Here is a 125,986-nt window from a genome sequence, read left to right as displayed (position 1 = left end):
GTATGGGCCTTACCAAAAATATCTCTTGCTTTAAATTGTCTTGTACAAAGATGACGATTTAGGAAATATATCTTTTTGGGCTATGTCTCATGCCTATATTTCTTGAATACTATGGGTAAAATTGACATCTTTGGCCAAATATACCCGTTTCGCTTTGTTTAGGACATCACAAGTTCTCTACTAAAGTTCTCAGATTATGTCTTGCTATGCATTAATCAATTAATAAATGAAATTAACATCAGTTTAAATGGCTTGAATTTGCAATTACAGGGGCAGAATTTGTTCTCTTAGCATACTTCCTTCTTTAACAAATACATGTATATTTCTGTTACCAACATCATAGTCTCATAATTATAAAAACCATTACAACTTAATATATGTCTGAATCACTGCATTTTATTGATTTCTATATCCCTAAATAATGACCCTTTAATTCACATCTACTCAGAACTAAAACATGCCTTAATTAATCTCGCAAACGCTGAACCTCAGAAATTACCTTTTCATTTTAAATTCGATAAAGTTTACGTTTCAATCACGAATATCTGGTAACAATCATATTTATATATATATATATATATATATATATAAAACGTCTGAATAATAATATATATTTAGAACTCACGATGAACTCAACATGTCAAAATACATATGAGTGCAGTGGAAAACTTTTATGCATAGATGGTATTTGTCAGTGTTGTGAACAGTTTGTTTGGAATGGAATTAATTGCGTCAAGAGTAAGTTGGTTTTTTTTTATACACCAGTGAAATAGATAAAGAAACCAGCAACAATAAATAATCATAATCATACTATTTTCCATATATATTTGTTTTTATGAGGAAATTATATAATGTAATTCGTCATGGGTTGTTTTATGTCATACCATACAAGTAATGTTTTGTTATTTGGAAAATTTATTGATTTTTTTTCCACCAGTGAAATGAATAAGAACAGCAACAACATGAATATTGATAAACATGAAACATTCCACATAAACTTCAAGTTGTGATGGGAGAAGTCACATGATCAGTGATGTCTTATGTCATATCATAATGTCTTATCTTAATTGTTTCTGTTGATTGACTTATTATTGGCTGTCTGTTGTATTTTTCTTTCGACCATTGTAATGTCGGTCTTCCTTCGAAATATGGTTTTTGATAGATCCTTTTGTATCGTTTTTAACTTGTATAGACGTGAATATATAAGTTCTCTGTCGTTTTCATTTCTTGTTACATCAACCATTAAAGGTGGGATCTACTTAGAATAGAATGATACGATAGATGCAATGAAAATCTGAAGTCAAACGTTAAATTAAATCAGGCAAACAAAAAAAGACCACAAACTGAACATTGAGTTACATTGGCACCACTAAACCAGGAAATTAACTGAGGTGTTGATGCAATAGCAGTCTTTTCCCACCATTTTAACCCTTGTACTACGCTTGTTTAATCTAATGATAAGTTTTAATCGTAAGATGTAAGATGTTTTGGTACTTAAGGTAAGTGGACAGTAAATTGATGATGCCACAGATTTGTTTTCCTGACTTAACATACTAATTCGGTATGTTATAAACATTAACTAGAAATTAAACAAAATCACTTGTCTCTTTTATCTGCGAATATATTATTGACTGAATGATAAAGATACTTATTTGCTAAAAAAGGTAAGACACTTTCTTATATTTGACTTAAGATTATCATTTCTCAAAAACCAATCCATAGATTAAAAAAATTAAATCATGTTATTAAATATTTCCGTGTTCTATACATACTTATTGATATGATAAATTCACCGACCTTGTTTTTTTATGTTTGTCCCTTTCTTCCATATTAAAAAAAACGTTAAAAAATATAACTCTAAAGATTTCTAAAACTTACATCGACGTTTTTGGAATTTGGTATAAAAAAAAATAGAATTTTTATATTTTGTTTTCTTAGTTTTGTTATGGAGTAACGACGATGTAAAGGTAATTTTGCGACCATTTTCGCCAATTTAATGTTCATTTTATACAAATGATTATCTATATTTTTTTTGAAAGTCATACTGGAGTAAATTAAGCCGTTACTGTGCTTATGCAAAAGTATTTTACCCTTTAGAATACATGATACGAATTTGATCATGCTTGAAAAAACTTAAATCAGTGATTTCCCAATAATATGCCGTAATTCTAGTAATTACTGTAGGGAGGAAAATATTGATATAAGTCTACACAATCTTTTTGTAAAAACAAATCGCAAAAATTTAGTCATTTAAACAATGATTTCAACAAATTATTCATAAACTGTCACCAGATATTGAAATTAACTCCTTTTGTACTTGTGATTCTAGTAAAATGGTGTCAGATTTTTTTCGAAAAAGAAAACCAATAATTAGACAATGCAATGATGGTAAAAGTAACTCTATCACTATAATAACTACTTTTCTTTTCCAATGAGAAGAAATATTTCATAAGTTGCTCTATTTCAATTTATTCTGCAACTTAACCATTTTTGCATCCATTTAGCATTTTGAAAGGGTAAACCATTAGTGTGACGTTAATTTATTCATATGCTGTGGTTTCTTTTTCTAGAACCAAAGCTTCTAAAATCGGAAGGTGAAATTTATATTCAATTGTTCGCAAAGTTTGTTGAATTTTAATTAAGTTTGAAATACCTATGTTACTGGTTTCTGTTTTCATTGGAGAAAGTTTAAAAGAGATGCAGAAGAAATCAACGGGATAGTCAAACTATCATGGCAAAACAACCAAAAACGACTAAAATACAAACAACAGTCTACAAAACACAACACAGAAAACTAAAGACGGAGTCACTCTCTCTCTTGATTTTTGCAAATTATTAATTTGCCATGAATTCCCTTTTGAAGTCAATAATATGTTCATTTACACATAATGAAAATCTCTAGCGCCTTTAGATATATAAAACGACGTTTGTATACTATAAGTTGGTAGCCGCACGACTAGGATAAGTTGGAGAGTTAAAACTAGGATTCACACTTGTAACGCTTTTGAATTACGCCATGATCGTTCTTGCAGGTGAACCCAGAAAATGGCTGACGCATACATTTTATGGAGTGTCTTTTCACCTTTATAATACTAGGTTAATACTGCTGCTGATGGACTATTAGTCCCAGAGGCTAGGATATTACAACACAGTAGTTAGTGCTTTGATACTAGTAAAAATGATTAATGACATACCTTTCTTAAATTGTCCGTTTATAAATGTAGAAATTAATAAGAAAATAAAGTTCCAGCTTCCTCGGGTAAAGTTGAGCTTTAAGAATTAGGCTTTATTTTATGTCGATTTTTTCCTATTGCTCTTAATGTTTCAATTTTTTTACATCCTTGAAGTTAAATAAAGGCGACAGTAGTACACTATGTTCAAATGTCGTAAATAAGTAAGAAAAGACAAATCATGGTAAAAAACAAAAACCAAGGGAAACGCATGAACATCAAAAGGAGCGAGACCGGATGCGTCGACTGGGTAATAGCTTATTCTACTATGCATGCATCACCCGCCTTGCGAATTACCACTCATGTCAAAATGTCACATTCGAGAACATGACACAATCGTTAAAATTACAGATCAGACGACTATACTTATATTTGAAGGTCTAAGATCGAGAAAACAAGTCGCTAGGGAGTTGAGACACCAACACATTGTATCAACCAAATCGCGAGTGTGACCGTAAAATTTATGTAATATGGATTCAGTCGTTCTTTATAACTTTGTTGGAACAGTGTTTTTTTAAAGGAGCACACCGTTGTTAATAAAGGCCGCTTTATGTGAACATGCATGAGCGTAACGTATAAATTGAGATATGTAAACGCCATAAGCTGGAGCTGGAGCAGAGAGTATGTTACTGCTGAGAAATTAGAGGTTGACATATGAAAAGATGAAATCATCACGTTTGTAATAGATTCTAGTTTGAAGCCGTTCATCTGTGTCAATGTCGAGACAAAGATCAAGATATGAAGCAGACCTTCTACTTTTAGTAGTATCCTTAATCTCAAGTATACTGGGGTGTATGAGATGTAAGCACTCATTGAAATATGGGTTACTGAATTACAGAACATTATCAATATATCTGAAAGTGAATGAAGGAACTTTAAAAGATGCTTTGTTTCTACTTTGTCTTTAAGAAGGTTTAGTATGAATTCTTCGTTTTATGGACACAAAAGCAAGTCGGCCAGTAGTGGTGCACTTTTAATACTCATTGAAATAACAGTTGTCTGCTGAAATATCAATCCACTTAACTCAACAAATATGCTGTCGATCAAACAATTAGGTGAATCAAGGACGCTTTATGTATTTTTTTATGTTTAACTCGCAAATTAACATACTTTAACTAATCTGAAGTATTGTTTTATTTGTCATAAAGCTGAAAATAAGATTACAGTTGAAGTAAGATTCTATTCAAATTCCTTTGCTTATATCCGATCCAAAGCCACAAAACAATCTTATAGTGGTCTTATAAAAATGTTAAGTCTACTTCAAGTCACACTATCTGGACAATGTCTTGTGTTTTTTTTTTTTTTTATACTTATATGTATTGTCGAAGTAGTCGGGTGTGGGTGATTGCTGTGGCCTGTTTTACCGTACAATACTTTAAGTAATTCTTAATATCCTTTTTAAAGTATTATAACCATGAAATAGGACAGTGATTAACTAAGACCTGTGAACAAATACATGTACCATTTGTATATGACTGATACAATGTGTATTTGTAAACAAGAAATCTCAGCCAAGCCAATAATTCAAACAATTCCTTCTGAACATTTTCATCTTGTATAAATACGTGAATTTCCAAAACATAGACGTGTTTGACATTTGAAATATTGCATCTTGTCTCATGGTTCACATGATCCCATCTCCATTTGGCGAGAAAAGCTACTTGAAAAATAAATTAGAAAATAAGTAAGAAAGTGAATAGCTGCCTTGGTGTTGTTTTGTTCTTTTTTTCTCTCCAAACGAGTAAAAAGTATGGCTAACAGCAAAGTCACCCTGATGAAAAGGAAGAGAAACAGAATATTCTCGCCAGGATATAGGTGTTTTGCTTTCAAATTGGGTTGAATCTATCATTTTGGATGTTCCTAACCATTAAAATAGGTATGTTACTTGTCGCCCGTCAATCCTGGTTGCCTGATTATTGAAACAAATAGTTTATCCTGTGTACAACTATGAATTTTTGTTTAAAAAAAAATAATTTCCCAGAGAGAAACTTAGCAAAATATAAATTAAGCTCTACCCTTAAACCGCAGATGATCCCTTGCCTATTTCATGATCCCAGAACCATAAATCATGGATCCACGTCTGATAAAAACAAGTTGTTCTTCATTTTTCTGTGGTAGTTATTACTGTTGCTTGTTCCATGTGTTGTCAGTTTTGTTAATTCTGATATCTTTCAACTTTTACCTATCAAAACTTTACTGTTTGTATTTCATCCAGAGAAAGAAATGGGCAAAGCTTGCACAGATTCAGTAGAATGTCAAGACAATTTGGAGTGTATAAATAGCAGATGCAGTTGCAACCGCATAACATATTGGAATGGTATAAACTGTGCCCGAAGTGGATTTTTATTGGTAGTTTTATTGGTTTTTTTTTTAATAGTTATTTATATAAAAAAAAGAGTATACATAAGACAAGTAAGTGGCGTCCTTACGGAATAACGAATTTAAAATATCGGTTAACATCTGTTGCTACTTATTTGAACAAGTTCAGTATTGTAGAACTTTTCCAATCTTCAACACAATTCTCATATCGTGCCACACACGCACATACATACATTTACATTGCAGTCAACAACATAAGTTATAACGTTTAAAACTTTTTTGTTTAATACCCAGCCATTTTGTACATACAATTTATCTATGAACCTTGTTGTAGAATTACCTTCTGAATGTGAGGATATCTCTAGTGATAAGGATGGTGAATATTTGGTTTACCCTAAAGGCAAAATTACCTCTCGTAAAATATTTGTTTACTGCATTATGAGCGGAAACAAGAAATGGACAGTAAGTATAAAAAGAAAACAAATAGACATTTATCAACATCGCAGCATATTTTCAGAAAATATGTTTTGCTCCTTTCGAACATTTTTTTTTCATTTCTCCATACACTTTCATGAAATCCGTAAATTACAATTGAGTTAGATTTTTTTTTATTGTGTTACAATGAAACACAATCAGTCAAGTCACAGTACAATGATGATTTATCTTAAAACAAGCAAAAAAAAAAAGAAAGATAAAAGTAGATAATGAAAAGTCATGAATTATCATACTTGTTCAATATCAACGATGTAGCAAAGTTCAGTATCTATACCGGACCTAACATATTGTAGGCTGTGTTTTTGATTTTTCTTTCCCATTAATTGAAAATAAGTTTTAAATAAATGGAGAAGATGATGCCCCCGCTTGCATATGACGTTATAAAGGGGCATAACTCATGAACGGTAAAAGTGATGCCACCCACATTCGAACTTGATCTGAGTTTTATGTAAATAGGCATTATGTATAAGTTTCATAACATCTGGATAAGGCACACTGAAGTTAGAGAACGAAAACGAAAAATTCAGCAATTATTTTCATTTATAAAGGGAATAACTCTAGAACGGTAAAAGTGACGCCACCCAAATTCAAACCTGATTTGTGTGTTGTGGTAATGAGCATTGTGTATAATTGTCATAACATTTGGTTGAGGCAAACTAAAGTTAGAGAACGGTAACCAATTTCAGGACGTACGTAATCGAAATACCAAAGGTTTCAATAAATTTAAAAGTGGATAGGTTGGTGAGATCTGACAAGTAAAACTTATAATCGTTTTCAATTAGGTTAAATTCATTTTGGTTTTTCTTGTGTTTTTATTTTTTGTATGTTTAATTTTGAGCACATGTTTATTTATCTAACTTTTATTCTTCTTTGTACACAGGTAATACAGAAGAGGTATGATGGATCTGTGGACTTTTTCAGAACGTGGTCAGAATATTCAAATGGATTTGGAAGAGTAGATAAAGACCATTGGCTAGGACATTACTTATTTCATTGAGAGTTTAAAAAAATACGTCAACGTAAACTACTTTTAATGAAGAAATATATATTGTAGTGTAATTATGTCATTATGACGTGGGCTTGACCTACTTTATTTTAAAACGCCATTTACCCACAGCTCATGGCAGGATTAAATATGTACAACTATTTTACCCAAAAAGACAAGTCTTCCATATCGAAAGGAGAAGGTACGATTAAGGACTAATTTGGCAATAACATCAAATGTATTTCAAACTGACTCTAATATCAAGAATTAAATGTTGATTCTAAGAAGCTAAATAAAAACAATGCTGTTCTGATTTCCAATATACCCTTATATTGGCTATACAGCCATACGATGACGAGAAAAATTAGTTTCACAAATCTTGATTTTTTTGTCTTGCATTTGATTAGAAATTATACAGAGCACAACAGTCGCCCAAAAAGATTTTTACACATTAAATTGTTTATTGTATTTACCAATTCACTGGCAAAAAAAAAAACCACTTTGGCGACGCCTGTGAACTATTTATATTTTAGCCGAAATGTTCCTAAATTAGCCTATTTTTGCTAATAATCTTTACAGACTTGAAATGACGTCCTAGTTAAATTGTGTTACCAAGGCTTGCTTTATATTCACATTTAAGAATTACCTCATACTCCAGCGTTAAACATGTGATTAATAGTAGTGTCGCACTGTTTTTTTTTAATTTTCTATTAAGTAACATTGCCGAATAGTCCGCAAAATGACCTTCTCGTATTAGTATGAGACATTTTGTAACAAAAAATGGATTTGGGTATGACGGTTGATCATATTTAGGCAAGATATCTCTATTTTTGCAGCTTTGCATAACTACCTTACCTTCAAGACGTCTGAAAGCCTTTTGAAAATTAACAAAATATTATATATATATACCAAAACAAAAACAAAAATTTGCTGACGCAAATTTGCAGATCTAACACTGTTGGGCTAAATCGGAGACGAAGTATATATATTTACCGATATATGGTTGAATCTTGCCTTGTGAATATCTGAATACATATCAATATTATTTGATGAATCTATATTTGTATTAGCTCTTTTTCGAATCCAAGTGACCAAAACATTTGTCTTATCACTCTCTCTCTCTGTTAAAAATAACAACTTAACCTGCCAATCCAATATTTCATACAGTATTATATAGATTTACATTACTTACAAATTAAAGGCATGTATCCTTCATATAACTATTTAACATGGTGGTGTATTGAATTCCCTATTTTAAAATTATTTCAGGAAACGACAATATTTACCGTTTATCGCAAGATGGCACACATGAACTCAGCATTGCCTTAGTAGATTGGGACAGAAATCTAATGGAAGCTAATTATTCAAAGTTTTCAGTGAATGGTGAAAAAGACAAACTACTCACTCAGTGTGTCAGTATACTCGGGAAACGCAGGTTTGACAAAGTTATTCAGGTCTTTAAAAATTGAAATTGCCAGTAAGAAAGAACCATTTCAGTTTTCTATTGAATAAGTAAGTACATCACACCTGAAATCCATGATGTTAAGAGATGTAAGAAATTTCTCCAGTTTAAATATATAATTTTTTTGTGTTATAGTCCCAAGAACGAAAGTACACCAAAGGATAGGGGAGAAATACTGTCTAATATTATTACGAGAAACACTATATACACAAATATGATGCTTTGAAATTTTTGGAATTTTTCAAAGTCTGTGGCATCTATTCCTGTGTAATTTACTTTTGTGTTTATGAAATGTAACATTCATTTAAATCAGCTTCATTGGAATATATTCTAGCAACCCGTTTAAGTTGTGAAATGTGCACGCCATATAATGAGGCACTTAAAAACAGAAGTTTGTGATTACAAATCGTCTCTTTTGGCGTATATTTTCGTTTCAACTTCCATTTTAGCGTCAATTCAGTTATATCTAAAACTTATTATTGATTGGTATTATGCAATATTTCATACGTAGCATGATAACATTAGTATGATTTCACCAAGGAATTGTATAACTAAAAACTGCTCTGAAAGTGTGGTATTAATTATCCCCTGAACAGCTGCTCTGGTAGTGCAATATTACCTATTTATCAGGAATGGTACAGTCCAACATCTACTCTGATGGTTTAATACTATCTATTCATCAGGCGATGGTATTAATTAACAGCTACTCTGTTAGGGCAATATTACCTATTAATCAGGGAATTGTATGGTCAAGCATCTACTCTGATGGTTCAATACTATATATTTGTCAGGCGATGGTATGAGCTAACAGGTGCTCTGAAAGTGCAATTATTAATATACTGATCATGTGCTGATATTGGCGAAAAGCTGCTCTGATGGTTCAATGTTATCTTCATATCAGGCGATAATATGGGACAAGGCTGTATTAGTGCAATATGATCTATTTATCAGGGATGGTATTGGCTTACAGATTTTCTGATAATGCAATATTATCTAATTATCAGTGGATTGTATGGGCTAACAGCTGCACTGATAGTACAATATTAACTATTTACCAGGGAATAGAATGGCTACAAGATGCTCTGATGGGTCAATATTATCTATTTATCAGGTGATGGTATGGAGCTAACAGCTGCTATTATAGTCCAATATTATCTTTTTATCAGTGGATGGTATGGGCTAACAGCTGCTCTGATAGTGCAATCTATAATACTTAGTGAGGAGACCTGTTTTGTGTGTCTCTGTTCCGTCTTCCTTATGAAATCAATAAATATGACTCTGTTTGCTAAAGGTAGTATGCAAATCGTTTTTTATCCTTCCAAATAATTATCTTTTTTGTGTTAGTTGGAATTCGGAAAACAAAATCATTTTAGGAAAGGACTTCCTTTTTACAATAGGTTTCAAATTTTGTAGAATGTTTAAAGTTCATAAAAATTCATACTTAATAATTTGATGACAAGATCATAACCAATTTTGTATGACTTTGAGTAATTTGTAAAAATTCGACCCCAATGGATCGATTTGTAAACAAAAAGTAGCAAATATCTCATTTAGAAAATGTTATTAAAAACATTTCATGTAAAAATGTATTCATTCATCAGAATGTCCTTCTTAAGAATTTTATGTTTGATTCAATAGTTAAAGAAAGGGGGAGATCACATTGCTCTACTTATCAGGTGATGGTATAGTCTAACAGCTGCTCTGATATTCAATATAACATATTAATTAGGCAATTGTATGGGCTAAAAGCTGCTCCTATAGTTAAATTTTATCTATTTTTCAGGTGATGGTATGGACTACCACAACTCCAAATCATTTTATACAAAAGACAAAAGACATGGACAACAGGAATGGGTGTGCTGTCAACAGACATGGTGGTTGGTGGTATGACAACTGTTACCAAGCAGACCTAAATGGGAGGTATAATGGGACAATAAATGAATCTGGAAAATATACAGGACTATTATGGTTTGAATGGAAAAGGGACTATTCCTTAAAGGCAACGATGATGATGATCAGAAGGAAAGAGTAAATACTGATACTCACAAAAAGACTTGTGTGAAAGAAGCCAACTTGTATTACTTTGTTTAATACTTGTGTATTTATTTGCTTAGAAACAATATTATTATTTCACTAAAGTTTCTTCAAGTTAGCTTCCCATGTAATTTAATAATTGATATTTGAAAACACTGTTGTAGGCCATTTTGCATAACAAGTTACAGCTGGCCACACATCATTGCACCTATTTGTGTTGGAGTTCATCCACTTTATTTTATTTTAAGTGGTGAGGAAAATTTCACCAGAATCTGTTTCATACAATGGGCAGCATTAATATGTCTATCAATATTCTGTTAAAATTCACAGCTGCATATGTGTACTTTGAGGTTTTAAAAACATCCATGGCATATATTTTTAAACATGTTAAAAAGTTAGAAAATTCAAAATTACAGTTTTGGAAAACTATGGGTATTTATCCTGAAAAAGAGTAAGAAAGGACATTTATAACCAATACCAAATCTCTTTTGTAATTATGTTTACAGATTTTTCCAATTTTTTTTTACTTTGTAACAGAGGTCTTTTTCTGCAAAATTTACCAAAAACATTTCCATTAAAATTGTATTTGGCAGCAGTTTTTGGCTGTGAGTAAAATTTAAATATTTAATTTTGTTTTGTTCTGCAAGTCCATGTTGTAAGGTCAAGGGGCACTGTTACAACTTTCATCAGTCGAAATTCTGAAATTAAAGGAGCAATCCAAAATCATATAAGTCAATAAAAAACAAACATCACAACGGCCAAAGCTATTAATGAGGAAATGACAAACAACAATCACAAAATTACACAGATTACTAAAAATTAAGCAACATATACCCCACAAATTCCAGGGGTGAACTAATGTAATCAGGAAGTAACAAACCATGTATTTTAAAGGAGGATGTAAATTTCTAGATGTAAAGTACACTGATACATATAGATTCTACCCCTGCATCAAGTGTTATACTATATTTATCCACTCCAGACAGTTAAATTTTCAAATTTAAAACACGAGGCTTGCCAAGCGTTTGAAATATTTCAAATTTAGCTGTCGAGAATGGGTATATATCGTATTACAAGATATTTGGTTGTGGAATCATTTTCTATAATGATATTTATACAATATGCAGGCAAACTTATTCCTTTCTTTTCAAATGATCCGCATAAAGATGTGTTTTTTCTTTGTGACATCATTAGACATGGTTGCCTTTTCTCATGACGTCACAATAGGAAATTCAGAGAAAAGCAAGAAAATTTGACGCCATAATCAAATTTTGACCAATGATTAACTGAGATCAACCTAACCACACGTTGAATAAATAAAAATAATCAACCGGTCAGGAAAAGGATAAATCGGGTAAGAATCAGAGAAACAAGTTTTATCTGATAAATGATAAGACAATAAATTCAGATCTTAATGAATGATTCCGTGGTTTAAATACTCTATTATTAATAAACAATAATAAAAACTTTGAATTGCTACTTTTATTTTATTTTATCATTATATCATATAATTCTAAATATAATAAACATATCAAGCATCAGTTGTTTAATATTTGAATACTGATTAAAAAAAATACCAAATAATGAAAGACATGATCAGTCAGCTGAAAGCTGTTTTTAACGAAGTAAACAAATAAAACAATATAGTTTTAGCCATAGAGAATTATAACTATTTTTTTCAATTTTGTTTTTAAAAGCAGAATCTTTGGACAGACTTTTTAACAGAAAATAAAAAAAATAAAACAATATGTAAATATATGCAAATACTTAACAAAACTAGAAGAAGTAACTGTATCACAGTCTAAAATGGACGGAAGAATAAAATCACAAAATAATCAATTACTATAAATTTGTTGTAAATCAGTTTAAAGTCAATTCAATCACAGCATTGGTGTTTTAGTATCAGGATAAAGACTGTAGGGAACTTGGTCATCAGTTGATGATTCATTTTGTTCCTTTACTCGGTATGGTGACTTTGGTCTCTGTCCTGATGCTGGTCTCTCTGATGTTGTCATCTCCAGATCTATGTCTTGACCAGAGGATTCTGCAGTCTTGTGTGATGTGAACTCAGGTGTCCAGGTCTTTAAATCATTTGATTTTGGTCTTTTTGGTTTAAACTTTGGTGGACGGTTAGAGCCTTTCAATGGATCTGGCATGGCAAATGCTGTTGCAAGTGATGGAATTACCCAGTTTTCAGGATAATCCTCTTTGGCATCCTTACTTAACTTTCTCTTCTCTTTGCCTTCTTTGCTGGACTTCTGGGATTTTTCAAGATGAACAATTTTTTCTAGTCGAGCAGGCTTCATGTTTTTCGCTTGTGAATCTGATGCAAGTCCCTTAGCCTTAAGGCCCTCAGGCATTATTATATCTTTTTTGATAGCAGGTGCAGTTGTTGAATCTTCAACTGTGTCAGATTCAGTTGGTTTCAGAGATTTTGGCTCAAATACTGGTTTAGCATTTGGTTGTATTGGCTCTGGACTGACTGATGCATTGTTAAAAAGAGGAAACTCTGATACAAATGGTCGTCTCCATCCTTTCTGAGGCTCTGGTTTGCCATCTTTTTCTGGGAATAGAATTAAGCCCTGAAAGAAAGAAATTTGTGGTATCAGTATCAGTAAAATGAAAAAAAAATGATCTTTAATATACAAATAACATTAGCTCATTAGAAAATGGTTGGCTATGTTGGGTATAGCATAGTGCATAGATTTAACAAATTTCCAATGATTAATACCTTTATTCCCAGAGGACAACAAAGTTTGAAGACAGATTTTTTCAGTTGTTGTAGTTATGATCCAGTCTTCAATTGTAACATCACCAAAAGTATCATCTCACCAATTATTTACAATAAGCAATTCCATGGGTGCCACTGGTGGAGCAGGAACTGCTTACTGTTCTAGATCACATGATTTCACCCAAAGTTCCATGTGAACTCCCTGTTGCTCAATCTTTCAATGCAGTGTTTTGTGCATGTTTTCTTTTGAAGTTTTCTCTAGGACTTGGTTTTGTTTCTTGGTTTTTGTTTCTTTTGAGTTAAATTTTTTGGTTACCCCCATGGTAACATCTCTTATTTTTGTTTTTATATATTTAGTTCCTTTAATTCAAAAAAGATTTGAATGATTTAATAAGATCTTTAATTCTAAAGAAGAAATAAAAAAATATATATTTTCATCCATTTTCTGAATTTACAGTATTTTCATGATACGAGGAACTGCCTTGGTGGTCTCATGTTCGATTGATTGAGGGAGGTCGCAGGTTGAAAACCCGGCATGGTCAAACCAAAGACTTTAAAATTGGTAAGTGCAGCTTCTCCACTAAGCAGACAGCATTAAGGAGTAAGAGCAAAGACTGATCGGATCAGTCAGCCTAATGTATCCTGGTAGGCTGGATTTAATTTAATTCTGGACTTTAAACAGCCATCCATCATCATCATTTAACATTTTCATCATCCTCCCTATCAGTCTCCCTGGTCTACTTGTGTATAAACTGTATATCCAAGGAGATAACCTTAACATTTTGTTTTGATTTTCTGTTTACTGTTGTTTAACAGTCTCACTGATTTCAACCTAATATCCTTCTTTACGAATTCCTATCTATTTATTTACCTTGTCAACAGATGATTCATTTGCATCATTGTCAAAAGGTCCAGTTTTACCTATAAATAGACACAAACAAGTTATATTGATTTTTAACGTTTCTTCATACAGCTAAGATAAATCTATAACAGCATAAACACAAAATAACAATATACAGTAGCTTATCTGATTCACCAATTGTCCATTTTTCCCCCCCAAAAAATTCTCATTTTGGTGTTGACAAAAGTATCAAAACCTAAAAGGGCAATAAACCATTGTGATGTGCTGTAAGCTATATATTTCTCATTAAGGATACTCCTGCTATAAGTGTTAGGTAAACAGGAGTTGATGAGTGATAGATGTAAACCACCACAGGGTATAACATGATGCTCGATACCAAATTTCAGCTCAAATTTGTAGTTCTTAAGGTAAATACAAGGAGAAATTCATAAATAGCCATTATATGTAAATAAGATGTTGAGAGCAATGAATAAAAAACATATCGCATGCTCAAACGAATTAATACTTAATTTCTAGAAGCTCTGATTAGTGAGAGGTAAACGTGCAAGTTTCAAGAAGTAATATTAATTTTCAAATGAAAACGGAGCACTAAATTTTGTGTTTGGACTTTTTTTTAAATTTGCTCTTTACTAGGTCCTTTTTAAAAGGGGCAAAAGCTGCCAATCTCCATGTCCAACAAATTGACTCAAACTTACTTATTTTAGTTATGACATACTAAAGTGTATATCAGAGTTACAAAAGTCACACAGAAAACAATAAACTATGCATGAAATCTTGTCAACATTTTGGGAGTAGCCCCATCTCATTGACCAATAACATGACATTCAAAGATTGTCAGTTGGCATGTGAACTTAAGAGTAAATAAATAGGCTTTAATTTTTAGGTCCTTTTTGGTCAAACAATTCCTCAACTGTTTTGGTTTTTGGATTTCAAATATTCGGCATTGAGCATTCCAGATGAAGGTAAATCCAGAAAAGCACTTCAGACCAACGAAAGTTATAAAGTGTTCTTTTCATTTTGAAATAGATGAAAAAAAAACAGATACTTATCAGAAGTATGTGCAATGTTTCAATTACTATTATTCTGTTTGATTTCATATCAGAAATATTAGAAACATAATGTACATCATTGTTTAACACGTTACAGATGTAAGAATGTTTTTTTTCAGGATTGAATTTGTAAAAAAAAAACCTTCTTTTTAGACATTCACTTTTGGGCTGACTTTATTTCAATAAGAAAAACTGCACTTGCTGAGCACATATGCAATCATTTAGATCTCCAACATAGGTTAAATTGAAGATTTCCTGGATATGGTTCTAAATGATGTCAAGTCAAGGAAGTTTTTTGCCTTTTTTTGACAAAATTGAACCAAACTGGTTTCTTATAAGGAAGATTATTCAACATATATTGTCAAAACCAAAGCCAATGTGAATGACGGGCAGGCATTTGATAGACATTTTCAACTTAAGAAAATGATCATATCAAACACATGTATTTGACCATTTCTCTAAAATTGTCCAATGTTACTACTGCTTGCAATAAACAACAAATATTAATGTAATCTTTGGAAATAATTACCATCAGTAAAAACTAGGCTTCCGAAATTGATATCTCCCATACTGGCCTCGGAAGAATCAGATCTGAGTGATGTCAGGGAATCGTTGATTTTTCTCTTTAAGATGTGCTTCTCTATCCATCTAAAATGCCCACTGAAACACATAAAATACATAACATTTATTTACTGTATTAAATATACAAAAGCTTTTATATCTTTTCACTCAAACATTTGTGTTACATTAAAATTATTTTATAATAAAATACAATTCACCAAATGTCCAAGGTTGAGGAAGGGTTGAGTGCTCACAAACATGTTTAACCCCACCACATTCTTTAAGTGCCTGTCCCAAGTCAGGAGCCTGTAGTTCAGTGCTTGTCTTTGGTTCATGTCTGTCAGATTTGCTTTTTGTAAATTGTTCTGTGAAAAATTAAGCCGTTAGTTTTTCTGGTTTGAATTGTATCATATTTTTCATGTCAGGGCATTTTATAGCCACCTAGTTTGGGTTTTTCTCATTGTTGAAGGCCATACAGTGGCCTATAATTGCTTACTACCATGTCATTTGAACTCTGCTGGAGAGTCGTCTCATTGGAAATCATACCACATCTTCTTATTTCTATATGTAAAGGTATCCCTAAGAACAAACTTTTCTCATAATTTTTTTTTATTTCCCTCCATTTCAAACAAAAATCTCCTTTAGCTTTTTCAAAATCATTAAAATATACAGATGTATAAGAATACAATCATATTAATGTTGAATTCAAGGAAACCTTTCTTTCAAAAAAACACTATGTATTCATGGTTTCCAGAGATCATAAACCTGTCGCTGATACCAAGATCACATACCTCTTTTTGACTTTACGTCTGTAGAGAGCTGCCAGTATTATAAACAAGAACAGCAATCCTCCCACCACACCAACAGCCACTATCCAGGGTTTAAAGTCACATTTGGGATTATCCTGTGGACATGCACATTTGTATCCATTAACCTGGTTGTAACATACATGGGGCTCCATACAGGGAGAGGACATACACTCATCTATGTCAGTCTCACAATGTAATCCTGAGTACCCTGGTTTACATATACATCTGTAATACTTGTCAAAGTCATCCGCTCTCGTTGTATATTGGCAGGGATAATGAGATTGTGAACTGTCATTCTTACCTAAAACAGAAAAAAATGTATCCATTAATACATCTTTATTACTTATTCTCAATTTCTTTGAATGTTCACAAGGATATAATGGAGAAAAGGTAAAAATTAAAAATCTTTCATACTACAAGTTCTCATGTCTCTTTGTAAACTGGATAATAATCTTTCCATTAGTCTAAACATTCAACTTTTGTCTATATAGTTAAATTCATCTTTTTTTTTTGACATATCAACACATACCTAGAATCCCCAGTTTTAAATGCTGACTGGACATTTTTGTAAAGAATTTTATTAAAGTACTAGCATTATTTGTTTTGAATGAAATAAGATATACTGACAGAAATTTAATTTCATACATCTGGTAAGAAAAATCTTTTTACGCAATCATTGTCTACAAAATGATAACAACCTAATTCAGTAATCATTCTTTTCTTGGTGATTTACAGTACATTCTACTTGTTACATATATTCAGGTAACAAACAAAAAAATTCCATAATGTGTTGCCTTTTCATATTAAATATGAATTTGCTTAGATTTTGGCATTATATGAAATTAAATGTATGCATAGAATTACTTAAGGTAGATAGGGTGTCTTCCTCCACCTTGGATTTTGAAATACCAGAAAACAATCAGTCTAGATCTTTAAGAAAATGTGCAAATTTTGAGAGTAGTAGCTATAGGTAACTCATGTATAAGAATTTTCATTTCAATATAGAAAATGACATGTTTTATCATATTTATAGTTGTCTTTTACAAAAAACAGAATACTTTTGTTTGATTCAATTTTTTCCAACTTTGCCACATAAGGGGAGGCAACTCAAATGTAAGGGCAGATAATTCAGATAAGGTTACTTTTACAATAGAATGTGTTAGGAATTTACCTATTTTATTATGTAGCAAGAAAACGGGTCCCGTGACCCCTTTTTTTTCTTTTTCTTAACTGAAAGCATAATATAAGAGCTATCTTCTCATATTTTATCTCAAAGTTCTATGTTGTAGTTTTCATTTATGGCAGAAAATTGGGTTTTCCATGCATAATCTATACAAAATCTGTCAATTTTGCACAACCTGTAGCAGTCTTTTTATTATTTTTTTTTTAAAAGCATGACATAAACTACATTTTGGCAAATTATTAAAAAATTCTATGGATTATAATTTAGACACCCCATCTACCTTAAGAATGTACTTAGGTGAGGTTTAGGAATTTTTGTCAAATGTTCGGACTCCTTGGTTTTTTTCCTACAATACAGGGTAAAATATTTTGCCCCATAACACCCATTTTTCTTTTCATATAAGACTTCAATAGCTCATTAAAGGTCATTTACCTAAATTTAAGCAGGTTCTAGATTTCTTTTCTTTCGATTTGAGACCCAAATAATACCAATGCAAATATAAGGTAAAAGTCAGAGTCAGCATTTTCCCGTCATTTTAAAAAAATAAGTTTCTCGAAAAGGAGCTCCATAACCCATCAATATTTTTAGCTTATTTTGTTCCTTAATTAATGCTCTTCTGACTTATAGTATCAATTTTAAATTCTAGATTTTTTTTAATTTCACCTAAGTACATCCTTAAAATAGCTACCAGCTGTGATTGATTGATTGTTGCTTGTTTTATCCGGAAGCATATATAAATAGATTTACCATCACAAATTCCTTCATTATGGCAAGGTGACTCCATGATGATAAATTTAATAGTAACAACATTTGATGTAGCATTATGGGTATCGTTGATATATATTTTGAGTTCGTCATAACCAGAAAACAACATAGCTTGTTCATAACTAAGGCTGTAATAAATCCATGACATATTCTTCCCTGCATAAGGTAATGTATGGCTAAAGTTACCACAAGGTAGGCTGTTCAGCTGAAAGATAACAGAATACAGGTAAATTTTGTATTTTCAAAACCAATTTTCTTTTAAGTGTGCCATTATTTCATGGCTGTTACAACAGCTATCTAAACAAGCATTCTGAGAGTATTGAATGGCAATACATAGTCCCCTACCGGTTAAAAATTCATTGTAATGGAAAGAAATTCTAACTTGATCTACATCTTGTCATGGTGTATTTAACTACATAAAAATATCAAGTCAATATCTTCAGTTTGACAGCTTCAGACATACTAGTTTTTTACCTTTTCAAACTGAACCAAATCACTACTTTACCTAGAAATTCATGCCCCAAACTTTTTTTACATGTGAAATCATCCCCCTACTTACTATTTTATGCATAAAATATAAAGAAATAAATTTGAAAGGTGTATGAAAAAAATATGCAAGTTATATACTGTCCACACTAGGGACTCTGTTTGTAGACAACAAAAATCAAAGGACAATCAGACCTGCCAACTATCCCGATTTATGGGGGATATCCCCCTTGAGAGGTGTTGAACTGAATTTTGAAATTCTTTATTATATAAACTGAACATCTCAAAACAGGCATTCAAATGATTTACAAGGGTATTTAAGCACATACATATTCATTCAAACAATATAGTAGTAGATTAAAAACACTTATGACAATATAAGAGGAGCATTATGTTCTCTTGCGCTTAAAATCCCCCATGGAGATTTTGAAAAGTTGGCAGGTATGAAGGACAATATCTGTGTCCCTGGACCATATACCAGAAAATCTTAGTTTACATATGATGATTACACATGGTAGGTTAAAAGAATCACATGATTACATCATGTTTGCATTATATAATTAGGCAAATCATCATCTAGCCTTTGAAACAACTTTGAAGGATCATTTACACACATTAGGCAATACGTTGACAAAGGGTTGCTTACATCCAAGTCTTTTAGTCACTGGTGGATAGATATCTCATTGGAAATCATATCACATCTGATCTTTATACAGTTTCCAATTTTGTAAAGATTGACATATTCATGAAGTATTGATGCTGATTCAAGTCATAGAATAAAGGTCATAGACTTGATGTAAAATTTAAATATGCATCACTTCCATCTTCTGAATAAAAATAGTATGAAACCATATAAAACAGTTACTGTAGAACAGCACACCTATGAGTCACCTTCAGTCACATTTGTTTTAGGCAAACAATATTATGACTAGATTCTCCTATCCTTTATTTACATTGTTTTTATTATATATACCGGTAAGTTTTCTGTACATGGCTGCACATCAAATGGTTCCGTAGATTTCTCCGTCAGTGTGTGGTTACCATGTGATGGCTCATTCACCTCTATATGGAGACTATCACTTCTATCAATATCATAGGCACCAATCAGTGCTGTGAACTTCTCTGACCATTTCTCTTTGTTAAATGTATTCATCTGTTCTAAATATACCTAAAAGTAATACAACAATTCCCTTTAAAACATATTTCACATCAGGAAATTTATGATCTAAAATTACCAACTTCACCATTTTACTCAAAATTCCCTCCAAAAACAAAATGAAGTTATCAAAATTAAATAGAAATAATATTCATTTTTCATCGTGGAAAATAACGTAATTTTTGTATTAGTTGCTTCTTTCTGTGAAATAAAGACAATTACCAATATATGTATCCAAATACTAAGTCACATAACTGGATAAAAAGTATTGAAAAATGAAGATGTTGACTTTAGCCAAAGTCAGTTGACCAAATTACACAACTAGTTTTCTAGAAGAGAACTAAGACACACAAATCAATCTGCATTTAAAATATATATAGGAAGGGTGAACTCCTTTTTTTGGTTCAGCTTACTCAAATTATCAGATGCATCCTTGATTTAGGTCACTCAGTATCCAAAAATTAATCTTGGGCATAAAATAACCTAATTCCATGAAGCATAACACCAGGTATTTTAAGTCAAAGTGGTCTAAGTTTGATTGAAAGCTGTTATACAAATTAAATAATCAGTTCACTGAGGTATGTAATTTGAACTTTCTTTCTCCCATTTTTACCTCATTTATACTTTTAAGGACAGGTTGATTATTTTTTTATAATCATGTGTCATTTGTTTGATCTCAGTTTTTCATTGGTCAAAATTCAATTATGATGTCAAAGTTCATTGCTTCCCTCTGAATTTCCTATTGTGACGTCAAAAAAAAGGCAACCATGCCTGATGACGTCACATATAAAGAATACATCTTTTTATTGAAAATGAAAGATAAAGTTGTCTACATTTGGCCTAAATATCATTAAAGAAACAGATTCCACCACTGAATCTTGTGCAATAAGATATTTCTCCACTTTCAACAGTTAAATTTAAAATAAATAAAGGGCTCAGCAAGCCAAGCACTTTAAATAAGAAAATTTAAATGTCTTGAGTGGAGAAATATCCTATCACACTTGATGCAGTGGTAAAATTTATCTTTATATCTAAGAACTAAATGCTCACATAAGGTTTTATTTAGTGAATGAAACATAAAATGTATGATAGAGTAACCTTATTTTTGGTGTAAAGCTATATTACTCAACTTAATTCACCCTTTCCATATGGTGTATGAATGTGGAGTACTTTTTAGTAATCAAGAGCTGAACCTGGACATGAAGTCAATGTGGCATAATATTAAGGTCACATCAGCTTACTTTTGAAAGAAGAATGAAACTGTTTTATTGATTAATTACCCCATTGCACCAAGGTACATAGTTATTTGCCACTTAATATCTGGGATTTGGATTATAAAATTTAATTTTGATCATTTCAGTGTTCCCATCAATAATTATTTTTACATTTACAGGTAAAAAGTATATTTTTTAAAGTGGTTTCGGATGCTGTCTCCTTATCATTTACCCCACTTTTCATCTTTTTTTTAATTGTAAAGGCATGTGTACATTACCAGACATGTTCAAGTACATTTTATTTAGTATAAACAATATATTCAAGACTTTTACAGGTTTATGTAGTGTAATTTAAAAATTACCGAAATGGGGTTAGTAGGATCTGAATGCATGACAGACTGACCATACTGTGTCACAAACATCACTGGAGGGTCATTTACATCTATAACATTGATGGTCACAGTGACTGGTGTGTCAGCTGGAGGGATGTCTGGATCTGATTGGTTCTCCTTTAGTATTATAGGGATAGATTCCACTCCATAACAATCTTTACAAGGTGTATACAGCAGGCTATAATAATTAAAAAATGTCGTCCATGTACAAATTCATTCCTCTAGCAAACATAAAATATTTAAACCTAAAACCATCACAATATTGTAGTGCTTAAAAACAAGAGAATCAAATCATTATGAGATCAGTTTGCTCAGTGTGTACATAAAAGCAAAACCTATCATTTTGGGACCAGTTTGCCAGGTCTGCAACTTCCAGGGAACCTTGAAATCGAAGTCAAAACCCTAATATTGCATATATTTTAGAAAGTTCATTATGAACATAATCAACATGTGTCCTAAGTTTCGAGTTTATGTAAGTAAACTCATCATAGATACCAGGATTAAAATTTTGAATGCCAGACACGCGTCAATTACAGCTAAGGTAATCTATTTCTGGGGTAGATTATTTATGTGTGTGACCAAAACTTAAACCTGATATGGCACAGATAGGTGCATTAACAGAAAGATGAAAAGACACACCCAGTAGAAGAAACATAATCCCCCTACTATAGACCTTATCACTATTTGGGGATCTGCGCCACTTGACCCCAGAATTTGCCACACTTGAACTATTGACGTCATACAACAATCACTTTTCCTTTGTGGCGTCAGACATTTTCTCTTGTGACGTCAAAATTTTACAGGAACTTCTGTCATGTCCAGTAATGACAGACAAATAGCGATAACGTGTATTGTTGGTGGTGCATAAAAATAAGATCACAGCATAGGACATATCTATACAATAAGTTTATAGGAAATATAAATATAGAGAAAAAGTGTGATTGAAAATGTGATGATAGATGTAAACCTTTTCCTGACAAATTATTCAAGAGCAGGTGGTTTTTACTTTTATTAGTGTTTGGACTTACATTCCATCTTCAGTCAGTAATGGTTCTGACATTTTATACCCAGTAAAACTTTCATCTAAAGTAAATTCAATCTCTTCTCCTTCATCATCAAATGCCTTTAATTCATACTGTAGGGTACCTAGAAAGCAATGTATACAATATTATATACCCTCCCTAACATGATTTAATGCATCTGAATTTAAGACCTTTGTATAAATTTTGTATCAGGCTACATGATAGAATTCCATACTTTTAGAGGATATATTTTCAAAGATGTTAATAAATAATGCTTCCTGGAGATCTTCTTTGTATATTAAAACCATAAATGTGATGGATCCTAGAAAGTGGAATTCCAGGTATTCACTTTGTGCTAAAATTAATTCACATGTAAATGTAGTCTAAAACAATTGTTATTTTATCAAGCAGAAATTAACATTATTTAGCAAATGTATGAAATTCATTTCTGTATTGAACATTTTTATGCAGCCCCATCTGTAGTGTTCATCGTAATTTGATAACTATACAAATTTCAGGCCATCAATTCCACCATTTATCTTTTGATTTGTACCAGCAAGAGCAGACAGTATATTAATGGTTTGTTTTTCTTAGTTGCATTAGAATTGAGGAAACAGTACAGTATTTTAAGATTTGTGGCATTTATTTTTTTATTTGATGTACATGCCACCATTAACTCAATTTGCTACCATCAAGTCCACAATTAATGCTTGCAAATCTTTGAATACTATATTCTTTCCTTATTGTAGTCTCAGCACTATGGATTCATTATTATTCGTGGGGTACCAATTTTTGTTGATTTTGTGTGAATAGGGAAACCACGAATTTAAATGTTCAACGAAATTTACATTTTCTATTTGCTTGTATAGAAACGTTTGCAAAACCATGAAATCAAATATCCAAAAAAATACAATTTTTCCATAATCCATGAAAATTGGTACCAATGAAAATAAAAGAATCCACAGTGACTGAATTTAGTGTGTTATGCTACCCAAGAGCAAAATCAAGCAAATGCAACAGGAAACTGACACAGACTATGCTCTGGAAGTCTTTTAATTTTACATATACTGATGCTTTAACTAACCTGAATCCTCTTCCATAGTGACATTATCTGAACTGATGAGCCATGGTGGTGAGTTAAAGATTCCTTTACTGAGGGATACCAAAATATACTGGGTTTCTGTTGACAGGTAAGGAGTAGTAACTTCAGCAGATCTCTTCTTCCTGTTGGACTTGTCCAGTTTGTTTTCATGGTCACTCCATGTTTTACAAATCTACAATGAAGGCAATTCATTTTAACTATAAAGGGATCCTTGAAGATTTATCAGCAAGAAAGACTGAAATGGGCCCTTCATATGTTTTACGGTCATCATCACACATTGGTTGATCAATACAATTTTTCTCAGCATACTAGTTACATGTTTATGCAGTCTTAGATCTTTAGATCTTTAGATACCAGATCTAGAATAGTCATTTAATTTTTAGTTTTACCAATTGTGTCTTATTCCCATTGTGACATTTTGACTAAGTGTGGATTCACATGGCTGTTGATGCAGGCATAACAGAAGACGCTTACTCTATCAACAACCCGGTCTTGCTTTTTCTGGAGTTCATTTTTGTTTTGTTACCATGATTTTTCTTTTTAATAGATTAAAGAGATTTGAACATCTGCAAAAAACTGTTGCCTAAATTTAGACTTAGATGAACATTTTTCTTCAATTCTTATTTTATCTAGATGTACAATTCCTTGGGCCATATTTTTAAACACCAAATTCAAAGAGAAAAATAACAACTTATTCAGCAACATACAAAACTTTGATCAATTTTGATAACAAAATAATATAAAAAAAAGATAAAAATAAAATTAATACCTGTATCCCATAAAGTAGAATAATATAAATACGATATTTATACAATAGCTAATGAGAATTTGTATTACCATAACAGTTATAGTTCCATCTCCATTGACAACCTCTGTATCTTGACCACAAGTTCTACTGGTTATCTCCCATTGTTGTAATACTGAAACAAAATAACAAGTTTTTCATCAAATTCATGAGGGTTTGTCCATTGTTTTACTAATTACAAATTTACCATAGCTTCATGAATAACTAGTTATATTTCATGTATCATGTACTGTGACTATAAACTAGTTTCAATGATTATCCTTTTCCCTTAAAACAAATGCCAGTTTATCTAAATACTTAATTTCAATACCAACAGTTAATTTATTCCATAGCCTTATTAACTTATTAGATTTGGCAGTCTTTTTCCCTTATCATTATTAGATTTTTTTTCATCTGTGATTCTTTGCATTTCTATCAATCATGAGTGTGCTATAGACTGATGCCATAGTAGTTCCACATCCTTTGAGGTTTGACAAGAGGTTTAGAAATATCAAACGATTTCATCCTACCAGCAGTAAAACCCATAATAAAAAGGGGTGTCTGAGTGTCTCTGTGGGATGTATAAATTCTCAGCTATGTCTGGTTGGAATGGAAATGTTAAATCTGATGCCTATTGTAAACTTGTAGAAATCCACACTCTCTGAGTGTTAAAGAACCCTTTTCCTCAACTCTGTAAGGAATTCATAGGAAGCCTGCTGGCAAAGTTAAATATCCACCTTTTATCATGGTTTTTGTGACTTTGCAGAACCTACCTATTGGATTATTGTAAATTTGTTCTTGTCTGGAAATGGCATGAAATATTTTTCACTGAACAATAAGCAAACAACAATCAAATAGGTCCAAATCTGATATACTGATTGTTCAAATCATGAAGCATTGTTGGCAGTTAAATCCATGTACCACTGTTATTCAAAAACTTGTTTAAACAAACTATAAAAAAACTCATTTTGTGTAATCTGGTTATGGTATGAAAGAAAATTCACACAGACACAATTGTAACTAAATAATAGCACGGCAACAATTGTGGAACCACAAACTTACAGGGATGAAGATATAAAAGTTTTGTATAGCTTTGAAACTAACAATGCTGGCTTACTTTACTGCTTGACACATTATCTGCTGTTTTAAGTAATGAAATTTGAATATTTAGAATTAAACATTAAATTATAGATTATATATTGTTTTGTTTGCATTGTTTGCTACAGTACACTTAACATTTTGACTAAAGAAACAAATTATGACCACAGAGTCTTGAAAAGCTTCCAGAAAATAATATATACATTCACTTTTACTTGAAAGACTTAGCATTTATTATGAATACAATAAATAAAAGTTATCCATACTAGGGTTCCAATGTAACAGTGCTGTCTTATTTTCATCATTATCACCAACTAAGTCATTGAATGTGACGTTTACTGGTCCCGGCATTGACAGATGTCCAATAGGTACCAGTGCAAATGAGTAAAAACTGTGCAGTGACCTGAAACAAATAATAAATAGACAAAATTGTTTAATTTTAAACAGATTTTTAACTGATTTGTATTTCCTTAAATTAATCTGAACTCTTAAGATATTCATTCCATGATTGTGATTTCCACTCTAAATTTTCCAAGCAGAAAACTTCAAATCATATCCTATCTATACTAGGATTTCTGTATAATTGTAAATGTTTAAACACTAAAAAGACAAGGATATACTCAAGGTATTAAGATTCCATTGCATTATGTTAGAGGAAATGAAACTATTGAACAAAAACTACAAATATGGCAATTTCTACGACCAAGCATCAATACAAGTGATTTGTTGACCAACCTATTCCTGTATACCTCATGCGTTACACAACAAAACAGATAATATTCCCCATCATAATAATGGGATGTGAAATGGGTTCTCCAATCTCAGGATTATAGAAAACTAAAGATGTGTATTGATTATTCTATCTACCCTTTTCTGGGTACCTGCAAATAAAAAGGAAATTATGGCCATGGTATAAAATATTCCTCAAGGCAGATAATTTTGTGACTTTGGCCAGGGCATCTTATTTTTCTCATCCCAGATAATTTTGTGACTTAGGCCAGGGTATCTTATTATGTGGAACTAAAGTATTATATAGAATTGTCAGTATGCTTTATTTTATCACCTTAATACACTTTGTTGACTCCAACTGTTTTTTTGTCTTCAGCAGTTGGATAAAATTTCTGACCAGTTGAACAGTTTGATTTGATGAAACAAATTCTAATTTTGTCAGAATTTTGAATGAACTGCAAACAACTAAGTCACATTGTGTACCTTTTATATAATAATCTTTCCACCATATCAGCTGTGGTATCTGGGTTGACAATGTAGGGCTGAAAGTGTGGAGATGAGTCTGACCTATAGTCTGTTATCAAGTCTTTTTCTTCTAGTGGCTGCATCATTATACTCTGTCCAGACTGAAGTCCTACAAAATCAGCTCAGGATTTATTTATCTTTCAACATAAAAATAAGAAAATATGGTGATTGCTTATGAGACAACTATCCACAAGAGACCAAACGATGTGGATGTATAAAGCAACAATATCAAGTCTATTCTTAAACAATGTTTTGGAGATTAGACTAAACAGAAACCAAATTTCTACCATTCCCCAACATTAATTTTGATTGTCCTCTGTCTTGCATATATGAAGAAGTTATAAATGATTAATTTTATGCTGAAAAAGACATCTTGAAAAAGAATAACTTAGCTCTCTTATCATTTAAGATGCCTGTCTAATTTTGTTTTAATCAGCCTAATCAGTCTAGTAATCCACCAAAAACAAATATACATACCATCAGGTGTAGTAATTGTAAGTGCATCCACACTTCTCTTTCTCCGTGTAGAATTGGATGAGAAGGAATGGACTAATTTAATGGCTTCTCCATGAACAGATGTCTGTAACACAGCCTTTTTATCTGTGATTGTGATGGAGCCCAGAGATTTGTTGGTACAAAGCATTGCATCATTACAGACCCTCATTGTCATAAACAACGTCCGACCTGGTTCCATGTGGAAGACATTGGTACTCGTGTCTGATGCATTATTATCATTAGCACGTAGTTCTGATAATTGTCTGATTTTATGATCATTTATGTACAGCCAACCATTTTTTATTATAGCAGAGCCAGAGATATTATAGCCTACCCACAAACAAGGGAATATGTCATCATTGTCTTCTGACGTTCCAATACACATATCTACAATATTAAAAAGTTAACAAAGTAATAAAATTGGCTCATTAAAAACTACATATGAAAACTGGTCCAAAGGTGAAGCTTTATTTTGTTTATTGTACTGCTACATGTGGAACAAAAGCATACTGTTATTAATACTAAATTGTTCATTCTTCGATAATTAAAGGGATCCTTTGTATAGATTTCACTGTTAACAATTATTATTTGGTGGTTTGGAATCCCCCTCTCTATAAAAACTAGAATGGTTGAAACCACAAATGGCTTAATCAACTTTATCTTATATTATTAATCAAATTCTATTGTTAGAAAACTTTTGACCACCAGGGTCTTCTATTATAATAATCATAATGTAGTGTTTTACATTTTTCCAATGCTTAACATAAACATGCTACCAGGAATGATACCTGTACATCTTGGTAATGTTACTATCTTATCTTGTACGTCCAACCCCTGGAAAGTTAACTAGTTGAGGTCTTACCATATCTGGTGACTGATTTATCCTCACTGACTGAAAAGGTAAACCCTATACTAGTGGGATCTGTACTCTCCTTTGCATCAGATGGTGTGACAGGGTGTGGGAATTCTGTAGCACCTGGTATTGTATTGTTTATATCATCTACCAATGGTGGTTCCAGTAAGACAGTCACTCCTGAAATTATACATGTTAGGGAATGTTATCAAGTTCAAGATTTTTAAATATATTTTCTATAAAAATATAATATCTATCTCACAAAATTTTTACAACATTATTAATTACAAATTCAAAAAGAAAAGAAGGGATGATAAAACATTACACTATATGAAAAAGAACACAATTAATTAAAAAAAATGTTATGGCATAACTGGAAGGGATTTTTTTACATATAATTTTGTGGGGATTTGTTTCATTTCCCCAGGTGAAAGTGCAGAGATACATGTAAGGGTACATGTAATGTGCAAGTATCCATATTTTTTTGGATACAAATTTTTTACACGGAAAGTCATTCTGTGTCTTATTCAAATGCCATTATATGAAGAATTTCATGTAAAAGTCTATAAACAAAGGAAAAAAATCAAAGAACTGTCCTTCTGGCAAGTTCTCTATTTTTCATGTTGTTCTATCTTTTGTGCATTTACCTTGTTTCTGATCTTCTGTGTTTCTTCTTTTTAAAATTATGTGGAAATCATCAGACTTTTTTACCTGAGATTAAATATTTTATTCATAACTAGAGGTACTGCAAGCAAAGCTCACAAAAAGAAACCTCCCACCTCTTGGAAAGACCAAGATTTTGTAAGGAAAACCACTGAAATAAATTAGACCAAACAACAAATTATTCTGAGAAAGTTCAATTAAATTATAATTAGGGGTTTAGGGTCTAATCTGATACAAAAAGTACTATAGTTTGCAGATATTATAAAGTCTGAGTAATTCCAAAGTACACCCCAAAAATTATTCAGATAAAGAAATTAAATGGGTCTGGAGGTGTATAAGTAACTCATGTGAGTAAAGTTCAGCCAATCATACCTGCCAACCCTCCCCTTTTGAGTGGGAGTCTCACACGCAAACGATGAAATTCCGGAAATCTCCTGCTTGCTGGTCTGCTCCCGCGCGGGAGTATAGAATCTCCCGCTTTCGGATTTTTTTACCTGGAATGACCTGCGTTTCTAATTCTCTGGCTTTTTCATTACTTTCAAATTCTCTGGCTTTTTCATTACTTTCAATAGAAATAAATAAACATTCGGCAATCATTTGAAAACTTTGGTCAGTAGTTTTTATGTTCGATATATAAGTTATCGAAATTCAGTTCTGCTATGTCAACTCCAACAAGATAGAGGTCTTTGTCTGGACAGAGTGGCAGTGTAAAAAAGAAGAAATAGATAACTGCAAATCGAAATGTCAAGCAGATTTGAATGAAAGATTTTCAATTTTTACGATCAAGTTCACTTGGCAATGAATCTTTTTGCACATCATCTTCAATCAACTTTTCAATTTCTTCTGGTGGTATGTACGATGTTTGAAAGCATGCTTAGTGTGAGACTCACAACAAAATCAAAATATTGAATGTTATGAGTCATGAGACTCGGAAGTATTGAAAAAGGCTTAAAAAAACCCACCTTGTATAGATTATAACCATAAATTGAAGAAATACAGTATATTAATTAACTCTTATTGGTATATTGTAGATGAATACGTAAACAGGTCATATATTTAACTTGAAAATGTCGTTTGCGCAATCACCCTCAGCTGTCATAGCTGAGGGGGAGATCTCCCTCTTTGAAGGTTTCAGAGGTTGGCAGGTATGGCCAAGTGGTATAGGATGCATAAAAAGTTTACAAGGATGAACAATCAAAGGAAAGAACTGACATCACTAAATACAGCCAACTTTAGAAAATTGGGGTATAAGTAATGAAAAAATATAAGTGTATAGCCGACCTGTAGTATCATTCCACTGTGTTGCCTGTCCTCCACCGTTTACACATCTGATAGACACATAGTATGTATGATTATGTTGTAATATGCCTTCAAATGAACTGTTTATAGCTGAAGCATTCAGTCCTACAGATGTAAAGGGTTGTAATTCTTCTCCGCCTGTTGTATTACCAATAGCCCATAGATTTTCCTGAAAATATCTTCATAAGATAAACTTGAGGGCCATTGGCAAGATTATGATAAAGATACCAACAATTTGAATTTTCTGGTAGGTAAATAAGCTACATTAGTGCAAAACAAAGCAATTTCAATCTATCAACATCTTTTTGCCACATGAAATGTGTAAACAAAGAATCCTTTAAAAAGAAATGAAAGGTGAGACCTACTCATATACAAAAACTTTAATAACATAAAAAATTCAACTGCAAAATTGATTAATATCTTTGTTTTATTTCATCAAGGCAAATAAAAGTTACTGGTTCAAAAGGAAAGCTCAGAGTTTACTGTTTCAGTATACAACCAAGGAAGCAGCTAAGGAATAACAAAATGGAAACCAGTATTAAAAGTTGTCGATATTTACTAAATACCAATGGAACATAACCACGAAACAATAAAAAGAAAAGTGTCATATCTTAATGATTTGTTGTCATTTTTGTCTCCCTTTAAATGAAGACTTTAAGAATTAATGTATAGACACTGGTTTATTGTTGAGGACTGAATGTAAATCTCTCAATGATATCATTTGTTTTTGCTTGTGTCATTTGGTTGCTGTCCTTTTAATATAAATCCAATTTCTCCATTTAATCATTTCTGTATGCATGTGTGTATCATATATTAAAATTTTTACCTTAACAGAACTTTCCTCATCCAAACATCTCCAGAATGCTTTAATGGTACTGTTTGAAGCCTGGTAAACCACTGGTGTAAATTCTCCTTGTGATACATCTATATATATCTGGTTCATGACATCAGGGTCAAATATTGGCGAGGTCATATCAACATAGAATCCATCAGATGAGGCCATTTTATTGATTCCAGAACCAAGAACTGCCTTCACTATAAAACAAAGAAATACATATTGAGCTTAAATGTTATTGCACAGAAATTGTAAAAAAATCAGTCTTAAAAGACTTACAGATATTTCCTTTAACTCTTGATTGACTAGTGTTTGATGATAGGAGCAAATACCAATTATAGTCTGTTCAATTAAAGTCTGTTTATTAAAAGTCTATAACTCTTCAAAAATAAAATGTTAAAAATCTGATATATAATTATGTCTCTCATCTAAAAAAATGGCAAGAACATCTGTAAAGATTCATTCCTACACATGTATATTTGTTCATAAAAAAAAACCCAAATATTATTATCAATTGTTTAAGGATGTATTCTTCTGATGTTTCAGTCTCGTTGAATCTCGTTCAGGAATTATTTTCAAAACATGTGATACACAGTGGAAGATATTAATGAATTTAAAAAATATTATTATCTAACTCAACTCTGTGAAAAAATTGTGTACTTAACAATAAGTATTTTTTCAGTAATAAAATTTTCAAATTTTATAACCAATCCGGTCAGTGTCATCAGCCAAAATATTGAGAAAATGGGTGAAGCGTACAAAGAAATGACAAAATATTTACATCCCATATCAACTTTTTCTTTTCAAAATTCTGAGATATGTATTTTTTCAATCATTTATAACAAAAAATTGAAATAATATAATTTTTGTTCTAAAATAAAAAGAGAAAAATCCAAAATTGGTCAATTTGACACCAAAAAGCAAGTTAATTTTATAAAAACTTTCTAATATCAACAGCAACCTATAGTTTATTTTAGTTAAATTTATTCAGATTGGTCCACTTCATCTTTAGTGAAAGTATGAAAAAAAAGTTTAATTGTGAAACTGTAATTTTTTCATTAAAATAGCCCAAAAATGGGTAAAAATTGATGAAAAATGGGAAAATCATTAAAATGGGGTACTTTCAAATGGTCGTAGCAAACAGAAGTGCACCACCATATGAATTTTTTCTTCATCAATTACTTTTACATTTTTATAAACCCAAAAATCAGGTTAAGAAAAAAAGTTTAATTCTAGATTTTTTTGGCTCCTCAGAGGTGTACATCCTAAAGGCAATTTTTATGCCAACACATGTTTAGATATCAAACATCTTTACCGCTGTGATAAATAATGTTATTTGTCATATATTTGAATAAACAAATGAAGAAATTCAAACTAAAAACATCTTTGACTTTCACTTACCTGTGAAGAAATATATTAATGTTTTGTTGATTTGATGTCCTGTTTCATTGGTTACCACAGCAACAGATTTCAAGTTCAGATTGTTTAAGGTGAAGGTCATATCTACATATTCATTAGCATTACAGGTTGCATCACAGTTATATTTAGAACATTCTCCATAGCAGGGAATGCATGGTTTTAAAACTTCTCTAAATGGTGCAACGTCTGTCAATATCTTATCACTTCCGATTCCCACTTCATATCGAAGAATTGGATTGGTTCCTCCTCTAAAGGGATCACCATAGCGACACAATGATCCTGGAGCAGGAGGCATGACTAAATCTTTGAAGTATGCCTTGGTAGAGAATACATTAAACATGTCAGTTATATCTGGCACATAGTTGTCTCTGTTCCACACATGCAGGACCAATTTAGTGGAATCACTTAGTGGAACTATTCCACAAATCCTTGTCAACTGATCTTCATCCACATGTACTGCCATGCACCAGTTCAGCTACAAAACAAAAGAATGAATTCAACTTTGTATGTACCAATGGTTTATATATTTTGTAATGTCTTAGGACACATTACACAGGAGACATTTATGAATTGGCTTATGTATAATGGCTTACCACATTTATAACTTACAAGAAATTTTAACAGGTGTATAGAGAAAAGTTAAGTGGAGATGCGTCTACTATCTCAGAGTAAACTGAGTCCATAGACATATTTTGGTTGGGTTTAATCTTTTTGATTCTTTGTGGTTTGTGGACTGTTGCTTGTGTGTTTGTTTTTACTATGTTAGTGTTGTTTGTCTTTCTAAGACTTGCCCCCCCCCCCACCCCCCACCCCAGTATCCCAGTATCTCCTCCTTTTAAATGCCATCTGAACTGTACTTATAGTTTTGTAAATACATTTCCAATTTATTGCTGTAATTAGTTTAAAGTAGCTATGAATAGTAAAACTAAATCTTACATCAACAGCTTCCTCCTTCTCAGCACTAATTTTGATTCTGTATCTATGGAAACTAGCAGAAGGGTCAAAGTTGACAGGTATAGATGTTTTCATGACCCGATAAGTGTCATTGAATGTTCTACACCATGATACAATGTGTGGAGCAGCACCTATAACCAAAATTTAAATGATCAAATTTTTATTAAACAAACACATTTGAATAGTTTGGCATAATACTTATAGGTGTGTAAATCTTTGAATTTATGGATGGATACTGAACATCAAGAGGGCATTTTGCAACCTTGAATAGAATGAGAACATGCTATTCTTTTTCAGCTGTTTCTGTTGAAGGGTTGCTGTCTTATTGATTTTTACATACAGGTATATGTGTTTGGTGGTAATAAGCATTGTGTATAAGTTTCATAATATTTGGTTGAGACAAACTAAAGTTAGAGAGCGGAAACCAAATTTTGGAACAACGTACATACATACGGACAAGGGTAATACTTCATTCCCCCTCTGGTAACGGCGGGGGCATAAACAAGCTCCTGATCAAATGCAATTTGAACTGATCAGTTTAAAAATTGGCTAAAACATGTATAAATAATGCAATATATCAATCATGACTTACCAGAAAATATTTGTATTCCACATGATGACTGTGCTATAGGTATACTTGTGTCCATGGGTGTGTCTACTATACCTCCATCGGGTTTGTTTACAACATGGTAGGGTGGGTCTGTGGTCATATTCTGGTAGGTTACGGTAGTAGTGGTGGGAGAGGCAGTGGGTACTGTTGAGTTGAAGTATCTACTATCCAGGTATGTGGTACAATTTATTACTTTCCAACATTCCTGAAAAATAAAACATTTAAGCATTTAATAAAACATTTGAGCGCTTTCCATTTGTTTAGAGCTAATTTCGTAATGCTATATAGATAGTTGTTAAGTGTAATGTATACAAGCTGAAGCCCCACCTATCTATTAATTGTAGATGTCAATCTTAATTACAATGCTTGAGCAAACATTTATACAAACAAAGCAAGCAATCCAACCAAACCTTTAAACTACAAGCATTAGGAAATTAGCCCTAATGTGTTTAGGCTTTTGATTTTTCCATTTGATAAGGGACTTTCCGTTTTGAATTTTCCTTGGAGTTCAGTATTTTTATTATTTTACTTTTTTTTTATATACTTCACATATACCTTTTTATTTTATGTCATAACAGAAATGATATCTGATTATGCTAATCAAACTGAATATCCAAATATGTTGACCTATCATAACAGAAAAGCACCTGGACCTACTTTTTCAATATTTTTGAACTTTCATGAATGGTTTCTAGTAAATTTAATAAAACTCATGTGTTAACTAACTTTCTTGCATCTTACCAGCTCAATTTGAATTCATCTACAGCTATTTAAAGATTTGTAATGTACTGTAATCAAATTTTCTCAGATGAAACAGAATGCCTCAGCTCACTTTATTTTAAAAGTAATTGAGTCCATTTAAGCAATTTGTTTATCACACCTGAACATTTTCTAAACTGCTCTTCAGAAAATCAAAATTGAAGTAACCATCTGTCAAATAGAAATCTATGATTTTGATTGTAACAACTACTGATGCCATTCGGGGTAAAGTAATACCTTAGTTTTGCATTCACAGTAAATGAGAACTAATTGAAATCTAATCATCTGAATATGCTATTATTTGTCATCTGCATAATTTGGTCATACAATTTCTTTTACATTATTTGGACTATGCTTATATTTAACATAAATCATTCAACTATTGGATGAAAAAAGTAAGGACTTACATTAGGAATGATATCTAACAAACAGCACTGAGCCACAGACTGGCTCCAATCTGCCTCCTCTTTATAGTCATAGGTAGCTATATCATCTTCTGGTCCATCCCATAACATTATACCAGTAACACCTATCCCTTCTCCTCCAGCAGCTTTAACTGATATCTGTAATGTTAATAAAGGAACATTAGAATCATTTATCCTGATTGTGAATCTATTTTCATGCCAATGAATATTTTGTTTAGAATTTCACATATAAATGTAATGCATTTTCAATAACTTTCATTTTATTGTCTTATACAGTACTGCTGGTAGCACATTTTTTAAGGACAGGTACACTCCCTTCTCTTCCTTATTCAGTTATTCATGCATTACTGCTGGCTGATAAAAATTAATCAGTGGGCTGTAATATTTCATTGTTTAAACTTGGTTTTACCATGATATCAACAAACATTTGTACTGTGTCAACAATTACTACCAATCTGAATTACATGTGGAGCAGGATCTGCTTACCCTTCCAGAGCACCTGAGATCACCCCCAGTTTTTGGTGGGATTCGTGTTGCTCAATCTTTATTTTTCTATGTTGTGTTTAGTCTGTTGGTCTTTTTCTTTTTGAGCCATGGCGTTGTCAGTTTGTTTTCGACTTGTGAGTTTGAATGTCTCTCTGGTATCTTTCGCCTCTCTTTTTATCAGAAAAAAGAAATAAAACTCATAATAAACAAATCGACATAGAACAAAAAGGAGGAAGATTGTTCACTTTGACCATCATAGAGGATTATTATCAGTAAACATGTGATATTAAGATTTTACAAAGTACATACATAGTAAGTGCCTCCATTTTCATAGTCAGCTGATCTGTATAATGCTCCAGTAAACATCTGTTTTTTATGATTGTCTCTGCCAAGCTTGATAGTCACTGTGTCATCATAGACAAGTCGGTCAACATTCTCTGTTCGATGGATTAGTGACCACTTCTGCCCACTGGGATCCCTCAGACCAATCTGTTGGAGTTCTGTCCACTTGGGATCATTGACCATGGATATGCTTCTTGATGGACAAGCTGGACCAAATGGACTAGCCAAATGCAGCAAGGATCCTGTTAAAATCATCAAATCTTATATAGGAAAAACATACTGTTCATGTGAAATCTTTTAAGTAGTGCCAGGTCAACTCACCTTTTTCAGACTTTAACATTATTTCCTTAACATTTAAACTTTTTGAACAGTATGAATTAGTAGTAAAGATACTATTTACATATGGGTAATTTTTTGTCTTTTCTCCTTTGATAAAAATGATTTTTTTTTACCAGCGAGAACAATTTGAATGTAAAGGAGAAACAGAGAACAGGAAAAAAAATTAGAAAATAAATGCTTATCTTCTAAAATTGTATAAAAACACCTCAAGATTACATTCATGATAACTGTTTAAAATTCTGAAGAAAATTACCAAATAGTGTGTTCATACCTGTAGCAGTTGTAGATGAACTAAACCAGACTTGATCATTTAAGAAATCTTTTCCATCCACCACTTTACCAACGGTTGGTTGTGAGACATCAAACAGAACTGGTGAGGTTTCTTGTAGGATAAAAAGGCCTGCTTGATTTGTCACTCTGAACTTTACTGTATAGGGAATGTTTTTCTGCAAGAATGGTAAGGAAAAATATAAAAATATCCCTAATCCTCGATTAAAAATTTCTTCTCCAATTAATATATATAAACAACTCTTTATTGGCTTTATGAACATAATGATTGGAAGATCTGTCATAAAATAAAATCTACACTTCTTTCCTATTTTGCTAAGAAACATGGTCTACAGATACAGTTTAAAATTCTGATTTATCTGATTTTGAGCAAGGTCATTGCAGGCAGTGTACTATGATTATGCTGAGTTATGCAGGATCTTTAAAGCCAAAGTAATTATACTTAATGTTTCAACTTAAACAATATCAACAATTTATGAATCTAGTTCTTTTGTATATTCTGTCCACTTGCAAAATTGAGTTACTTTACAGGCTTTTATAAAACTTTCAATTAAAACAAAAAGTGCATCTCTGCTGTCATTATCTTTGTGATACAAATCTTTAGATCCAACTCAACACATACTGTATATATTACCTGGTCAGTCCTATTAAGTCTACTACTATACTACCCCTGACTGTTTCATAGCTTACTTTATTATATAAATCTTGAGATCCAGCTCAACAACATCATACTGTATATAATTACTAAACAGTTCTATCAAAGTCTACTTCTAAACTCCCCCCGACTGATACAATACTGTATGGTACATATCTTCAGTTCTAGCTCCAAAAAGTCATACTGTGTATAATTACTGGTCAGTTCTATCCAGTCTTCACTTCAACCCCCCCTTAACTGATACAATACTGTATGGTACATACCTTCAGTTCTAGCTCCACAAAGTCATACTGTGTATAAATACTGGTCAGTTCTATCCAGTCTTCACTCCCCCCCCCCCCCTTAACTGATACAATACTGTATGGTACATACCTTCAGTTCTAGCTCCACAAAGTCATACTGTGTATAATTACGGGTCAGTTCTATTCAGTATTCACTACACTCCCCCCCCTAACTGATACAATACTGTATGATACATACCTTCAGTTCTAGCTCCACAAAGTCATACTGTGTATAATTACTGGTCAGTTTTATCCAGTCTTCACTTCACCCCCTCCCCTTAAATGATACAATACTGTATGATACATACCTTCAGTTCTAGCTCCACAAAGTCATACTGTGTATAATTACTGGTCAGTTCTATCCAGTCTTCACTTCACTCCCCCCCCCCCCCCCTAATTGATACAATACTGTATGATACATACCTTCAGTTCTAGCTCCACAAAGTCATACTGTGTATAATTACTGGTCAGTTCTATCCAGTCAACTACTAACTCCTCCGTACTATCACTAGAACATGACAAATTCCTCCACAGGGATACTTCAAATGTATCTATGTCAGATTCAGGGTCAATAAAGTCCTTCCAGGTCACAGATATTGTTGAGTTATCTGGGGTATATGTTACAGGCTGAAAAATATCAAGATGGGTCTGTATCTAGAGTTAGAACAGTGTTAAGTTTTACTTTTTTTATGAGTTTATTACATAACCAATGGAACCCTTCAAGATTTTTGAAAATTTGTCAGATTCAAAACACCTTTGCCTGGACCTTCAACTGGTCATATTATTCTTACTTGAAAAAATTTTCTTTTGAAAATAAAAAGGTTGACAGAAAAGGGTGGTGTCTAATATTTCAATATACTATCTAGGTTTTGTTCAAATATTTTTAGTATCTAACTTTGATGAAAACTAATGAAATATTTTCTATGATGAGCTAAATTTTACAAATTTTTCATTTTTTTTCTGAGTACATGAAGAAGATTATCCATCTAAAATAATGTCTACCATATCATAATAAGGTCCTGCCTTGATGTGGCCAGACTGTGGCGGTGTTATATCTACAGTAAACTTGTGATAGGTCATTCCACATTCACCTGATTTGTCAGTGCCTAAAAATAGAGAAGTTAGAATTGTTTCATATCCAGACTACATGACAAATCTGACCTAATTTTTTCTTGAAAACAAAATAAATAACTCAATGTAGCTATATGTTTTGCTTCCCTGATATTATCAACAATAGGAAAAAGAATAGTAACACAGTCTGTTAAATGTTCAAAGATCCATGTCAGCCCAGGTCTGTTTAAACAGGTCCTGTAAATTAAGATTTTTTTTTAGTGCATTCATTATTGCGATTGTTGAAAAATGAACAAAAAATTATGATTAATCAGATTTCAGAAAATGGTGCCTACAAATAAGGCTATCAAAATTTAAAATGTGACTTTTTATTTTTGCTAAACGTATTCCATTGCAATTTTTGCAATAATAAAAACAAAAATTTTTTTAATTTACAGTCATTAAAATCAAGTCAGGATTGTATCACATATCTTACCCATTACATATACATAATATGTGTGTCCCTGGTCCAGTTGTAGAGGTGTCAGCGTGTAGAATGTGTTCTTGTTGATATTACTGACAGGGAATATACTGAACAGGTGCTGTTTCTCTTCTTCAGTAGCTGATCCTCCATCAATCTATAGATATTAAAATAGAACTCTACATTATAACATTGTTTAGAACAATTTTTTGCATTTTATTTATAAAAAAATTGTATACCCTCAACATAAAGTAAAATGAATTGACATATTGGATTAACAAAATTACCGACCACTATCATACTAACATGACAAATTATAAATCTGTTAATGTTAACATTGCTCATTTATACTTGGATTTTGGCTTTTTCTGTTTCTTTACTGATAATAGGAATAGGTATTTGAGCAGACTGGTCAACTGGTGATATTGGATATGGCTACAAAATACATCAGTATGTCTAATTTATAACTTACATATAATTTACAGTCAGTTCCATTGACATCTGTGATATTGGATATAGCTACATAATACATCAGTATGTCTAACTTATAACTTACATATAATTTACAGTCAGTTCCATTGACATCTGTGATATTGGATATGGCTACATAATACATCAGTATGTTTAACTTATAACTTACATATAATTTACAGTCAGTTCCATTGATATCTGTGTTATTAGATATGGCTACATAATACATCAGTATGTCTAACTTATAACTTACATATAATTTACAGTCAGTTCCATTGAGATCTGTGATATTGGATATAGCTACATAATACATCAGTATGTCTAACTTATAACTTACATATAATTTACAGTCAGTTCCATTGACATCTGTGATATTGGATATGGCTACATAATACATCAGTATGTCTAACTTATAACTTACATATAATTCACAGTCAGTTCCATTGAGATCTGTGATATTGGATATAGCTACATAATACATCAGTATGTCTAACTTATAACTTACATATAATTCACAGTCAGTTCCATTGAGATCTGTGATATTGGATATAGCTACATAATACATCAGTATGTCTAATTTATAACTTACATATAATTTACAGTCAGTTCCATCGAGATCTGTGATATTGGATATGGCTACATAATACATCAGTATGTCTAACTTATAACTTACATATAATTTACAGTCAGTTCCGTTGAGATCTGTGATATTGGATATGGCTACATAATACATCAGTATGTCTAACTTGGATGTGAAACCTTCAAACTGCACATCCACCTGCTTGTCTGTGTTAATGTAGTCATTCATTATAATTGTGCCAGCTGTAATACAAATGTTTATCATTAGATGACTGAGTATTATAGTCAAACATTCTAAATGGTATACATTCAAACAACTAACCATCCTCAGTTATGATAATAACATGTTAAATAAGGAAGAAACAAAACGAGAATTTCAAAATCAATGTCTACCGCAAGACTTTTTTTCGTTGATTTTAACAATGTGATTCCTGACAGAAAAAGAGGCCCATCTAAAGATAAAAGTTTACTTACGAGTAACACCTCCATCAAATCCAACATGGAAACCATTTGATGTTACTGTGGCAACTGAATATGATGCACTGGATGCTTTAACAGTGAAATAATACAGTCCAGTTCCAGGTACCAGATCAAGGTTATAGAAGGTCACAGTAGTATTCTTTCCCACATTTGTAAATGGTACAATATTGTCTCTGGTCTTTGGGAATCTTCTATCTGTCCCTACTGCAACCTCATAGAAAGCCACCTGTTGGTTATCTGGTTGTTCTTCTAGTTTTGATTGGTCCACATGAATTCCTGGATTTCCTGTTAATAAACAGAATGAAGAAATCCCTATTTAAATCATAGGTTGAGTTGTAACAGTGATTACGACCATTTATATCAAAAGTGAAAACCATTTCCAAGTGAAATAGAACAAATTACTTTCTATAAACGACACATTAAAACAAAGTCTGGAAAAACTGTAACATTGCCTGCTTACAAATTTGTACCGTAACAAACCTTTGAGATAGAATTTATTGTAAAGTCTTTGTTTTGTAATAAGGAAACCAGAATATCATTGAGTTCAAAAAGTAAAATAGAAGGTACATAATAGCATCAAATACCGATGAATACCAGTCAGAAGCAAAGTTACATTCTTTGCTTTGAAAGATGCCAAAAGTTATTGGGATAACAAATTCAAAATAGAACATAAACAATGTCATTTTGTAATATAAATTCTTTGAAAGCGTCACTTAAATTCAATCAGCAGTTTATGATGAGTAGCAGAACCAAAATGCAAATGGATGCATAAGCTTCCATGCCATATCTTACCTGAAATTACATCGACTTGAGATGAGGCACCAGCAGGGAGTCCAAATCCATCCCAGTTAGCTGTGACCATTGTTTTGGATGGTAGAAAGTTTAAGTCATACCCTGTGATATCCCCATCAAACACTTTGCCTGGTAGTAATGGATCCTGCTCTATAGTGACTCCATCAGATCTGATGATGTAGGTGTAATTCAGGGCATTAGTCACTCTCAGTAATGAGTAATATAACTCTCCATTCTTCATGTGTAGACCATCATTCATTCCTGCTGTTTTCACTGTAAAACATAGGTTAGATTTAAAATGTTCTCTGGGTTTAATTGTAAGTTTCAAATTTAGATTTATAGCTAAAGATCCAACATCTTTTTCTTTTCTTCTGATTGCTCCTTCTACCATTTTACTTAAAAACTCAATTAAAATATACTTAATTCTTTCCATATAAAATTTGTATTATGATATTGATATGCATAGGTATTTCATTGTAGATTTTGTAACTGCCATTACTATGCAATTAATCCATCACAGTTTTTCTATTTCATATAATAAATATTCATCAACTCACCTCCAACATCTAGCCATTGTTGTACAACCAAACCATCCAGCCTCTGTATCTGCCATTCATATTTAACAACTGGACATGGATCACCTGACACATCCCATGATGCTCTGTAGGTGTCAAAACTCTCCTGGAAATTCCTAAAATTAAAAACCATGAATTATTATAACCTCAAATTAAAAATTAAAACATTTATTTAAGTTGTTTTCGTTACAAGTGCACTTGAAATTCATTTAACACTTACCATGCTGAATTGTTTTCAGAAAAAGTCTAATTTTCGTTTATTTGCAAAAATATGCAAATTATATGCAAATGAGCTTTACCCTGCTGCTGAAGCATATTGATTTCTTTAAATCTAAGGTAGGGGATCACGGGGCGGGGTGGTTGGGGTGAGGAGGTGGGGGTGGGTGCGCGGGAATTTGCCCCAAAGTTGGTCATCAGGTGCAAAAAACGTCATTTTTGACGATTTTTCGTCCTATTACTTGACCCCAAAGACCGAGGGATGCTGATATAGGTATCCATCTGTAGTCTGCATGTACAGTGGACCCCAGTAAACACATTAACCCCAACAGTTCTTAGGTTGGAGTGAAACTGATCTGGGAACACCAGTCTAAAGAAGGTCATTTGGACAAAAAATACGGAATTTCACGATTTCTTCCGATTTTGGACTTCAACTGGACCTGAAACCGGAAGTAGTCGTTTCCTCTGCGTATTTCAAAAATAATTATGATCAGTAGATATATGTCTGCGGGTTTACACTATTTTTGAAAGTTTTAGGCCTCTGAACTTCCTGTGTAAGACACAGAAGGGAAGCCCACCCCTCCAGAAAAACCAGTTTTATCCAATTTCAATTTTCCAAGTTCGTATTTGAGCTCAAAATGCTACTTAAACATGAGAAACATGACAATAGATAGCCTCAGGTTGAGGGAACATGCATCCATTTCGAAATAAGTATCATAAAGTTGACCTCTAAAAGTATGGAGAGCCATTAGAGCCAAATAACGGTGGTCTGGGTCATCCCGTCATATGACGGGCTCAGCATGGTAAGGGTTAATAACTGTTACAGTGAAATCCCTCCTATTTAGAAGCGCTGATATTCATTACCAATACAGATCATAAATAAGAAAACCTCACTCAGTCCACATTTTGTTATATTAAGTTTATGCCTAATAGAACATGTGCAACACAAATGGATATACTGGAGACTAAAATCCCTATTTAAAGTGGATATAAGTGACTTTAAATAAAAGAAAATTGTCAATGTTCAATTTGATTGAAAAACTAACCACTCCCCTTAAATTTTATTCCAATCCATATGCTGGCTCATGAGTTGACAGCTATATGATAAAAAGCAAAGTCCTTACAAATCAAATAGAAATCATTCAAAATCACTCTCAGAAAAATTAAACAAGAAGTGCATAATGCTATTAAGTTTTGACAACTCTTCGAGATATTACAGAAACTGCGAATTGTTTGATTGATCAGGTGGAAGTATATACGGTGGGTGCTTATCCCAAAATAATTATGTGAAAATGGTCTGTGTCAAGTGATACGGTTAAGCATTCCAGTGAATGACTTACACATCACCATGGGATCCTTTGAGTACATCATACACTCCTATGTGTGTTAGAGGAGGTAATCCTTGGCTGATGTAAGACAAAAACAGACCGTTTGATGTGGCAACACTAGATAGTCCAGCTCCATTGGTACCTTTTATAGATACATAAACCTGAAATAAACAATCAAATTAAGTGTCAAAGTTTAAAAATAATCAATCTAGAATTTCTCAGTACAAAAATCTTGTGGGAGCCACTTCCTATATACAATTCATAGGACATGCTGAAATAGGTCACATTTTCCAGCTTGAAAATACGTAAATAGGAGGGGAAAACTTTCAGGTCAATAAAGTTCCCATTTTTTGTTAAATGAAAATGTTTGTGCTGTGTTTTTATTCACAAATTTTTCCAACTTTGGTATACCACTTTTCCAACACACCACCTGAAACCCAACCAACATGGGAAAAGGTATACATTTTTACCTATGCAATTTATGAAAAGGTATACATTTCTAAAATCTAAATGCTATGTTTTGCATGTATGTTATTTTGATAGTATATTTTCAAATGTTGAAATTAAAATACAACACTTAAAGCGTAAACTATGCAAAATTAACAAAAACAATGAATCATGACTGAGGGGCAAGGCAACATAATATCAATGGAAATGGATCAGCAAATGCTAATACAACTGCATAACAATACAATGTGTGGTTCCCCATAAACTGACACAACCACACACTTAACTATGGGAAAGTTTAAAAGTCAATAGACTGTGACTGAGGAGGCAGGGCCAAAAAAAAAAACAAAAAAAAACAGGCAACACTTTAGCCAAAAGAAAAAGATAAACAGACAAACGACAGTTCCAAAGCCCTTCAAGCAACACTCATGATTTTCAACACCACCTTTGATTTTTGAGAAAAAAAAGTGAAAAAATAACTCCTAGACAATAAGGTTCTTTATTTTCAAAATTTTATTTGTAATAAATTTCAAAGTATGAAGACCTAAATTGATAAATCAACTATAAATAGCTAAAATACTTTTTCAGAGCACCACCCTTAAAACTGTGATGACCCAATATTACTTTAACTAACCTTCCTCTGACCCATCAAGTCTAATCCTCCAATTGTGAAATACTTTACATCAATAGGAATGTCAAAGAATGGTTTAATCTGTCCACCACCAGGAGTAGTTCCTAAAGCTATCTGGTACCTATAAACAAATAAAAAAAAATATATTTAACATTTCCAAGTGATTTGAATTTGTTCATTGCTTTTTCATCTGACTGAGAGACTGTTCGAGAAGTTTATTCACAAAATTACAATCTGAAGAAAAGATATATCATCCTATATGGAAACTCCAAGCACCCAGTATTTTTCAGACTACTAAATGCTGCATGCTTGGCAAGAGGCAGATTATTTATCTATGACTTAAACTGGTCAGGGATCAAACTTACAAACTTCAGCATTAAAGATATAAATGCTATCTACCACAAAAGTGACACAGTTGCTGATATAAAACTTATATTATAGACAGGACCCAACTGGAAGCTCAGCGAGGCAGGGTGCATGCTACGTTTAAGGCACACTAATGCATATAATCCTACTGTCATTAAGAGTTTACTTAAATAATGTAGAGATCTTTTTTCGGATAGAAGAACCAATGTAGATAATAAAATCTTACCCCTCAATACCAGATTCTTCATCATAAAATGGCTGCCATGTTGCTGTTACCGAGGAGAGAGATTCTGAACAAGTAGCATCTAGAGCATCACATTCTACAAAACACAAAATATGTAAATTTTCAGTATGATATAATTTATCTAATCAAATGAAAGAGATATTTTCGTTTGATCTTTTTTGTATTTAAAGCACAATTTCAACAAAAAAATTGAATAAAAACTCTCCAACAATCACAAACACTGGGAAGCATCAATAAGTGTACTTTGACAGTATTTATAAGATCAAACTAAATCAATTATTTATTGGTGTAAAATCCTAATAATGGATTGTTACCAAGACATACATGAAGAAGAGGGCAGACCAAAAGAAAAAGCGATTTTTTGCTGTTTTATCGTCTTTTCTAAAAGATTACTTGTTAAGTTGCCAATTGTGATTGCTATAACTTGATACTATTTCTATACAAGTATCTGAGAAACTAACCTAAGTACTTAACCTTCATGTGACCTTCAATCAAAACAATTTACAAATCAATACTTGCCTTCATCATTAGAACAAATCTTTGCATTCATTCTGACAGTAGCTTCATTGTCTCTGACATCAATTCTGTAGGTTGTATGGAGGTCAACAACCTTGCCATATTTTGGTGGTGTTGTATCTATTGCAACAGGACCAGAGAAAGCATAGGTTTCCATGCCTACTGTGTTAATGGCTGTAACTGTCACATAGTAAGACTTTCCATGCTCTAACAAGCTATTTACACCTTTAAACAAAATAGATATCAGATATTAAAATACTACTTGTTTGAAATTTACTGTTAGCAAATGTGTGCTTGGATGGCACTACTTGAAAAGTGTAGTGGTGTAACATTAGAAAATATATAGGCTTCAGCCTGCTATCTAATCCATTTCAGTTATTTTCTATGAAAAAAAATAACTTCAAATGTTAGTGTAATCATGTATCAAGGCAAGTGTATTCGACTCAAATCTTCATCAACAAGGATTGCAAGTTTTCTTGGTGAAGGTCAGTGGTTCTCTACAGGCACTCCAGCTTCCTCTACAAATAAAAACTGGCTGCCACAAAATAGCCAATAATCCCCAAAAAATCAATCAATCATGTAGCTATATATGGGCATACTTATAATTTAGATCAAAGCATGAAAGCGCTGTAAAGGCAGTTAATTACAGGTTGTGTGTATTTTAAGTCCAGTTATATCATTATCTTGCATAGTACAGTGTACTTATCAGAGGTGGCTTTCAGTATTTAAGATTTAGAGTTCTCTAATGATATTGAATAAGTTTTATGAATGTCATATTCTGAGCACTATATGAAGGCGATTGTTCTCACTTGTTTATGAACTAGTGCATAATGTCCAGTTTGTACCTTTTTTATCTATGTTTATAGTCAAATTAGTTATCAAAGGTACCAGGATTATAATTTAATACGCCAGACGTGTGTTTCGTCTACATAAGACTCATCAGTGACGTTCAGATCAAAATAGTAACAAAGCCAAACAAGTACAAAGTTGAAGAGCATTGAGGACCCAAAATTCCAAAAAGTTGTGCCAAATACGGCTAAGGAAATCTATTCCTTGGATAAGAAAATCCTTAGTTTTTTCATTGGCAATCATAACACATCTCCTTATTTATATAATGATCTATATTCAACGACCTCAGGTACAAAAAAAATGTATGTAACTAAACTATGATGGGAAACCTTTGACTTCTTTCTTTATATAAACTTTTGATTTGGTACCATAGAACTATGTAGAGTAAATGTACATTGCAACATGTCAACTCTTTCAACTCCAAGCAAAATTATATTTCCAAGCATAAAGTAATTTATGAATGAAATAAAATGCTCCGCTGGGGCGCAGCTTGATACGACCGCAGAGGTCGAACCCTGAACAGTTGGGGCAAGTATGAACACAACATTCAAGCTTGATTCAGCACTGAATTTGGATTGTAATTAAATATTTGACACAGCATAGGTTTCTGACACAGAATGAAAGTGGTCTAAGATACTTAAAAAAATTTAATTTACCTATTCAAACCATATCATTATTATTTGCTTTTATATATAAATCAGAAATAACCAATTTAAAATGGAAAATTTTAAAGAAAAAAAAGGAAAAAGAATCCCCCCCAAATTTTTTGAACCCCCTTATGATTCATCACCCCAAAACTCAATCCCAGCCTTCCCTTTGTGGTATGGTACCTTGCAGTACAATTTCAGAGAGATCCATACACTTGAACACATGTTATTGTCTGGAAACTAGAAAAATGCTTGTTTTTTGGCCCCTTTTTGGTCCCAAATTCCTAAACGTTTAGGGCAATTACCCCCAAACTCAAACCCAGCTTTCCCTTTGTGATATGGAACCTTGTAGTACAATTTCATAAAGATCCATACACTTACACACAAGTTATTGCCATGAAACTAGAAAAATGCTTGTTTTTTGCCCCTTTTTGGCCCCCAATTCCTAAAATTTGGAGGCAATTACCCCCAAAATCAATCCCAGCATTCCCTTTGTGATATGGAACCATGTGATACAATGTCAGAGAGATCCATAGACTTACACACAAGTTAATGTCATGAAACTAGAAAAATGCTTGTTTTTTGCCCCTTTTTTGCCCCTAATCCCTAAAATTTTGAGGCAATTACCTCCAAAATCAATCCCAGCATTCCCTTTGTGGTATGGTACCTTGCAGTACAATTTCAGAGAGATCCATACACTTGAACACAAGTTATTGTCTGGAAACTAGAAAAATGCTTATTTTTGGCCCCTTATTCCTAAACTTTTTGGGCAATTACCCCCAAACTCAATTCCAGCTTTCCCTTTGTGATATGGAACCTTGTAGTATAATTTCATAAAGATCCATACACTTACACACAAGTTATTGCCATGAAACTAGAAAAATGCTTGTTTTTTGCCCCCTAATTCCTAAAATTTGGAGGCAATTACCCCCAAATTCAATCCCAGCATTCCCTTTGTGATATGGAACCTTGTGATACAATGTCAGAGAGATCCATAGACTTGCACACTCGTTATTGTCATGAAACTAGAAAAATGCTTGTTTTTTGCCCCTTTTTGGCCCCTAATTCCTAAAATTTGGAGGCAATTACCCCCAAAAATCAATCCCAGCATTCCCTTTGTGATATGGAACCTTGTGAGATCCATACACTTACACACAAGTTATGTCTGGAAGTTACAAAAATGCTTATTTTTGGCCCCTAATTCCTTAACTGTTGGTACCATAACCCCCAAAATCAATCCCCACTTTCCTTTTGTGGTATTGAACCTTATTTTAAAATTTCATTGAGATCCATTCACTTAAACTAAAGTTAGAGTGCGAAAACTAATATGTCTTTGGATGACAACGACGACAACGTCATACCAATATACGACCACAAAATTTTTTTGCAGTCGTATAAAAAGGAGTTCTTAATTAAGAAATAAACTGATTCGCTGAGCGCAGCTGGATACACCCGCAGAGGTACTACCCTGAACAGCTGGGGCAAAAATGGACACAATATTCAAGCTTTATACAGGTCTGAATTTGGATTGTAATTAAATATTTGACATATTATAGTTTCTGAATAAATGTAGTCAATGAACTTGAAATCGGTTATATGAATTGAATTTATATTCAATTAAAGATTTCTTGCTGTTGTGCAATACACTGTGCTGTTGTGCAATACTTAATAAATCTGTTGCCAGACTATAAACAAATAAAGTTCAATTTCTTCTCAATGTCATATTTGAAATTTATGAAAATCAATAGGGAGATTACATCAATAGCTACAAAATGTATAAATAATTCACCAAAGTTTCATGTGAACTGCTTAAAGCATTTTTAAGTTGTTGTCCAAAAACTGGAAAATCCCCCCTTTTTTAATGAATAAAACCCCATAACTCAGAAATGTAAAATCTAAAATTTATAAAATTCTAAAGGGAGCTTACGGATTGATAATTTAGTCTTAGATGCAAGATTTTTTTATCAGTTGTTAGTGGTTTTGAACTAGCTGTCAGTAACTGCGAGTACTCTCAGATTTGTACTTAGTGTCTTTTTGTTGTTTGGATGTACAACTACCCGACCACGTCCACTTGTATTTGTATTTATCCATCTGATGAGTTTAGCCTCTTTCAACTGATTTTTATAGTTCTTTCTTATATTGTACTGTTACACCACTGTCCCAGGTTAGGGGGAGGGTTGGGATCCCGCTAACATGTTTAAGCCCGCCACATTCTGTATGTACATGTATGTGCCTGTCCCAAGTCAGGAGCCTATAAAAGTGTAATTCAGTGGTTGTCGTTTGTTTATGTGTTGCATATTTGTTATATTTGTTCATTTTTTTACATAAAATAGGCCGTTAGTTTTCTTGTTTGAATTGTTTTATATTGTCATTTCTGGGCCTTTTATACATTGTAGCTGACTGTGCGGTATGGGCTTTGCTCATTGTTGAAGGCCATACTGTGACCTATAGCTGTTAATTTCTGTGTCATTTGGTCTCTTGTGCATGTGTGGAGAGTTGTCTCATTGGCAATCATACCACATCTTCTTTTTTATATTTACATCAACAGATATAAAAAATTCACCAAAGTCAAGGTGAGACAACAAAACTTAGTTGTAAGATCTCTGAAATTTTTTACAGGGTACAAGTTTTTCTCATTGTTGGAGATTGTACGGTGACAGTAACACCTGTAACTGCTTAAACCCATTTCTTATGCACTTTAGTTTGATAAACTCACTGAATATCATACCACATCTCCTTATTTTTATATGCATTACAATTTACATGTGCATGTAATTGTAAATATATATATATCAGAACAAAATTCATTGCGTCACTTTTATTTATGCATCCTTTGGCACAATACAAGTTCTAAAATTACACAACATAAAACAACTAAATGTTATTTCAGATGAAAGTTTTGTTTCAGTTCCATTCATAGGATTTATTAGAATTTTGTATGTTTTGCCAAGTCCAATAATTCGCTCTATGTGACATAGAGACATAGTTGACTAAACCACCAGGTGTCGAATATTCAAGAATTTTCAGTGTTTCTGTTTTTATTTGATGAAAAGGTTGCCTGAGCTCTAGGAGCTTTAGGTTTTATCACGGGATATTCTGTGCCGTCAATAATAATCCAAGTTGTAGGAAACTTTAATTTGAAGTTGGATGGTGAAAAATACCTGACTAAACCACTAGATGGCCAAGTGTTAGCCTCACACCACTGTTTAGACATAAAAACAATCCATGTATACACAATATTCTTAACACTAGATTCAATCTAGAATCTAGACAGTTCAAAGTTGGTTGTATGATGCCTCAATTTCATCAAAGTCATAAAAAAACTGATTTTCAACTGACACCCTATCAATTTGAAAATATATGTATCTCAAACAATGTGCTGCTGGACCAAGTGTGGTCAAAACAAATAAAAATTTAGTATACAACTCTAAACCGGTATAAAAATGCATGGCTGTGTCACATGTCTTCATTTCAAAATTCTCTGCTGAAAACATAGGCATTGATGGTGTTTGCGTAATTCCATCTGTAAAGCTCAACATTAGATCGGCAGTTGGTGGTGGACAGTCATAAATCCTTTCTGCAGTATGAATGACTTCTTCAGGAAAACCAACTTTACAATCAAAACTTTCCTCTAGATTTCTACTACAATATTCATCAAGTTTAGTTCTTTTGTTTTCACAGGAAACTGCCCTGATTTTTCTTTTTGCGGACGATTCAGTCTCTTGCTTGGTCCAGGAAAATAGGCTGGGAATTGCAGTAGACTTAAGTCTCTGTATGGTGGGTTTGCGCCCTGAAAAAGGTTATAAAACATTAGATTTTTTATAATTAAATGAACTTCCATTAGCAATGTATACTTTGTACTACCTGGCGAAATATTAACTAGATTTATTCATTAGAATCTGGATAAAACTATGTTTGCCTGATTCAATGTATGTTATGTAAATCCAAAGGACAAACAATGAGAGACTTATGCAACAAACGTACATTGTTTATACCTAAATAACTATAATATAGATGAGAGCATGTCATTGTTTTGTTCCTGTTAACATTGTCATTGATATTTTTCAAGAAAGTCTATGAGGCATAGCTTATGCATTCCTGTCATTACTACATTAGCATAATTACTGCTAAAATAATTCTCAGTATGATATACCTCTTGTAAGAAATCATTATAATTGTAGCAATCACCAAAAAATCTCAAACAGATCACATTGAATCGTAATCCAAAAAATTATGACGTCTTGAATTACCCACCCCCTTTTATTCTAAAACGATAATTGCGGTTGTAAACAGACTTTGGTTTATTCGCATGGAGATTACATATATAACTATATATTTCACAAAGAAAATAGAGTTTTACCATGAATAGTTTCCTGCACGTAGTCTTTTTCAGTAAAACGTGCCTTGCAAACAACAGCTGATTGAGATGGACTCCACGATATCATCGTGTTCTCGTCCAATCTGCGTATGGGCCATGGCGTTGATCCAACTTTTCCTTCTTTTTAAGTCATTTGGAAATGCATGTCCTCCTCTTAAATGACATCCAGGTACACAACAACAAGTACTTGGCATCGTTAATTAAAAATATAACTGAAATAGTTGCACAGTGCAGAAACCGGAAGAAGAGGAACAGGATCCGCTACCACGGCGCCACCTATTCAGGAACGATAATTTGCTACTTTATATAACTGAGAAAATAACGTTAGACGGGTTCACGTGCATAAACAGAAATGCGCTTTAAATTGTATAATATAATTCATGTTCAGTCGACCTTTAATTATTATATCAACGACTGAAATGATTTATAAACATCTAGATTGCAGATAACACTCGAAATTAACCCGAGCTCTTTCCACATGGAATTCAAATAATTCTAGTTTGTCAATCGGTTGACTGCTTATAATGCAAAATACTAATATATCAAAAGTTTTTAAAACTAACAAAACACAATGATCGTTTCTCTATTTCCCAATGTAAATGAAATGAAACAAAAAACATTTTATATCGCAATAAGAAGAGGAGAGAATTCAACATTTCCGGATCTACTTGGAGTCTAATGACCCCCCACGTAGATAAGTTGGATATCGCGGAAGGAAGGATTAACCCGGCAACTAGAAAGGCATTAAAGCACTGCCTTTAAAAAACTTTCTTAATAAAAGACAATCATTTATATATAAATATAAAATATTAAATATATGAAGTGAATTTAGTCAAAATTACATTACAAAATCTGCTAAAATCAAAAACAAAAAGTTCTTTATTGAAACTGATTTTGATATGCTTAACTTTCTTTGCTTTATTCCATCAAGATTAACTTGGATTATCCCAACCCCTATTCTTAACAGACTTAAATCCTATAAACTTCATACACTGTTAAAAAATGTGGCATGTATGTGACTTTGTATGGATATGACAGAAATGCTTATTTACTTCTAGTTCAAATTTATTCCTTCATGTTGAATGTTTACAGAGTACAGACTTGTGTGCATAAAGACATTTCATTTTATTCAATTCCAAATGTCAGGATATCTTATGACCTTATCATTCAAGCTTTCTACATGGAGTAAAACTTTACCTTGTATAGAATACAGACTTGTATATCCCGACACTTCATGACCAGCCAAGATATCATTTGAACCCTGTGATGACCCCATAGAAATGTTGAAGTTCTCTATTGGACTTTCATTGTCTAAGAACCCTGTCCATTTACAATGAATTGGCATTTCAAGCTGAAACAGAAAATAAAGCATTACATGAAGGTATTCTTTATAGATGAGTTGATAAATTTAAAAATCTAAACAATTACATAACAAGCATTCTGAGAGTATTGCATGGCAATACATAGTCCCCTACCGGTTAAAAATTAATTGTACTGGAACAAAATGCTAACTTGATCTTTAACTTGTCATGGTGTAAACTATATAACAAATATCAAGTCAATATCTTCAAGCATGACGAAAAAAAGTGCGGAAAATGATAATTTAAGTGAATTTTCTAAGTCCAAGGACCATAACTCTGCAAAAAATCATCAAACCGAAACAAAATTCAAACTTGGTCTGTAACTTGGTCATGATAAAACTATATACCAATTATCAAATCAATATCTTCAAGCATGACGAAAAAAAGTGTGGAAAACTGATTATTTGAGTGAATTTTCTAAGTCCAAGGACCATAACTCTGCACGAAATCATCAGACCGGAACAAAATTCGAACTTGATCTGTAACTTGTCATGATAAAACAATGTACCAATTATTAAATCAATATATCTTCAAGAATGACGAAAAAAAGTGTGGAAAACTGAATATTTGAGTGAATTTTCTAAGTCCAAGGACCATAACTCTGCACAAAATTATCAGGCCGGAACAAAATTCGAAATTGATCTGTAACTTGTCATGATAAAACAATATACCAAATATCAAATCAATATCTTCAAGCCTGAAGAAAAAAAGTGGAAAACTGATTTGCCGGACTGACAGAAGGACAGACAGAAGGACAGACAGACAAGCAGACAGAAAGACGGACGGAGTGCAAACCTAAAGTCCCCTTCGACTTCGTCGGTAGGGGACTAATAAAACTCATCATTCTCTTCTTTTGTAATGGCCAGAAACATCCCTGACTTTTAATTTCTTAATTTAGAAAACAAAAATGATAAATTTTCAACAATAAACGATTAATTTATTCATTTATCAAATAAGAAATCCTTTTATTCATAGACATATCTTGAACTTTATTCTTTTATTTCAAACACAAGAATTTTACACCTTTTTGGAAATGGATTAAAATGAGTAAGGACAGTACATGAAGTAGACTTTTTTCTCTTTTACTGACATTTTGACTTATGTAGAGTTAACAAATTGAATGCATGGTACAACACAAAAGACAGAGTTAATAACTTACACCAACATATTCTGGGCACTCTACAACACCAGCCCCTGGAGGTGTTGTGTCAATGATTACTCCACCAGACATACTCTGGCTGATCAATCCAGCTTTGTTTTCTGCCCAGATATTTATAATATTGGGTTTTCCTGAAAATATGTTTAAAATGATACAACATGAATTGAAAGACGTCAATAGACAAGACAACATTACATGTAAATAAGAATTCTGAGAGTATTGCATGGCAATACATAGTCCCCTACCGGTTAAAAATTATTGGACTGGAACAATATGCTAACTTGATCTATAGCTTGTCATGGTGTAAACTATATAACAAATATCAAGTCAATATCTTCAAGCATGATGACAAAAAGTGTGGAAAACTCATTATTTAAGTGAATTTTCTCAGTCCAAGGAACATAACTCTGCACAAAATCATCAGACCGGAACAAAATTCTAACTTGATCTGTAACTTGTCATGATAAAACTATATACCAATTATCCAATCAATATCTTCAAGCATGACGAAAAAAAGTGTGGAAAACTGATTATTTGAGTGAATTTTCTAAGTCCAAGGACCATAACTCTGCGAAAAATCATGAGACTGGAACAAAATTCGAACTTGATCTGTAACTTGTCATGATAAAACAATATCCCAAATATCAAATCAATATCTTCAAGCACAAAGAAAAAAAGTGTGGAAAACTGATTTGCGGGACTGACGGATGGACACAGACAGACAGACAGACGGAGTGCAAACCTAAAGTCCCCTACCGCCGAAGTCGGTAGGGGACTAATAAGATACAGTCATTCAGGTCGCAAATTAAACATGATTTCAGTGAACATAACAATTAAATTTCTACTTGAATTTGATTTCATCTCAAACAACCACAAACTTATGAATGCAAATGTATAAGCTTTTGAAAATATCTACATAAAAAGAAACCAAGAATCTCTCCCCTTCATTATATTTCTATGTTCATTTAACCATGGAATTAGAGTCAAACCCTAATTTGGGATATAATCTAAATAGTTCATATCATAATGAAAATGTGTTGTAAGTTTCAAGTTGGTGTTACAACTATATGGTCTACTACCTTAAGTAAAAACTTTAACCTGGGAATGTATTGACTTCACAAAAAGTTCACATCATATTGAACATATGTACTAAGTTTCAAGTTTCAAGTTAAAGTGCCCACAACGTCATGGTAAACTACCTTAACCAAAAACTTTAACCTGATAAGGGACTGACAGACAGATGGACTAGCATAGACCAGAAAATATAATATCCTTTTACTATCACAGGCAAGGCATGAAAAAGAAAAAATCAAATTCTTAAAAAAACTCCTTCCATCCCTTCAACTCTATTTAAATTAGGCAAAAGTCATCCCTTTCTTGCACTTTGAACTTTCTTTTCATTATTAAACATGTCTTTACATAAGTTTCTTTTTGCCAGAAAATTACTGAGTACTAAGGTTATATAGGTTAGCTAAAAAGTTCAATAGAAAAACTATAAGGCATTAATCTGACAAACTGTTACCTTATCCCTAAAACACTATTCAGATCTAATGTTCAAAGCACAGCTGTAATATATAATCCTTGTATGAAATTTCATTGAAATCTGTCAAGTAATTTCAAACAATTCAAATGTAAAATAAAATTGATATAAGCCAAGAAGATACCTGTGTATATTTTGCAGGGCAACAACTGTAGTAGAAGATACATGCTGTATAAATCTCAATTTATTCAAAATTTTAATAAACTTTTATTATCATTTAGATCTTGACATATTGTAAAGACCAGCTGGTAAAGACACCTGTCTATTGTTGAAAACTGTATGTTACTCTCTAGATGTCTCTTGGTAAATTTTTGTCATTGGGTTACTGTCTCATTGAGGTGTACTCCACATCTTTATTTATTTCTGATGTATCTCCAGTTAGTCTTGAACTAACCTGTTAAGTCAGGAGTAACTAATGCCAGGGGAAGTTCACTGAGGAGTACAGATGAAACATCCACCTCTTTCCTAGGTGAAACATCTTCAGCATAGGGATAAGTTCCTACAGAGTACCAAGCCCTCTCAATACCACTCTCAGTGTCATTGTAATGCCACATAGCAGACAGGGAATCAGCTGATTTCTGGTAAACAGATCCTCCTGATTGTATATTGTTGTCAGATGATGTTAGGCCTGTCAATCTAATATTCAAAAACAATATTAGTGAGATCAATGTATGTATGGTAAATGAATAATGAACATTATAAAACTAAGGAAATGTGAAAGATTGCCAATGATACAAATATCCACCAGAGTTCAGACGAAGTGGATGTAAGCATCTATAGGCACCTGTATGGCCTTTAACAATGAGTAAAACGCATACCGTATATATATATCGGCTATAAAAGGTCCCAACATGAACAATGTACAACATTTTAAATGAGAAAATTAACAGCCTAATTTATAACAAAACAATTTTAAGAAAAACAAATATGACAGATATGAACCGACGACTACCAACATTATGATGGATGATGAATACATTTGAAAAATGGAAATCTATACAGACAGAATATCGATGTCATATATAATTTGTTTATTCCAAAGAAATATCAGCTACATATTACTTTGTAAACAAGTCATAGGACAGGACGTTTCATATCAGCAGGCTGAAACTTTTGAGCTTGATTACAGGTACTTAAAAAGGTGCAATTTTCTCTATAATTATCTTTCTTTTCTTCACAGATCTTGAATATAAAAATAAGAAGATGTGGCAGGATTATCAATGAGAAAACTCTCCAAGAGAGACTAATAGGTGTCATACCACCATTGTTTTTCCCCTATTAGTCTTTGTTAAATTTGCACTTTTTAAAAAATTGTGCAGAATTTATCTTTGTTTCGAATAAAGAAATACTGGGCATGAGTAAAGTTTTATCCTGTCCAGTACTACAGACAAAATTTCATGTAACATTTCATTGCCTATAAGATAATAACCATCACTGGAAGTAACCAATCAAATTTTCACCCCTTTTTTTCCTGTGTACAAGCTTTAGTAACCAAGTAACCTCAAGTTTCCAAAATATTTTATAGAAACACCAAATTAAAAAAAAGTGGTGCTTTGAAACACCCAAGATATATGTTTATGACTCAGAAATTTTTTACTGCAATGAAATGTAGGAGCAATTTCCTACAACTGTCAAATTCAAGGGAATATTTTTTTTCGACCCTTTTTCATATGCAACTGGATGTGATGTACTATGATTTGGTGATATTACACCCAAATGGTGTAGTTTATTACTAATAAATTATATTTTCGACTTTCTAGATTCATGGTGATGAAAAGCTTGACATAATGGATAGACACTTGTCAATTGTTTTTGTTTGTGTTATTGGGTTGCTGTCTCAATTATGTTCACTCACATCTCCTTTCTATCATGATATTTATAATATATATTTAGCCATAAAGGATTTGATGCATAATGTCTCAAGTATTAAATAGGAATTTTCAAAACATCATACACATAGTCTGCAGAATGTCAAAACAAGTAATAAATGAAGTAAACAAAATAAATACCTGTCAATTGATATTGTAGGAGGAGTTATATCGACAGTAAAGCCATCAGATGTAGCCTCAATTACATTTCCTGCATTGGTTATTCCCCTGATTGTAGTGTAGTATGTTGTCTCTGGTTCTAGAGGGAGAGTTATCTGAGCATACCCAGAACTGGTTACTCCTGAAAGTTATTATTTTTTTAATGTGAAGATTTGTTATTGTATGTTACTCCTGAAAGCCATACTCAGCAATTAGAATAATAAAATGTTAAAACTGGTCTGCTCAGAGACAGAATAATGTGTATGGGATGGGTGAGATGTCTTCCTGCTGACTGTTCATTTTTCTAAAATTCTCCGTTGATAGATAAATTATTAAGAAACTAAGATTCCAACTCCTTCAGGCAAAGTTAACCTTAGATGAATTTGGCTATTCTCTTTTATGTTCCATGTGGTCATATAGCTACTCTCCTTTTCAGGTATTTATATATCCTGAGCTTTCAATTTTTTGAGTTTTAGAGTTCCTGATAAAAATAAATCCAGAAAAAACACTTCAGACCCCCCAAATCTATAAAGTGTTGCCACTTTAAAAATTTGACAAAGAACTATCAAGTTATTTTCTTAAAAATGAGTGTTATATTTTATGCTTGGTGTTGAGCACTTACCCATCACAGACACTAGTATTTAAGAAATAATTCATAGAAAGATTTTACTGTAGTAACATTATCTACATTATCAAAGATATAACAAAATTGGTTTCTTCTAATTTTACAGACTGTAAAAACTTATCAATTAAATGAATCACCAAAGTTGTCCAAATTCTAAATAAGGGAATAATAATATATACCACTAAAAGACAAGACCAAATCATTTTTATTACATCCAATCTTACCATCTCCTTTCACATCCTTCTCTTCATTATGGATGATTCCATGTGGCATGAATGGTTGGACTTCCTCCCCTCCCTGTGTAGTCCCAACAGCCCATTCATAGGCCATAACACCATGAAGGTGGCTCTCAAACCCTGTATACTGTACACTGACTGTTGACATGTCTGACTGGTAGTCAAGGTCGTCACCAATATCTGACATAATTGGAATTTCTGTTCTGTCTGCTCCATCAATCACTATACCTGTATAATAGTAAATATAAAATAAATATTTATCCCTACTTAAAATAATTATAATTATAAACTGGATCCATGCAATTTCACAAACTTTTGGACTGTTATTTTTAAAGAGTGACTATCATGATGTCAAAAGACCAAAAGTTTAACTTTTCAACAATATGAATAAAAGGAGGTGTGGGTATATGTCAAAGCGTTACCTAGTATATCATTTGTCATTATCTCATGAATGTATCTCATGAATTTGCTCTTTCATGTAGTGAGTGCTTCTTCATTTAATAAAGCCAAAACTACAAAATTGTAATTAATGTCAGCTCATGTGCACTCTGTCCTTCTTCAACTTATAATAAATCTATACTATTGCCCTGTTGATATTTTCTTACTTTAAAGTATTTATGAACACAGAACAACAATGAAATGGCAAAAGTTAATACCAGTCCTATGATTAAAGGGAGCTAACAAATGTTGAGATTTATTACCTGGTTCATCTTCATCAACTACCATGATAGGTGTAGATATGACGGGATCACTCTCTAGACCAGCTCCATTGATAGCCTTCAGACTGACATAGTACACTGGATAATGAGCTGTCTCATTACTGACAGTCAATGTCAAACCTTTAATGTATATATCTGTATCTGTTCCATAATCTTTCCATGATGAAATGTCTGTCCCTCCTGTAGTACACAAAAATCCGAGGAAATTATTGATAATTGAACTTCTGTTTATCAACAAATTTGCACATACTCAATTCATAGTTTCAAAGTCAGTTTAATAAGCTTATCACTATATAACCATTAATTCTATTTCTGATACATTTACCTATGGTGGGCCATGATACTTAATTTACCTATTAAATGATTATCAAATATATTTATCTGTTGCATACATTTGATTAGACTTACTGTCAAGTCATTCATATTAACGGTGAAAAATAAAAATTAACACCAATTATGGCATGAAGTATTTAGATCTGAACCCCACATTATGAAGTAACTAAGCGCCTTTCTAAGTTATTCCAATTTGCACTTAATAAATCAAATTTGTAAAACTCTGAAGCCAAACCTCAGTCAACTAGTGATGGCCTGCATCTTAAAAATCTTTGATGCCACTGGTATCTCCCTGGTTACACATGACAGAAATAGTACCTACCTTTAGTAGTACCCACAGCCACCTTGTAACCAACCACGCCAGACTGGTGATCATCTGCATCCCAAGCAGCTTTAATGCCACTGGTGTCAGCCTGCCACACATAACCATCAATATCTTCCTCATGTCCTTCAGATAGTGTACCAACTTTCAACCAATGCATCTACAAGTACAAGTATTCAATAATGTAATTATTGAGTTCTTAGAAATGTGTATCCTTAGTTTAATTGCCCTTTGTAATATGTATTAAGAACCAGGTTTATCAATAAATGCTCAAATGTAGAACACTAAAATTGGGAGCCTTAATGGCTGAGTGGTCTAGGCAGTTGATATGTTAGCATGTACAGGTTACCTTAGACTGCCATCACTATGGGAGGAGGTTCAAGACTTGCTATGGTCATTTGTAGAGATGGAAAGGTGTTTCATTATACATTGTTAGAGCACTTAGAAACATGACACATGTAAACACATGCATTGAAATCTACAGAATCAGTAGTTGATCACCATTCAACATGGTATCATTAGCTGCAACAATCCTTCTTTGTTAAAACTAATTAAAATTAATGTTTTATAACTGCCTCTCTGTTCGAAAATGTCATCACAAATCCTGCTTTGTTAAAACTTATTAAAATTAATGTTTTATAACTGCCTCTCTGTTTTAAAATGTCATCACAAATCCTGCTTTGTTGATATCTCCCTGTATACTTACTAAAGGGGGTTCATTGTCTAGCACCACTCCACTGGTATCAAAGGCTGCTACAAATCCTGCTTTGTTGACAGCCCCCACTCTGATACTGTACAATCCTCCTTGGTGCAGTGACAGTCCTGTGTGTGTATATTTAGTTCTGTGTATATTGTCTTTTACTTCTAACCATGCTCCATGTTTGTCTGAAAGAAGAAAAAAGTTTGTTTACAAAATTATAAGAAACTCTCCTCTCTACTGAAGTTGATAGATTGAATAAACATTCTTACTACCGGTAATCTTTTAACAATGTTATCAATAATCTGTTTCACCTTTTTCATTCAAACAAATATCATATAAAAAATCTTCAATTGAACACTGAAAAATTGAAATACTGTACTTACAATTGGCAGGTAAATTTTTGGCTTATTCTTAAATAGATTTGTTATACATGTCCCAAGTTTTAATGTGTCTATAGTAGAAGGTATATTTCTTTTAAATGGAATGGTCAATTCCTTTTATACCAATTTAAAAATAATTTGTGACATTGTGACATCTACTGATTTTGTCAGCAAAACTGAATCTATTTCACCATTCTTTTTTACATATTCATTTTCCTAAAAAGTATTATACTTTTTAAATAGTACATTCAGGCATTTAAAATAACAAGGTAGTATTATATATCATACTTTCTAATACTTACGAGGTACAATCTGCTGAGTGATTCCCTGATGTCTCTCATATATTTGGAATTTATAATGGTCTAGTCCAGACTCCTCATCCACAAACTTGAAGTTGGCTGACAGTGTGGTATTCCCAGACTACAATAAACCAATTAAAAGTTCTAAACATAAATTAGATAAAAAGACATAACTGAACTCAAAGCAAACAGCACAGTAATCCTAATGATTTATATCATGTTGGCATCAATGCAGTGAATTCATAATCATCCATGATAAGTAATAGAAATGTATAAACGAAAACAAAGCTTGAAAGTGGTGCAGTATCATCAATTTACAAACCAGGAAGAAAATTTAGGTTATAATGTCTACTTCATATTGAAGATTATTGTAATGTAACAAAAACAAACTTTTTTTTTTGGTATTTTTTTTGGTATTCCAAATACAAAACATTTCGTACAAATACAGACAAACAAAGAAATGGCTATGAGATGTCAGCCATTTTATACCATCAACATACAGAATTTTTCACAAATGCTAAAGTTAACTTTATAAACTGTTCTTTTTACATAGTTTTTAGGTTTATTTTGTAGATATTTGTCTATACATTTTCCATTGCTACATAAATGTATGACTGGTAGTTTTATGACATAAAACTTGCATAAATAAATATGCTTAAATATTTAAGACTTGTATCAGCTATGGTTTTACAAATGAACATTTACAACAGTTAATCTCAAATACTAAAACAATCTCAGATACTAAAGACACAAGTAGGACACATGTCTTGCATGACAATGGAACTATGTATCAGATTGAATTCATTACCTGAAATTCTATATCCTTTCCTTGTTCCAGACCATCTCCCAGACTTATCAAGGTTGGCGGTGTCAGATCTACCACAAATCCATCTGTAGTATTCACAATAGTATTCAATGCTCCATTAGTTGTCCTAAGGTTGACCTTGACTTTATCCTTATGCTGAAGGTGAAAGTTCAACCATTTGACACTTCTTGTTGTATTGGAATATGGAACCCAGTCTCTGATAACACTGTAGTCATTCGTCTGATTCCTGGACAAAAGGTAAAGTAGCATTTTTAGAAAATATGTATGGGGAAGGCTATTAAACAAATACACACATAATTCTATTTTATTTCATACATGTTTATTTTGAAAAATCACAATTTTGATATTTTGGTTAACAAGGTATACTAAAACATTAGAAATACACTTAAGTTTGATAAACCTTTCCGCATGTAGTTTGAGAGAAGATTTTGAAAATAAACCAATCAGAATGAAAGATTGTCTCTGGTGGTCATGCTTTTCATCCAATGGGTAAACAACAGAAAATGGGAATTATTCCTTAATGGTATTATTCTTAAGTAAGTTTTTGGTTTTTGAATAAAACAGCATATTCATCTGAACAATAGTGATATTCACTGTGCTAAACGGCACATGCATTTACATGTATAATTATAGTAAAATGTTTGATGTACAATTTGTTTTATACATTAAATACATTTTGTTCCTCTCAGAATATGGCATAAAACAATTACTGTACTTTGTTTCTGTAAATAGTGCTTTAATTGACTTTTGAAAAACAAATTTACCTCATCAAAAAACAGTAATCGTCTTATATTCACATTAAAAATAAGAACTTTTCTGATAATGATCTACATACGGAGCTCTCTCAACTTGTACTTCATACTGTTTAATGGTAGACTCTGGATCATAGTAGTTTCTCCATTGTACCTCAACCTTGGCAGGACTTGGGGAAAACATGACATCTTCGAACCCAGTAACATTACCATCAATAACCTGTCCTGGGACTGGCTTTGTCAAATCTACCGTCACTATAAATAAATTGTTCATTCTTTATAAAACGACAGCAAAAAAAATAATTTGATAATTCAGTGCATTCAAATTTTTAAGTGAAATATACACTTGGCAATTCATAGTATTTTATAATTATGCCTACTTATTGTAATGAAAGGGTCTATTGAACTGGAAAGTATCATAACATTATACATAAAACATTCACACTGTTTAATCCTTAATACATGTAATTATCATTTCCTAAAGAAAATTATAATACATTTCTAGATCATTATCTTTACAATAAATCTAAATGCTTGATGAAACCTTTCCTTGTCCCACAATGTAACAACTAACCTCCATTTGATATGCCCACACAGTTCCTCTGTCTAATGGCTCCATTGTAAGCCCACACTGTGGTGTAATAAGTCTTTCCATGTTCTAGATATTGATCTGTAGACAAGGGTACACATGCTTCATGTGTTTTCCTGTTGTACTGAGTCAGGTTAGCAATGTCTGTAACATTTATGTCAGGTAGAGAGCCTGCACTGACCATGTAAAAGGCAATACCTGACTCAGGATCATAGAAGTGTAGCCAGTTAGCGCACAGCTGAAGAATAATTAATGAGAAGTTTTAAAACAGAAGCAAAACTGTTTACACAACTTTTATAATAACATGGCAGTATAAAAATATCATAATTTATTTGCAGATTGATGAAAATGCATTCCTGACAATATATGAACAAGATCTTCAACAATTACCAAAAATTGCAGTTATATGCTTTTGTGTTGAATAAAGTGGAGAAATGGGGTATTCTATAAATGGAATTGAACAATAAAGTCAAATTGCTATAAAGGTCACCTCTATCATGGAAGTATTATATTGACAGGAACTCCAACAAGCGGACTTCAAATGTTTATAGTGTGATGCCGCAAAATCGTTAAGTACCGGGGTATCTGTTAATTAACTCGACATGTCTTATGGATGCATGGGTTCCGATCAAATTTTTGGAACCTCGTGAATGATCGTAATTACGGAACATACCGAAATAACCGGATGTGTACTTAATTGTCAAGGAAATGACATTTACCGACCATGTGAATTACAAATATAATGTCAGTTTTTACGGTTTTTGCTGCTTAATAACAAATAAAAAGAAAAGAAACGAAATCCCCGCGACTGTTTTCACCGATTAAAAAAAAAAAAAAAAAAAATGAAGAGTAAAAATACTCACAAGCCATAAACATTTCAGTTTAAGTTACAATCAATTTTAAAATAGAAAGATTTTTATTCATGAGAGGGCCGTTGGCTAAACACGCGTAACTGTTATATACATGTTAGGCATGAAAATCATAAAATTCTCATGAAAAGTAAACGGAATTAAAAGTTTTTATTAGTAATTATTATCGCGTTTTACTGCTAACTTTGACAAATATTTTACTGAAGAGTTTAATGAAAGAATTTCCAACAAAAATTTAATCCACTGAAAAGTTGGCCGTGGGGGGGGGGGAGGGGTGGACAGGGTTTAAGAGCTTTGATCCGAAAAAATATCAAATATTTTGATTTATTGTTTACTGAAAGTCCAATGGCAAATATTTCATGCAATTAAACAAGAAACAAAAACATAAATTGCTTAGCATACGGTGTAAGATGTTTCAGAACTGTTAAGCTTTTAAACACATAAATAAATTCTAATTTGGTTTCCATGATAAAAAAAAATTAAACTGCTTAAGGCCCATCATCATGGTGATCGTTCTTTCAATGCATCCAGAAATATTTAAAGCCAGCCGTAAAAATAAATCTGTCAGACGTCAGAGTAATCTCGGACTAGGTTGAATGTTTAAGGTTGTTTACAACTTTGGATTAATTATAAAAGGTGTAAAAATTCATCCGCATGTCTCGTAACCTGATATTGCTATGTAGAGGTCATCACATGCGTGTAATTATTAACCTCTTTTAGTCTTTAAAACATATTTGATAAATAAGTTAATAACATTTTACAATATTTTACGATAGAGAAAACCATAAATATTTGTGTTACACTCGATAACAGTTTACAATCTTTAACTTAAAATTTGAGTTATCAGGCACCATCCAGCTCACTACACACGCATCACATTATTTTCTGCAAACACTCTACTTCAGAATCATGTAATTTTCATAATCGGATATTTCCCGATTTCCAAGTTCCAATGATTAAAACATACTCAACAAAACTAAAAATAAGCTTGCCCTCTTTCCGAATGCAGTTAATTTTCTTATGTTATTCTGTTAAATATGGACCGATTTTTTCGATCTTTTCAGCTTTGTTCTTCATTTATTGAACGGAAACAGGTGTTGCTATTCATGTGGCGATTCACAAATAACCACAGGAGTTTCCGTGTTTATTTACATTGGTAGGTAGATAAGACAATCGATACCAAATCACGTGAAAAGACCAGCTTCAGTTGAAAGAACAGGTGAAGGCGGCATCACAGATACCCCACAAAGGAGTTATCACGTACTTGACAAACTGAGTCGGAACCTTTTATTTTCTTAAAGAAATCAGTGGGATGGGAATGTGCTAATTTTTCGTTGGAGTTCCTGTCAATATAATACTTCCATGCCTCTATTAATGGAAAACATCTCTCTGTTGATACACAAATGGATTTTTTTGTTTGGAAACATTGACACACAATTCCTTTCTCTGTGTGATATCAACAGATACAGTCTTTTTTCCATACCATAAAAATTTTGAAAACCAGTCATAGCAAAAAAAATAATGTAACAATTGACTTTAAACCTACAAAAGGTAGAAATCAACCCAACTATCCTTTTAAAAACAAAACACTAAGCAGCATGTTTGGGGTGTTAATAAATCATCAAATTGTCCAAAATAAATCTTTTTTTTTGAAAATTAATGCGATGTTATACATTTAATGTGAGGGTACCCAAATTGCACCTATTTTGACAGTTTTTTCACCTACGTTTATTTATGATCAGACAAAAGTTTCCATTCTGTGTTTATTTTGTAGCTGTATCCTTATTCACTATATAGTTACACCAATTTGAATTTGAATTCATCTTGAATCATATAAAAATTGGTTTGAACCAACCTCCAAACTATCCATGATTCTGTAATGAGGAGTACCCAAATTGCATCCATACTTAAATTCATATCCTTAAAAATTGAATAACAGATGTTTTGTTTTATTTCTTCAAATATTTAGAACAATTTGACATTAGTCCATGCTTACTATTCATTTTTTAAGAAGTGGATGCTTGTAACATATTTTATTTGGTCATTTTTAAAAGATAACTTTTGTGGACGTCGCATGGCAACGTTCTGTAGATTTTACTTTTTCTAGTGAATACACCATCTGTTGATATATTCTGTGAACGTTTTGTGTGTATTTAAATATAGGCTACCTATGTTGAAAGACATGTATAATGTCAAATCATAATAATACCAAATGTTTAGTCTCAAAGAAAACTTGTAAGATTTCCGCTGCTATTTTTGCTGAATAGGTGCAATTTGGGTACTCGGTGCAATTTGGGTACTCTGACGTTATATATCAATGTTACACTTACAGTATCAAAGTTTTTGGTGTAAAGTAGGTCTGTTCCATACAGTGGTCCATCATTTACTGTACCAGATTCTGGTGGGGTCTTGTCTATAATAATGGCCTGATCTGCTACACCTATAGTCCTCAAATCAACTACAAAATAATAATAAGAAAAAAATGCATTTAAGTTTTGTTTTCAATGAAAGTGTCAAACACCAATAACTCTTTATGAATATTGGCTTTAAATTGTAACAATACACTGTTGTTCATGATAATACAAATCCAATCAAATCAAATATTTTATTGTCTTATAAACTTTACAGTTTGTGACCAACATGTATTAACACAATAAACATATATACATACATATCAAACAAACACAATAAAAACAGCATCAAAATTTATAAAAACAGACAAGTTGTTAAGAGTCCCCTGACCTCAGTTCTAATGACTTTTTCAAGAAGGATCCTAACTTATTTGTTTGTAAAGGCGTTGATGGATTTAGTAAATAATGAATTTTTTCTTCTTCATTTAAATTATTAAAGTTATTATTTTCAGTACATATGTGTTCAAAAAAGGCATTTCTTAGTGTTTTATTATAATCACAATAGAGTAAAAAATGTTTCTCATCCTCTAGTATTTTACATTTATGACAAAGTCGTTCCTCTCTTGGGATTTTAAAATATCTCCCCTTTTCAATTAAGAGGGAGTGATCACTTAGTCTAAATTTAGTGATCAATCTCCTTATCTCAAAATTAGATATATTTAGATAAGATTCTAGTTTGCAATCCTTTTTAAGTTTTTTATATAGATAAAATTTACTTTTATCATCAATGTTTTCAAATTTAGTTTCAATTAAATCTTCATATCTATTTTTCATTTTTAACTTTATATCGTTTTTTATTTTATTTACATCTTTTATGTCCTTACAATTAGAAAAAATATTAAGGTCAATATTAGTCTCTTCAACAATATTTTTTGCATAAGTATACCATGAATAAGTTCCAGTCAAATCTAGAGACTGTGCTAGAGAAAAAGCTTCCTTTATCAATGGATTAATATTATTATTATATAGTCTAGCTAAATATAAAAGGGTTTGTGTTTTAATAAAACATTCTATAGGCAATCTTCCTAATTCAACTCTTGCTCCTAAATTGGATGCATTTTTTCTTATTTCAAGAGTAGATTTACAAAATTTAAGATGCATATTTTCAATAGGGGTTTTGTCTGTAAATTCAAGTTGATTAATTTGTTTTCGTGAAGATAAGGCTCTGTTTTTGGCTCTATGAAAAGAAATATATGTATCCAAATATGTTACTTCTGAATTATAGGTCTTAATTGGTTTTACTAAAGAATCAAAAAGGTTATTTGCTACTTTTATAGGTAGATTATTCAATGATTTAGTATAGGATTTTATTACAAAAAATACTTTTTTTGGCCTTTTTTGTCAGCTCTAAGGTACTTTGTGATAAATTTCCATTACATTTTATCAACATTCCCAAAAATGAATATTCTGATAAGCTCTCTATGGCTTCATTCTCATAGTAAATATGTGATGTTTCACCATTTTGTTTCTGTTGATTGAATAAAGAATTGATAGTTATTGCTTAAAACTTGGTTTTTCTGAATGCATGCACTTTTTTCCTAAAAGAACTTTATCAAATGAAACCACAGCATACTGTCAAAAAAACAAGTGGCAGGTTTCATGTTCCGAAATAAGTGACTTTACCAAGTCAGGACTTTCACAGCAATAAATAAAGCAAGTGTGTCTATGGACTTTGTGTCATGAATTGATATGCTACATCATTTCTTTTCCATTATACAAAGTCATAAGTACACTTTGAAGTAATTAATTATAAATGTTAACCTACCTCTATTTACTGCCTTGATTTTAATCCAGATTGGTATCCCATTTGACAGCCTTTTGGTGTATGAAATGTTTGGGTTAAAGGTCAGTCTTGTCCATTCCATCTCATCACAATCACGTGTTGTGTGTCCAAAACATAAATCATTAGACTCTAGTCCAGAATCTGGATCACTAAAAACATAAATCATTGGATTCTAGTCCAGAATCTGGATCACTAAAAACATAAATCATTGGACTCTAGTCCAGAATCTGGATCACTAAAAACATATATCATTGGATTCTAGTCCAGAATCTGGATCACTAAAAACATAAATCATTGGATTCTAGTCCAGAATCGGGATCACTAAAAACATAAATCATTGGATTCCAGTCCAGAATTTGGATCACTGAAAAACATAAATCATTGGATTCTAGTCTAGAATCTGGATCACTAAAAACATAAATCATTGGACTCTAGTCCAGAATCTGGATCACTAAAAACATATATCATTGGATTCTAGTCCAGAATCTGGATCACTAAAAACATAAATCATTGGATTCTAGTCCAGAATCGGGATCACTAAAAACATAAATCATTGGATTCCAGTCCAGAATTTGGATCACTGAAAAACATAAATCATTGGATTCTAGTCTAGAATCAGGATCACTATAAATCAAAGAAAATAAGAAGCTGTCAATGCCGTATTAATTACATAAAAATAAGTGATGTAAACTTTTTATGATTAATTGATTTATCATAGGTTGTTTTACTGCACTTTCAGCACACTTAGCTATACCATTGCTACCAGTTTTTGTTGTTGAAGGAAGCTAGAGAGAACCCTCAACCTTTTGGCAGGAAATCTTGCAATCTTAATTATTTAAATCAGAGTTCAACAAACTATGCTGAAGCAGGGTCCCAATTTACAACCTCAGTGTTGACAGGCTGGATAGTGATCACTGAAGATGAACTACTTGGACCACTTACTAGGTCACCTAGGCCCCTTACTTTTAATGTATAACTAAGAAAACAACATAATAAAATTGAACCTTCAAATTTTGGGCCTTTCTTGCATGTTTCTATAAATATTCTTCAAAATATATGTTTTTTTATAAATATTTTAATTTTACATTAAACAACTTTTCATACTTATTTTCATAAGAAACTGTGGAACTGTAAATGGAGAAAACAGATATCCACAAAATAAATGTAATAATGCAAATGTAATTAACTCTAACAAAGAAAACTATACACTTTCGTCAAGTCAATACCCTGGTTCATTTGACAATTAACACACAGGGATAGACCTATATAGAATAGTTGTACTATATAGGGCAGTTGTTAACAACTAGATGGTGCAATAAAAATTTTGTTTGTGTGGACCGCGATACCCTTACTTACAACTAGTTAATTCAAATATCATATTTTAAAACAAGACATTACCCAGACAAGAGATCCATACTTTAATTTTTCAATGTTGTGGTCTCACAAACTTGTTGCCCATGGTCCTCCATACAGTTTACTTACCTGGAATTGTGCTTTGCTGTCAATTCCAATGTGTCCTCATCATAGTTGATATCAAATATCTCCCACACAAATGGAGGAGAATTGTCCACCACATATGGAGTGGTGTGACATACTGTTGTTGATAGTGGCCCTCCATACTTTACTTCGTTCAAAGCTCTCACAGTGATATAGTATGCTCCATCTGAAAACATGTCATATTACAAATTACCATAGTCAAAGACCATTTAACTCATACTTGAGTTATCAAGAAGAATAGAAACTGAACTATAATTTTTTATTCAAATGCAGATGACATATGATAATACTTTTAGAAAACTGACCATAAATTTTATATTCATGTTATTCATAAAGAATTTAATATCATGCCCATCTAAAATACAGTCGAACCTCAATAAGTTGAAGTCGAAGGAACCTGACATAGACATATCTGTTTGACTCATACAAGGTCGCGAGTTAATCATGTTGTAACATTTATTGTACCTTGTGTTGTCAGCCTGATATGTAATGGAAGAAAACATATTTTATTTCATAAAAAAAACTAAACAGAATAGACAGTTCACATCTAATGTTTACAAAAATAAGGAAATATAAAATACGGAAGTACTTGCCAAATGAAACAAATCGTTACAAATTAAATTATCAACTTTATCCTGAGCTGCTATCTACTGAGGTCTAATCTTAATCTTTAAAAAAAAAAATTGATCAATTTAATTATAAGTTTCATTTATATTCATTGATCTATTATGGTTTTTCAGGCTTGGGTCTATTAATTTGTTCCATAATTATATCAGGTAAAATGCGTTCCAAAACATAAATTTCGTAATGGCCAAATTTCCTTTCTTGACTTACAGAATAGGTTCATGAGCTCTCATTGAGATACTTGGACTTGGTCTGCAGACCCCTTAATTACCTGGAAGTATTGTATATGGTGCTGGTATTGGACTGATCATGGCTGAATTAGTCCACTGTGACTTGTCAAACAGATGTTTATGTGGATCATGATGTGGGTGGATCAAATCCTCACAATGTCGTTTACCCACTGTAATAGTGTATCCAAGTAATCCACTCTCCTTGTCATTAAATCCATCCCAGTTAGCTGAAATGGAGAAACATGTGATAATGCAATGGAAGCTTCTAGCAAGATCTCAACACCTGTATTTTGGGATGCCAATTACAAAATATTGTTTTTACTTAGAAGTTATTTAAAAACAACAGTTAGAAAGGGTCAATCAAGATGGAAATGTGATGCAACAGTCTTAATCACTTAAAAATGATTTATAAAGAAGTCATATTCAACAAACTAAAAAGTAGAGTACTTAAATCCAAATGTCAGAGACTGTTGGAAATATATTTGATTTTACGGCCAATTTGGTCTAAAATTGTACCTTCTCTTTTGAAAATTGGACAGTCAAGAGATAAAAATGAAGAAAAATATTGGATCACACTCGATGCAGTTTAATCTATATTTATCTAAAAGTAAAGCAATTTTTTAACATAACATATTCTAATCACATGAGATTTAATGAAGCTTACCTGAAATGTATCTGTTTGCTCGGGTGTATCTTAGATCAGTCATAGGGTCTGGTCCATTAAACACAGTCAGAGATCCTGAGCCATCAATAATTAATCTGAAATGAATATTAAGCAAACTATTAACAATTCATTCTGATTTAAAATAAATAAATATTTCAAAGTTCAATAAATATTACATTGATTTATTTCAGTTATTTTTAATGCATTTCAAAATGTGAAACCAATCTAGGTAGATTTAAAAGGGTAAAAGATGCCTTGGCTCAATAATTTTTGGAAGTACTGAGATTTATCCATTCATGCTTTATATTGAGTACCTGTGATTTTTTACTTTAGGATTGATCCCTTTGCACCACATTTTCCAGTCTGGTCTGTTGTGTTCTGGAATCAGACTTAAACAAGGAACAATTTCCAGGTAATCAGCACTGGCATTCTTGATAAGACCTATAAAAAAAAAGTGTAATAAAAATTAAAAATTAAACCAGCAACAGAACCATTCCCATGTGTTTTATAAGAACAATGAAAAAACAAGAATATGCGTCCATATAGGAAACCATGCTCTGCAGGAACTATCAATTTCCACATTCAGTGAATTGCAAAATCTTGGCAAAAACCTTACTTTGACATACATTTAAAAAAATTATATTGCCCATGTGTAGTAACTTAAAACATAATCCCCCCTACATGCTAAGCAGGGCATAATTTTTTTTTTTCTTCATAATATGTAATTTTATCAGGGTTATAGATTTTATTCAAAATGATAGAAATTAAAACTAAGCATCATCATACCTGTTAGTGGTGTAGTCAGGTCTACCAATACACCTTTAGATGAAATGATATTAGTGTAAGCCAGAACATTCACCATCATAAAATTGAAGTAATGTATTCTATTATGCTGTAAGACCAGTTGATCATACACAAACTGTTTTGTTTTCCCAACACCAAGTCTTTCATAATGTTCAAATAGTCCCGACTTGGATCGTTTGTAGTCATGGCCTTCTATGGCTTCAACCAGTTCACACGTAGCCTTGCCAAAGTCATAATTAAAACTCATGCATTTTGTGTGCGGTAGGTCAGCACATGCCCGGGCACAATCTCCAGGGGAATTCTTGGTAGTATCTGGGCCAGCTTTAGGTGCTATCAAACGTCCAGTGCGGGAACCAGTGAACATCTTTCTCAGAACTTCATGGTTAAATGGATCATTTCCTAAACAATTATTAAAAAAAATGTAAAAAATGCAATGTTCAATAAATCGTAAATTCAAATAAAAAATATTTTCATCAGTAGATTAATGGAGTTGATTTTGTGCTAATATTAATAGATTTCTTTAACTATACTAGATAGCTAACTTGACTCTATCAAGTATTGGCATAGAAAAGCGTTAGTAAGAAGTATCTCCAATTTTCACAGGTCTCTTTGACACAATCCCCATTTCCATTCTCTATTCTTATTAAACCACATATTTAACTCATCAAAAGACATTAGTTGTATAACATCTTACAGACAAAGTATACAACTAATAAAAACGAGTGCAATTATTAAGACATTGTAAAGTGCATTATTATTTCATACTAAAGCTGAACATAAATACAACAACTATTTACCAATGTTAAATGTGTGCTGTTGTTCTTTCATGGAAACATCAGCCCAGCTAATAACTTGGTCTCCGTAGATATCCTTGCCAAATCCTACACCAACCATAGACTGTTGAAGATCTGAGTCCTCATACACTGTAACTGATGCTCTCATTACAGCTGGGTTACTAGAGGTAATGTATTCTTCTTGGAAACGACCTCCAGGCAAGGTAACATCATATGTTGCTAAGTAACAGCTTGCCCTTGACCTTTGACCTGAGTCGTTTTCAGCAATGACAGTGAAGTACAGAGGAACTCCTGATGTTTTTAATCTCTAAAAATAAAAGATATATAATACAATTTTAAATCCATATCAATGTCTATTTAATGCATTTAGAGCATGAATGAAAAAATATAAGATTTTAGCTATTCAAAAAGAAGATGGCTCAGGACTGTTTTAGCTCCTCTTTACACATTGTTTTATGAATATTTCTTTTTTTGACAGATACTGAACTGTTAAATATAAGACTTGGAATAGATCATTCTTAGAGGATTATTTAGCATTATCAACCATTCACCTCTAAGAGTTGTTTATTCTAACAGTATTCTTTATATATATACGTTTACGTTTGAAAGATTTTTTTAGAGGCAAGAAACATCTTGAGGAAGCCGGATTAACAGATTCAGATAATGAGGACAATGAAGAAGACACGCCCATTCCGAAATTTAGGAAGAAAAATTCTCGGAAACCACCAAAAAGTAAAAACGAAAACTTGGGAGTCATTTATTAACTATGTAAGGTCTGATTTAAAATCCTGCATAACAAATAAAAGATATTATAATTTATCAAAATCAGAAAGTATCGCTTTGAAAACATTAAAAGAACAAGAGGATATTGTAATAAAACCCGCCGACAAAGGGGGCACTGTGGTTGTAATGAATAAAACAGATTACATAGAAGAGGGGAATCATCAACTGTCAAACTCCAATTTTTACAAGCAATTAACCACTGATCCAACACAAAATACTATTGGAAAGATCAACACCACCCTTCAAGAGATGTACGACCAAAAGCATATCGATAATGACACCTTTGATTATCTTCGACCGCTTGAGAACAAAGCCAAAGCTGGAAGATTCTATAAGTTGCCTAAAATACAGAAAATTGGCAATCCAGGTCGACCAATTGTTTCAGCAAATAGTCACCAAACTGAAAAGATATCTGAATTTATAGACCATCACCTAAAACCTCGTGTTAAAGAACTCCCCTCTTACATTCAAGATACAACTGATTATTTAAAGAAAATGGAAATCCTTTATCCTTAACCAAACAAAACTTCTTTATATACAAATATTCCACAAGACGAAGGAATAGCAGTGTGTGAAGAGGTGTGGAACAATGGCAGTAACAAAAATCCTCCAACTGAGTGCCTTGTTACACTTCTGAAACTAGTGCTGGAGAACAACAGCTTCTCTTTCAATGACAAACAGTATATACAGATAGACGGCACTAGTATGGGCACAAAAATGGCCGTCATATGCCAACATATTTATGGGCCAACTTGAAAAAACGCCTCTTGGCTAGTGCTCCATAACAATAACTATTTCCACCATTCAATTAAATTTACACATGACCATCATTGGAGAAAATAAACTTCCTTGATACTACGATTTACATCCAGAATGGAACCATGATAACCGATCTCCATATGAAGAAAACTGTCAAACATCAACTTCTCATTCCAAAAAGTTGCCATCCCAAACACTGCTCTAGTGGTATCCCTTTCAGTAAGGCATTGCCAATTAAGAGAATAAGCTCAACTGAAAATAAGCAGCATGCTAGACTTGAACAACTACGTAAACAGCTAGTTGTTCGAGGATAATATAACAACAGTATAGATACAGCTTTCGAAAAAGCAAACCGAATAACCACAAAGAACTTCTTCTAGAGTACAAGGATAAGAATAAAGGAGTCAACAGAACACCCCTTGTACTCACTTACCATCCTGATTTCAAAAATGTGTCATCCATTTTTCGAAAGCATTAGAAAATTATAGAAATGACTCCAATTTGAAAAAAGTTTTTTCCTCACCACCAGTCAGGGTCCTCAGAAGACCTAAAAACATCTGTGACAAATGAGTAACAGCTGTATTAACAAAGCAACCTACTCCACCTCCTGATTGCTACAAACAATGTGGGAGAAGGAATTGTTTATTTTTTAAAGCTGCCAATACTAGCAGTTCTTTCATCAGCTCCTTTACAAAACAAAGTTATACCATCTACGTAAATTCCAACTGTAAAATCAAAAACTCAATTTATATATTAACATGTAACACCTGTGGTATTCAGTACATGGGAGAAACAATGGACAAATTTAACATTTGGCTAAATAACCATCGATCATGGTACAAAACCAACAAAAACTGTCCCCTCACCAGATTCCTTTTGATAATGTTACTTTTCAAATCATAGAATTGAACACTGAGTGGGACACCACGGAGAGAAGGAGAAGAGAAAACTTTTGGATCCACCAGCTCCATACTATAGAACCTGATGGTCTAAATGAAAAAGACGAGAAAAGATACAGGAAAGATAAAGAATAATTATGTAGCATTGTCCTTAACATCTCTGTAATATTGGCCAATGGATGTTGCAAACTTACTTCAACAATAAATAATCTTGAACTTCATTCAAAATTTGAATTTATTTCTTAAGCAGCAAACATTCACTGTACAATGAGCAGCAAAAGTTCCTTATCTGCATCCGATTTCACCTGGATAGATGCACGCTCGATGAAGCTAATTTGTCTAGCGAAATATTGCGTTTATTTTTTATCACATTGTAAATATTTTAACATTTTAATATTTACATACTAAATAGTGTGTTAAAATCACATTGTTAGGCAATTTATAATTTCATTTGTGAAATTGTATAAATCTTTGTACTGATTAATCCACACTCACATAGATTTGTATGTAATGTGTTGCTATTTATAGGCACTTATATATATATATATATATATATATATGATATATATATGTTAAACTATCTTAGAAGAAGCAATTTTACATTATTCTTATAGAAGATAGACTATTCACTTATTACAGAATTGCATATTTTTTACAAAATTCTCATGCATGATAGATCTCTTCCATCTCAGAATAGCTAATTTCAAATTATTTGGATGTAAAATAGACAATTCATTCTTACATGTCAGAATTGTCTATTTTTACATTATTCTAATGTAAATTTAAGGAAACCATTCATTCTTGCATTTCAGAATTGTACATTTTTACATTATTCTTCAGCAAGATTGACCTTACATTCTTACATTTCAGAATTGTTACAATATTCTCATGCAAGTTAGATCAACCATTCTTTCTTACATTTCAGAATTGATACAGTATTCTTATGCAAGATACACCATTCATTCTTACAATTCAGAATTGTTACAGTATTATCATGCAAGATAGATCATTCATTTCTTACCTCCTTTACTATTGTAGATGGGCCTCCCAGTTCTTTCTCCTTAAGTACATCATGACCTCCTGGAACAGTTCCAACATTTAGAAATAATTTGACTTGACATCTGTCATCTGCTGCTCTTACAGCTATCTCAAAACGAGGCTCCGTATAGTCTTGTCCTGGGAACTGTCGGACCTGGCATGGTGCAGCTCCTCTCTTTTTCTGATTAGACAAATCCCAGCATTATTGATAGATAATATCAAAATCATTTAAAATATATAAAACTTGATAAAAGTTTATGATTTTAGTTTTAAATACCATTAGTAAACTTTGTCATCCTATATAGTACTGCATAATATAGGAGTTACATAATATTGGTACAATTGTGCAGTAAAAGATTTTGGATGCAGGTTAGTGTTTTTAAATTAAAATAGAATAGAAAATGGAAACAGGGAATGTGTCAAAGAACCTGACCAAAGAGCAGAAAACAACCCAAGGCCAAAAATAGGTCTTCAACAAAGCGTGAAAATCCTGCACCTGGCTTCAGGGGGCCCCAATCCAATAATGTAAAAAAATTACTGGATAAAGGCGCAACAATGTGGCAGGGCTAAAGATATATAGAAAGAAAGTTTACCCTTTCAGCAGTTACTTTATCAACAAAAGAGTCTATTTCTGGAGCAGACTTGTCTACTTCTTTTTTAAACGTGTCCACCATCTTAGCTCTGATAGTTGGAGATTTGTATCCCCAGATTTGATGCTTATATAACACCACCTTAAATGATACAAACAGTAAATTGATTTCAAGTGTCACCAGACCTAGCAGTCTTATCTCTATCGGTGTCAGCTCCAGGTACATCGACATTCTGAAAATAAAGAACAACTTTTAAAGTCACAATTATATACATGATGTAATTTAAAATATTTAAAGAAATGTCAGCATAAATTGTTAACTGTACAAAGTGTATAAGAGCAACTTAAACTGAAAAGCACTGCAGGAAAATAAGTAAACCAACTGTCAAAATTAAAAAAAAAACTCCATTGTGCTGTTGAAAAAGATATATGGTTAAACAGAATGGACATATAAACAACACAATTCTAATTTTTCAGTCAATTATAGTCAGTTGTACTTTATTCTTGTATCCACTATTGCCTTGAGAATTTCTTAAAATTAACTCTGTTCGGTAAGGGTGTTACTGTGTAGAATTTCCATTTCAGAATACCAATGAGTCATTTCTTTTCTAATTTGCAGTTTGAATCCAACTCATCTCTCAAAATTTGAGTTGAGACAAGTTTGTAAGGGTTCACTGTACAAAAAGCTGAAATAGGCAATACATTTTTGTATGAAAACATCCAAATTTTTCAACTTTAAAAAAAATGGTTTTATAATATCTTCTATTAAAATATGTATTACCCAACATCAAGTGGAAACTTGTTGAAACCAATTTCGGCTGTTGTTGGAAATCTCAGATCCATAATTCTGCCTTCCAATCTAATTTTGCCATACAACAGGAAGCCTATTCCTAGCTCACCCCAAACTTCTACACCACCATAGGGAACTATCTGAGCATACGCTTTCATATCCATTAACTTGGCTCCTATCTCAAACTTCATCCCATAATATGCACCAGCACCAAACTCTATAAATGCAAGTTAATGTGACTTATTTTGAAAAGACTTCACTTATGAAAATGAATTTCATGTAAAAACATCACTGCTTTTATACGATTTGTTTAACTTAGATTTTGATTCTTTATAACATGTTCATGACATTTCAAATGACATTTCTGCACTAAAGTAACCAGATAATATCATCCTTTTCATTCACCAAAAAAACAATTTGTGTCCATAGGACACCATGCCCTGCTCACACAAACATATGTTCATGTTCACGGAACCTTGAACTTGGGGTCAAAATTGTAATTTGGCATTACATCGGCTTTTTTTCTATTCACCCCCAAAATAAACATGTTGTGCTTATTTTCAAGTTGATGTGACAAAAACTTCTTTGTAAACAACCTTAACCCTAAACTTTGAATTTTAAATTTAGAAAGATGTGGTATGATTGCCAAAGAGACAACTCTCCACCAGAGACCAAATGATGTAGAAGTTAGGTCACTGTACTATATTCAGTGAACCATGAAATTAGGGTCAAAGCCATAATTTGGCATAAAATTTCACATCATAATGAACATATGCACTAAGTTTCAAGGTGATATGACCACTAATTCATAGTAAACTATTGTAACCAAAAACTTATAGGACCTGAACGGACAGACTAACAGACCAAAAAATATAATGCCCCTCTACTATCATATTGCAGGGCATAATAATTCATATTCAAATTTTTGCAGTTTATCCTGAGATGCTAGAACTTTTTTGGCATTTTTTAATTTCACCTCATTAATTTATTCAAGATTGGTATTATGACTGGAGGCTGCAAAGATGGAAGTCACAAATTAAGAAGACAAAATAGTTATTCTTATTGTATATTCATTAGTGTAATGATAATTTTAGTACAAATCTATCATAATATTAATGCTGTAATTTTGCTAGGTCGTTTACATTAATAAACTTGTGTGTTTTAGTTGCAGAAAATGTCAACAGAAGACAAAATAAAAAAATTATGTTTTGAAAACCCTTACAAACTAGATGGGGCTTAATTGTAACAAGTGAAGCTGTGAGCTACTGCTCACTAATGATACCCCCGCCCCGATAAAAGTATAAGGTAAACAGGAAGTTGTTGAGTGATGAATCTGAAAACACATCACACGGTAAAGCTGACTCATATAAACCCTGAAACCAAATTTCAGAAATCCTTGTAATGTAGTTCCTGAGAAAAATGCGACGAAAAATATTCATGGGACGCACAGACGGATGGACAGACAGAGGTAAAACAGTATACCACCCCCTTTTTTAAAGCGAGGGTATAATAATTAAGAAATACAATCACAGCAATTAGATACAAGGATCAATGACTCCAAGTTTTGTTGAAATTGGTCCAGTGGTTTCAGACAAAACAAGAATGTGTCAATAGTACACCCATGCCCTACTCGCACTATCATTTTCTATGTTCAGTGGACCATGAAATTGGAGTCAAAACTCTAATTTGGCATTAAAATTAGAAAGGTCATATCATAGGGAACATGTGTACTCATTGACGTTTCAAGTTGAATGGACTTCAACTTCATCAAAAGCTACTTTGACCAAAATCTTTAACCTGAAGCGGGACAGACGGACGGACAGACAAACAATCGGACACACAGACCGAAAAACATAATGCCCCTAGGTGGGGCATAAAAATTGTTAAAAGGTTTATGATGGACAACAACTGGCAAACACTGATTGCCATCTGATGTCCCATTAAGACCAGTGAGCTAATAAATTAATGGGACAAAAATTATGAAACATAAGTGATTAGTCCTCTCCAGGCTCACTTACCAAACGTCATTATTATAAAGCCTCCAAGAATATAGGTCTGTTGGATCTTGAAGAAGGTGGCATGTTGTTTAGGAAAACTAAAATCTCCTTTCATTGGAACATCAAAGGATTTCAGTATATTCATTATCTGACCATTCATTATATGGTCAATGAACTCAGACAGCTGAAAAACAATTCGTCATAAACAATAATCTTCCTTGTATAAATTTTCTCATTTCTCTCACAATACCATACATCACCATTTCTTTTAAATTTATAGTGCAACTAACTGTTGATGGTAAATTATCAAACTGCCAGATGTTTTCTTAAAACTAAGTTAAAATCTAAAAAACAAATTTAAACTACCGTATAAACTCGCCTAATAGTCGATCCTACTATAAGTCGGGGGCCCTTTTCAGCTCCAAATTCTAAGGATTTAGTCTTGACCCTCGTATAAGTCGGACAAAATTTGGGCATTTTTTTTTCAGCTGACAGTAACTGAACGCCGGTAAAACCAATGCAAATCCAGGAATAATATTCATTTCTGCATTAATGTTTGTTTGGTTTGAATTTAGTTGATGCTCATCATGATAATTTATATTGCTGTTAATAATAAAGATGTATTCATTTCTCTTGTTTTGTTCACTGTTCAAATGTTAGATTAGCCATGTGTTGTTTACGTAATGCATCAATGATTTTGTAGGGTATGACTAACAACCTATTGTTTGAGAAAAGCGAATATAAACCAATATGAACCTGAAAAATTTAAAGTCAATCAACACTTGATGAAAATATTTTTCACAGCATACATAACTCGGTGTTAAATGAGCATGTACACTTCATAATTCTTATTATATTGTGATGATTAAAGGATTAAAAAAATTAAGTGAAGCTAATCAATATATTAAAATAACTAACTCCAACTCATTAGTGTCATCTGTTTACCTATCACTGATAGTTTTCACACCTTTAGTAAATACAACTCTTTGTCTCTTAATTGGGGTTATCAATGGATTATATTGGCTTGTCAATCAATTTTGTAATTTTTGTTTACCTGAGACACTTTAATGAATAATATTTTGATTTTGGGAATGAATCTTAAAATTATTTTTTGATTATTATATGATTTATAAGCATTGAATTGATATCATGATATCACAATAATGACACAATAACTCCGCTGAAAACATCCTTTCACATATTTGGTACATTGTTATCTCCTTTTCATTTTTGGTTCTTGGCTCTTCTTTTGGGTTTATAGGAAAACCATGTGACCATGAAAATCAATACACAAACCGGAAACAGTAGAATTTCAACACGAATTTGCAGAAAATGTTTACCAAAGAACAAATAAAACACAAAGACAGTATTGTAGTCATTTAATTTCAACAAAAACTTTTTATTTATTGATTTATGTAGGTTAGGCAATCAAAAACATAGTTTTGACCAGGAAATTCACTCCTGACCACTTTTCTCAAGCTTGGATTTTTCCTCTGGTCGCTAGATCTCGTCTATTAGTCGGTCCCCCTCTCTGGATTATGAATTTTACTCCCAATTTTCCGACTAATAAGCGAGTAGGAACGGTAGATGTGTCCGAAACGACATGATTGGCCCCACTAGCTTGAAGCCATTTTGAAGAGTGGAAACTTTCAAATTCCAAAGCCCTTAATTTCGGCAAAAATTAGTGGAGCTGAATCAAAAGTAAACTCCATTTGTAACTCATCATAGTTGACTCACATACTTTATAAAATCAGCTCAATACGTGAATGTGCTTTGAAAAAAAAAGTATAACTGTTCCTTGGGAAATGACAGAATGACAGAATGATGGAATGACAGATTGAGTGATAAGGGTAACACTATATGGCCCCAACCTAAGTCGGCGGGGCCATAACATTTTTTTACTTAAATAAAGTTTAAGATATTCTGTTCGGCCAAGTTAAGATTGCAGGCTCTAAATATTCTAAATACATTTAAATTTCAGAATATTAAGAATTGATGATGGACATATGTCTATATTTTCAAGTCTCACTTACCAAAGCCTTTGCCAAATCTTTTAGTTGTACTCCAAGTTGGTAAATAAGAACTGGGTCAATGTTTTTCATATCAAACATAGTAGCCAGGTCACCAATGGTCATGTTGGCCAGTTTCTCTCCCAGTAGCTTGATCCCAACATTAGTCAGACCACTTCCAACAACAAATGCCTGTTTTGTTCTGCCTTTTATGTCACCTGTAGCACCCATCATATCAGCTATCTCTGAACCTAGTAACCAAGATAGAAACATTTTTTTGTTTATGCAGTTCCATTGTGCTGAGCATAGTGGCACATTAAAGAAAATATTCAAATATAGGCTATATTTCATTCAAAATTGAATTTCTTTTTTCAATGATTTCTTGTAACTATCTAACCAAAATATCAACCACTTGCTTGAAAATAAGTAGTGTATTCATCTATGTATGTGGGTACCAATTTTGTTGACGAAAAAAGTTTTTTTTTTTAATACTTAATTTTGTGAAATTGTTCATATACACTCTTTTGCAATTTAAGTGATATAGTCCCATCTTTTGTTAATATGTCTGAACAAGATAAATTTAGTTTCATTTTGTAAAGTAATGATACCGACATAGGTACTGTATGTGTAGCTGTAATAAGCAATATGAATGATAAGAACATTTATTTAAAGCAAACATAATATTGTTGAGAACTGTTATAGTATTAACACTTATTGTAATAGCTTGATAACACAAAGTATGAATAATACCTCAATGCAATGTAGTTATATTATAAAATATGCGTCTCTTATCATTGAGAAAATATGTCTTTGTATATTTGTCATTGTTTATTGTTTATTTTTGTATTTGTATTTTGTAAATGTCAGCTGGTATCATTCCTGCATTGGAATTTACACCAATAAAATTATTTGATTTGATTTGATTTGTTCAAACACACAAAACTGTATGGAAAATTAATATCAATAACGAATCCACAGTCAGTAATTTGGTTTGTTAACTGACTGTTAAATGACTGCTACATAAAAGAAATAAATGGAGAATGTGTCCCCATGGACACAGATGATGCCCCCGCTTGCATACAACATTATAAAGGGACATAACTCAAGAACAATGAAAGTGAGGCTACCCAAATTTGTACTTGATCTGAGTTTTGTGGTAATAAGTATTGTTTAAAGGTTTCATAATGTTTGGTTCGGGGAAACTTAAGTTACAGAACGGATTTAAAAATTTGGCAATTTTTTATTTATAAAGGGACATAACTCCATAATGATTAAAGTGATGCCAACAAAATTCAACTTGATCTGTGTTTTGTGGTTAAAAGCATTGTGTATAAGTTTCATAACATTTGGTTGAGGCAACTTAAGTTAGAGAACGGAAACTAAACATTTTGCATTTTTTTCCATTTATAAAGGGGCATAACTCGAGAATGGTTAAAGTGACCCCACCAAAATTCTAACTTGATCTTTATTTTGTGGTAATGAGCATAGTGTATAAGTTTCAAAACATTTGGTTGAGGCAAACTTAAGTTAGAGAACAGAAACTAAAAATTTTGCATTTTTTTCCATTTATAAAGTGGCATAACTCGAGAATGGTTAAAGTGACCCCACCAAAATTCAAACTTGATCTTTATTTTGTGGTAATAAGCATAGTGTATAATTTTCATAACATTTGGTTGAGGCAAACTTAAGTTAGAGAACGGAAACTAAAATTTTTGCAATTTTTCCATTTATAAAGGGACATAACTCTAGAACGGTTAAAGTGACTCCACCAAAATTCAAACTTGATCTGTGTTTTGTGGTAATAAACATTGTGTATAAGTTTCATAACATTTTGTTGAGGCAAACTTAAGTTAGAGAACGGAAACTAAAAATTTTGTAATTTTTCCATCGATAAAGGGGCATAACTCTAGAACGGTTAGAGTGACGTACGTACGTACAGACGGACAAGGATAAAACTTAATGCCCCCTCCCCAACGGCGGGGGGCCTAAAAAGTTGATTTTAAACGGTATTTTTCTAAAACTCTCCCTATAATTGTTTTTGAGTCTCTCCCTATAATTGTTTTTGAGTATCATCTGAGGCATTTACCCCCTTCAACAGGTGATGGAGCAGCCACTTCTCCTGTTGTTACTATGGCTGCTGGATTATTCTTCCCCAAAGCCTTCAGAGCAGATTTAGGTCCTATCTTAGTATCGCCAGGTGAAATTTCAGCACCTTCCAAATTCATCAGTTTTTCTTCATGCTGTAAAATGTCAGTACAGTAATGTTAACTACATACAAAATGATAAATACCACCTCTAGTAGAAATATGTTCAAATATTTTGTTTACTGTTTATTCAATATTCTGACAAAATTGCAATTTTTGTTTTATCAAACCAAACTGCTTAACTGGTCAGAAATTTTAACCAACTGCTGTAGAAAACCACAGTCAAGCCATGAAAGTGCAAGGTGATAAAATAAAGCATACTTACAATCCTATAAGACTTTAATTCCACTTCATTGATATTAAGAAAATTAAGAAAATGATTTTAAGAATTTCTATACTTATCATTATTGCAATTGTCAATGGAAAGGTAATAGGTATGTAATTTTTAACTGTAGTTTTCTTCAGCAGTTGGTTATAATTTCTGACCAGTTGATCAAAACAAAGTGCAATTTGGTAAGAATTTTGATTAAACTGCAGTAAGTAGAGAGCAACATTTACGGTCAAGTCACAGTAATAATATACAGTTATCTGATAACTGCAGACTAGAATGTTGTTAATTTACATGCATGTTGTATGCATAAAGAAGAAATGATTTTTTTCATATCTACCTTAAATGGTAGCTTTGACAGTACCTCACATTAAAAAGTTTAGTGAAGGGCATCTCATAGCAAAATTTCATTTCATGTCTCCTGGCTTAAGGCTGGTATAAATCTAACGTTTTTTATTATTCATAACTAATTAAAAACACTGGATTGATGAGAAATGATACTAAATGCAACAATTATTCTTCCAATAAAATGTTCAGAAATGTTTTGCACTATACAAGAGGACTGCAAAACGATTAAAGTTTCATAAAAACTTAAAAGTAAAACTCTACCGAAAGTTACTCAACTGTCAAATATAGGTCAAATTGACTAACAAACAGGGGAAGTAACTTAAATATAGTTACTTCCCCTTTTTGTTTAGTTATGTGTTGTGTCAATTAAAAAAAAAAACATCCTCTTTTCTCAATATGACCTTATTCTATTGGAAAGGTCAAACACATTTTAGTCAATTTGACCTATATTTGACAGTTGAGTAACTTTCGGTAGAGTTTTACTTTTAAGTTTTTTTATGAAAGACAAATTAATAAAAGATGGTACAGATTGATAAACACATAGGACACTTTATGTCCCTTCCTGGTTTATGGCCATGCATAACAATAAATCAACTAAAATATCGAACCTCATGTTGTTTGACTTTATCAATATAGGATTCCATTTCTTCATTTGATGCCTTTCTCTCTGTTAGAATTCTCATTCCTTCATGGAAGTTGGCAGGACTTGGTCTAAAAATAATTCCAATGCATATCGTGTGACTATCATCTCTTATCATGAAATAAAATTGCACCAAACTAGTGACCTAGTGATAAAATGTTATGTCATCCTTGCATGATGTTACTTTTGGTGAATATATTGTTCCAAATTTTGGCTCTCATTGAAATCAAAGAAGATATTGCGATTAATGCTTTATTAAATGTAAAAATAATAGGAAAATGTGGTACATAATACAACTTTGTTTATTCTTTCTATTTTATTGATAAAATCGTAAATTACCCCCAAAAATATTAACTATGCATTTGTCTACAATCTCAGTAAAAACAAATCTGGACACATTTTTGACATAAACAAACATAGTTTCAATGACATTAAAAGCAATTAATTGTACAACATCCATGTTTTTTATGCAAAAACAAAAAGACCATTAGTTTGCATAAACTGGATTACATATGACATTGAATTTAGCTGTTTTATTTAATGCATTTATTTAAGGAAATAACACAGACAAATTTGTTTTAATATACAAAAATGTAATGAAAGATCAGCTTAAATCATGTTTTCTATTAAGGGCATACAATACAGTTTTGATCACACAATGATTTTTTTGACAAACAAGCTATTTTTCACCTAGTCAATTCAAATATGTTATAAATATATACCTTGGTGTGCTACTTTTAGAGATAAATGGGGTCGAAATTTTTTACATTTACTCAAAATTTTGGATTCTTGGACATTTCTATCCTGATGAGAGACATACATAACTTTTTTGTTTCAAAAGATAAACACAAGTGGATTTTTGTAAAAAAAAATTTGGAATAACATCTTTTCATAAGTAACCTCGGAACTTTTGTAACAGTTCTTTGGAAATAATTCATTTTTATCAAAATTTTATGATTTTGGAAAAAAACAGCATTTTAATTAAAAAAAAAAAATAATCTGTGATTTGTTCATAAAAATTGGCACAAATATACCTCATACATAATCAAGCCAAATGTTATTTTAAAAAAGAGGGGTCTATGTACTGGTTTTCAAGTTAATTATTATATTCAGTCCAAAAAATGCATCGTTTCCGAATATGTCACATTTTTTAGTCGCTAAAAGTAACATTTTACATTAGCAATGTCATTACCTCCCTGTATCGTATGCCCTTAAATACAATTAAATTGTGTCTCCTTCATGTAAATTGTTCAAAATGTAATATTTGTTTACAGTATCATATTCAATAAAAAAAAAACTTACTCAGTAGCCTCCCTTTTTCTCCTCCTCCTACCAGCACATGTTGGCTTTGTAATGGTTAAACTAGTTTTAGGGGTCAATTCATATATATCACATGGCTGTTGTTGAGCTAGGTAGCATGCTTGTAGAGACATTGTAACTCTAACTGACCCATGAGCATCTATAAGGGTATAGTTCAGCTGGAATGATTGGCCTAGGTCCTCTGATACTTGGTTGCCTGTAGAGTAAAGTGAAAGAGTTAAGAAGGACCTATTCTTTTACCTTATCTTTGAACCACTTCTCAAAACTTGCTGAATCAAATATAATAACCTTTAAAGTTTTCTATCATGATTTCAAAATATTTTTTGGTTAAGATTTAAGTATAAAGAAACTGTTCAAGTTTTTAATTCTTCTTACAATTTCAAAAAAGAGCCTATCCAAGCCCTGATGAAAAGCGCATGTGAGGATTCACGAAATAAAACCCAAAAAATTCTAGATTGTGCATGTATGCCCTGATTTTAATTTTGAATTTATTTCTCTTGCATAAGTTCAACATAGATAGAAAATAAGAGGATGGTTATATATAATTAGTGAATGATGACTATACATACGATTTCTGTTATGCTTGAAATGTTTTATAGGAAAGATATTTATTAGGAATGCATATGGAATTAAATGTTTCATAAATAGCAAATAAAGTACAAAAATGCTTATCTTTAATTTCTGGTTTTCTTTCATGAAGGCATATTACTAACCAGAAATGGCTGACAATCCAGCTTTAGTCCATTGTTTCCTCTCCACACTGTATTGTACCTCATCACAGGCAGACACAGTAAACTTAACATTTACATTCCTATTTCCAGATCGGAACTTCAGTGGCATGCAGCATTCAAAATTCTGTCCAGATACTGTTGCAGGACATCCTGAAATATTGATATGACTAACATTAATCATTTAAGTATAGCAACATTGCAAGTTATGAAACAATAAAAGACTAGGTTTTGATGCTGCAGTCTTTGAATAATAAATGGTCTTTTTTAAGACTTTTCGGGCACTGACTTTCTTTAGTTTCTCTGTTATCTTTCTAACCTAAATGGTAGACTAGTCACTTTTCACTCTGCATTTAGATGTTATACATTTAATCGAATTGTTTGCTAAATGGTTTAATTACTACAGTAAAGTAAAATATGTTACCTATTGGAATTTCTACACAAGATAATAAATATAGCCAACTTTAAGTAACTTTAAATAATGTTTGAGTAATTTTAGTTTCATCTGACATGGTTTTTTAAAAGGCTCTTGGTTAAGCTATTATAGGAAACAAAATTGAAATAATATGACTGCATGCAAGAAAATTGGTTAACATGTGTATGGTTATGCTGTTAAAGTCTGTCTTACATTTGGAATATGTCAAGTTACTAATATGATTTTGCTTAATAACCATGATCAATGTTTTAATATCAGGAGAGAATTCTATGTCTGATGTTATCAAACTTATAAATATAGTACAATACCTGTTCTGGCATCAGCTCCCTTTTGGACTGTACACTCTGTCAGTTTCCAGAAGTCAAAGGAAAGCCCTGTTTTTAAAGAATTAGTATCAGTACAGTCAGATCTTATTAGGTGAATTCATATTATACCATAGCACCAAACTGATTTCTACTTATCCACTCCATCTATTCAATTTGGAAACTTTTAAATGGGAGCCTAATTGAGACACATAAATTAAAAAAAAAAGATATAGACACTTGATAAATATTGTTCAGCTAAGTTAAGTTGTGGAAATTGATTGATTGTTGGTTGCTTAACTTGTGGAATTTGTGTGTGTTATCTAATGATTAAATAGAAAATGTAGAGTGTAATGTTCTGAATGGATATTGTGGAAAGAACAGAAAGAAAGAAACAGTAAGAACATAAATCAATACGGTTCAATACATTTGATAAAACTCATCAAATTGGGTTTGAATGCATGCAGAATTAGAGAAATGTAAGATAATGTCAGGTATTTGACCAATTATAAGCTTGTACTTCTCTAAATTCCAAAATAGTAACACATCACATGTTAAGTTACAATAAATGTTTAACTCTGACAAACCTTTGAATGGCATCATGTTTTGGAGACTATCACAGGAAGGAAACAGAAGATCAGATGTCTTCATCACACTGTACTCATTTCTACATGGACTTTTACCAGCCTCAAAACAGACATGGATAGCAGCATCAACGGCAAACTTTCCTTGTGATGGAATATTATGTACAGCATATCTACAGTGAAATTTGTATAAAAATTTGTAATAGAAAAACAAAGGATATGGGGTATCCATCCATGACACAAAATCAGTAAGTGCACAGCTAAAAAACACACAATAAGCAAAGGAACAGCGCTTTTAATGCTGCTCTTCATCTCAAAGTCTCAGAGAGGCCTTCAACACAGATCAAAAAAAAAAAAAAAAAACTCTCACCTGTTATACTGTTTAAAAGATTTAAAACAATTCATACAACCAATATTTCTTCTTAGGGTGCAACCATGCTGTTGTACATATTAAGGATATAGAGAAAATTTAATGATTTTTATGTACTGATTTTTAGAAATTCTTGGCTACACATTTATGTAGGAAACAGTATAGACTTTTACTTTAAGGAGTACCTCAATTCAACTCCAATGAGACAAAAACAAATTGCCAAAAGAAATAAATATATGATAAACTTACTTCAAACGGAATGCTCCATGAAGTTGTATCTCTTCATTAGTTCCTAAAAGAGACAAATATTTTAAGTATGCACAAAAACAGCACACAAAACACCCATTTGGTTGCAATGCATTATTAGTATATTACAACAACATTGTATATGTTATCATCAAATTAGGCATATGTAATAAATACTAGAGTGCACAAACTGAAATGTCTCGCCTGCTTTACTACCATGGATTTTATGTTGATAGCCCTAAATATAAAGTTTTACTACAAGTATCACATTAACTTATCATGATCCAAGAAAATGAGGTCAAGGTCAGATAAATCAAGCCAGAAATACATGTACACCTTACAATTATTCCATACGTTGAACATAGTTGATCTAAAAAAAAAATGTATGGACCTATTGGTTATAGTATACTAGAAATAGACCAAACCATGAAAACTTTATATTGACCAATTAACCATGAATATGAGGTCAAGGTCAAATGAACCATGCCAGACAGACATGTACACTTTACAATCATTCCATGGATCAAATATAGTTGACGTATCAAATATAGTATCTAAGAAACAAACTTAACCACAAAAACTTATCATTGACCACTGAACCATGAAAATGAGGTCAAGTTGAGATGACAACCGCCAGTTGGACATGTACACCTTACAATCATTCCATACACTAAATATAGTAGACCTATTGCTTATAGTATTTGAGATATGGACTTGACCACGAAAACGTAACCTTGTTCACTGATCCATGAAATGAGGTTGAGGTCAAGTGAAAACTGTCTGACAGGCATGAGGACTGTGCAAGGTATGCACATAGTTATCATATTACTCACAATAAGAGAGAAATTAACATTACAAAAAATCTTAACTTTTTTTTCAAGTAGTCACTGAACCATAAAAATGAGGTCAAGGACAAAGGACATATGACAGACAAAAACTTCATAACATAAGGCATCTATATACAAAGTATGAAGCATCCAAGTCTTCTACCTTCAGAAATATTAAGCTTTTAAGTAGTTAGTTAACGCCGCCGGATCACTATCCTTATGTCGAGCTTTCTGCGACAAAAGTCGCAGGCTCGACAAAAATCAGTATCATGCCTTACATAGTTACTAAGACATTACATTAGATTGAACATTTTTAAATACTCTGTTGTTTGTAATCAAGGTGAAGACGTGGCCATTGAAATATCAGCAATGTGAAATTTTACAATCGTGTTTAAATTATATAAACAAAATGTGACAGTATAATATGTCTAATTTCTAGTAAATAAAACTACTATAGAAGGATATCACAATCGTGAGAAGGTACATACCCCACTTATAATTCAGGAGTTGTATTTCATGCTGAAGGTCCTCTATAGTGACAGTCATTGTATATAGACATGTATTGATGTTTATAGAGGTATACAGAGACCTCCTCAGTAAGTTAGACTGGACACAGCAAGCCATAGAGTTACATGTGGATGGTATGTGACAGGCTATATCACCTGTGAGATCCAGTCCTGCTTTGGTCAGGTTAGAACATTCTGTAAAATATAACAATGCATTTATAGCATAGAATCAGAATTTCAAAAGATAAATCAAGTCCTTAAATATTAGAATTTAGTTTCTGCAAATACAGTTTTAAAGAAAACTTTTTCCAATGTTCCCACAAATTTTAATCTGGTTTCCCTATGTTTGAAAGATTATGATATCAGTAGATATCATAATCTTATGATAATACAATGGAACTATAACACATATCTTCCATATAAATACACTTAAAAAATTAACAGAAACATGCATTTAAAATCATTCTTAATCATTCTAAATCCAGATGTTCATACATTCCAAAAAGTTCTGATTTTCATATCAACTTGAAATATTATTCAAAATAAGCATATGTAAGAAAATGCTTGTATTCCAGTACTTTTAAGGCCATTTTTCCAGTAGTGCAGATCTAAAAAAAATCATTTAATAGCTAGAACTGAGAGAAACCTATAAGACCATTTGACAAATTTTCCTAAATTTTCGGCTATTAAACATCATCAAATATACTATTGTAAAACTATGTATATCAACAAACAAATCTTATAAGCTGTCAGATATTTTACCATTAGTCCAACCCTTCACAGCCAGGCTGTAGGGGGGTGTTGTTAGGTCACATCTACTGGTAGGTCCCATGTAATCATTTAGTCCTAGGTCCATTATCAAATCATTGGCTGTAACATCAGTGGCTGTAGAGGATGTTGTCAGTCCTCGGTCTGTCAGCCATTTTGTTAATGAAAATGCTATAAAAATACACAAAAAAAATCATAAACAAATACGTAGACATCAACAGACAATCCACCGAGACGGAAGGTGGAAAATATGTTGTTAGGGGCAAATATTTGACCTTCCAGTAGGTCACCAATGATCTCCATAATGAGTTGTTGCAAGGGTAAATCTATCATTCCTGAAAAAGCTGGTACGCACTAACCTTATAGTTTCCACTGAAAGTTAAAAGAAAGTGGCTAGTATGGCATAGACTGAAAATAGATGTAAGTTGATAATAGAAGATCACGTGGTCCTTGATATAAGTAAACTGAAAAGCCAGTAAAACTTAGATTATTTATATAGTTGATTTATTTTAAAATTGCATTCTTAACCAATAAAAAAATCCTTATAAATAAGAATAAAAACATAAAGATGACAAAATTCAGGTTGAAGAATTTCATGCATTCCTTGAAAGTTTATATTTACCCTTATCCAGAAATCCCTCATCCGTACAAGTTGTCTGATTGAGTATTGTATTGTTGAAGACCTGTACATTTAGCTGACATGGTCCTCCAGTCTCGTAACAGACTGATATATTGACATTGAGTTTATAGGCTTTCTCGAGGCTCAGCTTGTCTATCTGGTATCTGCAAATAAGAAAACAAAAACATTCACACTTGCTTTCTACAAATTTACACTTTTGATTTTATTCGATAATTTGGAAGTTCTGTTTACAGTCAAGTATCATACACACAATTTCCACTACTACCTAGAACTGAAATATCTATTGTGATTCATTCAAACCAGATTCTCAAGATGCTGTATCTTTTCTATCCCTACTATTTCTATGATAAATTCATACTAGGAAATGATATTGAATATATAGTACTAAAAAACATAATTTTCTGTACTTTTATTTCACTAACTGAAAGAACTTCAAAACCTATCTACACTATTACAGCCGATTTCAATGAGTGTGTAGGCAAAGGTAATATCTTTGGTTAGCTTGCTTGCTAGCTGAGCCGTGAAGTCATTGTTAGGTTAGGTAAACTACCCTCTTTTAAGAGTAGACTAGTCTGACAGATAACCAATCTATCTGTCTGTAGGACTAGGCTACTTCGAAAGGAGGGTAGTATACCTTACCTAACAATGACTTCACGGTTCAGCTAGCAAGCAAGCTAACCAAAGATATTACCTTTAGCTACACACTCATTGAAATCGGCTGTAATGAATCTATCAACATATGAACTTACATTAATTTAACTATTCCAAACATGGAGAATGTAGTCTCAATACCTGTAACCAAAAAATAAGAATCATTATTCCTGTTAACATTAACAACATATATCTTTTTTTATAAGTACATGTATATAAAAGCTCTCATGATACATACAATCAGATCTAACAATACAAATCATGAAACTAATGTTATGGAGAATCATCAGTTTAAATGACTATGAAATTTTTCAAACAGATTGTCTCAATTTAGTGAGCCTCTATTCTACTTTTTAAAAAATAAGGTACATTTCTTTTTTAATAATGAAAATGAGAGTAATTGTTTCTTATTAGACCTACAATTTCTTTACAAGGGGGTTCAATGAAAATGTTTGTTGGATTTTCCATATCATATTTTCCTGAAGCATTGATGAAGATGGATGACTGTATAACACCTAGTGGCAAATCAAATGCATATTCAGGACAATTACATGCTAATGTGTTATGAACATGATCCCTGCTTTGAATACTACTAGACCAAAACGCTGAGTCTGAATTTTAACGTGCTAGTTCTCAAGTTAACAGTTCGCAGGAAAACATGTCACCCTACCAGACACATTATTTTGACTCTGGACTGACTAGTCTTTGCTCTTATTCCTAAATGCTGCATGTTTAGCTGACAACCAGCAACACCAGTTTTCAAGTCTTTGGTTTCACCCTGCAGGGAATAAAACCCATGACCTCTCGCATGATACCACCAGTCCACTGAGGCAGTTATCTGAATTATTGATTTCTTTGGAACAAAGATATTTACTGATATAACACATCAAACAAATATATAAATGACATTGTCCTACCATATGGAACTTCATTCAATCTGATACTAGTCTGTCTTTCTCCAATCTGTATATGTAGTGTGTTTCTACAGTCAATGATGCTTAAAGAAGTTTGGATGGAGGTATTCAGTAATGGTGTATCTATACAACACTCCAAGGCTGTACAGGAGGTTGGTATTGAACATACCACACCACTTCCTGATAAATCTGGTACACTCACATCATTGACACATTCTGTAAAACATAAAAACAATTAAGTAATGGTGTATCTATACAACACTCCAAGGTCGTACAGGACGTTGGTATTGAACATACCACGCCACTTCTTGATATAACTGGTACACTCACATCATTGACATATTCTGTAAAACATAAAAACAATAAAGTAATGGTGTATCTATACAACACTCCAAGGTCGTACAGGACGTTGGTATTGAACATACCACACCACTTCCTGATAAATCTGGTACACTCACATCATTGACACATTCTATAAAACATAAAAACAATTACTGTAAATTCAAAAATTAATGCGTGCATTTGTTATTGTGAATCCTTGACCATTAGCACAAATTCCAAATCTAATTTATTTGATTGCACAGATTTTTTGTAGGAAAATCACTTCAATATGAGAAAATTATTCTTTAAAATGATATTAAACCTATAATATTAATGTAAGACCACAATTGAAATAAGCCTACCATCAGGCAGCTTACAGAAAAACATTTCCTTTATATGATGTTCCCATAGAAAAAGTACATATTGTTGTTATATCTCAGGGATAACATATTTGCTATTGCCCTCATAGCCAGTCAGTAAGTGTATATCATCCAAAAACAACCATTTGCCATTTCCTTACTCAACAATAAATGGATATCTTTTGGTTATTTTTGTTGTTCGGTTGCTGTCTTATTGATGTTTATCCCATTTCTACACAGTTTCTTAGTTTTATCAATAGCTAAATTAAATTTTAAAAGTAAAATCCTTTTGAACAATGATGAAGTAATATTACCAGAATTCCAGCCATTATCAGTAATCATAAACTGACTGGACACATTATAACACTGTTGATCAGACAAGAATCTGGATAGTCCTAAATCTTCTCTAAGCTGGAGAATGGCCCATTGTGGAAGGATATCTGTTCCTACTGTTCTTGTCAAGTATTTCTCTGACAGCCATTTAGTCAATGAGAAATCTAAAGAAACAGATGAATGATGGATTTAGCTTTTAACAGATATAATAGTGATCAATGCTAATTTAAAATTTCATGAAAAGTAAATAATGTTAGCACCAGAGTTCACTGTAAGTTTAATCAGCTATTACAAGAATTTATATTTGAAACTATTAGTCAACAGGAAACAAGTAATGCTGCATACAAATACTTCAATCAGAATTTCAAAAGTATGTTCTAATTAAAAATGATAGCAGTTTGATAAAAATATACCAGGAATAAGAAAATACGTGTAAACAAACCTTTGCCTGCTGACCAATCACATTTTGTCTGTGGTAATTTGACATTACTTAATACAGATGTACTAAACACACAAGGTCCAGTTGTTTCAAAACACATATGTAGATCAAGATTCACAAGGTAACTGTCTTCTGATTCTAGATTATGTACTGAAAAACTGAAAAAAAAAAATAATACTTTGTCAAAGTGATAAAACTAACAAGTCATATCAAAGGTTTTAATGTCATAATGTAGTGTCAGTATTTGAACTTTAAGGAAATAAATTAAATTATTGTAATTATTCTGCTATTTTTACTGAAGGTGATATCCATTTTTCAACTTCTGAATAGTTATCACAGACATAACCAATGCCAAATATAAAAAGGAAAAGAATTACATCTAATCAGCCATTTAAATTAAAATTACAAATGAATTTTTATATAATATAACAAACTGGTGTTCAAGCATACGATCATAAAACTTTACTCAGTACTTGGAGTACAAAATTTGTGCTTGAAACACCAAATCCAACATATTGATTGGTTGGATTCTGAGTCTGAGTACAAAAATTGTACTCCAAATGTTTATGACCGCAAGGCCAGGAAAACTTGTCACTGCTTCTTAAGTAATGTTTAAGTGAAATTTATCAATAAATCAGGTGTAAAAATATCTCCATAGTGTTGTACAATATGCTGATGTAACAAATCTCATAAAATAATGGCACTTACTCTGCTCTGAGAACTCCTAACAAGCTTAACTGTTCCAGAGTTCCTGTAACAAAATATAACATTAATCCTCATTCTTTAATCCAAAGTAGGTTATCAAAATTTTTTAAAAAAATACAACATTACTGATACCCTCTTGCTTAAAAATGGTACCAGATTTAACAGTGAATAAGTCAAACCAATAGCTTTATTGAAGCCCTTTTAACAACTGGTCAATCTATCGTAATTAGAGTCAATACCAGAAGTTAAAACCTGTAATTTCTGCTAGGTAAAAGTTAACTAAATTTTAATAAGATTTATTCTGTTGCTGTAAAAATAATTTATTACCTTAATAGGAAAAATTATGTTGATCATATTTTTATTCTAAAAAACATAAAATATATTTCGTAATGATTACTTCATGACAACCTTATGTTGGTATATGTTTTTACCATACAACACTCATTCTACAAGACCAATAAACTTCAAATAGCCTGACAAAACAGTTATAATGAAACCATACCCCATGTATAGTTCAGAAGTGACACATCCTTAGTTAGTCTTTCTAGCTGTATCGTCAGTTTCTGTTGGCAGTGGTCTATTGACATAGAAACCATTAAGGTCCTTCCTACTTTATCAACATCAATACAACAGTCCACAGTAGAACATGTGTAGTCTAAATAACAACTCAGTGGGTCTGTCAGGTCACTTAGACTAACATTCCTTGTACATACTGAAAATACAAATCATCATTTAATTTAGTATTGTTGGCATGGTAACTACAAGGTGAATCTTTAAGGTCACTCAGACAGATATTCCTACTACATACTGAAAACACGAAACATTATCTATATTGTTGGTATGGTATCATAGTGGGTCAGTCGGGTTGCTCAGACTGAATTCCTTGTACATAATGAAATCACAGATTCAATACTTAGTACACATTAGACAAAATGCATATAATACATATTTTGTGTGTTTGCCAAAATATCTTACAGTTATTCCATCCTTGTTGTGAAGGTATATAAGGATTACTGGATCGACTACATGATGGAGATTTAAGGTAGTATGATAATCCTAGATACTGGAATAGTTTGGAAGCCATGTTGTCTGATAGCTGTGATGCTGGTGGTATCTTGTGATCTATCATCCAGTCTGACAAGGAGAAATCTACAAATATTAAAAAAAAAATATATTCATTTTCATTGTATGACTTTTTTCCTTTCAAAATATTCACAAATATTATCTAATTCTAATACAGGACCTTTTTTTTAGCTTACTATGCGGTATGGATTTTGTTCATTGTTGAAGGCCAAATGGTGACCTATAGTTGTTAACTTCTACAGGTCATTTGGTCTCTTGTGGAGAGCTGTCTCATTGGCAATCATACCACATCTTCTTATTTTTATAATAAGTAGTTTTTCATCCCTTTCCTGCTGGCTTATACATGATGCATCATTATTTATCTTTTGATTTTTCTTCTTCAGAATATCTAAATGAGTAATTTCTTAATTACTATGAATCACTATAAATAGAAATATAACAAAACAAAATATTTATGGTTCACCAAACAATTGCTGGTTCTTACAATTTTGAATTTATACTCTTCATTTGGGAGGAGAATAAATCTAGAATTAATATCATTGTAACGACATACTGACATTTTCAGAAATAGAAAATTCGGAGGAATAAAATACTGTGCCCTACAAGATAAATAAATGATGCACATAATCATACTAGACTGAAGCAAGAGGTGCATGTGAAGAAATAACCAATATGAAATATATAGTAAGGGCATAAGAAATTCCCATTATATAAAACCCGGTGATGATCGGATATGATTCTTCAGAAGAGTAGAACTTACTTTTATAACAGCAGTTCTTTTTCCAGTATCTGAGTGATATTGTGCCTTTTATACTTACTAGCCACACTAAATCCTGTATCCCATTCACACTGTAGAATTGGTAACAACACATTGTCTAGAATAACATAGTTCTGTTCACAGGATTCTTGACTTTCTGTACAAACTGATACATTCATGGACATCATGTAGGAATGCTCTTCACTAATCTTCTCTATGGCATACCTACAGGAAAGTCACAGTATTGTTTTACATTTTGTTTGTTGTGAAGATAATTTGCATGTACACATGGTTAAGAATCAATAAAGGTTCATTGTAAACTAAATTTGACTATACTGGTCAACAACTCTTAAGCAATAAGATTTTTGTTGTATTTAGCATCCTACTACTGTTTACTTCAGTCCTGCAAATCAAATTGTGTGTTATATAGAGATATGAATACTATTATTCCAATTTTTTAATCAATGTATATCTTTTGAATGAGAGTACAATACCACAATAATATGAAGACACAAATATTAGCAAATATTACTTTTCTTGAATCAGCATTCTTTAACAGGCAAATTGCATGTGCAACATGTCACAATTTGTCTTGCAGTTTTTCTTATAACATTAAATAACTAATACTCACGAGACAGTTACTACTCCTGCTATAGAAAACTGGCTCAACTTTCCTGCAAAATATATTACTTCATAATAAAATTTAAATTATTCAAAGGAAAAAAACTTCTTTTTTAAATTCTTTAACAAGCACATATATATATACCTTATATTAACCAATGTTAAACCAAGCAAAAAGCACAATATGTGAAGTCATTGCAATCTTTGATATTTTGTTTACCTTTTTTGTTGGCATCATATATTGTATTTAAATTTGCAAATATTGAGCAGAACAAAGAATTCTCTTATATTATTTTGAAAATACTAAGTTTAATATATTGTTCTTATTCTTTAAAAGATATAAATTAAAATTACAATTAAGTAATAATTTAAAAGAGAAATCAAAAAATCTGTGCCATGGGAGGTAACTTTAAAAATGTTTGTTATTCAGGAGGAGATAATTAAACTGGAATATCAACCTTTTTTATATTTTCTTGTAAAATTCCTAAAAAAAAGTTAATAAGATAAGATAATTAAGATAATCTTTATTTCAGACTCAAAAGGTCCAAATAATTTACATAACACAAAATTTTCTTAATATAATTCTGCAAATAAATATAGAAAATGAGTGTTCAAAAAGTTTTTTTCCATGTTTTGAATATAAAAGGATTTCTAATTCTCAGTAACAAACTTAAAACACCATCTACAAAAAGACTCACCAAATTCATACTTGGCCAAAGATATATTGTGAATGTAGTTATCTATTCCAACACTGACCACAAACTGACATGGATCCACTATAACTTTTGTCTGGAAGTCTCTGTCTAACTGGTCAGCATGTAGGCAACACTCCATGCCAGTACAAAGGGAGGAAATCTGACAGGGGATTCCAACATCTGGTGTAGACGTCCAGGATACAGTTGTATTAAGAGGACAGGCTGAAATACATTTGTAATCATATAAGTCTTGCTGAATTGTAAAATGCCTATTGCAATTTAAATGCTTAACTTAAAAAGTTCTGGAGATAATGTCCAGAGAAAGGACCATTTAACAGAGGCTTCATTCCATACTCTGCCTTGAGATATTTATACATTATAAAAAATAATAATGTGACAACAAAATGTAATCATCATTTAAATCTTTAGAAAAATAAATTAGGATCCAAGAAAAAAATGCAAAAGAATATTGAATTTAATTGTTAATTTATGCATACATGCAGTAAATTATGACAATTGCTTTTAATCAGAAACCATATCAGACTCACTATTTCAAATATTTTTACTAAAAAAATCAGATAACCTTTGAAACACAGATTCATTAATCTCCAAAACACCAAAATCCTAGATGAAAAAAGTCATAATTCTTCAACATTAAATGTCATATCCCTCAAAAATCAAACAATTTTTGTATTTAAAGGTTCATAACTGATTAAACATTAACATTTACACACCACCACTATAGTAATGTTCAAGAATACAAAGATTTGTAAAAAAGACATGCTATAAATCCTAACCAGAGGATATTGTTAGTACAGTCAAATCTTTATTAAGCAGTCACTCATGGGAAGTACCAAAAGTAAATGCTCAATGGAGGTAGCTTTTTAAAAGAGGTTCCAAAAATTCAGATTCTGACATCACCCGTGGCCAGGATTCTGGCAAATTGTTTTAGTGCTTTCAGTCCATAGAGTTATTGTTCATTCAAATAGACAAATAAAAAATGGCAGATTCCAGCAATGTAATTTTGAAAAAAACCTTTGAGATGTTTAATATTCATGGAGAAATAAGTCTGTGGTGCAGTTTTCAAAGAAACTGAAAGGAGAGGAAAACAATTAATTCACGAATTCACCTCCTATTTCACGATCACGGTTGCAAAAGGTTTGATTCTCATTTTGACTTCGATACTTAACACATATATTTTTCGTCATGATTATAATGGTAGTTACAAATTTTAAAATGACCATTGTTAAAAGTCGAAATGACGACTTGGTGCAAAATTTAGGTGACAACTGACTGTGTTAGACAAGTGACCACTTCAAAGAGTTAAATTATATAGAGAAAAAGTTTGGGAGGGTCTGAAAGTGACCCTTAGAGGCAGGTGACTGCTGAAACAAGGTGACTGTTTTGGCAGGTTTGACTGTACAATGATCAAATAAAACATAAATGGTACCATCAGTCCAAACAGTCTGGTTAAACATGGCCGTATTCTTTCCACACTCCTCCTGTTGTAGATATGGAGAGATTCCTAGTTTCTCAAACAACAATGATTTGCCATAATCAGGTAAAGGAGCATAAGGATTCATTCCATTGTGTGAAGCCTTCCAGTTTCTCAGTGAAAAATCTGAAAATAAAAACATGAATGAAAATAACACTTTTTAAATTTGTACGTCGGAAGAGCTTTAATAAAATATTTAATCTAAAATTAGAATTATTGGTATTGGTGTTAAAGTACCTAAATTTGTTACCCATAAAATATAAATATAAACTTTTGCAAACTGTAACACAAAAAATAATACTTCATTTATATTTGTACAAAGTATACTTCCTTTCTATTTGCTGGTTTAAAAAAAAATCAAAGACTACTTATTCCTCTTGAAAAACATTAAGGCAAATATTTTGTGATGTATATTTTTTCTTCTTCTTCAAAATTTCACAAAAAGTTGCCTGTCCCATCTGCAACTTGAGTGGGTCAGAATTGAAATCTTTTTTGGCTGCACATCATGTCTAAAAGTTACATAGTTTATCTAAATTAAGACAAGAAATACAAATTGATTCTGCATTTGCTAAGTTATTTATTTTAACAGCAATATAGTTAACGATTTTTTACCTTACTGGCAAGATATTCACTTAGTTAACTCACAACATAACTGAACATAATTCATCAGGTATATTCTCTCTCATTTTGAAAGTTTCTTAAAAATAAAACTTACTAGCAATATAGTAACTGTTGTCCATGACACACAAGTCTTTAGGTAATCTGCTTTTGTTAAGAACTATAGTTGTATTACAGGGTTGACCATCTTCAAAACATTCACTCATATTGAGGCTCACTACATAAATTCTCTCCCCTGGTAAATCATCTATAGCAAAGGACAGATGGAAAACACCAACTAACCATAAATCTTCTATCTGGCCTAAAAATGATAAAAATTTGATACATAATTATGTCAGGAAAAAATTTGCCATATCAGTTCATGTGTTTCCTAGGACATTAATGAACAAATTTTATTTCATTAAAAGCATGAGGTGTGTACAATGGTTACCTATTGGTAGCTTCCTTATAATTTTTGCAACCAAGCAATTGTCCAAAGAGGACAAAACTTAACTGTTTTCTCATAACACTGAAATTCTAATTATAAAATACAACTGCCAATTAAATAAACCAACTAATCAACAAATATTGATGACTTTACCTACAGTTTGATATTTCCTACCTTGTACATGTATTAAAAGTATATCTCTCATTACTACAAAAAATTTAACATTATATCTTTCATTTCAAGGATAACTTTAATACTAAATGTTAACTTAGTTTTTTACTTCAAAAGAAAATGTTATATACTATATTAGTATCAATGTTTTTAATCATTTTCAGCTTGTTGTCATCTCAGACCATAGAAATCAGTGACATAGTCCAATTGTGCTGACATGGCAATAAACTAGCATTAATCAATCATATATGTGATATTTTTAGGAAATACCTACCCCATTTGTAGTTAGTGAGGGAGATGTTTCTTCGGAACTTCTCTATGCCTACTATCAACTCATATGAACAAGGATCAATGTGAAGGTAAAATCCAAAGGACCTTGGAATGAAGTTAACATTCACACAACACTCGATACTGGTACAGTCATATGTCAGGTGACAGGAAGTAGGATCAGGAATGCTGGGCAATGACACTGATTTGATGCAGGCTGAAAAAATGATTTACAAAATAGGCAAATAAAATGTTGAATTTGATAGTCAATTTCTTAGCATGTGTAGCTTGAAGAAAAAACACAGACTGCTAGTAATTTTTGTTTGTATAATTTACAAACCTTTTTTAAAACATTATTTGTGATGACATATTTTCTGTGATGATTTATATATTATATTGGGGTTGGTTTTTTTTAGCCTTTTTTTATGCTCTTTATACTGTTTTGTGCATTTGGCTTCTCGAGTGTATCTGATGAAGTTAATACCAGAAACATGGATCAATGTATAATTACTCCTTTTATACTGCAATACACAAAACTACATACACTAGGTGAGTTTAAGACATGAAATAGACTATACAAAAATGCCCCATACCTCTAGTCCTTTATAATCTCTCAAAATAAGGTTTAAGAAAGCATATTTTTCATGATACATTTTTTTACAGTCAATACAATTTGACTGAGTGAATAGCAGGGTTGCAGTATAAAATTATTAAACTTTCCTAAGAATATCTAATATCTAAAAATACATTATAATCCACTCAGATAGAAGTTACTCAGGTGAAACACCCAAGTACATATCAGTCTCAGCATGTCCTCTGAATAAACTCACCTTTGTTCCATCCATTAGTACTTGGTGTATATGTGTTGTCACTGCGTCTACACTGTTGAGTATTGAGATATGAAGAGATACTCAAGTCATTGAGTAGGTACGATATCATCCAGTCCTCTAATTTGGCTCCTGGTACTAAACTGTACTCGTTGTACCAGTTGGATAAGGAGAACCCTGTAGTTATAAAGATTAAGATTGACAGAAAATGTAGTGAAATATCTTCAAGTCTACAGCTTAGTTTGATGCTGCCAAAAATAAAATGGGGAAAATTTTTTCAAATGTTTTAAGAAAATTTTTCCATTTCATGGAATTTGCAACTAAACAAGTTAAAGTTGGGTATTAATTATAACTAGTCATCAATCTATAAAGGTGCTTCCTTTTTGTTAGCTAATTATTTTTTGATAATTAAAAGATATCAGTAAAGGCCACTGATTGATTCAAGATATTAATTAAAAATAGACAATACCAATTGACCTTGTAATTTCTTTGTTTGATAAAATTAATTGTTTTTCTTGTTCAGAAAAATTAAAGATAAGCAAAGTCCAACAATTATACAAGTCACAATTTTTAGGGTAGTTTCAAATTCTACTAGTCCAACCACATGACTCTAATTACCTGAGGGTATAGAATGACTTGACCAATCACAATGCTGTTTAGGTAGTTTGGTATTCTTTAATACTGTGAACTTTTTGTCACTGTCACACTGTGGCATGTTAGTCTCGTAGCAGAACATCACCTCTATATTTACTAAGTACATCCTCTCTGTCTGTAAGTCCTCTATACTGTACCTATCAACAAAGAAATGATATATCCTTAGTGAGACTACTAATAAACCCCACTCCTCAGTATCCCAGAAGAGATTAACTACATAAGACAAATTTTAACTGAATATTTAACTTAATTAGTGATCAGAAGTTAATTAACTTAATATAATTGCCAAAAATATATTCTGTATAAAGTCAAAATGCAATAGAAATGTAGAGTAGAGGATACCTACGATTCAAGTTTTTTTCAGAATATATGAATTTTTACCTTCAAATAAATTTACTTTTAAAATGTGAAATGAATGTCTTCCAGGAACAATAACAATTCAGAATAATAGTCTTTTTCTATGGTATAATATTAATTCTGATTTCTGATACAATTTATTTTCCTTAGACATCCAACCGGCCAGATCCCATCCAAAACAATAAATAATGTTCACTGACCATCCCATTCAAATGAGATAATAACATTAAAAAACTCATAGTTCATATATCATAAACAAATAACCTCACAAGAATAACACTCACCTAACTCTGGCAATGCCTTGCATGCTGAAATAATTATCTTCTCCTGAAAAATCAAAAAGATTGTAAAGTAAAAATATTACAACTGTATAAACAACTTTGATATTAGTTTTTCTTACAATTAAAGAACCTTAGTGAGCGTGCTCACATATCCCACGTCCCAACAATGTCATTGGAGAAATAAAATAAGTGTAAGAAAAAAAAATTGAATCATAATTTCCTGTCAATATGCACATCTACATAGTATGTCCTTATTATCTACACAGTTTCATGAAATTCTGTTGTGTGGTTTGAGAGAAGTTGCGATGACAAAAAAGTTCAAAGGGGCGTAACTCCTGGAAAAAAAATTGAATCATAATTTCCTGTCAATATGCACATCTATGTAGTATGTCCTTATTATCTGAAAAGGTTTCATGAAATTCTGTTGTGTGGTTTGAGAGGAGTTGCGATGACAAAAGGTTGCAGTAGTATATTGGGCAAATAAGTTCAAAGGGGCGTAACTCCTGGAAAAAAAATTGAATCGTAATTTCCTGTCGACATGCACATCTTCGTAGTATGTCCTTATTATCTGAAAAGGTTTCATGAAATTCTGTTGTGTGGTTTGAGAGGAGTTGCGATGACAAAAAGTTGCAGAAGTATATTGGGCAAATAAGTTCAAAGGGGAGTAACTCCTGGAAAAAAAATTGAATCGTAATTTCCTGTCGATATGCACATCTACGTTGTATGTCATTATTATCTGAAAAAAGGTTTCATGAAATTCTGTTGTGTGGTTTGAGAGGAGTTGCGATGACAAAAGGTTGCAATAGTACATTAAAGTAAATAAGTTCAAAGGGGCGTAACTCCTAGAAAAAAATTGAATCTTAATTTCTTGTTGATATGCACAACTACATAGTATTTCCTTACTATCTAAAAAGGTTTTGTGAAATTCTGTTGTGTGGTTTGAGAGGAGTTGCGATGACAAGAAATAGGACTGACGGACTGACGGACGGACAGACGGACGGACAGACGGATGGGTCAAAAACATTATACCCTCCGCAACTCGTTGCGTGGGGTATAATTATCATTCAATCTTTTTACATACTAACCATTACTAAAATATTAACACAGAAATGATACTATGCATAACGGATCAATACTGAGTGCTACTCCCTTAATACATTTCCCAGGGAAGGCACTTCAAAATCACAGCAATGGGTGAGTGTCAAAGACTTTTTTGTATTGTGAAAAAGTAAATGAAATTCTAAAATTTGCTTCTTTGGGTGATAACCCTATTTTTAAAGTTCCTTCGCTGCATACCCTGTCTGTTTTAATGGAACAGCCCTAAGTAACTATGACAATCTCTTCAGTTGACTTGTAGTAGCATTCATGCCATGATTGTGAGAGACCATACCAAAGACATTTAATTTTGTATTTTTAGCTTTTTAAATTGCTTTTTTACAGAGATTGAGTCAATCACATGGGATGACATATCTTCCAGTTGACTGTGACTTTGTGAGCTTACATACTAATAAATATAAGGCTACAGTAGTATCATCATGCAATGGGGTCTGTCTTAGTACAAAGCAGAATTCCAATTCATTTTACACCATGTTTTTATCCTGAATAAGCCTGAATATCCACTTAACATTAATCATCCATGAATCCCCACAACAAAGAACAGGAATCACCACATTCAGCTTACCCCATTTAAAGTCTGTCAATGTCCTGTTATACATAGTCTTCTCTATACCAATACTGAGTCTATTCTCACAAGGATCTAGCTGGAACATTACTTCAAATGTTTGTTGTAAGAACTGGTTATAGCTACAACAAGTCAGGCCTGTACAGACATCTGAGATGTGACAGGCTACCTCTGGTTTCAGTGTTGGCAAGGTCAGGTTCATGGAACAATCTGATAATAATTAAAATTGAATACAGTACTTCTGATTATAATGCCAAACAATTTATTTTCTGTAATTCATTGTAATCCCCCCAAAAAAAATTCAAAGATGTTCACAAACGAAACTTTCCAGTTAAAATCCTGGAAAACTGACCATCTTACATCTGTCAAAAATTTTAAAACTTTACACTTCAGATAAAGAGCTCTGTCACTATATCAATGTGGGTTTAGTCAGTCTAGTTCCTTCATATATTCAATACAAAATTTTTAAGGTATCTTCAAGCTTATTCAACTAAACAGAGCAAGGGAGGTAACAACATTTATTGTCAAACATTGAACACGTTGTTCATCATTTGATTTATTTTCAGTTTTTCATACAAATGACAAAAAATATTGTTGTTACCACTTTTATGGTAATTTGTTTACTATAAATCATCCCAGTATATCTCTCGATACAGTTGGCATATGATTTCTTCAATAGGGCATCCCTGGCTTTATGTATGACAACTAACTATACAGACATCTTTACCTTGTGACCATCCATTATTATAAGGATGAACAGCCCTGTCACACTTGTTATCTAGGAAGTAAGCTGCCAGGTTAGTCTCTTCATAGAGTTGATACAGCATGAACTTTGGTAAGGCATCTGTAGGTTTAAATCCTCTGTGTGATAACCAACTATACAGGGAAAATCCTAGAAAATAACAAAAATACTTTGGAAAGTATTAATTTTCTCCTGTCTGAGGACATGAAAAGTTGTAAAATTTCAGAAATGATTAAAAGATTTATGTGCATATGGTTTTTTATAACTACTAAATATACTAATGGCATTGGTAAAAAGTCTTCAATCAACTTGTATTTAATTAATCAAAAAGTATTTTTCTTACCTTTGATGAAATAATCAGACTTCCACTGACAAGCTTGTTTAGGTAGTAAATGATTTTCAAAGATAACCACATGAGACTCTACAGCTCCACTGGCTTCAAAACTGGTGGTCAGGTTCATATTGATTAGGTACTTCTTCTCTTCATATAAGTTGTCAACTGAAAATCTGTCGGTAGAAAAAGTCAAAATAAGAGAATGTGTGTTTTCACCCCTTTTCAGGATAAGTTGAGTGGTGTCAAAAGGGAAAGAAAAATCAATAGCATCAAAAATAATAATGATCTTTCAGTATTTATTCATTACCAAACCTCATTTGATCAATGTGAAAATTCCATTCCCTAAACAGTAACTGAAGTTGAAACCCATATACTGCTTAAAATGGAGATGCATGAAAGCTTATGTCAAAGCATATACAATTTTAATGGACAATAATTAGTATACCTTCATATATAATATAAGCATAATAAAGGAACTAACACACAAACAGTGCATACATATCTGAGTGTACCCTACAAGTTATCTGAATGGCATGCCTCGCCTCATACATTCTTGCAATTAAGAGGCAAGCTGTAACATTTATCAATAGTCTATTGCAAATGTTTATTCTGAAATGAACCTAAAGGGTCAATACAAGAGGATCGCAAGTATATTCCTTGTGTGGAAAATAGATGCATTTACATTTGTATGCAAGTTTGTCCGCCATTACTTAAAGTCAAACAAGTTCTAGTAAAATTTTGCGTCACAATTAAAAATATTTGACATCATAATTAAAAAGTGATTGTTGCAGAACGCCAGAATGTTATTTGGAGACAGTTCTACAGTCATTAGGAGCAAATTAGCTAAATACCCAAAAGTGTGAATACGTTTATTCCACCTACTGTATGTCTTAGCTCCTGTAACACTCAAATCAGAAAAGACAAAAATGTTTTAATTTGGGTTGAGTGTAAAGAATGAAAATACAACTAATACATTGAAGACATAACTATTCTAAAATTGTTACTTAAAAAAAAAGAGCAACACATTTCAATGTAAACACTTACTGTATCAGCATTACTCCATACAAGTCAAAATATTCTTGTTTTCCTGAAAATATGATTACACAAATTAAAGATGACATAATAAAGGGGCATCTTTAACTACCTTAAATTTCATAGTCTTTTATATAATTTTCTAACCTCTGATATTCTTATAATAAATCTCATTTTTCAATTTACTGCCTTAAATTTCACAATAAGTTATGTTATAAAATTGGTTGGTCTTTTTTCAGACAAAAAGACAAAAAAAGAAATAGCCATACCAAACCAAGAGCAATTGAAAAATCAAATTTTGTCATGATATGTTAGTTACATATAATGTAAATATTCATCTATATAAAAAAGTATAACTATACTATAGGAGACCTGTGAATGTTGTGAATTTTCATAAATTTTTCTTTAGAATTTGTTTGGAATTTATTTATATTAATACATTGTACTTGATTGAATAAGACATTATATTTCATGCTAAGACATTAAACTGAATTTTTATAGAAGAGTTTAAATTTACATTAATTTCTCGGAAAGGAACCATACGTCAACAAAAAAGATCTTTTAACATAATATTTGTTATAACATTCTACCTATCTGACTCGAATATTTAGTTTGTTGAAGCCTTGCTCTGTTTTCTAGGCCTAATTTTGGTTGAAATCTGGACAATTTTGTCTAACTCTCAAAAATCTCTATATTTGGCCTATTTGGGATGTAAAAAACAACACTTTAAAATAAAACTTTGAAAAAAATATTGTTACATGTCTTTTTAACAACTTCAAAATTTTTATCTTGAAATTTTAACTTACTGTAGATTCATTTAATTTCATGGGTACCAATTTTCGTGATTGAGGAAAACTTGCATTTTAGTGGATATTTAATTTTGTGGCTTTGGCAAAGTTTACATACATTCCTTTAGAAAATTTGTAATTTGTTGAACATTTAAATTCATGGTTCCCAAGTACCCACGAAATCCACGAAAATTGGTATCTAACGAATATTAATGAATCCATAGTATTAATCATGGAAATATATGGCCCTAACTAAATTACTCCTTTGAATCCTTGAACATCCTATTTATTGGGATAATAAAATGATTTATGAGAAGAGAAAAAAACATGTACTTGTATTTCTCAATTGACTAAACTTTCAAGTATGTTGAAAATGTCTACATGTCTTTTGCTTTTTCTTTCCTAGGGTTGTTGTTTTATTGATGTACACTTCACATCTTTTATTCATATGTATGCAAAATCATGAGGCTTTAACTGTATTTACCCCACTGGTAATCAAATAAGGTCAGTTCAAAGGTCAACTTTTCTATCCTGACAGTCAACATGAAGTCACATGGATCGATCTTGACTTCTGCTTCCATTGAGGTACTGAGCAGTCCTATATCCATACAACATAAGACATCTGTACAGGTTTGGTCAATATAACAGTTTATATTGAATGGTAGAGTCTTCAATTCAGACATGTGGGTACTACATTCTGTAAAATTGTTACATAATTTGTATCAAATCTGTGATCGCTGTACATGTTTTCAAAAATGAGAATTTTCACAATATATTGCATACTTTTCAATTTCAAAAACTTGAGTCTGTTTGGCTTCAAAGTTACAATAGAATAACATGATTACAGCAAGTTGGTGATAAAGCAAACAGAATCCATGATAAAATTAGAGAAAAAAACTATAAAGTTCTAGGTCCTATGCAATAATAATTTTAGTCCTTTATGGCTCCATACATGCTACATATTATGGATAACACTGGAAAGGTGTCAAAATATCATTATCTAACAAAATCAGATGAAAGTAAATATGAATGTTTCTTGCGCTAAGACTAAATATTGATTCTGTTCTTTAATTCTTACTAAATTGCCAACTGAAACAGATGGATTGTGTTGTCAAATTATGTTTTAAAATTACCTGTTCTCCATCCATTGAGTGGTGGGCTGTATGGAGAGTTATATCTCTGACAAGCTTTATCACTGAGGTATGGAGCTATACCTAATGTCTCCTTCAGTTTAGAGATTTCGATCGGAGATAATGCACTGGTTTGATCAATCCCATGCACCTTTCTCCACTCTGACACTGAAAACTCTGTCAAAAAATATGAAATTATGGTCAATAATATGAAAACCAGAGATTTTCAGTTAAATTCAATTAGACATAAAACCACAATTTCTGATCTTTTCAAAAATATAAGTTGCAACATTTAATTTTTTACAAATTAATGCTGTTACAAATATTTTGTTAATTTTCTGTTTTCAATTTATGTTTCCTTGAAATTTTGACATTTTTTAAGATCATACTACTCAATCAGGCCAATTACAATTTTAAGATAGATATCTTAATTTTTTTAAAAAGAAGATACATAACAAGCAACAAAAATATTGGAACTACAAACCAATTTTCACTATTATTGTCTACATTTGAATGAAACGTTCCACAAGGCAGGTTCTGTTATAAAAGAAAAAATTCTGTGACATTATTATTTAACTTTTTGGCTTTAACCTTCCTGAGTGGTCAATGACATTAGATTTTATAATAGTATATAATATATATTCAGTATTTAAGGCTAATCTGAATGTTTTCAATTAAAAATAAACAGCCTTTTAAAGCTGACTATGCGGTATGGGCTTTGCTCATTGTTGAAGGTTGTATGATGACCTATAGTTGTTAATTTTTGTATCATTTGGTCTCTTGTGTAGAGTTGTCTCATTGGCAATCATACCACATCTTCTTATTTTTATATAGACAGCAAAAGATGTTTACTCTTACTTTGATTAACAAATCCAGTCTGCCAATCACAAGGTTTCTTTGTCAGTTTTGTGTTAGAGAAGACTGCCTGTGTAAACATGCATGGTTCTGATGATTCAAAACATAGACTGATGTTCAACTCTATCATATATTGGTGGTCACTCTCTAAGTCATAGATGGCATAGCTGAAAGGAGTATAAATTCATAACTTGATAGATCCAAATACCTATCTACTTACCTCTTTATCCAGCTCCAAATTTATATCTTTTCATCTATCAAATTGCCTAATATTTATTTCAATTGATTTCTGAATGAAGAGATCATTATTTCTTCTACAGGTTTCTCTTATATAATACAAGTTATTAAACAAAACAGTCATTTTTTTAACATTATATTGTTCTCATCAATTAATAAATTATTTGATCTATAGGTGTAATACCACCATTGATTTTCCCCTATTAGTCTTTGTTCAATTTGCACTTTTCAAAAAATTGTGCAGAATTTATCTTTGTTTCAAATAAAGAAATACTTGGCATGAGTAAAGTTTTATCCTGTCCAGTACTATAGACAAAATTTCACATAACATTTCATTGCATATAAGAAAATAACCATCACTGGAAGTTAACCAATCAAATTTTCACCCCTTTTCTTCCTGTGTACAAGCTTTAGTAACCATGTAATCACAAGTTTCCAAAATATTCTATAGAAACACCAAATAAAAAAATAAGGGTGCTCTGAAACACCCAAGATATATGTTTATGACTCAGAAATTTTTTAGTGCAATGAAATGCAGGATTAATTTCCTACAACTGTCAAATTCAAGGGAATTTTTTTTTTTCGACCCTTTTTCGTATGCAACCGTATGTGACGTACTATGATTTGGTGGTATTACACCTATATAATTTTTACAGTAATCAAAGTTATATACTTACTCTAAACGGAACACATTGTCCATGTACAGTTTATGAGCAGTGGCTGTAAAATAAATTAGGTAAAACAAGATTACTTTATATTTAAGGTCAGATCAAATTAACTCAAAATGTACCAGCAAATTAAAAAAATTGCCATGTGAGTAGAACAATCCAAATATGCATATAAGAACAGAGTTCCAATGTCCCCCGCGTTGCACATATTTTATCTGTTCTGTCCAAGGGCAATAGCTAAAAATAATTTTCTGTTTTTTCTTTAAATAATTTTTAAATCATTCTTTAAAACTTTTTAAAATTATCTTAGAGAATTGAAGACTTGAGAGCAATTCCCAATATATTTAATATTTCCAAGAGAAACTCGTTAAAAATATTTGATCGGCACTTTTTTTTTTTAAATTGTTCGAGTCATTGCTGTTTAAAAAGCTTTGATATGAATTTGATTAAAATCTGGCAAAATAGTACATGTGAGAGCGCTTACAATGCAAATTTCCATATAATTTATATTGCTAAGGGGCATAACTCTTTTAAAAATAATTGATCTGCAGCAAATTTCGAACTTGTCTGAGTCTGAGACATTGCTGATATAAACCTACAATATAAGCTTCATAAAGATCTGGCAAGAATTAAACACATGAGAGCACTAACGATGCAAATTTCCATATAATTAATGTTTCCAAGGTGCATAACTCTTCAAAAAATAGTTGATGGCACTGATTTCGAACTCGTCTGTGACATTGAAGATATAAATCTATGATATAAGTTTTATAAAAATCTGGCAAGAATTGTACATGTGAGAGCACTAACAAGATTGGACGGAAGGATGGATGCCCAGTATTTCTATGTCCCCCGCAACGGATCGTGTGGAGGACAAAAATGATTTAAGGCTTTGCTTGTTTTTAGTCTAGAAACATATCATATGAAGCCCATTTTCAACATTTTGAAGATAAAAATTCAGGAAACTGCATTTTTTTTTTTTTCAGTTATAGTTCAATGAGTAAAAAGTTGCATGTAAAATTTGACCAAAATCTATGACTTAGCTCATTTACCGTACCTTGATCTTAAATTAAATTATTGATGTTGAGTGAGTCTAAAACAGTAAAAACTAAATTGTATTCAAACAAAATTGTTAATAAAATGCAAACTACCTTTGCCTAGAAATTATATAAGTTCACTGTGGAAGCTTTGGAAATGGACCAAATACATACCCCAATCAAAGTCATACAAGGAAACATTAAACACAAGGTTCTCTATACCAATGGTCAGTCTCTGGTTGCAGGGGTCAAGCCTTAGGACAGTGTTGATAGAATGACCTATGATGTTTACATCCAAGCAACAGTCCACAGCAGTACAAGATGACAACAGTCTACAAGACATTCCATTCTGAAGGGATGGTATTACTGTTGTTACGGGACATTCTGTTTTAAGAAAAGGAAAAAGCATACTATTATAAGGTATTTATAAACATAAAGACAGCATATTATTGTAAGAAAACATAATGACACAAAGTTATCTATCTGGTATATAGATTGACAATAAAGGATCAAAGCTTTGATATTGGTTAAAATATGTCATGTGGTTTTGGAATTTCAAAAAGGCATGTTACTGTATGATGTCATTAACAAGAATACAAATCAATTTAGGGAGAAGAATAGCTAAAAAATCCCACGAAACCCTTCAACTCATTTGTGGAAAACTGTATGCATACAAATTTAAGAAAATTTGTTAGTAAATTATTTGTAGATTTGCCTTTTCTTACAAGGAGATGTGTGGTATACATCAATAAAACACTAACTCAATGACACAATGAACCCCAAAATAAATGAAATTATCTTTATATGAATTCTAATATCGTTTAATTTTTCAAGGATACTATTTCTTATACTTTTATTATAACACAAATGACTACTTTAGCAGTACTTGCTCACCATTCTTCCATCCCTGTACAGCAGGTGTATAGTCAGTATCACTTCTGTTACATGGTGTTCCTTTCAGGTAACCAGCCACACCAAGATCTTTTACTAGCTGTAGAATAGCATACTCAGGCAGGGTGTTCCCAGGAACAAAATGTCTCTCTGTCATCCAGGTTTTCAGTGAGAACCCTTAAAAACAAACTTTCTATTATTCTGCATTCTTACATTTTATTGGATGACATCAAAATATGATTTTCAGCTACTAAATGTTTTCATCCTACATTGAAAACAAATCTAAGCTACTGAAATTTAAATAGGTTTTGATGCAACTATATCCAGTCGAAATTTGGAATAAAAGGAAATGGGGTTAATATACATAAGACATACTCCACAGAAATTCGTGGAAATAACATTCCATTGTATTTGTTGCTGTTTTTCATCTTGTCAGTTGCTTAAAGGTCCCCAACAACTAACTTATAGCAAGGTTAGTGCTCAATGCATCTTTTTAATGTGCATTGTTATGAGTAAAAATTTGTAAGGGTTCCGCGGAACCCAGTGTCTCGCCTACTTTTGCTGTTATCTATGTTTTCAGTGTGATAGGGGAATGCATATAATAGATTTACAGTTAATGATATAAAATGTTTGAAATGTATGAAAAAAGTTATGCTTGTAAAAATGAATACAGTATGGAATCAAATCTATAGATTTATAAAAGAGATTGAATGAACAAATGATAAAGAAGATAATTTTTACATTGTTTGATGATTTATCCCTTAATTCAGATGACGACGGAATGTAGGATCGCTATGTCAACAAAAATGGGGAAAAAATTATTAAAACTTTTCCTCTAGATACTATCTTTTGATTGTAAGAAGCTTCTGTCCAAGTTTGGTAAAAATCCAGGATGGTTCATGAATCTAATAAATGTTTTAAAAACTTTAACTGCAGACTGTATGTAATGTTAACTGGAAGAAAAACTAAGTCCATTTATAAGTAATATACGGAAAAACAGGAAATAAATTTTTACAAAATTTCCTTCTAGATACTAGCTTTTGATCATAAACAAGCTCCTGTCCAAGTTTGGTAAAATTCCTGGATAATTTAAGAAAGTTATTAAAATTTTAAAAACTTTAACCACAGAGTGAATGTAATGTTAACCGGCAGAAAAATTAAGTCCATTTATAAGTAAAATACGGAAAACAGGATTTTTTTTATCAAAATTTACTTCTGGATACTATCTTATGATCATAAACAAGCTTCTGTCCAAGTCTGGTACAAATCCAGGATAGTTTAAGAAAGTTATTAAAATTTTAAAAACTTTAACCACAGAGTGAATGTAATATTAATTAACTGGCAGAAAAACTAAGTCCATTTATAAGTAAAATAGGGAAAAACTGGAATTTGTTTTTACAAAATTTACTTCTGGATACTATCTTATGATCATAAACAAGCTTTTGTCCAAGTTTGGTACAAATCCAGGATAGTTTAAGAAAGTTATTAAAATTTTAAAAACTTTAACCACAGAGTGAATGTAATGTTAACTGACAGAAAAACTAAGTCCATTTATAAGTAAAATAGGGAAAAACTGGAATTTTTTTTTTTTTTAAATTTACTTCTGGATACTATCTTATGATCATAAACAAGCCTCTGTCCAAGTTTGGTAGAAATCCAGGATAGATTAAGAAAGTTATTAAAAATGCAAAAACTTTAACCACAGAGTGAATATTTGTGGACGCCGCCGCCGACTACGACGACGACAACGACGACGGAATGTAGGATCGCTATGTCTCGCTTTTTCGACAAAAGTCGAAGGCTCGACAATAATACTGAAATGTTTTAGCCAATTCATGAGACAATTTCACACAATACAAAAGAAATAAACCAGTCATTTCTATTTACTCTATCAATAACAGTAAATCACACTAACCTGGAATGTTAAAGTCTCTGTTCCAGTCACAAGTAGGTTTAGGCATTCTGACATTCTCTGCTATAGTCCTGTTGATCACACAATAGGTAGGTTCCACACATACACTTAGGTTGACGGACAGTAAGTATTCATTGCTACTCTGCAACTCATCAATGATATAGCTGGAAATAAAAAAAGGATAATGGTTATTAGTGAAAACATTCACAATAGACAACTTGTGTAAAGGAACACATTATTTTTCTTGATAACCATATGATTTTTAGTGGGGTTTGTGTTGCTCAGTCTTTAGTTGTCTATGTTGTGTTTTGAAAACTGTTGTCTGTTTTTTGGTCTTTTACTTTTTTTGCCATGGCATTGTCAGTTTATTTTCGACTTATGAGTTTGAATGTCCCTTTGGTATCTTTTGCCTCTCTCTTATACATATAAAGTGATTCAGACATAAATAAAATTTTTAATAAAATATGCATTGTTAAATTCACTCACTCAATTTTTAATACTCCGTTAATGTAAAATTGTCTTTTCTCTCCTGCAAAAAGAAAGCATACGATCATGAACGGTTATATAATGGGTGATTTTTTCCCGTACAAAATGTTTTGATATTGAATTGAATTACATTGAAAGACATTATATTAAGATGTGCAGAATCTTTTATTTTTATTTCTTCTATTTCCAGCTTTTAATGTTTGATCTTACTCGTTTGTGTTTATTTTTTATGAATATGAGGAATAATTTTTATTCAATAAACATTCCCATCATTTTATATTTTGTTGGATAATTGATCCATTGGCTATCATATACACATATACTTATTTTTATATAACGGTGAAAGCATAAATAACTCCATCTTATAACTGGAATATACATCAAACAAAGTTTATGAATGTTGGTATTTTAATGACCATATTTTTTTTTCTATCTACATTCTAAAACTATAGATTCACTTTGAAAATAAAGAACTTTATTCCAGGTGTAACAAAGTGGTAAAATAATATATTTTTACCAAATTTATAACCAATCAGTGAATGATTATGAGTCAGCTTCTCTATTCCAACACTCAGAACAAAACTGCAGGCATCCAGTTTTATAGAATACACAAATGACCTGTCTAATAAGGACATTTCCACACAACATCTGACAGCAGTACAGGTATCCTCTACTATACAGGTTGTCTCAGTCTCTTTTAGGTAGGGAACAGATATTGGTGTTTTACATTCTGAAAACATATCGATTATGTGAGTGAATTATGTGAAATCATATTTCTAAAATGTTAGATGAGGTGTAAACATGGCCTAGGGGGTTACAGGAATTTCGAAACAACAGTTGGAGAAAATTTTAATACTTTGTTCAGAAGGAATACAATATTTTCCCCCATAAGCTTGTTAAATTCAAATTTTAAAATACATAGCTGTTAAAATGTTAAATAATCAAGATGAAATTTTATAGAGAGATAATACAATGGTAGCATTTGTTTCTAGAAAGATACAAGATCCTGGGTATACGGTTAGAAATAGACTTGTTTTGTTGGATTGCTGTCTCATTGATGTTTGCCCTTTCCATTGTATTTATCTATTCATGAAAGCTTTCAGTAATTCCCAATGCATATTCATTACAAGAACTCCTACCATTAAAATATGTACAACTGATATTTGATAATGAAAAAATGGAACCATAAGTTGTTTGAAACTTGTTTGGAAAGTAGAGGGTGTTATATTTTCAAAATTTAAATTTCATTATTTTTTAGGTGAAATGAACTTATTCCCAATAGTTTTTACAAACAGATAAAAATCCACTGTTCAGGCTCAATATCAATTTTGGTTTTTTATGATATCATGTTTTTCCCATCATTCTGTGTGCACATAACCTCTCATTAATACTTTAAAGAAAGGCACAATCTCCAGTTAACAAGACCATCTTATTAATAAGACCAAGAAACTGAAATTTTTTACCTTTCATCCATCCATCAAAGTTAGGTCCCCACGGTGCTACCTGTCTGTTACAAGATGTGTCATGTAGGTAGGGAGAGAGGTCTAAATATTCCATCATCTGGGATACAACATACTTTGGTATAGTTTTGGTTCCTTTCAAGTCCCTTTCTGTCAGCCATTTTGACAGGGAAAATCCTAAAACATGCCAAGACATCACAAGATAAGGTAACTGAAGGCATGATTTATCTAAGCATTTTATTAAAAAGCATAAAACATTCATTTTAAATGCTTAAGAACTGATAACTCATCATGCCTGGTCAACTTTTAATTATAGTTTACTTGCATGTTTTGTACATAAAGTAAAGCCCTAATATTTTGCATTTTGCTGAACATAATATTCAAACTCAAGTGTTTGGCTAATAAATTTTACACACATTTTATAAATTACACAATGAACTTTGCTCTTTTAAAAAACCTTTAATAGTAGTAATAAAATGTATCCCCTCCCCTAAAAAAACAAAGAATATTTTTTGAATAGTTCTATGGTTAAGTGCCTTAAATAACTTTCCTTTCACAAAATATACAAATAACTATCAATAAAGCTGATTTGATATTCAAGTCAGCCATAGTGTACCTTGTATATTGAATCCATATGTGAAATTGCACTGCATCTTTGGTACCAAAGAATTTTTAAGGATAACAGCTGATTCTATAGCACACGGCCCTTTAGATTCAAAACAAACACTGATGTTCATGTTGACAATATAGAGGTTTTCTTCAGATAAATCATCTATGGTTAATCTGTAAAATATTTATAATACAATAACTCTTGTTTATGTAAGACAAATTAGATGCATGCAGTCAGTGGCAAATGTTTCATGCATAATCAGGACAAGAACCAATTAATCAAGTAGGAAGGTTCTAAAAAATACGGACAGGAGATTTTATATAAACAATGGCAAGGCTGAATCAGTGGTTAGAAAAATAAATATTTGGAACAAAACCAAAATTAAGCCAACCGCCTATATAGATTTATCAAATGTAAATTCATATATCAATTTAAGGCATGAATGAGACTTTATTCAGCTTTTGCAAGATATTATTGACGAAAAGATTTTTTGAGCAAAATAAAACTGCATTTAAATAAAGGAGATGTGTGGTAAATTTCAAAGAGAAAACAACATTAATATCTAGAGGTCATCATAAAGCTAGTGATGACAGACAAGAACTTATTGTCATGTAATGAAGCTTGAAATCATATACTTGCAGACTTACTTGAATCTGACAACTCCATATAGAGCCACATCAATAACTGATCCCCAAGTATAATCCATTAGACTGGTATTGAATTCCATCCTCTCTATACCAACTGTCATTCCTAGATAACATGGATCTATATCCACTGAAGTGTGGACAGATCGTCCTAATAGTTCTACATCCACACAACAATCCACTCCAGTACATGTACTTGGTAAACTGCATGCTATTTCTGATGGCAATGTTTGAAGAATGTCTTCTAGGGCTGGGCAGGCTAAAATAAAAGCACAAGAATCCTTAGTGTAATCCTTGTAGTTATGTAAGTAGAAAATTACCGTCTTGTTATTGTGCCATCTTTATCATAATTAGGACCCTAATTTTAGCCAACATTCTATTTTGAGACGTTTTTTCTTCCACTATATTCAAAATGTAGAATATTAAGTAGTTCATATTCTTCTATGCTTTTCAGATCATTTATAAATAAAAAACCTATTACATAAGAATATAAATTATATACATATTAAAACGGATTAGTCAGAGCTATAAACAAGTTTTTCTGGAATGTACTGAATATATACAATGTAAACAGTCCCTTACCAATGTTCCATCCATTAGCCTCAGTAGGCTGATAGGGATGCAATGTCCTGTTACATTCACTTGTTTCATAATATTTGACAATCCCTATCTCCTCTAGAAGGTCTGTCAGAGGGTTACCAGTCAGTGTTGTCATGGTCTTGTATCCAGTGTCAGTGTACCATTGAGTCAATGAGAAATCTGAAATAAATATTATATTTTGCCATAAAATACAGAAATGGAAATGACTAATCCTCTCACCAGTAATTCATTTTATTTTTTGTATCTAAAAGAGAAGCGAAAGATACCAAAGGGACATTCAAACTCATAAGTCAAATATCTGACAACGCCATTGCTAAAAAAGAAAAAGACAAACAACCGTACACAAAACACAACATAGAAAACTAAAGACTGATCAAAACGAATCCCACCAAAAACTGGGGATAAATGCAGTTCAAGGTAACCTAATTTCCAATTGTTCGTTAACATGATGATTCATCAACTGGCAAAAGATTGTTCTGTTCAAAGACTTGCTGTTGCTTAAATCTCAAACTTAACTCAAACATAATTGCAACTGACAAATAAATGACAAATAAAACAACATTATCAGGGGATAAAAAACAATCATATCAAATTTTAAAGGAAGCTAAAATTGATCATACAGAAAACATATAAAATTATATTATTTGTTTGGTAAAATTTTACATTTTTGCTAAATTTCTAACATTGGGAAACCAGGATTTAACAAGAATATGTGTCCACAAGACACCATGATGTTGTGGTTCCAGCTAATGCTGCTGTTAACCCTTACTTACCATTTGTCAGATAAACTTTATTGAAGTTACATTTAGGTTTGGGTAACTGTATGTTCTCAAAGATCTTTACACTGTAATCACATGTTCTGTTGTAGTCCCAGCAGATACTGCTGTTAACGCTTACAATGTATACTCCTTGTCCTGGTAAATCCTCGACATCAATGCTAAAAATAACCAGATTATTATCTTCTTCATTCCACAAATGATAGTGAGATATTTGAGGTGAAAAGGATTTTTCTGTCTATTTGCTTATCTAATGAATTTACAATTTAGTTCACTTTTTTCATTCAAACTGCAAAATTAGTCAAAAACGAATTTCTTGCCATGAACAAAGGAGATAAAGGTAAACATCCTTTATCTTTCTTTCATTAATTGACAATATTTCACATGTATATATTCCTTTCCAGAAATCATAAATTTATTTTGAAGAAGATTAATTTCCTTGTCTAGTAGAACTGCCTCCCTGCAATGAAGCATTAAAGTAACAACACATTTGTTTTCTATCTTACTTCTCACCATTGCTCTGCACTGCAGAAAACAAGTCTACTTCCCAAGAAGATAAATCATTTGTATTCATTTGTCATTTTAAAATCAGATTCAGGCTTTTGAAAGTGAGTTTCTAGAAAGTCCTATCACCAGGTCATTATTGTATAGAACATTACAACATCAATAACTGTAAGTAAGGTTTAAATTTGTATTTTCTCAAAATGCTCACTCAATCAAAAAATCTGATTTATACAAGAAAATAAATCAAGATAAAAGTTTTTTTGACAATTTGACATAATTTTTGTTAATTGAAATGTATATGATAATTCTGCTTTTAGGACTTAAGGCCTTATTTTAGTCAGGATATAAACATATCTCTTTCAAAAATCAAATTACCTCATTCTAATGATTCCTTCCATTTCAAACAAGTATTTGGACTCTGGAAAAAAGAGAGAAAAACACAATTAACTGCAATTATATCTTTAAACAATACAAAAACCCTTCTACTGAAAACTGTAATATCTCTATAATGAATTAAGAATAGGTATGCAATATATAACTGCACAAAAAAATAAACTAAAATTTGGCAAAATAAACCAAACTTTTAACAAAAACAATCAAACAAAAATACATTAACTTCTTATTTTAAGAAATGGTACAATAAAGACTTTTTATGCACATTTCTTGTTAAAACTAAAAGCTGTACCATTTATGTCCCAAATAGTTTGGTAAATTTTATCAAAATAACCTGAATAAAATAAGACCCTACATATAGAATATCATCAACAATCTTCAATTTCAATATATCATTAACTTACTCCATTTGAAATCGAGCAGAGATTGAGTAAATGTGTATTTTTCTGCTCCAATGATAAGTTTAAAGTCACAAGGATCTATAGTGAGATAGATATTATAATTTCTCTGTGTAATCTCATCTTGTACACAACAGTCCACTGATGTACACTCTTTACTGATGTAACAGTGTATTGGTCCATCTAACACTCCTGGGCTGATTGGAGAGGAGCAATCTGAAAAATAAAACTTAACAATTATTTTGTTTAAATATGTATTTTTGATTGACCTTTTTTATGGTAGACATATTTAGTGTATTTTTATTTCAGTATTTGCTGTTGTTGTGCTTTGTGTACTGTTGTTTGTCTTTTGTTGTTTTTCATTTTTTGCCATGGCATTATCAGTTTGTTCTCGACTTATGAGTTTGAATATCCCTTTGGTATTGTTCACCTCTATTTTGCATCTGATCTATTGTTTGTTTTGTGGGGTTTTTTTTCTCTTTGATTTGTTCTCATTACCATGCTGCATGTACAGTAATGATTATTTTTTATATAGGGCACTTTATAAATTTTCATCTTTATTATTAACAAATGTAGCAGTGGAAGAGCCCTTCTAACACTCCTAGGCATAGTGTATAGAACTATACAACATTTCTATAATGATACAAGAGCAAGACACAATCAAAGCACGAAAGCGCTGTAAAGGCAGTTAATTACAGGTTGTGTGTATTTTAAGTCCAGTTATATCATTATCTTGCATAGTACAGTGTACTTATCAGAGGTGGCTTTCAGTATTTAAGATTTAGAGTTCTCTAATGATATTGAATAAGTTTTATGAATGTCATATTCTGAGCACTATATGAAGGCGATTGTTCTCACTTGTTTATGAACTAGTGCATTATGTCCAGTTTGTACCTTTTTTATCTATGTTTATAGTCAAATTAGTTATCAAAGGATTATAATTTAATACGCCAGACGTGTGTTTCGTCTACATAAGACTCATCAGTGACGTTCAGATCAAAATAGTAACAAAGCCAAACAAGTACAAAGTTGAAGAGCATTGAGGACACAAAATTCCAAAAAGTTGTGCCAAATACGGCTAAGGTAATCTATTCCTTGGATAAGAAAATCCTTAGTTTTTTCATTGGCAATCATAACACATCTCCTTATTTATATAATGATCTATATTCAACGACCTCAGGTACAAAAAAAATGTATGTAACTAAACTATGATGGGAAACCTTTGACTTCTTTCTTTATATAAACTTTTGATTTGGTACCATAGAACTATGTAGAGTAAATGTACATTGCAACATGTCAACTCTTTCAACTCCAAGCAAAATTATATTTCCAAGCATAAAGTAATTTATGAATGAAATAAAATGCTCCGCTGGGGCGCAGCTTGATACGACCGCAGAGGTCGAACCCTGAACAGTTGGGGCAAGTATGAACACAACATTCAAGCTTGATTCAGCACTGAATTTGGATTGTAATTAAATATTTGACACAGCATAGGTTTCTGACACAGAATGAAAGTGGTCTAAGATACTTAAAAAAATTTAATTTACCTATTCAAACCATATCATTATTATTTGCTTTTATATATAAATCAGAAATAACCAATTTAAAATGGAAAATTTTAAAGAAAAAAAAGGAAAAAGAATCCCCCCCCCAAATTTTTTGAACCCCCTTATGATTCATCACCCCAAAACTCAATCCCAGCCTTCCCTTTGTGGTATGGTACCTTGCAGTACAATTTCAGAGAGATCCATACACTTGAACACAAGTTATTGTCTGGAAACTAGAAAAATGCTTGTTTTTTGGCCCCTTTTTGGTCCCAAATTCCTAAACGTTTTGGGCAATTACCCCCAAACTCAAACCCAGCTTTCCCTTTGTGATATGGAACCTTGTAGTACAATTTCATAAAGATCCATACACTTTCACACAAGTTATTGCCATGAAACTAGAAAAATGCTTGTTTTTTGCCCCTTTTTGGCCCCTAATTCCTAAAATTTGGAGGCAATTACCCCCAAAATCAATCCCAGCATTCCCTTTGTGATATGGAACCATGTGATACAATGTCAGAGAGATCCATAGACTTACACACAAGTTATTGTCATGAAACTAGAAAAATGCTTGTTTTTTGCCCCTTTTTGGCCCCTAATTCCTAAAATTTGGAGGCAATTACCCCCAAAATCAATCCCAGCATTCCCTTTGTGGTATGGTACCTTGCAGTACAATTTCAGAGAGATCCATACACTTGAACACAAGTTATTGTCTGGAAACTAGAAAAATGCTTATTTTTGGCCCCTTATATCTAAACTTTTTGGGCAATTACCCCCAAACTCAATTCCAGCTTTCCCTTTGTGATATGGAACCTTGTAGTACAATTTCATAAAGATCCATACACTTACACACAAGTTATTGCCATGAAACTAGAAAAATGCTTGTTTTTTGCCCCTTTTTGGCCCCCAATTCCTAAAATTTGGAGGCAATTACCCCCAAAATCAATCCCAGCATTCCCTTTGTGATATGGAACCATGTGATACAATGTCAGAGAGATCCATAGACTTACACACAAGTTATTGTCATGAAACTAGAAAAATGCTTGTTTTTTGCCCCTTTTTGGCCCCTAATTCCTAAAATTTGGAGGCAATTACCCCCAAAATCAATCCCAGCATTCCCTTTGTGGTATGGTACCTTGCAGTACAATTTCAGAGAGATCCATACACTTGAACACAAGTTATTGTCTGGAAACTAGAAAAATGCTTATTTTTGGCCCCTTATATCTAAACTTTTTGGGCAATTACCCCCAAACTCAATTCCAGCTTTCCCTTTGTGATATGGAACCTTGTAGTACAATTTCATAAAGATCCATACACTTACACACAAGTTATTGCCATGAAACTAGAAAAATGCTTGTTTTTTGCCCCTTTTTTGCCCCTAATTCCTAAAATTTGGAGGCAATTACCCCCAAATTCAATCCCAGCATTCCCTTTGTGATATGGAACCTTGTGATACAATGTCAGAGAGATCCATAGACTTGCACACAAGTTATTGTCATGAAACTAGAAAAATGCTTGTTTTTTGCCCCTTTTTGGCCCCTAATTCCTAAAATTTGGAGGCAATTACCCCCAAAAATCAATCCCAGCATTCCCTTTGTGATATGGAACCTTGTGGTACAATGTCAGAGAGATCCATACACTTACACACAAGTTATGTCTGGAAGTTACAAAAATGCTTATTTTTGGCCCCTTATTCCTTAACTGTTGGTACCATAACCCCCAAAATCAATCCCCACTTTCCTTTTGTGGTATTGAACCTTATTTTAAAATTTCATTGAGATCCATTCACTTAAACTAAAGTTAGAGTACGAAAACTAATGTGTCTTCGGACGACGACGACAACATCATACCAATATACGACCACAAAAATTTTTTTGCGGTCATATAAAAAGGAGTTCTTAATTAAGAAATAAACTGATTCGCTGAGCGCAGCTGGATACACCCGCAGAGGTACTACCCTGAACAGCTGGGGCAAAAATGGACACAATATTCAAGCTTGAATTTGGATTGTAATTAAATATTTGACATATTATAGTTTCTGAATAAATGTAGTCAATGAACTTGAAATCGGTTATATGAATTGAATTTATATTCAATTAAAGATTTCTTGCTGTTGTGCAATACTTAATAAATCTGTTGCCAGACTATAAACAAATAAAGTTCAATTTCTTCTCAATGTCATATTTGAAATTTATGAAAATCCATAGGGAGATTACATCAATAGCTATAAATAATTCACCAAAGTTTCATGTGAACTGCTTAAAGCATTTTTGAGTTGTTGTCCAAAAACTGGAAAATCCCCCCTTTTTTAATGAATAAAACCCCATAACTCAGAAATGTAAAATCTAAAATTTATAAAATTCTAAAGGGAGCTTACGGATTGATAATTTAGTCTTAGATGCAAGATTTTTTTATCAGTTGTTAGTGGCTTTGAACTAGCTGTCAGTAACTGCGAGTACTCTCAGATTTGTACTTAGTGTCTTTTTGTTGTTTGGATGTACAACTACCCGACCACGTCCACTTGTATTTGTATTTATCCATCTGATGAGTTTAGCCTCTTTCAACTGATTTTTATAGTTCTTTCTTATATTGTACTGTTACACCACTGTCCCAGGTTAGGGGGAGGGTTGGGATCCCGCTAACATGTTTAAGCCCGCCACATTCTGTATGTACATGTATGTGCCTGTCCCAAGTCAGGAGCCTATAAAAGTGTAATTCAGTGGTTGTCGTTTGTTTATGTGTTGCATATTTGTTATATTTGTTCATTTTTTACATAAAATAGGCCGTTAGTTTTCTTGTTTGAATTGTTTTACATTGTCATTTCTGGGCCTTTTATAGCTGACTGTGCGGTATGGGCTTTGCTCATTGTTGAAGGCCGTACTGTGACCTATAGCTGTTAATTTCTGTGTCATTTGGTCTCTTGTGCATGTGTGGAGAGTTGTCTCATT

The 125,986-nt window shown here is 32.1% G+C and overlaps 4 protein-coding genes and 1 long non-coding RNA gene across 5 annotated transcripts; all 5 read right to left on the bottom strand.

Annotated features, from left to right (window-relative positions):
* Positions 1 to 11,987: 11,987 nt before the first annotated feature.
* LOC127706216 (uncharacterized) lies at positions 11,988 to 87,803 on the bottom strand. Its single transcript, XM_052210698.1, has 62 exons — positions 87,648 to 87,803; positions 86,917 to 87,130; positions 85,583 to 85,685; positions 84,241 to 84,394; positions 82,179 to 82,405; positions 80,167 to 80,329; positions 78,140 to 78,365; positions 77,363 to 77,591; positions 76,753 to 76,950; positions 73,294 to 73,597; positions 72,479 to 72,895; positions 72,007 to 72,133; positions 71,693 to 71,787; positions 71,070 to 71,255; positions 70,160 to 70,340; positions 68,660 to 68,826; positions 66,814 to 66,941; positions 63,600 to 63,852; positions 63,109 to 63,280; positions 62,256 to 62,499; positions 61,451 to 61,568; positions 60,775 to 60,953; positions 60,069 to 60,228; positions 59,396 to 59,593; positions 58,683 to 58,922; positions 57,816 to 57,975; positions 56,201 to 56,442; positions 54,267 to 54,397; positions 52,944 to 53,097; positions 45,876 to 46,097; positions 45,339 to 45,432; positions 44,750 to 44,867; positions 43,681 to 43,829; positions 42,107 to 42,240; positions 41,550 to 41,822; positions 40,752 to 41,042; positions 40,372 to 40,520; positions 39,243 to 39,384; positions 38,699 to 38,802; positions 38,120 to 38,323; positions 36,744 to 36,918; positions 36,101 to 36,375; positions 35,288 to 35,443; positions 34,104 to 34,326; positions 33,494 to 33,642; positions 32,540 to 33,032; positions 31,130 to 31,338; positions 30,286 to 30,472; positions 28,351 to 28,521; positions 27,471 to 27,875; positions 26,952 to 27,102; positions 26,006 to 26,142; positions 24,695 to 24,777; positions 23,840 to 24,029; positions 22,762 to 22,879; positions 21,704 to 21,911; positions 19,945 to 20,139; positions 18,468 to 18,690; positions 16,520 to 16,838; positions 15,697 to 15,827; positions 14,128 to 14,177; positions 11,988 to 13,107 (listed from the first exon to the last, which is right to left on the bottom strand). The coding sequence occupies exons 1-62, from the start codon at positions 87,772 to 87,774 to the stop codon at positions 12,406 to 12,408; spliced, it is 12,327 nt and encodes a 4,108-aa protein (XP_052066658.1). The 5' UTR covers positions 87,775 to 87,803; the 3' UTR covers positions 11,988 to 12,405.
* LOC127706215 (uncharacterized) lies at positions 50,172 to 52,149 on the bottom strand. The gene is made up of 2 exons (XM_052210697.1): positions 51,729 to 52,149; positions 50,172 to 51,158 (listed from the first exon to the last, which is right to left on the bottom strand). The coding sequence occupies exons 1-2, from the start codon at positions 51,811 to 51,813 to the stop codon at positions 50,644 to 50,646; spliced, it is 600 nt and encodes a 199-aa protein (XP_052066657.1). The 5' UTR covers positions 51,814 to 52,149; the 3' UTR covers positions 50,172 to 50,643.
* Positions 87,804 to 89,599: 1,796 nt separating the features above from the next.
* LOC127706601 (uncharacterized) lies at positions 89,600 to 107,200 on the bottom strand. The gene is made up of 23 exons (XM_052211255.1): positions 107,083 to 107,200; positions 106,725 to 106,889; positions 105,998 to 106,207; positions 104,320 to 104,362; positions 103,643 to 103,815; positions 103,028 to 103,201; positions 102,205 to 102,414; positions 101,430 to 101,633; positions 100,670 to 100,840; positions 99,223 to 99,441; positions 98,535 to 98,577; positions 97,965 to 98,128; positions 97,039 to 97,212; positions 96,566 to 96,775; positions 96,067 to 96,109; positions 95,362 to 95,516; positions 94,901 to 95,083; positions 94,237 to 94,378; positions 93,091 to 93,162; positions 92,324 to 92,484; positions 91,696 to 91,872; positions 90,916 to 91,128; positions 89,600 to 89,646 (listed from the first exon to the last, which is right to left on the bottom strand). The coding sequence occupies exons 1-23, from the start codon at positions 107,198 to 107,200 to the stop codon at positions 89,600 to 89,602; spliced, it is 3,471 nt and encodes a 1,156-aa protein (XP_052067215.1).
* A 923-nt stretch (positions 107,201 to 108,123) lies between these two features.
* LOC127706217 (uncharacterized) lies at positions 108,124 to 110,194 on the bottom strand. Its single transcript, XR_007984327.1, has 3 exons — positions 110,027 to 110,194; positions 109,378 to 109,590; positions 108,124 to 108,160 (listed from the first exon to the last, which is right to left on the bottom strand). It is a non-coding gene; the product is annotated as an uncharacterized LOC127706217 (long non-coding RNA).
* A 217-nt stretch (positions 110,195 to 110,411) lies between these two features.
* Positions 110,412 to 113,229, bottom strand: LOC127706600 (uncharacterized). Its single transcript, XM_052211254.1, has 4 exons — positions 112,995 to 113,229; positions 111,793 to 111,835; positions 110,882 to 111,045; positions 110,412 to 110,449 (listed from the first exon to the last, which is right to left on the bottom strand). The coding sequence occupies exons 1-4, from the start codon at positions 113,227 to 113,229 to the stop codon at positions 110,412 to 110,414; spliced, it is 480 nt and encodes a 159-aa protein (XP_052067214.1).
* Between the last annotated feature and the right edge of the window lie 12,757 nt (positions 113,230 to 125,986).

The sequence above is a fragment of the Mytilus californianus genome, unplaced genomic scaffold (assembly GCF_021869535.1).
Source record: "Mytilus californianus isolate M0D057914Y unplaced genomic scaffold, xbMytCali1.0.p SCAF_6, whole genome shotgun sequence".
NCBI classification, from domain to species: domain Eukaryota; kingdom Metazoa; phylum Mollusca; class Bivalvia; order Mytilida; family Mytilidae; genus Mytilus; species Mytilus californianus.
The sequence above is the reverse complement of the archived record's forward strand: the minus strand, read 5'-3'. Positions and strand labels throughout refer to the sequence as shown.

What these genes read in the sequence shown, in the direction of transcription:
- LOC127706601 (XM_052211255.1), bottom strand. Translation starts at nt 107,200, where the DNA reads ATGAACCTGACCACCAGTTTTGAAGCCAGTGGAGCTGTAGAGTCTCAT. An exon ending in TAATAATGGATGGTCACAAG is followed by an intron (nt 106,208 to 106,724) that starts GTAAAGATGTCT and finishes AATTATTATCAG; the next exon opens with ATTGTTCCATGAACCTGACC. An exon ending in ACAACAAGGATGGAATAACT is followed by an intron (nt 96,776 to 97,038) that starts GTAAGATATTTT and finishes TTGTATTTTCAG; the next exon opens with TATGTACAAGGAATGTTAGT.
- LOC127706215 (XM_052210697.1), bottom strand. Translation starts at nt 51,813, where the DNA reads ATGATATCGTGGAGTCCATCTCAATCAGCTGTTGTTTGCAAGGCACGT. An exon ending in CGTGCAGGAAACTATTCATG is followed by an intron (nt 51,159 to 51,728) that starts GTAAAACTCTAT and finishes AACCTTTTTCAG; the next exon opens with GGCGCAAACCCACCATACAG.
- LOC127706216 (XM_052210698.1), bottom strand. Translation starts at nt 87,774, where the DNA reads ATGCCACTGAAGTTCCGATCTGGAAATAGGAATGTAAATGTTAAGTTT. An exon ending in ACCATATACAATACTTCCAG is followed by an intron (nt 70,341 to 71,069) that starts GTAATTAAGGGG and finishes ACATGTTTTCAG; the next exon opens with ATGGAGCATACTATATCACT. An exon ending in ACTTGATGGGTCAGAGGAAG is followed by an intron (nt 43,830 to 44,749) that starts GTTAGTTAAAGT and finishes TGTTTATTTCAG; the next exon opens with GTTTATGTATCTATAAAAGG.
- LOC127706600 (XM_052211254.1), bottom strand. Translation starts at nt 113,229, where the DNA reads ATGCTTTTTCCTTTTCTTAAAACAGAATGTCCCGTAACAACAGTAATA. An exon ending in CTTGTATGACTTTGATTGGG is followed by an intron (nt 111,836 to 112,994) that starts GTATGTATTTGG and finishes TTTATTTTACAG; the next exon opens with CCACTGCTCATAAACTGTAC. An exon ending in GACTGGATTTGTTAATCAAA is followed by an intron (nt 110,450 to 110,881) that starts GTAAGAGTAAAC and finishes AAAAAAATTAAG; the next exon opens with ATATCTATCTTAAAATTGTA.